This window comes from Somniosus microcephalus, chromosome 21, assembly GCF_052327205.1.
Source record: "Somniosus microcephalus isolate GS21.2 chromosome 21, FLI_Smic_1.0, whole genome shotgun sequence".
Taxonomy (NCBI): domain Eukaryota; kingdom Metazoa; phylum Chordata; class Chondrichthyes; order Squaliformes; family Somniosidae; genus Somniosus; species Somniosus microcephalus.
The window spans coordinates 6374538-6518716 of record NC_141007.1 but is presented as its reverse complement, the minus strand read 5'-3'; the positions used below and the strand labels follow the sequence as shown (position 1 = coordinate 6518716).

Sequence of the window (144179 nt, the reverse complement as noted above, 5' to 3'; positions counted from 1 at the left end):
TCACACTCACACACACACAGTGGATACTGATCACACTCACACACAAAGTGTATACTGATCAGACTCACACACACACACAGTGGATACTGATCACACTCACATGCACACACACAGTGCATACTGATCATACTCACACACACACAGTGGAGACTGATCACACTCACCAACACACAGTGGATACTGATCACACTCACACACACAGTGAATACTGATCACACTCACACACACACACAGTGGATACTGATCGCACTCACACACACACACAGTGGATACTGATCACACTCACAGACACAGTGGATACTGATCACACACACACACAAAGTGTATACTGATCAGACTCACACACACACACAGTGGATACTGATCACACTCACACACACAGTGAATACTGATCACACTCACACACACACAGTGGATACTGATCACACGCACGGACACAGTGGATACTGATCACACTCACATACACATAGTGGATACTGATCACACTTACACACACACAGTGAATACTGATCACACTCACACACACACAGTGGATACTGATCACACTCACACACCCACAGTGGATACTGACCACACTCCCACACACACAGTGGATACTGATCACACTCACACACACAGTGGATACTGATCACACTCACACACACACAGTGGATACTGATCACACTCTCACACACAGTGGAGACTGATCACACTCACACACACACAGTGGATACTGATCACACTCACACACACACAGTGGATACTGATCACACTCACACACACAGTGGATACTGATCACACTCACACACACACAGTGGATACTGATCACACTCACACACACAGTGGATTCTGATCACACTCACACACACACAGTGGATACTGATCACACACACACACAGTGGATACTGATCACACTCTCACACACACACACAGTGGATACTAATGTCACTCACACACACACAGAGTGGATACGGATCACACTCACACATGCAGTGGATACTGATCTCACTCACACACACACACAGTGGATACTAATCACACTCACACACACACAGTGGATACTGATCACACTCACACACACACAGTGGATACTGATCACACACACACACAGAGGATACTGATCACACTCACACACACACAGTGGATACAGATCAGACTCACACACACACACAGTGGATACTGATCACACTCACACGCACACATTGTGTGGATACTGATCACACTCACACACACACAGTGGAGACTGATCACACTCACACACACACAGTGGATACCGATCACACTCACAGACACACAGAGAATACTGATCACATTCACACACACACAGTGGATACTGATCACACTCACACACACAGTGGATACTGATCACACTCACACACACACAGTGGATACTGATCACACTCACACACACAGTGGATACTGATCACACACACACACACAGTGGATACTGATCACACTCACACACACACAGTGGGTACTGATCACACTCACACACACACAGTGGTTACTGATCACACTCACACACACAGTGGATACTGATCACACTCACCAACACACAGTGGATACTGATCACACTCACACACACAGTGAATACTGATCACACTCACACACACACACAGTGGATACTGATCGCACTCACACACACACAGTGGATACTGATCACACTCACAGACACAGTGGATACTGATCACACACACACACAAAGTGTATACTGATCAGACTCACACACACACACAGTGGATACTGATCACACTCACATGCACACACACAGTGGATACTGATCACACTCACACACACAGTGGAGACTGATCACACACACACAGTGGATACTGATCATACTCACACACACACAGTGGATACTGATCACACTCACACACACACAGTGGATACTGATCACATTCACACACACACAGTGGATACTGATCACACACACACAGTGGATACTGATCACACTCACACACACACAGTGGATACTGATCACACTCACACACACACAGTGGATACTGATCACACTCACACACACACAGTGGATACTGATCACACTCACACACACACAGTGGATACTGATTACACTCACACACACACACAGTGGATACTGATCACACTCACACACACACACAGTGGATACTGATCACAGTCACACACACAGTCAATACTGATCACACTCACACACACACACAGTGGATACTGATCACACTCACACACACACAGTGGATACTGATCACACTCACAGACACAGTGGATACTGATCACACACACACACAAAGTGTATACTGATCAGACTCACACACACACACAGTGGATGCTGATCACACTCACACACACACAGTGGATACTGATCACACTCACAGACACAGTGGATACTGATCACACACACACACAAAGTGTATACTGATCAGACTCACACACACACACAGTGGATACTGATCACACTCACATGCACACACACAGTGGATACTGATCACACTCACACACACAGTGGAGACTGATCACACACACACAGTGGATACTGATCATACTCACACACACACAGTGGATACTGATCACACTCACACACACACAGTGGATACTGATCACATTCACACACACACAGTGGATACTGATCACACACACACAGTGGATACTGATCACACTCACACACACACAGTGGATACTGATCACACTCACACACACACAGTGGATACTGATCACACTCACACACACACAGTGGATACTGATCACACTCACACACACACAGTGGATACTGATTACACTCACACACACACAGTGGATACTGATCACACTCACACACACACACAGTGGATACTGATCACAGTCACACACACAGTGAATACTGATCACACTCACACACACACACAGTGGATACTGATCACACTCACACACACACAGTGGATACTGATCACACTCACAGACACAGTGGATACTGATCACACTCACACACACACAGTGAATACTGATCACACTCACACACACACAGTGGATACTGATCACACTCACACACCCACAGTGGATACTGACCACACTCCCACACACACAGTGGATACTGATCACACTCACACACACAGTGGAAACTGATCACACTCACACACACACAGTGGATACTGATCACACTCACAGACACACAGTGGATACTGATCACATTCACACACACACAGTGGATACTGATCACACTCACACACACAGTGGATACTGATCACACTCACACACACACAGTGGAGACTGATCACACTCACACACACAGTGGATACTGATCACACACACACACACAGTGGATACTGATCACACTCACACACACACAGTGGGTACTGATCACACTCACACACACACAGTGGTTACTGATCACACTCACACACACAGTGGATACTGATCACACTCACCAACACACAGTGGATCCTGATCACACTCACACACACAGTGAATACTGATCACACTCACACACACACACAGTGGATACTGATCACACTCACATACACACAGTGGGTACTGATCACACTCACACAGACACACAGTGGATACTGATCACACTCACACACACATAATGAATACTGATCACACTCACACACACACAGTGGATACTGATCACACTCACACACAAAGTGTATACTGATCAGACTCACACACACACACAGTGGATACTGATCACACTCACATGCACACACACAGTGCATACTGATCATACTCACACACACACAGTGGAGACTGATCACACTCACCAACACACAGTGGATACTGATCACACTCACACACACAGTGAATACTGATCACACTCACACACACACACAGTGGATACTGATCGCATTCACACACACACACAGTGGATACTGATCACACTCACAGACACAGTGGATACTGATCACACACACACACCAAGTGTATACTGATCAGACTCACACACACACACAGTGGATACTGATCACACTCACACACACAGTGAATACTGATCACACTCACACACACACACAGTGGATACTGATCACACTCACACACACACAGTGGATACTGATCACACGCACGGACACAGTGGATACTGATCACACTCACATACACATAGTGGATACTGATCACACTTACACACACACAGTGAATACTGATCACACTCACACACACACAGTGGATACTGATCACACTCACACACCCACAGTGGATACTGACCACACTCCCACACACACAGTGGATACTGATCACACTCACACACACAGTGGATACTGATCACACTCACACACACACAGTGGATACTGATCACACTCTCACACACAGTGGAGACTGATCACACTCACACACACACAGTGGATACTGATCACACTCACACACACACAGTGGATACTGATCACACTCACACACACAGTGGATACTGATCACACTCACACACACACAGTGGATACTGATCACACTCACACACACAGTGGATTCTGATCACACTCACACACACAGTGGATACTGATCACATTCACACACACAGTGGAGACTGATCACACTCACACACACACAGTGGATACTGATCACACACACACACAGTGGATACTGATCACACTCTCACACACACACACAGTGGATACTAATGTCACTCACACACACACAGAGTGGATACGGATCACACTCACACATGCAGTGGATACTGATCTCACTCACACACACACACAGTGGATACTAATCACACTCACACACACACCGTGGATACTGATCACACTCACACACACACAGTGGATACTGATCACACACACACACAGAGGATACTGATCACACTCACACACACACAGTGGATACAGATCAGACTCACACACACACACAGTGGATACTGATCACACTCACACGCACACATTGTGTGGATACTGATCACACTCACACACACACAGTGGAGACTGATCACACTCACACACACACAGTGGATACCGATCACACTCACAGACACACAGAGAATACTGATCACATTCACACACACACAGTGGATACTGATCACACTCACACACACAGTGGATACTGATCACACTCACACACACACAGTGGATACTGATCACACTCACACACACAGTGGATACTGATCACACACACACACACAGTGGATACTGATCACACTCACACACACACAGTGGGTACTGATCACACTCACACACACACAGTGGTTACTGATCACACTCACACACACAGTGGATACTGATCACACTCACCAACACACAGTGGATACTGATCACACTCACACACACAGTGAATACTGATCACACTCACACACACACACAGTGGATACTGATCGCACTCACACACACACAGTGGATACTGATCACACTCACAGACACAGTGGATACTGATCACACACACACACAAAGTGTATACTGATCAGACTCACACACACACACAGTGGATACTGATCACACTCACATGCACACACACAGTGGATACTGATCACACTCACACACACAGTGGAGACTGATCACACACACACAGTGGATACTGATCATACTCACACACACACAGTGGATACTGATCACACTCACACACACACAGTGGATACTGATCACATTCACACACACACAGTGGATACTGATCACACACACACACACACAGTGGATACTGATCACACTCACACACACACAGTGGATACTGATCACACTCACACACCCACAGTGGATACTGACCACACTCCCACACACACAGTGGATACTGATCACACTCACACACACAGTGGAAACTGATCACACTCACACACACACAGTGGATACTGATCACACTCACAGACACACAGTGGATACTGATCACATTCACACACACACAGTGGATACTGATCACACTCACACACACAGTGGATACTGATCACACTCACACACACACAGTGGAGACTGATCACACTCATACACACAGTGGATACTGATCACACACACACACACAGTGGATACTGATCACACTCACACACACACAGTGGGTACTGATCACACTCACACACACACAGTGGTTACTGATCACACTCACACACACAGTGGATACTGATCACACTCACCAACACACAGTGGATCCTGATCACACTCACACACACAGTGAATACCGATCACACTCACACACACACACAGTGGATACTGATCACACTCACATACACACAGTGGATACTGATCACACTCACACAGACACACAGTGGATACTGATCACACTCACACACACATAATGAATACTGATCACACTCACACACACACAGTGGATACTGATCACACTCACACACACAGTGGATACTGATCACACACACACACAAAGTGTATACTGATCAGACTCACACACACACACAGTGGATACTGATCACACTCACATGCACACACACAGTGGATACTGATCATACTCACACACACACAGTGGAGACTGATCACACACACACAGTGGATACTGATCATACTCACACACACACAGTGGATACTGATCACACTCACACACACACAGTGGATACTGATCACATTCACACACACACAGTGGATACTGATCACACACACACACAGTGGATACTGATCACACTCACACACACACAGTGGATACTGATCACACTCACACACACACAGTGGATACTGATCACACTCACACACACACAGTGGATACTGATCAGACTCACACACACACAGTGGATACTGATCACACTCACACACACACACAGTGGATACTGATCACACTCACACACACAGTGAATACTGATCATACTCACACACACACACAGTGGATACTGATCACACTCACACACACACAGTGGATACTGATCACACGCACAGACACAGTGGATACTGATCACACTCACATACACATAGTGGATACTGATCACACTTACACACACACAGTGAATACTGATCACACTCACACACACACAGTGGATACTGATCACACTCACACACCCACAGTGGATACTGACCACACTCCCACACACACAGTGGATACTGATCACACTCACACACACAGTGGATACTGATCACACTCACACACACACAGTGGATACTGATCACACTCTCACACACAGTGGAGACTGATCACACTCACACACACACAGTGGATACTGATCACACTCACACACACACAGTGGATACTGATCACACTCACACACACAGTGGATACTGATCACACACACACACACACACAGTGGATACTGATCACACTCACACACACACAGTGGATACTGATCACACTCACAGACACAGTGGATACTGATCACACTCACATACACATAGTGGATACTGATCACACTTACACACACACAGTGAATACTGATCACACTCACACACACACAGTGGATACTGATCACACTCACACACCCACAGTGGATACTGACCACACTCCCACACACACAGTGGATACTGATCACACTCACACACACAGTGGAAACTGATCACACTCACACACACACAGTGGATACTGATCACACTCACAGACACACAGTGGATACTGATCACATTCACACACACACAGTGGATACTGATCACACTCACACACACAGTGGATACTGATCACACGCACACACACACAGTGGAGACTGATCACACTCATACACACAGTGGATACTGATCACACACACACACACAGTGGATACTGATCACACTCACACACACACAGTGGGTACTGATCACACTCACACACACACAGTGGTTACTGATCACACACACACACAGTGGATACTGATCACACTCACCAACACACAGTGGATCCTGATCACACTCACACACACAGTGAATACTGATCACACTCACACACACACACAGTGGATACTGAACACACTCACATACACACAGTGGATACTGATCACACTCACACAGACACACAGTGGATACTGATCACACTCACACACACATAATGAATACTGATCACACTCACACACACACAGTGGATACTGATCACACTCACACACACAGTGGATACTGATCACACACACACACAAAGTGTATACTGATCAGACTCACACACACACACAGTGGATACTGATCACACTCACATGCACACACACAGTGGATACTGATCATACTCACACACACACAGTGGAGACTGATCACACACACACAGTGGATACTGATCATACTCACACACACACAGTGGATACTGATCACACTCACACACACACAGTGGATACTGATCACATTCACACACACACAGTGGATACTGATCACACACACACACAGTGGATACTGATCACACTCACACACACACAGTGGATACTGATCACACTCACACACACACAGTGGATACTGATCACACTCACACACACACAGTGGATACTGATCAGACTCACACACACACAGTGGATACTGATCACACTCACACACACACACAGTGGATACTGATCACACTCACACACACAGTGAATACTGATCATACTCACACACACACACAGTGGATACTGATCACACTCACACACACACAGTGGATACTGATCACACGCACAGACACAGTGGATACTGATCACACTCACATACACATAGTGGATACTGATCACACTTACACACACACAGTGAATACTGATCACACTCACACACACACAGTGGATACTGATCACACTCACACACCCACAGTGGATACTGACCACACTCCCACACACACAGTGGATACTGATCACACTCACACACACAGTGGATACTGATCACACTCACACACACACAGTGGATACTGATCACACTCTCACACACAGTGGAGACTGATCACACTCACACACACACAGTGGATACTGATCACACTCACACACACACAGTGAATACTGATCACACTCACACACACAGTGGATACTGATCACACTCACACACACACAGTGGACACTGATCACACTCACACACACAGTGGAGACTGATCACACTCACACACACACAGTGGATACTGATCACACTCACACACACAGTGGATTCTGATGACACTCACACACACAGTGGATACTGATCACATTCACACACACAGTGGAGACTGATCACACTCACACACACACAGTGGATACTGATCACACACACACACAGTGGATACTGATCACACTCTCACACACACACAGTGGATACTAATGTCACTCACACACACACAGAGTGGATACGGATCACACTCACACATGCAGTGGATACTGATCTCACTCACACACACACACAGTGGATACTAATCACACTCACACACACACAGTGGATACTGATCACACTCACACACACACAGTGGATACTGATCACACACACACACAGAGGATACTGATCACACTCACACACACACAGTGGATACAGATCAGACTCACACACACACACAGTGGATACTGATCACACTCACACGCACACATTGTGTGGATACTGATCACACTCACACACACAGTGGATACTGATCACACACACACACACAGTGGAGACTGATCACACTCACACACACACAGTGGATACTGATCACACTCACACACACACAGTGGATACTGATCACACTCACAGACACACAGTGGATACTGATCACATTCACACACACACAGTGGATACTGATCACACTCACACACACAGTGGATACTGATCACACTCAAACACACACAGTGGATACTGATCACACTCACACACACAGTGGATACTGATCACACACACACACACACACACAGTGGATACTGATCACTCTCACACACACACAGTGGGTACTGATCACACTCACACACACACAGTGGTTACTGATCACACTCACACACACAGTGGATACTGATCACGCTCACCAACACACAGTGGATACTGATCACACTCACACACACAGTGAATACTGATCACACTCACACACACACACAGTGGATACTGATCGCACTCACACACACACAGTGGATACTGATCACACTCACAGACACAGTGGATACTGATCACACTCACATACACACAGTGGATACTGATCACACTCACACACACACACAGTGGATACTGATCACACTCACACACACACAATGAATACTGATCACACTCACACACACACAGTGGAACTGATCACACTCACACACACAGTGGATACTGATCACACACACACACAAAGTGTATACTGATCAGACTCACACACACACACAGTGGATACTGATCACACTCACATGCACACACACAGTGGATACTGATCACACTCACACACACACAGTGGAGACTGATCACACACACAGTGGATACTGATCATACTCACACACACACAGTGGATACTGATCACACTCACACACACACAGTGGATACTGATCACATTCACACACACACAGTGGATACTGATCACACACACACACAGTGGATGCTGATCACACTCACACACACACAGTGGATACTGATCACACTCACACACACACAGTGGATACTGATCACACTCACACACACAGTGGATACGGATCACACACACACACACAGTGGATACTGATCACACACACACACACACAGTGGATACTGATCACACTCACACACACAGTGAATACTGATCACACTCACACACACACACAGTGGATACTGATCACACTCACACACACACAGTGGATACTGATCACACTCACAGACACAGTGGATACTGATCACACTCACATACACATAGTGGATACTGATCACACTTACACACACACAGTGAATACTGATCACACTCACACACACACAGTGGATACTGATCACACTCACACACCCACAGTGGATACTGACCACACTCCCACACACACAGTGGATACTGATCACACCCACACACACAGTGGATACTGATCACACTCACACACACACACAGTGGATACTGATCACACTCTCACACACAGTGGAGACTGATCACACTCACACACACACAGTGGATACTGATCACACTCACACACACACAGTGGATACTGATCACACTCACACACACAGTGGATACTGATCACACACACACACACAGTGGATACTGATCATACTCACACACACACAGTGGATACTGATCACACTCACACACACAGTGGATTCTGATCACACTCACACACACAGTGGATACTGATCACATTCACACACACAGTGGAGACTGATCACACTCACACACACACAGTGGATACTGATCACACACACACACAGTGGATACTGATCACACTCTCACACACACACAGTGGATACTAATGTCACTCACACACACACAGAGTGGATACGGATCACACTCACACATGCAGTGGATACTGATCTCACTCACACACACACACAGTGGATACTAATCACACTCACACACACACAGTGGATACTGATCACACTCACACACACACAGTGGATACTGATCACACACACACACAGAGGATACTGATCACACTCACACACACACAGTGGATACAGATCAGACTCACACACACACACAGTGGATAATGATCACACTCACACGCACACATTGAGTGGATACTGATCACACTCACACACACACAGTGGAGACTGATCACACTCACACACACACAGTGGATACTGATCACACTCACACACACACAGTGGATACTGATCACACTCACAGACACACAGTGGATACTGATCACATTCACACACACACAGTGGATACTGATCACACTCACACACACAGTGGATACTGATCACACTCACACACACACAGTGGATACTGATCACACTCACACACACAGTGAATACTGATCACACACACACACACAGTGGATACTGATCACACTCACACACACACAGTGGGTACTGATCACACTCACACACACACAGTGGTTACTGATCACACTCACACATACAGTGGATACTGATCACACTCACACACACACACAGTGGATACTGATCACACTCACACACACACAATGAATACTGATCACACTCACACACACACAGTGGAACTGATCACACTCACACACTCAGTGGATGCTGACCACACTCACACACACACAGTGTATACTGATCAGACTCACACACACACACACAGTGGATACTGATCACACTCACATGCACACACACAGTGGATACTGATCACACTCACACACACACAGTGGAGACTGATCACACACACACAGTGGATACTGATCATACTCACACACACACAGTGGATACTGATCACACTCACACACACACAGTGGATACTGATCACATTCACACACACAGTGGATACTAATCACACTCACACACACACAGTGGATACTGATCACACTCACACACACAGTGGAGACTGATCACACTCACACACACACAGTGGATACTGATCACACTCACACACACACAGTGGATACTGATCACACTCACACACACAGTGGATACTGATCACACTCACACACACACAGTGGACACTGATCACACTCACACACACAGTGGATACTGATCACACTCACACTGTGGATAGTGATCACACACACACACACAGTGGATACTGCTCACACTCACACACACAGTGGATACTGATCACACTCACACTGTGGATAGTGATCACACACACACACACAGTGGATACTGCTCACACTCACACACACAGTGGATACTGGTCACTCTCACACACACACAATGGATACTGATCACACTCACACACACAGTGGATACTGATCACACTCACACACACACACACAGTGGATACTGATCACACACACACACACAGTGGATACTGATCACACTCACATACACACAGTAAATAGTGATCACACTCACACACACAGTGGATTCTGATCATACTCACACACACACAGTGGATACTGTTCACACTCACACACACAGTGGATACTGATCACACTCACACACACACAGTGGATACTGATCACACTCACACACACACAGTGGATACTGATCACACTCACACACACACACACAGTGAATACTGATCACACTCACACACACAGTGGATACTGATCACACTCACACACACACAGTGAATACTGATCACACTCACACACACACAGTGGAAACTGATCACACTCACACACACAGTGGATACTGATCACCCTCACACACACAGTGGATACTGATCACACTCACACACACAGTGGATACTGATCACACTCACACACACACAGTGGATACTGATCACACTCACATACACACAGTGGATACTGATCACACTCACACACACACAGTGAATACTGATCACACTCACACACACAGTGGATACTGATCACACTCACACACACACAGTGAATACTGTTCACACTCACACACACACAGTGGAAACTGATCACACTCACACACACACAGTGGAGACTGATCACACTCACACACACACAGTGGATACTGATCACACACACACACACAGTGGATACTGATCACACACACACAGTGAATACTGATCACACTCACACACACACAGTTGATACTGATCACACTCACACACAGACAGTGGATACTGATCACACTCACACACACACAGTGGATACTGATCACACACACACAGTGGATACTGATCACACTCACACACACACAGTGGATACTGATCACACTCACATACACAATGGAGACTGATCACACTCACACATACACAGTGGATACTGATCACACTCACACACACAGTGGATTCTGATCATACTCACACACACACAGTGGAGACTGATCACACTCACACAGTGGATAGTGATCACACACACACACACACAGTGGATACTGCTCACACTCACACACACAGTGGATACTGGTCACACTCACACACACACAATGGATACTGATCACACTCACACACACAGTGGATACTGATCACACTCACACACACACACACAGTGGATACTGATCACACTCACACACAGTGGATACTGATCACACTCATACACACAGTGGATACTGATCACACTCACATACACAATGGAGACTGATCACACTCACACACACACAGTGGACACTGATCACACTCACAAACACAGTGGATACTGATCACACTCACACACACAGTGGATTCTGATCATACTCACACACACACAGTGGAGACTGATCACACTCACACAGTGGATAGTGATCTCACACACACACACTGGATACTGCTCAAACTCACACACACTGTGGATACTGATCACACTCACACACACACAGTGGATACTGATCATACTCACACACACACAGTGGATACTGATCACACTCACATACACACACACAGTGGATACTGATCATACTCACACACACAGTGGATACTGATCACACTCACACACACAGTGAACACTGATCACACTCACACACACAGTGGATACTGATCACACTCACACACACAGTGGATACTGATCACACTCACACACACTGCATGCTGATCACACTCACACACACACAGTGGATACTGATCACACTGACACACACACAGTGGATACTGATCACACTCACACACACACAGTGGATACTGATCACACTCACACACACACAGTGGATACTGATCACACTGACACACACACAGTGGATACTGACCACACTCACACACACACAGTGGAGACTGATCACACTCACACACACACAGTGGATACTGGTCACACTCACACACACATTGGATACTGATCACACTCACACACACACTGTGGATACTGATCACACTCACACACACAGTGGATACTGATCACACTCACACACACACAGTGGAGACTGATCACACTCACACACACAGTGGATACTGATCACACTCACACACACAGTGGAGACTGATCACACTCACACACACACAGTGGATACTGATCACACACACACAGTGGATACTGATCACACTCACACACACACAGTGGATACTGATCACACTCACATACACAATGGAGACTGATCACACTCACACATACACAGTGGATACTGATCACACTCACACACACAGTGGATTCTGATCATACTCACACACACACAGTGGAGACTGATCACACTCACACAGTGGATAGTGATCACACACACACACACAGTGGATACTGCTCACACTCACACACACAGTGGATACTGGTCACACTCACACACACACAATGGATACTGATCACACTCACACACACAGTGGATACTGATCACACTCACACACACACACACAGTGGATACTGATCACACTCACACACACACAGTGGATACTGATCACACTCACATACACACAGTAAATAGTGATCACACTCACACACACAGTGGATTCTGATCATACTCACACACACACAGTGGATTCTGATCACACTCACACACACAGTGGATACTGATCACACTCACACACACACAGTGGATACTGATCACACTCACACACACACAGTGGATACTGATCACACTCACACACACACAGTGAATACTGATCACACTCACAAACACACAGTGGATACTGATCACACTCACACACACACAGTGGATACTGATCACACTCACATACACACACACAGTGGATACTGATCACACTCACACACACACAGTGGATACTGATCACACTCACACACACAGTGAACACTGATCACACTCTCACACACAGTGGATACTGATCACACTCACACACACAGTGGAGACTGATCACACTCACACACACAGTGGATACTGATCACACTCACACACGCACAGTGGATACTAATGTCACTCACACACACACAGAGTGGATACGGATCACACTCACACATGCAGTGGATACTGATTTCACTCACACACACACAGTGGATACTAATCACACTCACACACACACAGTGGATACTAATCACACTCACACACACACAGTGGAGACTGATCACACACACACACACACACACAGTGGATACTGATCACACTCACACACACACAGTGGAGACTGATCACACTCACACAGACACAGTGGACACTGATCACACTCACACACACACACACAGTGGATTCTGATCACACTGACACACACACAGTGGAGACTGATCACACTCACACACACACTGGATACTGATCACACACACACACACACACAGTGGATACTGATCACACACACACACAGTGAATACTGATCACACTCACACACACACAGTGGATACTGATCACAATCACAAACACACAGTGTATACTGATCCCACTCACACACACACACAGTGGATACGGATCACACTCACACACACAGTGGATACTGATCACAATCACAAACACACAGTGGATACTGATCACACTCACACACACAGTGGATACGGATCACACTCACACACACAGTGGATACTGATCACACTCACACACACAGTGGATACTGATCACACTCACACACACAGTGGATACTGATCACACTCACACACACACAGTGGATACTGATCACACTCACACACACACAGTGGAGACTGATCACACTCACACACATACAGTGGATACTGATCACACTCACACACACAGAGGATACTGATCACACTCACACACACACAGTGGATACAGATCAGACTCAACACACACACAGTGGATACTGATCACACTCACACGCACACACACAGTGGATACTGATCACACTCACACACACAGTGGAGACTGATCACACTCACACATACACAGTGGATACTGATCACACTCACACACACACAGTGGATACTGATCACACTCACACACACACAGTGGATACTGATCACATTCACGCACACACAGTGGATACTGATCACACTCACACACACAGTGGATACTGATCACACTCACACACACACAGTGGATACTGATCACACTCACACACACAGTGGATACTGATCACACTCACACACACACAGTGGATACTGATCACACTCACACACACACAGTGGATACTGATCACACTCACACACACACAGTGGAGACTGATCACACACACAGTGGATACTGATCATACTCACACACACACAGTGGATACTGATCACACTCACACACACACAGTGGATACTGATCACATTCACACACACACAGTGGATACTGATCACACACACACACAGTGGATGCTGATCACACTCACACACACACAGTGGATACTGATCACACTCACACACACAGTGGATACTGATCACACTCACACACACAGTGGATACTGATCACACACACACACACAGTGGATACTGATCACACACACACACACACAGTGGATACTGATCACACTCACACACACAGTGAATACTGATCACACTCACACACACACACAGTGGATACTGATCACACTCACACACACACAGTGGATACTGATCACACTCACAGACACAGTGGATACTGATCACACTCACATACACATAGTGGATACTGATCACACTTACACACACACAGTGAATACTGATCACACTCACACACACACAGTGGATACTGATCACACTCACACACCCACAGTGGATACTGACCACACTCCCACACACACAGTGGATACTGATCACACTCACACACACAGTGGATACTGATCACACTCACACACACACAGTGGATACTGATCACACTCTCACACACAGTGGAGACTGATCACACTCACACACACACAGTGGATACTGATCACACTCACACACACACAGTGGATACTGATCACACTCACACACACAGTGGATACTGATCACACACACACACACAGTGGATACTGATCATACTCACACACACACAGTGGATACTGATCACACTCACACACACAGTGGATTCTGATCACACTCACACACACAGTGGATACTGATCACATTCACACACACAGTGGAGACTGATCACACTCACACACACACAGTGGATACTGATCACACACACACACAGTGGATACTGATCACACTCTCACACACACACAGTGGATACTAATGTCACTCACACACACACAGAGTGGATACGGATCACACTCACACATGCAGTGGATACTGATCTCACTCACACACACACACAGTGGATACTGATCACACTCACACACACACAGTGGATACTGATCACACACACACACAGAGGATACTGATCACACTCACACACACACAGTGGATACAGATCAGACTCACACACACACACAGTGGATACTGATCACACTCACGCACACATTGAGTGGATACTGATCACACTCACACACACACAGTGGAGACTGATCACACTCACACACACACAGTGGATACTGATCACACTCACACACACACAGTGGATACTGATCACACTCACAGACACACAGTGGATACTGATCACATTCACACACACACAGTGAATACTGATCACACTCACACACACAGTGGATACTGATCATACTCACACACACACAGTGGATACTGATCACACTCACACACACAGTGAATACTGATCACACACACACACACAGTGGATACTGATCACACTCACACACACACAGTGGGTACTGATCACACTCACACACACACAGTGGTTACTGATCACACTCACACATACAGTGGATACTGATCACACTCACACACACACAGTGGATACTGATCACACTCACACACACACAATGAATACTGATCACACTCACACACACACAGTGGATCTGATCACACTCACACACTCAGTGGATGCTGATCACACTCACACACACACAGTGTATACTGATCAGACTCACACACACACACACAGTGGATACTGATCACACTCACATGCACACACACAGTGGATACTGATCACACTCACACACACACAGTGGAGACTGATCACACACACACAGTGGATACTGATCATACTCACACACACACAGTGGATACTGATCACACTCACACACACACAGTGGATACTGATCACATTCACACACACAGTGGATACTGATCACACTCACACACACACAGTGGATACTGATCACACTCACACACACAGTGGAGACTGATCACACTCACACACACACAGTGGATACTGATCACACTCACACACACACAGTGGATACTGATCACACTCACACACACAGTGGATACTGATCACACTCACACACACACAGTGGACACTGATCACACTCACACACACAGTGGATACTGATCACACTCACACTGTGGATAGTGATCACACACACACACACAGTGGATACTGCTCACACTCACACACACAGTGGATACTGGTCACTCTCACACACACACAATGGATACTGATCACACTCACACACACAGTGGATACTGATCACACTCACACACACACACACAGTGGATACTGATCACACACACACACACAGTGGATACTGATCACACTCACATACACACAGTAAATAGTGATCACACTCACACACACAGTGGATTCTGATCATACTCACACACACACAGTGGATACTGTTCACACTCACACACACAGTGGATACTGATCACACTCACACACACACAGTGGATACTGATCACACTCACACACACACAGTGGATACTGATCACACTCACACACACACACAGTGAATACTGATCACACTCACACACACAGTGGATACTGATCACACTCACACACACACAGTGAATACTGATCACACTCACACACACACAGTGGAAACTGATCACACTCACACACACAGTGGATACTGATCACCCTCACACACACAGTGGATACTGATCACACTCACACACACAGTGGATACTGATCACACTCACACACACACAGTGGATACTGATCACACTCACATACACACAGTGGATACTGATCACACTCACACACACACAGTGAATACTGATCACACTCACACACACAGTGGATACTGATCACAATCACACACACACAGTGAATACTGTTCACACTCACACACACACAGTGGAAACTGATCACACTCACACACACACAGTGGAGACTGATCACACTCACACACACACAGTGGATACTGATCACACTCACACACATACAGTGGATACTGATCACACACACACAGTGAATACTGATCACACTCACACACACACAGTTGATACTGATCACACTCACACACAGACAGTGGATACTGATCACACTCACACACACACAGTGGATACTGATCACACTCACACACACAGTGGATACTGATCACACTCACACACACACAGTGGATACTGATCACACTCACACACACAGTGGAGACTGATCACACTCACACACACACTGTGGATACTGATCACACTCACACACACAGTGGATACTGATCACACTCACACACACACAGTGGAGACTGATCACACTCACACACACACAGTGGATACTGATCTCCCTCACACACACACAGTGGATACTGATCACACTCACACACACAGTGGATTCTGATCACACTCACACACACAGTGGATACTGATCACACTCACACACACAGTGGAGACTGATCACACTCACACACACACACAGTGGATACTGATCACACTCACACACAGTGGATACTGATCACACTCATCCACACAGTGGATACTGATCACACTCACATACACAATGGAGACTGATCACACTCACACACACACAGTGGACACTGATCACACTCACAAACACAGTGGATACTGATCACACTCACACACACAGTGGATTCTGATCATACTCACACACACACAGTGGAGACTGATCACACTCACACAGTGGATAGTGATCTCACACACACACACTGGATACTGCTCAAACTCACACACACTGTGGATACTGATCACACTCACACACACACAGTGGATACTGATCATACTCACACACACACAGTGGATACTGATCACACTCACATACACACACACAGTGGATACTGATCACACTCACACACACACAGTGGATACTGATCACACTCACACACACAGTGAACACTGATCACACTCACACACACAGTGGATACTGATCACACTCACACACACAGTGGATACTGATCACACTCACACACACTGCATCCTGATCACACTCACACACACACAGTGGATACTGATCACACTGACACACACACAGTGGATACTGATCACACTCACACACACACAGTGGATACTGATCACACTCACACACACACAGTGGATACTGATCACACTGACACAAACACAGTGGATACTGACCACACTCACACACACACAGTGGAGACTGATCACACTCACACACACACAGTGGATACTGGTCACACTCACACACACATTGGATACTGATCACACTCACACACACACTGTGGATACTGATCACACTCACACACACAGTGGATACTGATCACACTCACACACACACAGTGGAGACTGATCACACTCACACACACAGTGGATACTGATCACACTCACACACACAGTGGAGACTGATCACACTCACACACACACAGTGGATACTGATCACACACACACAGTGGATACTGATCACACTCACACACACACAGTGGATACTGATCACACTCACATACACAATGGAGACTGATCACACTCACACATACACAGTGGATACTGATCACACTCACACACACAGTGGATTCTGATCATACTCACACACACACAGTGGAGACTGATCACACTCACACAGTGGATAGTGATCACACACACACACACAGTGGATACTGCTCACACTCACACACACAGTGGATACTGGTCACACTCACACACACACAATGGATACTGATCACACTCACACACACAGTGGATACTGATCACACTCACACACACACACAGTGGATACTGATCACACTCACACACAGTGGATACTGATCACACTCATACACACAGTGGATACTGATCACACTCACATACACAATGGAGACTGATCACACTCACACACACACAGTGGACACTGATCACACTCACAAACACAGTGGATACTGATCACACTCACACACACAGTGGATTCTGATCATACTCACACACACACAGTGGAGACTGATCACACTCACACAGTGGATAGTGATCTCACACACACACACTGGATACTGCTCAAACTCACACACACTGTGGATACTGATCACACTCACACACACAGTGAACACTGATCACACTCACACACACAGTGGATACTGATCACACTCACACACACAGTGGATACTGATCACACTCACACACACTGCATCCTGATCACACTCACACACACACAGTGGATACTGATCACACTGACACACACACAGTGGATACTGATCACACTCACACACACACAGTGGATACTGATCACACTCACACACACACAGTGGATACTGATCACACTGACACACACACAGTGGATACTGACCACACTCACACACACACAGTGGAGACTGATCACACTCACACACACACAGTGGATACTGGTCACACTCACACACACATTGGATACTGATCACACTCACACACACACTGTGGATACTGATCACACTCACACACACAGTGGATACTGATCACACTCACACACACACAGTGGAGACTGATCACACTCACACACACAGTGGATACTGATCACACTCACACACACAGTGGAGACTGATCACACTCACACACACACAGTGGATACTGATCACACACACACAGTGGATACTGATCACACTCACACACACACAGTGGATACTGATCACACTCACATACACAATGGAGACTGATCACACTCACACATACACAGTGGATACTGATCACACTCACACACACAGTGGATTCTGATCATACTCACACACACACAGTGGAGACTGATCACACTCACACAGTGGATAGTGATCACACACACACACACAGTGGATACTGCTCACACTCACACACACAGTGGATACTGGTCACACTCACACACACACAATGGATACTGATCACACTCACACACACAGTGGATACTGATCACACTCACACACACACACACAGTGGATACTGATCACACTCACACACACACAGTGGATACTGATCACACTCACATACACACAGTAAATAGTGATCACACTCACACACACAGTGGATTCTGATCATACTCACACACACACAGTGGATACTGATCACACTCACACACACAGTGGATACTGATCACACTCACACACACACAGTGGATACTGATCACACTCACACACACACAGTGGATACTGATCACACTCACACACACACAGTGAATACTGATCACACTCACAAACACACAGTGGATACTGATCACACTCACACACACACAGTGGATACTGATCACACTCACATACACACACACAGTGGATACTGATCACACTCACACACACACAGTGGATACTGATCACACTCACACACACAGTGAACACTGATCACACTCTCACACACAGTGGATACTGATCACACTCACACACACAGTGGAGACTGATCACACTCACACACACAGTGGATACTGATCACACTCACACACGCACAGTGGATACTAATGTCACTCACACACACACAGAGTGGATACGGATCACACTCACACATGCAGTGGATACTGATTTCACTCACACACACACAGTGGATACTAATCACACTCACACACACACAGTGGATACTAATCACACTCACACACACACAGTGGAGACTGATCACACACACACACACACACAGTGGATACTGATCACACTCACACACACACAGTGGAGACTGATCACACTCACACAGACACAGTGGACACTGATCACACTCACACACACACACACAGTGGATTCTGATCACACTGACACACACACAGTGGAGACTGATCACACTCACACACACACTGGATACTGATCACACTCACACACACACACACAGTGGATACTGATCACACACACACACAGTGAATACTGATCACACTCACACACACACAGTGGATACTGATCACAATCACAAACACACAGTGTATACTGATCCCACTCACACACACACACAGTGGATACGGATCACACTCACACACACAGTGGATACTGATCACAATCACAAACACACAGTGGATACTGATCACACTCACACACACAGTGGATACGGATCACACTCACACACACAGTGGATACTGATCACACTCACACACACAGTGGATACTGATCACACTCACACACACAGTGGATACTGATCACACTCACACACACACAGTGGATACTGATCACACTCACACACACACAGTGGAGACTGATCACACTCACACACATACAGTGGATACTGATCACACTCACACACACAGAGGATACTGATCACACTCACACACACACAGTGGATACAGATCAGACTCAACACACACACAGTGGATACTGATCACACTCACACGCACACACACAGTGGATACTGATCACACTCACACACACAGTGGAGACTGATCACACTCACACACACACAGTGGATACTGATCACACTCACACACACACAGTGGATACTGATCACACTCACACACACACAGTGGATACTGATCACATTCACGCACACACAGTGGATACTGATCACACTCACACACACAGTGGATACTGATCACACTCACACACACACAGTGGATACTGATCACACTCACACACACAGTGGATACTGATCACACTCACACACACACAGTGCATACTGATCACACTCACACACACACATTGGATACTGAGCACACTCACACACACACAGTGGTTACTGATCACACTCACACACACACAGTGGATACTGATCACACTCACCAACACACAGTGGATACTGATCACACTCACACACACAGTGAATACTGATCACACTCACACACACACAGTGGATACTGATCGAACTCACACACACACAGTGGATGCTGATCACACTCACAGACACAGTGGATACTGATCACACTCACATACACACAGTGGATACTGATCACACTCACACACACACACAGTGGATACTGATCACACTCACACACACACAATGAATACTGATCACACTCACACACACACAGTGGATACTGATCACACTCACACACACAGTGGATACTGATCACACTCACACACACACAGTGTATACTGATCAGACTCACACACACACACAGTGGATACTGATCACACTCACAATGCACACACACAGTGGATACTGATAACACTCACACACACACAGTGGAGACTGATCACACACACACAGTGGATACTGATCAGACTCACACACACACAGTGGATACTGATCACACTCACACACACACAGTGGATACTGATCACATTCACAGACACAAAGTGGATACTGATCACACTCACACACACAGTGGATACTGATCACACTCACACACACACACAGTGGATACTGATCACACTCACACACACACAGTGGATACTGATCACACTCACACACACACAGTGGATACTGATCACACTCACAGACACAGTGGATACTGATCACACTCACAAACACACTGTGGATACTGATCACACTCACACACACAGTGGATACTGATCACACTCACACACACAGTGGAGACTGATCACCCACACACACACAGTGGATACTGATCTCCCTCACACACACACAGTGGATACTGATCACACTCACACACACAGTGGATTCTGATCACACTCACACACACAGTGGATACTGATCACACTCACACACACAGTGGAGACTGATCACACTCATACACACACAGTGGATACTGATCACACTCACACACAGTGTATACTGATCACACTCACACTCACACAGTGGATTCTGATCACACTCACATACACAATGGAGACTGATCACACTCACACACACACAGTGGATACGGATCACACTCACACACGCAGTGGATACTGATCATACTCACACACACACAGTGGAGACTGATCACACTCACACAGTGGATAGTGATCACACACACACACTCAGTGGATACTGCTCACACTCACACAAACAGTGGATACTGGTCACACTCACACACACACAATGGATACTGATCACACTCACACACACAGTGGATACTGATCACACTCACACACACACACACACAGTGGATACTGATCACACTCACACACACACAGTGGATACTGATCACACTCACACACACAGTGGATACTGATCCCACTCACACACACAAACAGTAAATAGTGATCACACTCACACACACAGTGGATTCTGATCATACTCACAGACACAGTGGATACTGATCACACTCACACACACAGTGGATACTAATCACACTCACACACACACAGTGGATAATGATCACACTCACACACACACAGTGGATACTGATCACACTCACACACACACAGTGAATACTGATCACACTCACACACAGTGGATACTGATCACACTCACACACACACAGTGAATACTGATCACACTCACACACACACAGTGGAAACTGATCACACTCACACACACACAGTGGAGACTGATCACACTCACACACACACAGTGGATACTGATCACACTCACACACACACAGTGGAGACTGATCACACTCACACACACACAGTGGATTCTGATCACACTCACACACACAGTCGAGACTGATCACACTCACACACACACAGTGGATACTGATCACACACACACGCACACAGTGGATACTGATCACACTCACACACACAGTGGATACTGATCACACTCACACGCACACAATGGATACTGATCACACTCACACACACAGTGGATACTGATCACACTCACACACACAGTGGATACTGATCACACTCACACACACAGTGGATACTGATCACACTCACACACACAGTGAATACTGATCACACTCACACACGCACAATGGAGACTGATCACACTCACAGACACACTGGATACTGATCACACTCGCGCACACAGTGGATACTGATCACACTCACACACACACAGTGGATACTGATCACACTCACACACACAGTGGATGCTGATCACACTCACACACACACAGTGGATACTGATCCCACTCACACACACACAGTGGATACCGATCACACTCACACACAGTGGATACTGATCACACTCACACACACACAGTGAATATTGATCACACTCACACAGTGGATACTGATCACACTCACACACACACAGTGGATACTGATCACACTCACACACACACACAGTGGATACTGATCACACTCACACACACACTGTGGATACTGATCCCACTCACACACACACAGTGGATACTGATCACACTCACACACACACACAGTGAATACTGATCACACTCACACACACACAGTTGATACTGATCACACTCACACACACACAGTGGATACTGATCACACTCACACACACACAGTGGATACTGATCACACTCACAGACACAGTGGATACTGATCACACTCACACACACACTGTGGATACTGATCACACTCACACACACAGTGGAGACTGATCCCACTCACACACACACTGTGGATACTGATCACACTCACACACACAGTGGATACTGATCACACTCACACACACACAGTGGAGACTGATCACACTCACAAACACACAGTGGATACTGATCTCCCTCACACACACAGTGGATACTGATCACACTCACACACACAGTGGATTCTGATCACACTCACACACACAGTGGATACTGATCACACTCACACACACAGTGGAGACTGATCACACTCACACACAGTGGATACTGATCACACTCACATACAGTGGATACTGATCACACTCACACACACAGTGGATACTGATCACACTCACATACACAATGGAGACTGATCACACTCACACACACACAGTGGATACTGATCACACTCACAAACACAGTGGATACTGATCAGACTCACACACACAGTGGATTCTGATCATACTCACACACACACAGTGGAGACTGATCACACTCACACAGTGGATAGTGATCACACACACACACACTGGATACTGCTCAAACTCACACACACTGTGGATACTGGTCACACTCACACACACACAGTGGATACTGATCACACACACACACACAGTGGATACTGATCACACTCACACACACACAGTGGATACTGATCACACTCACACACACAGTGGATACTGATCACACTCACACACACACAGACAGTGGATACTGATCACACTCACACACACACAGTAAATAGTGATCACACTCACACACACAGTGGATACTGATCACACTCACACACACAAAGTGGATACTGATCACACTCACACACACACAGTGGATACTGATCACACTCACACACACACAGTGAATACTGATCACACTCACACACACACAGTGGAAACTGATCACACTCACACACACACAGTGGAGACTGATCACACTCACACACACACAGTGGATACTGATCACACTCACACACACACAGTGGAGACTGATCACACTCACACACACACAGTGGATTCTGATCACGCTCACACACACACAGTCGAGACTGATCACACTCACACACACACAGTGGATACTGATCACACACACACGCACACAGTGGATACTGATCACACTCACACACACAGTGGATACCGATCACACTCACACACACACAGTGGATACTGATCACACTCACACACACAGTGGATACTGATCCCACTCACACACACACAGTGGATACTGATCACACTCACACACACACAGTGAATACTGATCACACTCACACACAGTGGATTCTGATCACACTCACACACACACAGTCGAGACTGATCACACTCACACACACACACAGTGGATACTGATCACACACACACGCACACAGTGGATACCGATCACACACACACGCACACAGTGGATACTGATTACACTCACACACACAGTGGATACCGATCACACTCACACACACACAGTGGATACTGATCACACACACACACACACAGTGGATACTGATCACACTCACACACACACACAGTGGATACTGATCACACTCACACACACACAGTGGATACTGATCACACTCACACACACACAGTGTACACTGATCAGACTCACACACACACACAGTGGATACTGATCACACTCACAATGCACACACACAGTGGATACTGATAACACTCACACACACACAGTGGAGACTGATCACACACACACAGTGGATACTGATCATACTCACACACACACAGTGGATACTGATCACACTCACACACACACAGTGGATACTGATCTCATTCACAGACACAAGGTGGATACTGATCACACTCACACACACAGTGGATACTGATGACACACACACACACAGTGGATACTGATCACACTCACACACACACAGTGGATACTGATCACACTCACACACACACAGTGGATACTGATCACACTCACACACACACAGTGGATACTGATCACACTCACAGACACAGTGGATACTGATCACACTCACACACACGCTGTGGATACTGATCACACTCACACACACAGTGGATACTGATCACACTCACACACACACAGTGGAGACTGATCACCCACACACACACAGTGGATACTGATCTCCCTCACACACACACAGTGGATACTGATCACACTCACACACACAGTGGATTCTGATCACACTCACACACACAGTGGATACTGATCACACACACACACAGTGGAGACTGATCACACTCATACACACACAGTGGATACTGATCACACTCACACACAGTGGATACTGATCACACTCACACACACACAGTGGATTCTGATCACACTCACATACACAATGGAGACTGATCACACTCACACACACACAGTGGATACTGATCACACTCACACACACAGTGGATACTGATCACACTCACACACACAGTGGATACTGATCACACTCACACACACACAGTGGATACTGATCACACTCACACACAAAGTGGAGACTGATCACACTCACACACACACTGTGGATACTGATCACACTCACACACACAGTGGATACTGATCACACTCACACACACACATTGGAGACTGATCACACTCACACACACACAGTGGATACTGATCTCCCTCACACACACACAGTGGATACTGATCACACTCACACACACAGTGGATTCTGATCACACTCACACACACAGTGGATACTGATCACACTCACACACACAGTGGATACTGATCACACTCACACACACACAGTGGATACTGATCACACTCACACACACAGTGGAGACTGATCACACTCACACACACACAGTGGATACTGATCACACTCACACACACATTGGATACTGATCACACTCACACACACACTGTGGATACTGATCACACTCACACACAGTGGATACTGATCACACTCACACACACACAGTGGAGACTGATCACACTCACACACACAGTGGATACTGATCACACTCACACACACAGTGGAGACTGATCACACTCACACACACACAGTGGATACTGATCACACTCACACACACAGTGGAAACTGATCACACTCACACACACAGTGGATACTGATCACCCTCACACACACAGTGGATACTGATCACACTCACACACACAGTGGATACTGATCACACTCACACACACACAGTGAATACTGATCACACTCACACACACAGTGGATACTGATCGCACTCACACACACAGTGAATACTGATCACACTCACACACACACAGTGGAAACTGATCACACTCACACACACACAATGGAGGCTGATCACACTCACACACACACAGTGGATACTGATCACACTCACATACACACAGTGGAGACTGATCACACTCACACACACACAGTGGATTCTGATCACACTCACACACACACAGTCGAGACTGATCACACTCACACACACACAGTGGATACTGATCACACACACACGCACACAGTGGATACTGATCACACTCACACACACAGTGGATACTGATCACACTCACACGCACACAATGGATACAGATCACACTCACACACACAGTGGATACTGATCACACTCACACACAGTGGATACTGATCACACTCACACACAGTGGATACTGATCACACTCACACAGTGAATACTGATCACACTCACACACACACAATGGAGACTGATCAGACACACACACACAATGGATACTGATCACACTCACACACACAGTGGATACTGATCACACTCACACACACACAGTGGATACTGATCACACTCACACACACACAGTGAATACTGATCACACTCACACACAGTGGATACTGATCACACTCACACACACACACAGTGAATACTGATCACACTCACACACAGTGGATACTGATCCCACTCACACACACACAGTGGATACTGATCACACTCACACACACAGTGGATACTGATCCCACTCACACACACACAGTGGATACTGATCACACTCACACACACACAGTGAATACTGATCACACTCACACACAGTGGATACTGATCACACTCACACACACACACAGTGAATACTGATCACACTCACACACAGTGGATACTGATCACACTCACACACACACAGTGGATACTGATCACACTCACACACACACACAGTGGATACTGATCACACTCACACACACACAGTGGATACTGATCCCACTCACACACACACAGTGGATACTGATCACACTCATACACATACACAGTGAATACTGATCACACTCACACACACAGTGGATACTGATCCCACTCACACACACACAGTGGATACTGATCACACTCACACACACACAGTGGATACTGATCACACTCACACACACACAGTGGATACTGATCACACTCACACACACAGTGGATACTGATCACACACACACACACACAGTGGATACTGATCACACTCACACACACACAGTGGAGACTGATCACACTCACACACACACAGTGGATACTGATCACACTCACACACACAGTGGAGACTGATCACACTCACACACACGCAGTGGATACTGATCACACTCACACACAGTGGATACTGATCACACTCACACACACAGTGGATACTGATCACACTCACATACACAATGGAGACTGATCACACTCACACACACACAGTGGATACTGATCACACTCACACACACAGTGGATACTGATCACACTCACACACACAGTGGATTCTGATCATACTCACACACACACAGTGGAGACTGATCACACTCACACAGTGGATAGTGATCACACACACACACACAGTGGATACTGCTCACACTCACACACACAGTGGATACTGGTCACACTCACACACACACAATGGATACTGATCACACTCACACACACAGTGGATACTGATCACACTCACACACACACAGTGGATACTGATCACACTCACACACACACAGTGGATACTGATCACACTCATACACACACACAGTGTATACTGATCTCACTCACACACACACAGTGGATACTGATCACACTCACACACAGTGAACACTGATCACACTCACACACACAGTGGATACTGATCACACTCACACACACAGTGGAGACTGATCACACTCACACACACAGTGGATACTGATCACACTCACACACACAGTGGATACTAATGTCACTCACACACACACAGAGTGGATACGGATCACACTCACACATGCAGTGGATACTGATCTCACACACACACACACACAGTGGAAACTGATCACACTCACACACACACAGTGGATACTGATCACACTCACACACACACAGTGGAGACTGATCACACTCACACAGACACAGTGGACACTGATCACACTCACACACAGTGGATACTGATCACACTCACACACACACAGTGGAGACTGATCACACTCACACACACACAGTGGATACTGATCACACTCACACACACACAGTGGAGACTGATCACACACACACACACACAGTGGATACTGATCACACACACACACAGTGGATACTGATCACACTCACACACACACACACAGTGGATACTGATCACACTCAAACAGACACAGTGGACACTGATCACACTCACACACACACACACAGTGGATACTGATCACACTCACACACACACAGTGGAGACTGATCACACTCACACACACAGTGGATACTGATCCCACTCACACACACAAACAGTAAATAGTGATCACACTCACACACACAGTGGATTCTGATCATACTCACAGACACAGTGGATACTGATCACACTCACACACACAGTGGATACTAATCACACTCACACACACACAGTGGATAATGATCACACTCACACACACACAGTGGATACTGATCACACTCACACACACACAGTGAATACTGATCACACTCACACACAGTGGATACTGATCACACTCACACACACACAGTGAATACTGATCACACTCACACACACACAGTGGAAACTGATCACACTCACACACACACAGTGGAGACTGATCACACTCACACACACACAGTGGATACTGATCACACTCACACACACACAGTGGAGACTGATCACACTCACACACACACAGTGGATTCTGATCACACTCACACACACAGTCGAGACTGATCACACTCACACACACACAGTGGATACTGATCACACACACACGCACACAGTGGATACTGATCACACTCACACACACAGTGGATACTGATCACACTCACACGCACACAATGGATACTGATCACACTCACACACACAGTGGATACTGATCACACTCACACACACAGTGGATACTGATCACACTCACACACACAGTGGATACTGATCACACTCACACACACAGTGAATACTGATCACACTCACACACGCACAATGGAGACTGATCACACTCACAGACACACTGGATACTGATCACACTCGCGCACACAGTGGATACTGATCACACTCACACACACACAGTGGATACTGATCACACTCACACACACAGTGGATGCTGATCACACTCACACACACACAGTGGATACTGATCCCACTCACACACACACAGTGGATACCGATCACACTCACACACAGTGGATACTGATCACACTCACACACACACAGTGAATATTGATCACACTCACACAGTGGATACTGATCACACTCACACACACACAGTGGATACTGATCACACTCACACACACACACAGTGGATACTGATCACACTCACACACACACTGTGGATACTGATCCCACTCACACACACACAGTGGATACTGATCACACTCACACACACACACAGTGAATACTGATCACACTCACACACACACAGTTGATACTGATCACACTCACACACACACAGTGGATACTGATCACACTCACACACACACAGTGGATACTGATCACACTCACAGACACAGTGGATACTGATCACACTCACACACACACTGTGGATACTGATCACACTCACACACACAGTGGAGACTGATCCCACTCACACACACACTGTGGATACTGATCACACTCACACACACAGTGGATACTGATCACACTCACACACACACAGTGGAGACTGATCACACTCACAAACACACAGTGGATACTGATCTCCCTCACACACACAGTGGATACTGATCACACTCACACACACAGTGGATTCTGATCACACTCACACACACAGTGGATACTGATCACACTCACACACACAGTGGAGACTGATCACACTCACACACAGTGGATACTGATCACACTCACATACAGTGGATACTGATCACACTCACACACACAGTGGATACTGATCACACTCACATACACAATGGAGACTGATCACACTCACACACACACAGTGGATACTGATCACACTCACAAACACAGTGGATACTGATCAGACTCACACACACAGTGGATTCTGATCATACTCACACACACACAGTGGAGACTGATCACACTCACACAGTGGATAGTGATCACACACACACACACTGGATACTGCTCAAACTCACACACACTGTGGATACTGGTCACACTCACACACACACAGTGGATACTGATCACACACACACACACAGTGGATACTGATCACACTCACACACACACAGTGGATACTGATCACACTCACACACACAGTGGATACTGATCACACTCACACACACACAGACAGTGGATACTGATCACACTCACACACACACAGTAAATAGTGATCACACTCACACACACAGTGGATACTGATCACACTCACACACACAAAGTGGATACTGATCACACTCACACACACACAGTGGATACTGATCACACTCACACACACACAGTGAATACTGATCACACTCACACACACACAGTGGAAACTGATCACACTCACACACACACAGTGGAGACTGATCACACTCACACACACACAGTGGATACTGATCACACTCACACACACACAGTGGAGACTGATCACACTCACACACACACAGTGGATTCTGATCACGCTCACACACACACAGTCGAGACTGATCACACTCACACACACACAGTGGATACTGATCACACACACACGCACACAGTGGATACTGATCACACTCACACACACAGTGGATACCGATCACACTCACACACACACAGTGGATACTGATCACACTCACACACACAGTGGATACTGATCCCACTCACACACACACAGTGGATACTGATCACACTCACACACACACAGTGAATACTGATCACACTCACACACAGTGGATTCTGATCACACTCACACACACACAGTCGAGACTGATCACACTCACACACACACACAGTGGATACTGATCACACACACACGCACACAGTGGATACCGATCACACACACACGCACACAGTGGATACTGATTACACTCACACACACAGTGGATACCGATCACACTCACACACACACAGTGGATACTGATCACACACACACACACACAGTGGATACTGATCACACTCACACACACACACAGTGGATACTGATCACACTCACACACACACAGTGGATACTGATCACACTCACACACACACAGTGTACACTGATCAGACTCACACACACACACAGTGGATACTGATCACACTCACAATGCACACACACAGTGGATACTGATAACACTCACACACACACAGTGGAGACTGATCACACACACACAGTGGATACTGATCATACTCACACACACACAGTGGATACTGATCACACTCACACACACACAGTGGATACTGATCTCATTCACAGACACAAGGTGGATACTGATCACACTCACACACACAGTGGATACTGATGACACACACACACACAGTGGATACTGATCACACTCACACACACACAGTGGATACTGATCACACTCACACACACACAGTGGATACTGATCACACTCACACACACACAGTGGATACTGATCACACTCACAGACACAGTGGATACTGATCACACTCACACACACGCTGTGGATACTGATCACACTCACACACACAGTGGATACTGATCACACTCACACACACACAGTGGAGACTGATCACCCACACACACACAGTGGATACTGATCTCCCTCACACACACACAGTGGATACTGATCACACTCACACACACAGTGGATTCTGATCACACTCACACACACAGTGGATACTGATCACACACACACACAGTGGAGACTGATCACACTCATACACACACAGTGGATACTGATCACACTCACACACAGTGGATACTGATCACACTCACACACACACAGTGGATTCTGATCACACTCACATACACAATGGAGACTGATCACACTCACACACACACAGTGGATACTGATCACACTCACACACACAGTGGATACTGATCACACTCACACACACAGTGGATACTGATCACACTCACACACACACAGTGGATACTGATCACACTCACACACAAAGTGGAGACTGATCACACTCACACACACACTGTGGATACTGATCACACTCACACACACAGTGGATACTGATCACACTCACACACACACATTGGAGACTGATCACACTCACACACACACAGTGGATACTGATCTCCCTCACACACACACAGTGGATACTGATCACACTCACACACACAGTGGATTCTGATCACACTCACACACACAGTGGATACTGATCACACTCACACACACAGTGGATACTGATCACACTCACACACACACAGTGGATACTGATCACACTCACACACACAGTGGAGACTGATCACACTCACACACACACAGTGGATACTGATCACACTCACACACACATTGGATACTGATCACACTCACACACACACTGTGGATACTGATCACACTCACACACAGTGGATACTGATCACACTCACACACACACAGTGGAGACTGATCACACTCACACACACAGTGGATACTGATCACACTCACACACACAGTGGAGACTGATCACACTCACACACACACAGTGGATACTGATCACACTCACACACACAGTGGAAACTGATCACACTCACACACACAGTGGATACTGATCACCCTCACACACACAGTGGATACTGATCACACTCACACACACAGTGGATACTGATCACACTCACACACACACAGTGAATACTGATCACACTCACACACACAGTGGATACTGATCGCACTCACACACACAGTGAATACTGATCACACTCACACACACACAGTGGAAACTGATCACACTCACACACACACAATGGAGGCTGATCACACTCACACACACACAGTGGATACTGATCACACTCACATACACACAGTGGAGACTGATCACACTCACACACACACAGTGGATTCTGATCACACTCACACACACACAGTCGAGACTGATCACACTCACACACACACAGTGGATACTGATCACACACACACGCACACAGTGGATACTGATCACACTCACACACACAGTGGATACTGATCACACTCACACGCACACAATGGATACAGATCACACTCACACACACAGTGGATACTGATCACACTCACACACAGTGGATACTGATCACACTCACACACAGTGGATACTGATCACACTCACACAGTGAATACTGATCACACTCACACACACACAATGGAGACTGATCAGACACACACACACAATGGATACTGATCACACTCACACACACAGTGGATACTGATCACACTCACACACACACAGTGGATACTGATCACACTCACACACACACAGTGAATACTGATCACACTCACACACAGTGGATACTGATCACACTCACACACACACACAGTGAATACTGATCACACTCACACACAGTGGATACTGATCCCACTCACACACACACAGTGGATACTGATCACACTCACACACACAGTGGATACTGATCCCACTCACACACACACAGTGGATACTGATCACACTCACACACACACAGTGAATACTGATCACACTCACACACAGTGGATACTGATCACACTCACACACACACACAGTGAATACTGATCACACTCACACACAGTGGATACTGATCACACTCACACACACACAGTGGATACTGATCACACTCACACACACACACAGTGGATACTGATCACACTCACACACACACAGTGGATACTGATCCCACTCACACACACACAGTGGATACTGATCACACTCATACACATACACAGTGAATACTGATCACACTCACACACACAGTGGATACTGATCCCACTCACACACACACAGTGGATACTGATCACACTCACACACACACAGTGGATACTGATCACACTCACACACACACAGTGGATACTGATCACACTCACACACACAGTGGATACTGATCACACACACACACACACAGTGGATACTGATCACACTCACACACACACAGTGGAGACTGATCACACTCACACACACACAGTGGATACTGATCACACTCACACACACAGTGGAGACTGATCACACTCACACACACGCAGTGGATACTGATCACACTCACACACAGTGGATACTGATCACACTCACACACACAGTGGATACTGATCACACTCACATACACAATGGAGACTGATCACACTCACACACACACAGTGGATACTGATCACACTCACACACACAGTGGATACTGATCACACTCACACACACAGTGGATTCTGATCATACTCACACACACACAGTGGAGACTGATCACACTCACACAGTGGATAGTGATCACACACACACACACAGTGGATACTGCTCACACTCACACACACAGTGGATACTGGTCACACTCACACACACACAATGGATACTGATCACACTCACACACACAGTGGATACTGATCACACTCACACACACACAGTGGATACTGATCACACTCACACACACACAGTGGATACTGATCACACTCATACACACACACAGTGTATACTGATCTCACTCACACACACACAGTGGATACTGATCACACTCACACACAGTGAACACTGATCACACTCACACACACAGTGGATACTGATCACACTCACACACACAGTGGAGACTGATCACACTCACACACACAGTGGATACTGATCACACTCACACACACAGTGGATACTAATGTCACTCACACACACACAGAGTGGATACGGATCACACTCACACATGCAGTGGATACTGATCTCACACACACACACACACAGTGGAAACTGATCACACTCACACACACACAGTGGATACTGATCACACTCACACACACACAGTGGAGACTGATCACACTCACACAGACACAGTGGACACTGATCACACTCACACACAGTGGATACTGATCACACTCACACACACACAGTGGAGACTGATCACACTCACACACACACAGTGGATACTGATCACACTCACACACACACAGTGGAGACTGATCACACACACACACACACAGTGGATACTGATCACACACACACACAGTGGATACTGATCACACTCACACACACACACACAGTGGATACTGATCACACTCAAACAGACACAGTGGACACTGATCACACTCACACACACACACACAGTGGATACTGATCACACTCACACACACACAGTGGAGACTGATCACACTCACACACACACAGTGGATACTGATCACACACACACACAGTGGATACTGATCACACTGACACACACACAGTGGAGACAGATCACACACACACACACACACAGTGGATTCTGATCACACTGACACACACACAGTGGAGACTGATCACACTCACACACACACTGGATACTGATCACACTCACACACACAGTGGGTACTGATCACACTCACACACACACACACACAGTGAATACTGATCGCACTCACACACACACTGTGGATACTGATCACAATCACAAACACACAGTGGATACTGATCCCACTCACACACACACACTCCGTGGATACTGATCTCACTCACACACACACACAGTGGATACGGATCACACTCACACACACAGTGGATACTGATCACACTCACACACACAGTGGATACTGATCACACTCACACACACAGTGAATACTGATCACACTCACACACACACAGTGGATACTGATCACACTCACACACACACAGTGGAGACTGATCACACTCACACACATACAGTGGATACTGATCACACTCACACACACAGAGGATACTGATCACACACACACACACACGGTGGATACAGATCAGACTCAACACACACTCAGTGGATACTGATCACACTCACACGTACACACACAGTGGATACTGATCACACTCACACACACAGTGGAGACTAATCACACTCACACACACACAGTGGATACTGATCACACTCACACACACACAGTGGATACTGATCACACTCACACACACACAGTGGATACTGATCACATTCACACACACACAGTGGATACTGATCACACTCACACACACAGTGGATACTGATCACACTCACACACACAGTGGATACTGATCACACTCACACACACAGTGGATACTGATCACACTCACACACACACAGTGGATACTGATCACACTCACACACACACAGTGGATACTGATCACACTCACACACACACAGTGGTTACTGATCACACTCACACACACACAGTGGATACTGATCACACTCACCAACACACAGTGGATACTGATCACACTCACACACACAGTGAATACTGATCACACTCACACACACACACAGTGGATACTGATCGAACTCACACACACACAGTGGATACTGATCACACTCACAGACACTGTGGATACTGATCACACTCACATACACACAGTGGATACTGATCACACTCACACACACACACAGTGGATACTGATCACACTCACACACACACAATGAATACTGATCACACTCACACACACACAGTGGATACTGATCACACTCACACACACAGTGGATACTGATCACACTCACACACACACAGTGTATACTGATCAGACTCACACACACACACACAGTGGATACTGATCACACTCACAATGCACACACACAGTGGATACTGATCACACTCACACACACACAGTGGATACTGATCACACTCACACACACACAGTGGTTACTGATCACACTCACACACACACACAGTGGATACTGATCACACTCACACACACAGAATGAATACTGATCACACTCACACAGTGGATACTGATCACACTCACACACACACAATGAATACTGATCACACTCACACAGTGGATACTGATCACACTCACCAACACACAGTGGATACTGATCACACTCACACACACAGTGAATACTGATCACACTCACACACACACACAGTGGATACTGATCGAACTCACACACACACAGTGGATACTGATCACACTCACAGACACAGTGGATATTGATCACACTCACATACACACAGTGGATACTGATCACACTCACACACACACACAGTGGATACTGATCACACTCACACACACACAATGAATACTGATCACACTCACACAGTGGATACTGATCACACTCACACACACAGTGGATACTGATCACACTCACACACACACACACACACAGTGTATACTGATCAGACTCACACACACACACAGTGGATACTGATCACACTCACAATGCACACACACAGTGGATACTGATAACACTCACACACACACAGTGGAGACTGATCACACACACACAGTGGATACTGATCATACTCACACACACAGTGGATACTGATCACACTCACACACACAGTGGATACTGATCACACTCACACACACACAGTGGATACTGATCACACTCACACACACACAGTGGATACTGATCACACTCACAGACACAGTGGATACTGATCACACTCACACACACACTGTGGATACTGATCACACTCACACACACAGTGGATACTGATCACACTCACACACACACAGTGGAGACTGATCACACTCACACACACACAGTGGAGACTGATCACACTCACACACACACAGTGGATACTGATCACACTCATACACACAGTGGATTCTGATCACACTCACACACACAGTGGATACTGATCACTCTCACACACACAGTAGAGACTGATCACACTCACACACACACAGTGGATACTGATCACACTCACACACAGTGGATACTGATCACACGCACACACACACAGTGGATTCTGATCACACTCACATACACAATGGAGACTGATCACACTCACACACACAGTGGATACTGATCACACTCACACACACAGTGGATACTGATTACACTCACACACACAGTGGATTCTGATCATACCCACACACACACAGTGGAGACTGATCACACTCACACAGTGGATAGTGATCACACACACACACACAGTGGATACTGCTCACACTCACACACACACAATGGATACTGATCACACTCACACACACAGTGGATACTGATCACACTCACACACACACACACACAGTGGTTACTGATCACACTCACACACACACACACACAGTGGTTACTGATCACACTCACACACACACAGTGGATACTGATCACACTCACCAACACACAGTGGATACTGATCACACTCACACACACAGTGAATACTGATCACACTCACACACACACACAGTGGATACTGATCGAACTCACACACACACAGTGGATACTGATCACACTCACAGACACAGTGGATACTGATCACACTCACATACACACAGTGGATACTGATCACACTCACACACACACACAGTGGATACTGATCACACTCACACACACACAATGAATACCAATCACACTCACACACACACAGTGGATACTGATCACACTCACACACACAGTGGATACTGATCACACTCACACACACACAGTGGAGACTGATCACACACACACAGTGGATACTGATCATACTCACACACACACAGTGGATACTGATCACACTCACACACACACAGTGGATACTGATCACATTCACAGACAGACAGTGGATACTGATCACACTCACACACACAGTGGATACTGATCACACTCACAGACACATTGGATACTGATCACACTCACACACACACTGTGGATACTGATCACACTCACACACACAGTGGATACTGATCACATTCACACACACACAGTGGAGACTGATCACACTCACACACACACAGTGGATACTGATCTCCCTCACACACACACAGTGGATACTGATCACACTCACACGCACAGTGGATTCTGATCACACTCACACACACAGTGGATACTGATCACACTCACACACACAGTGGAGACTGATCACACTCACACACACACAGTGGATACTGATCACACTCACACACACAGTGGATACTGATCACACTCACACACAGTGGATACTGATCACACTCACACACACACAGTGGATTCTGATCACACTCACACACACAGTGGATTCTGATCACACTCACACACACAGTGGATACTGATCACACTCACACACACAGTGGAGACTGATCACACTCACACACACACAGTGGATACTGATCACATTCACAGACACACAGTGGATACTGATCACACTCACACACACAGTGGATACTGATCACACTCACACACACACAGTGGATACTGATCACACTCACACACACACAGTGGATACTGATCACACTCACAGACACAGTGGATACTGATCACACTCACACACACACTGTGGATACTGATCACACTCACACACACAGTGGATACTGATCACACTCACACACACACAGTGGAGACTGATCACACTCACACAGACACAGTGGAGACTGATCACACTCACACACACACAGTGGATACTGATCACACTCACACACACAGTGGATTCTGATCACACTCACACACACAGTGGATACTGATCACACTCACACACACAGTAGAGATTGATCACACTCACACACACACAGTGGATACTGATCACACTCACACAAACAGTGGATACTGATCACACTCACACACACAGTGGATTCTGATCATACCCACACACACACAGTGGAGACTGATCACACTCACACAGTGGATAGTGATCACACACACACACACAGTGGATACTGCTCACACTCACACACACACAATGGATACTGATCACACTCACACACACAGTGGATACTGATCACACTCACACACACACACACACAGTGGTTACTGATCACACTCACACACACACAGTGGATACTGATCACACTCACCAACACACAGTGGATACTGATCACACTCACACACACAGTGAATACTGATCACACTCACACACACACACAGTGGATACTGATCGAACTCACACACACACAGTGGATACTGATCACACTCACAGACACAGTGGATACTGATCACACTCACATACACACAGTGGATACTGATCACACTCACACACACACACAGTGGATACTGATCACACTCACACACACACAATGAATACTAATCACACTCACACACACACAGTGGATACTGATCACACTCACACACACAGTGGATACTGATCACACTCACACACACACAGTGGAGACTGATCACACACACACAGTGGATACTGATCATACTCACACACACACAGTGGATACTGATCACACTCACACACACACAGTGGATACTGATCACATTCACAGACAGACAGTGGATACTGATCACACTCACACACACAGTGGATACTGATCACACTCACAGACACAGTGGATACTGATCACACTCACACACACTCTGTGGATACTGATCACACTCACACACACAGTGGATACTGATCACACTCACACACACACAGTGGAGACTGATCACACTCACACACACACAGTGGATACTGATCTCCCTCACACACACACAGTGGATACTGATCACACTCACACACACAGTGGATTCTGATCACACTCACACACACAGTGGATACTGATCACACTCACACACAGTGGAGACTGATCACACTCACACACACACAGTGGATACTGATCACACTCACACACACAGTGGATACTGATCACACTCACACACAGTGGATACTGATCACACTCACACACACACAGTGGATACTGATCACACTCACACACACAGTGGATTCTGATCACACTCACACACACAGTGGATACTGATCACACTCACACACACAGTGGAGACTGATCACACTCACACACACACACACAGTGGTTACTGATCACACTCACACACACACAGTGGATACTGATCAAACTCACCAACACACAGTGGATACTGATCACACTCACACACACAGTGAATACTGATCACACTCACACACACACGCAGTGGATACTGATCGAACTCACACACACACAGTGGATACTGATCACACTCACACACACAGTGGATTCTGATCACACTCACACACACAGTGGATACTGATCACACTCACACACACAGTAGAGACTGATCACACTCACACACACACAGTGGATACTGATCACACTCACACACAGTGGATACTGATCACACTCACACACACACAGTGGATTCTGATCACACTCACATACACAATGGAGACTGATCACACTCACACACACACAGTGGATACTGATCACACTCACACACACAGTGGATACTGATCACACTCACACACACAGTGGATTCTGATCATACTCACACACACACAGTGGAGACTGATCACACTCACACAGTGGATAGTGATCACACACACACACACAGTGGATACTGCTCACACTCACACACACACAATGGATACTGATCACACTCACACACACAGTGGATACTGATCACACTCACACACACACACACAGTGGTTACTGATCACACTCACACACACACAGTGGATACTGATCACACTCACCAACACACAGTGGATACTGATCACACTCACACACACAGTGAATACTGATCACACTCACACACACACACAGTGGATACTGATCGAACTCACACACAGACAGTGGATACTGATCACACACACAGACACAGTGGATACTGATCACACTCACATACACACAGTGGATACTGATCACACTCACACACACACACAGTGGATACTGATCACACTCACACACACACAATGAATACTAATCACACTCACACACACACAGTGAATACTGATCACACTCACACACACAGTGGATACTGATCACACTCACACACACACAGTGGAGACTGATCACACACACACAGTGGATACTGATCATACTCACACACACACAGTGGATACTGATCACACTCACACACACACAGTGGATACTGATCACATTCACAGACAGACAGTGGATACTGATCACACTCACACACACAGTGGATACTGATCACACTCACAGACACAGTGGATACTGATCACACTCACACACACACTGTGGATACTGATCACACTCACACACACAGTGGATACTGATCACACTCACACACACAGTGGATTCTGATCACACTCACACACACAGTGGATACTGATCACACTCACACACACAGTGGAGACTGATCACACTCACACACACACAGTGGATACTGATCACACTCACACACACAGTGGATACTGATCACACTCACACACAGTGGATACTGATCACACTCACACACACACAGTGGATACTGATCACACTCACACACACAGTGGATTCTGATCACACTCACACACACAGTGGATACTGATCACACTCACACACACAGTAGAGACTGATCACACTCACACACACACACAGTGGATACTGATCACACTCACACACAGAGGATACTGATCACACTCACACACACACAGTGGATTCTGATCACACTCACATACACAATGGAGACTGATCACACACACACACACAGTGGATACTGATCACACTCACACACACAGTGGATACTGATCACACACACACACAGTGGATTCTGATCATACTCACACACACACAGTGGAGACTGATCACACTCACATAGTGGATAGTGATCACACACACACACACAGTGGATACTGCTCACACTCACACACACACAATGGATACTGATCACACTCACACACACAGTGGATACTGATCACACTCACACACACACACACAGTGGTTACTGATCACACTCACACACACACAGTGGATACTGATCACACTCACCAACACACAGTGGATACTGATCACACTCACACACACAGTGAATACTGATCACACTCACACACACACACAGTGGATACTGATCGAACTCACACACACACAGTGGATACTGATCACACACACAGACACAGTGGATACTGATCACACTCACATACACACAGTGGATACTGATCACACTCACACACACACACAGTGGATACTGATCACACTCACACACACACAATGAATACTAATCACACTCACACACACACAGTGAATACTGATCACACTCACACACACAGTGGATACTGATCACACTCACACACACACAGTGGAGACTGATCACACACACACAGTGGATACTGATCATACTCACACACACACAGTGGATACTGATCACACTCACACACACACAGTGGATACTGATCACATTCACAGACAGACAGTGGATACTGATCACACTCACACACACAGTGGATACTGATCACACTCACAGACACAGTGGATACTGATCACACTCACACACACACTGTGGATACTGATCACACTCACACACACAGTGGATACTGATCACACTCACACACACACAGTGGAGACTGATCACACTCACACACACACAGTGGATACTGATCTCCCTCACACACACACAGTGGATACTGATCACACTCACACACACAGTGGATTCTGATCACACTCACACACACAGTGGATACTGATCACACTCACACACACAGTGGAGACTGATCACACTCACACACACACAGTGGATACTGATCACACTCACACACACAGTGGATACTGATCACACTCACACACAGTGGATACTGATCACACTCACACACACACAGTGGATACTGATCACACTCACACACACAGTGGATTCTGATCACACTCACACACACAGTGGATACTGATCACACTCACACACACAGTGGAGACTGATCACACTCACACACACACAGTGGATACTGATCACACTCAGACACAGTGGATACTGATCACACTCAGACACACACAGTGGATTCTGATCACACTCACATACACAATGGAGACTGATCACACTCACACACACACACAGTGGATACTGATCACACTCACACACACAGTGGATACTGATCACACTCACACACACAGTGGATTCTGATCATACTCACACACACACAGTGGAGACTGATCACACTCACACAGTGGATAGTGATCACACACACACACACAGTGGATACTGCTCACACTCACAAACACACAATGGATACTGATCACACTCACACACACAGTGGATACTGATCACACTCACACACACACACACAGTGGATGCTGATCACACTCACATACACACAGTAAATAGTGATCACACTCACACACAGTGGATTCTGATCATACTCACAGACACAGTGGATACTGATCACACTTACACACACAGTGGATACTGATCACACTCACACACACACACAGTGGATACTGATCACACTCACACACACACAGTGGATACTGATAACACTCACACACACACAGTGAATACTGATCACACTCACACACACAGTGGATACTGATCACACTCACACACACACAGTGAAAACTGATCACACTCACACACACACAGTGGAAACTGATCACACTCACACACACACAGTGGAGACTGATCACACTCACACACACACAATGGATACTGATCACACTCACACACACACAGTGGAGACTGATCACACTCACACACACACACAGTGGATTCTGATCACACACACATGCACACAGTGGATACTGATCACACTCACACACACAGTGGATACTGATCACACTCACACGCACACAATGGATACTGATCACACTCACACACACAGTGGATACTGATCACACTCACACACACAGTGGATACTGGTCACACTCACACACACAGTGGATACTGATCACACTCACACACACAGTGGATACTGATCACACTCACACACACACAGTGGAGACTGATCAAACTCACACAGATACAGTGGACACTGATCACACTCACACACACACACACAGTGGATACTGATCACACTCACACACACACACTGGAGACTGATCACACTCACACACACACAGTGGATACTGATAACACACACACACAGTGGATACTGATCACACTCACACACACACAGTGGAGACTGATCACACACACACACACACAGTGGATACTGATCACACACACACACAGTGGATACTGATCACACTCACACACACACACACAGTGGATACTGATCACACTCACACACACACACACAGTGGATACTGATCACACTCACACACACATAGTGGAGACTGATCACACTCACACACACTCAGTGGATACTGATCACACACACACACAGTGGTTACTGATCACACTCACACACACACAGTGGAGACTGATCACACACACACACACACACACAGTGGACACTGATCACACTCACGCACACACACACACAGTGGATTCTGATCACACTGACACACACACAGTGGAGACTGATCACACTCACACACACACTGGATACTGATCACACTCACACACACACACAGTGGATACTGATCACACTCACACACACACACACAGTGAATACTGATCGCACTCACACACACACAGTGGATACTGATCACAATCACAAACACACAGTGGATACTGATCCCACTCACACACACACACACAGTGGATACTGATCTCACTCACACACACACACAGTGGATACGGATCACACTCACACACACAGTGGATACTGATCACACTCACACACACAGTGGATACTGATCACACTCACACACACAGTGGATACTGATCACACTCACACACACACAGTGGATACTGATCACACTCACACACACACAGTGGAGACTGATCACACTCACACACATACAGTGGATACTGATCACACTCACACACACAGAGGATACTGATCACACTCACACACACACAGTGGATACAGATCAGACTCAACACACACACAGTGGATACTGATCACACTCACACGCACACACACAGTGGATACTGATCACACTCACACACACAGTGGAGACTGATCACACTCACACACACACAGTGGATACTGATCACACTCACACACACACAGTGGATACTGATCACACTCACACACACACAGTGGATACTGATCACATTCACACACACACAGTGGATACTGATCACACTCACACACACAGTGGATACTGATCACACTCACACACACAGTGGATACTGATCACACTCACACACACAGTGGATACTGATCACACTCACACACACACAGTGGATACTGATCACACTCACACACACACAGTGGATACTGATCACACTCACACACACACAGTGGTTACTGATCACACTCACACACACACAGTGGATACTGATCACAGTCACCAACACACAGTGGATACTGATCACACTCACACACACAGTGAATACTGATCACACTCACACACAGACACAGTGGATACTGATCGAACTCACACACACACAGTGGATACTGATCACACTCACAGACACAGTGGATACTGATCACACTCACATACACACAGTGGATACTGATCACACTCCCACACACACACAGTGGATACTGATCACACTCACACACGCACAATGAATACTGATCACACTCACACACACACAGTGGATACTGATCACACTCACACACACAGTGGATACTGATCACACTCACACACACACAGTGTATACTGATCAGACTCACACACACACACAGTGGATACTGATCACACTCACAATGCACACACACAGTGGATACTGATCACACTCACACACACACAGTGGTTACTGATCACACTCACACACACACAGTGGATACTGATCACACTCACCAACACACAGTGGATACTGATCACACTCACACACACAGTGGATACTGATCACACTCACACACACACACACAGTGGTTACTGATCACACTCACACACACACAGTGGATACTGATCACACTCACCAACACACAGTGGATACTGATCACACTCACACACAGAGTGAATACTGATCACACTCACACACACACACAGTGGATACTGATCGAACTCACACACACACAGTGGATACTGATCACACTCACAGACACAGTGGATACTGATCACACTCACATACACACAGTGGATACTGATCACACTCACACACACACACAGTGGATACGGATCACACTCACACACACACAATGAATACTAATCACACTCACACACACACAGTGGATTCTGATCACACTCACATACACAATGGAGACTGATCACACACACACACACAGTGGATACTGATCACACTCACACACACAGTGGATACTGATCACACACACACACAGTGGATTCTGATCATACTCACACACACACAGTGGAGACTGATCACACTCACATAGTGGATAGTGATCACACACACACACACAGTGGATACTGCTCACACTCACACACACACAATGGATACTGATCACACTCACACACACAGTGGATACTGATCACACTCACACACACACACACAGTGGTTACTGATCACACTCACACACACACAGTGGATACTGATCACACTCACCAACACACAGTGGATACTGATCACACTCACACACACAGTGAATACTGATCACACTCACACACACACACAGTGGATACTGATCGAACTCACACACACACAGTGGATACTGATCACACACACAGACACAGTGGATACTGATCACACTCACATACACACAGTGGATACTGATCACACTCACACACACACACAGTGGATACTGATCACACTCACACACACACAATGAATACTAATCACACTCACACACACACAGTGAATACTGATCACACTCACACAGTGGATACTGATCACACTCACACACACACAGTGGAGACTGATCACACACACACAGTGGATACTGATCATACTCACACACACACAGTGGATACTGATCACACTCACACACACACAGTGGATACTGATCACATTCACAGACAGACAGTGGATACTGATCACACTCACACACACAGTGGATACTGATCACACTCACAGACACAGTGGATACTGATCACACTCACACACACACTGTGGATACTGATCACACTCACACACACAGTGGATACTGATCACACTCACACACACACAGTGGAGACTGATCACACTCACACACACACAGTGGATACTGATCTCCCTCACACACACACAGTGGATACTGATCACACTCACACACACAGTGGATTCTGATCACACTCACACACACAGTGGATACTGATCACACTCACACACACAGTGGAGACTGATCACACTCACACACACACAGTGGATACTGATCACACTCACACACACAGTGGATACTGATCACACTCACACACAGTGGATACTGATCACACTCACACACACACAGTGGATACTGATCACACTCACACACACAGTGGATTCTGATCACACTCACACACACAGTGGATACTGATCACACTCACACACACAGTGGAGACTGATCACACTCACACACACACAGTGGATACTGATCACACTCAGACACAGTGGATACTGATCACACTCAGACACACACAGTGGATTCTGATCACACTCACATACACAATGGAGACTGATCACACTCACACACACACACAGTGGATACTGATCACACTCACACACACAGTGGATACTGATCACACTCACACACACAGTGGATTCTGATCATACTCACACACACACAGTGGAGACTGATCACACTCACACAGTGGATAGTGATCACACACACACACACAGTGGATACTGCTCACACTCACAAACACACAATGGATACTGATCACACTCACACACACAGTGGATACTGATCACACTCACACACACACACACAGTGGATGCTGATCACACTCACATACACACAGTAAATAGTGATCACACTCACACACAGTGGATTCTGATCATACTCACAGACACAGTGGATACTGATCACACTTACACACACAGTGGATACTGATCACACTCACACACACACACAGTGGATACTGATCACACTCACACACACACAGTGGATACTGATAACACTCACACACACACAGTGAATACTGATCACACTCACACACACAGTGGATACTGATCACACTCACACACACACAGTGAAAACTGATCACACTCACACACACACAGTGGAAACTGATCACACTCACACACACACAGTGGAGACTGATCACACTCACACACACACAATGGATACTGATCACACTCACACACACACAGTGGAGACTGATCACACTCACACACACACACAGTGGATTCTGATCACACACACATGCACACAGTGGATACTGATCACACTCACACACACAGTGGATACTGATCACACTCACACGCACACAATGGATACTGATCACACTCACACACACAGTGGATACTGATCACACTCACACACACAGTGGATACTGATCACACTCACACACACAGTGGATACTGATCACACTCACACACACAGTGGATACTGATCACACTCACACACACACAGTGGAGACTGATCACACTCACACAGACACAGTGGACACTGATCACACTCACACACACACACACAGTGGATACTGATCACACTCACACACACACACTGGAGACTGATCACACTCACACACACACAGTGGATACTGATAACACACACACACAGTGGATACTGATCACACTCACACACACACAGTGGAGACTGATCACACACACACACACACAGTGGATACTGATCACACACACACACAGTGGATACTGATCACACTCACACACACACACACAGTGGATACTGATCACACTCACACACACACACACAGTGGATACTGATCACACTCACACACACATAGTGGAGACTGATCACACTCACACACACTCAGTGGATACTGATCACACACACACACAGTGGATACTGATCACACTCACACACACACAGTGGAGACTGATCACACACACACACACACACACAGTGGACACTGATCACACTCACGCACACACACACACAGTGGATTCTGATCACACTGACACACACACAGTGGAGACTGATCACACTCACACACACACTGGATACTGATCACACTCACACACACACACAGTGGATACTGATCACACTCACACACACACACACAGTGAATACTGATCGCACTCACACACACACAGTGGATACTGATCACAATCACAAACACACAGTGGATACTGATCCCACTCACACACACACACACAGTGGATACTGATCTCACTCACACACACACACAGTGGATACGGATCACACTCACACACACAGTGGATACTGATCACACTCACACACACAGTGGATACTGATCACACTCATACACACAGTGGATACTGATCACACTCACACACACACAGTGGATACTGATCACACTCACACACACACAGTGGAGACTGATCACACTCACACACATACAGTGGATACTGATCACACTCACACACACAGAGGATACTGATCACACTCACACACACACAGTGGATACAGATCAGACTCAACACACACACAGTGGATACTGATCACACTCACACGCACACACACAGTGGATACTGATCACACTCACACACACAGTGGAGACTGATCACACTCACACACACACAGTGGATACTGATCACACTCACACACACACAGTGGATACTGATCACACTCACATAGTGGATAGTGATCACACACACACACACAGTGGATACTGCTCACACTCACACACACACAATGGATACTGATCACACTCACACACACAGTGGATACTGATCACACTCACACACACACACACAGTGGTTACTGATCACACTCACACACACACAGTGGATACTGATCACACTCACCAACACACAGTGGATACTGATCACACTCACACACACAGTGAATACTGATCACACTCACACACACACACAGTGGATACTGATCGAACTCACACACACACAGTGGATACTGATCACACACACAGACACAGTGGATACTGATCACACTCACATACACACAGTGGATACTGATCACACTCACACACACACACAGTGGATACTGATCACACTCACACACACACAATGAATACTAATCACACTCACACACACACAGTGAATACTGATCACACTCACACAGTGGATACTGATCACACTCACACACACACAGTGGAGACTGATCACACACACACAGTGGATACTGATCATACTCACACACACACAGTGGATACTGATCACACTCACACACACACAGTGGATACTGATCACATTCACAGACAGACAGTGGATACTGATCACACTCACACACACAGTGGATACTGATCACACTCACAGACACAGTGGATACTGATCACACTCACACACACACTGTGGATACTGATCACACTCACACACACAGTGGATACTGATCACACTCACACACACACAGTGGAGACTGATCACACTCACACACACACAGTGGATACTGATCTCCCTCACACACACACAGTGGATACTGATCACACTCACACACACAGTGGATTCTGATCACACTCACACACACAGTGGATACTGATCACACTCACACACACAGTGGAGACTGATCACACTCACACACACACAGTGGATACTGATCACACTCACACACACAGTGGATACTGATCACACTCACACACAGTGGATACTGATCACACTCACACACACACAGTGGATACTGATCACACTCACACACACAGTGGATTCTGATCACACTCACACACACAGTGGATACTGATCACACTCACACACACAGTGGAGACTGATCACACTCACACACACACAGTGGATACTGATCACACTCAGACACAGTGGATACTGATCACACTCAGACACACACAGTGGATTCTGATCACACTCACATACACAATGGAGACTGATCACACTCACACACACACACAGTGGATACTGATCACACTCACACACACAGTGGATACTGATCACACTCACACACACAGTGGATTCTGATCATACTCACACACACACAGTGGAGACTGATCACACTCACACAGTGGATAGTGATCACACACACACACACAGTGGATACTGCTCACACTCACAAACACACAATGGATACTGATCACACTCACACACACAGTGGATACTGATCACACTCACACACACACACACAGTGGATGCTGATCACACTCACATACACACAGTAAATAGTGATCACACTCACACACAGTGGATTCTGATCATACTCACAGACACAGTGGATACTGATCACACTTACACACACAGTGGATACTGATCACACTCACACACACACACAGTGGATACTGATCACACTCACACACACACAGTGGATACTGATAACACTCACACACACACAGTGAATACTGATCACACTCACACACACAGTGGATACTGATCACACTCACACACACACAGTGAAAACTGATCACACTCACACACACACAGTGGAAACTGATCACACTCACACACACACAGTGGAGACTGATCACACTCACACACACACAATGGATACTGATCACACTCACACACACACAGTGGAGACTGATCACACTCACACACACACACAGTGGATTCTGATCACACACACATGCACACAGTGGATACTGATCACACTCACACACACAGTGGATACTGATCACACTCACACGCACACAATGGATACTGATCACACTCACACACACAGTGGATACTGATCACACTCACACACACAGTGGATACTGATCACACTCACACACACAGTGGATACTGATCACACTCACACACACAGTGGATACTGATCACACTCACACACACACAGTGGAGACTGATCACACTCACACAGACACAGTGGACACTGATCACACTCACACACACACACACAGTGGATACTGATCACACTCACACACACACACTGGAGACTGATCACACTCACACACACACAGTGGATACTGATAACACACACACACAGTGGATACTGATCACACTCACACACACACAGTGGAGACTGATCACACACACACACACACAGTGGATACTGATCACACACACACACAGTGGATACTGATCACACTCACACACACACACACAGTGGATACTGATCACACTCACACACACACACACAGTGGATACTGATCACACTCACACACACATAGTGGAGACTGATCACACTCACACACACTCAGTGGATACTGATCACACACACACACAGTGGATACTGATCACACTCACACACACACAGTGGAGACTGATCACACACACACACACACACACAGTGGACACTGATCACACTCACGCACACACACACACAGTGGATTCTGATCACACTGACACACACACAGTGGAGACTGATCACACTCACACACACACTGGATACTGATCACACTCACACACACACACAGTGGATACTGATCACACTCACACACACACACACAGTGAATACTGATCGCACTCACACACACACAGTGGATACTGATCACAATCACAAACACACAGTGGATACTGATCCCACTCACACACACACACACAGTGGATACTGATCTCACTCACACACACACACAGTGGATACGGATCACACTCACACACACAGTGGATACTGATCACACTCACACACACAGTGGATACTGATCACACTCATACACACAGTGGATACTGATCACACTCACACACACACAGTGGATACTGATCACACTCACACACACACAGTGGAGACTGATCACACTCACACACATACAGTGGATACTGATCACACTCACACACACAGAGGATACTGATCACACTCACACACACACAGTGGATACAGATCAGACTCAACACACACACAGTGGATACTGATCACACTCACACGCACACACACAGTGGATACTGATCACACTCACACACACAGTGGAGACTGATCACACTCACACACACACAGTGGATACTGATCACACTCACACACACACAGTGGATACTGATCACACTCACACACACACAGTGGATACTGATCACATTCACACACACACAGTGGATACTGATCACACTCACACACACAGTGGATACTGATCACACTCACACACACAGTGGATACTGATCACACTCACACACACAGTGGATACTGATCACACTCACACACACACAGTGGATACTGATCACACTCGCACACACACAGTGGATACTGATCACACTCACACACACACAGTGGTTACTGATCACACTCACACACACACAGTGGATACTGATCACAGTCACCAACACACAGTGGATACTGATCACACTCACACACACAGTGAATACTGATCACACTCACACACAGACACAGTGGATACTGATCGAACTCACACACACACAGTGGATACTGATCACACTCACAGACACAGTGGATACTGATCACACTCACATACACACAGTGGATACTGATCACACTCCCACACACACACAGTGGATACTGATCACACTCACACACGCACAATGAATACTGATCACACTCACACACACACAGTGGATACTGATCACACTCACACACACAGTGGATACTGATCACACTCACACACACACAGTGTATACTGATCAGACTCACACACACACACAGTGGATACTGATCACACTCACAATGCACACACACAGTGGATACTGATCACACTCACACACACACAGTGGTTACTGATCACACTCACACACACACAGTGGATACTGATCACACTCACCAACACACAGTGGATACTGATCACACTCACACACACAGTGGATACTGATCACACTCACACACACACACACAGTGGTTACTGATCACACTCACACACACACAGTGGATACTGATCACACTCACCAACACACAGTGGATACTGATCACACTCACACACAGAGTGAATACTGATCACACTCACACACACACACAGTGGATACTGATCGAACTCACACACACACAGTGGATACTGATCACACTCACAGACACAGTGGATACTGATCACACTCACATACACACAGTGGATACTGATCACACTCACACACACACACAGTGGATACGGATCACACTCACACACACACAATGAATACTAATCACACTCACACACACACAGTGGATACTGATCACACTCACACACACAGTGGATACTGATCACACTCACACACACACAGTGGAGACCGATCACACACACACAGTGGATACTGATCATACTCACACACACACAGTGGATACTGATCACACTCACACACACACAGTGGATACTGATCACATTCACAGACAGACAGTGGATACTGATCACACTCACACACACAGTGGATACTGATCACACTCACAGACACAGTGGATACTGATCACACTCACACACACACTGTGGATACTGATCACACTCACACACACAGTGGATACTGATCACACTCACACACACACAGTGGAGACTGATCACACTCACACACACACAGTGGATACTGATCTCCCTCACACACACACAGTGGATACTGATCACACTCACACACACAGTGGATTCTGATCACACTCACACACACAGTGGATACTGATCATACTCACACACACAGTGGAGACTGATCACACTCACACACACACAGTGGATACTGATCACACTCACACACACAGTGGATACTGATCACACTCACACACAGTGGATACTGATCACACTCACACACACACAGTGGATACTGATCACACTCACACACACAGTGGATTCTGATCACACTCACACACACAGTGGATACTGATCACACTCACACACACAGTGGAGACTGATCACACTCACACACACACAGTGGATACTGATCACACTCAGACACAGTGGATACTGATCACACTCAGACACACACAGTGGATTCTGATCACACTCACATACACAATGGAGACTGATCACACTCACACACACACAGTGGATACTGATCACACTCACACACACAGTGGAAACTGATCACACTCACACACACAGTGGATTCTGATCATACTCACACACACACAGTGGAGACTGATCACACTCACACAGTGGATAGTGATCACACACACACACACAGTGGATACTGCTCACACTCACAAACACACAATGGATACTGATCACACTCACACACACAGTGGATACTGATCACACTCACACACACACACACAGTGGATGCTGATCACACTCACATACACACAGTAAATAGTGATCACACTCACACACACAGTGGATTCTGATCATACTCACAGACACAGTGGATACTGATCACACTCACACACACAGTGGATACTGATCACACTCACACACACACAGTGGATACTGATCACACTCACACACACACAGTGGATACTGATCACACTCACACACACACAGTGAATACTGATCACACTCACACACACAGTGGATACTGATCACACTCACACACACACAGTGAATACTGATCACACTCACACACACACAGTGGAAACTGATCACACTCACACACACACAGTGGAGACTGATCACACTCACACACACACAATGGATACTGATCACACTCACACACACACAGTGGAGACTGATCACACTCACACACACACACAGTGGATTCTGATCACACACACATGCACACAGTGGATACTGATCACACTCACACACACAGTGGATACTGATCACACTCACACGCACACAATGGATACTGATCACACTCACACACACAGTGGATACTGATCACACTCACACACACAGTGGATACTGATCACACTCACACACACAGTGGATACTGATCACACTCACACACACAGTGGATACTGATCACACTCACACACACACAGTGGAGACTGATCACACTCACACAGACACAGTGGACACTGATCACACTCACACACACACACACAGTGGATACTGATCACACTCACACACACACACTGGAGACTGATCACACTCACACACACACAGTGAATACTGATCACACACACACACAGTGGATACTGATCACACTCACACACACACAGTGGAGACTGATCACACACACACACACACAGTGGATACTGATCACACACACACACAGTGGATACTGATCACACTCACACACACACACACACAGTGGATACTGATCACACTCACACAGACACAGTGGACACTGATCACACTCACACACACACACACACACAGTGGATACTGATCACACTCACACACACACAGTGGAGACTGATCACACTCACACACACACAGTGGATACTGATCACACACACACACAGTGGATGCTGATCACACTCACACACACACAGTGGAGACTGATCACACACACACACACACACAGTGGACACTGATCACACTCACACACACACACACACAGTGGATTCTGATCACACTGACACACACACAGTGGAGACTGATCACACTCACACACACACTGGATACTGATCACACTCACACACACACACACACACAGTGGATACTGATCACACTCACACACACACACACAGTGAATACTGATCGCACTCACACACACACAGTGGATACTGATCACAATCACAAACACACAGTGGATACTGATCCCACTCACACACACACACACAGTGGATACTGATCTCACTCACACACACACACAGTGGATACGGATCACACTCACACACACAGTGGATACTGATCACACTCACACACACAGTGGATACTGATCACACTCACACACACAGTGGATACTGATCACACTCACACACACACAGTGGATACTGATCACACTCACACACACACAGTGGAGACTGATCACACTCACACACATACAGTGGATACTGATCACACTCACACACACAGAGGATACTGATCACACTCACACACACACAGTGGATACTGATCATACTCACACACACACAGTGGATACTGATCACACTCACACACACACAGTGGATACTGATCACATTCACAGACAGACAGTGGATACTGATCACACTCACACACACAGTGGATACTGATCACACTCACAGACACAGTGGATACTGATCACACTCACACACACACTGTGGATACTGATCACACTCACACACACAGTGGATACTGATCACACTCACACACACACAGTGGAGACTGATCACACTCACACACACACAGTGGATACTGATCTCCCTCACACACACACAGTGGATACTGATCACACTCACACACACAGTGGATTCTGATCACACTCACACACACAGTGGATACTGATCACACTCACACACACAGTGGAGACTGATCACACTCACACACACACAGTGGATACTGATCACACTCACACACACAGTGGATACTGATCACACTCACACACAGTGGATACTGATCACACTCACACACACACAGTGGATACTGATCACACTCACACACACAGTGGATTCTGATCACACTCACACACACAGTGGATACTGATCACACTCACACACACAGTGGAGACTGATCACACTCACACACACACAGTGGATACTGATCACACTCAGACACAGTGGATACTGATCACACTCAGACACACACAGTGGATTCTGATCACACTCACATACACAATGGAGACTGATCACACTCACACACACACACAGTGGATACTGATCACACTCACACACACAGTGGATACTGATCACACTCACACACACAGTGGATTCTGATCATACTCACACACACACAGTGGAGACTGATCACACTCACACAGTGGATAGTGATCACACACACACACACAGTGGATACTGCTCACACTCACAAACACACAATGGATACTGATCACACTCACACACACAGTGGATACTGATCACACTCACACACACACACACAGTGGATGCTGATCACACTCACATACACACAGTAAATAGTGATCACACTCACACACAGTGGATTCTGATCATACTCACAGACACAGTGGATACTGATCACACTTACACACACAGTGGATACTGATCACACTCACACACACACAGTGGATACTGATAACACTCACACACACACAGTGAATACTGATCACACTCACACACACAGTGGATACTGATCACACTCACACACACACAGTGAAAACTGATCACACTCACACACACACAGTGGAAACTGATCACACTCACACACACACAGTGGAGACTGATCACACTCACACACACACAATGGATACTGATCACACTCACACACACACAGTGGAGACTGATCACACTCACACACACACACAGTGGATTCTGATCACACACACATGCACACAGTGGATACTGATCACACTCACACACACAGTGGATACTGATCACACTCACACGCACACAATGGATACTGATCACACTCACACACACAGTGGATACTGATCACACTCACACACACAGTGGATACGGATCACACTCACACACACAGTGGATACTGATCACACTCACACACACAGTGGATACTGATCACACTCACACACACACAGTGGAGACTGATCACACTCACACAGACACAGTGGACACTGATCACACTCACACACACACACACAGTGGATACTGATCACACTCACACACACACACTGGAGACTGATCACACTCACACACACACAGTGGATACTGATAACACACACACACAGTGGATACTGATCACACTCACACACACACAGTGGAGACTGATCACACACACACACACACAGTGGATACTGATCACACACACACACAGTGGATACTGATCACACTCACACACACACACACAGTGGATACTGATCACACTCACACACACACACACAGTGGATACTGATCACACTCACACACACATAGTGGAGACTGATCACACTCACACACACTCAGTGGATACTGATCACACACACACACAGTGGATACTGATCACACTCACACACACACAGTGGAGACTGATCACACACACACACACACACACAGTGGACACTGATCACACTCACGCACACACACACACAGTGGATTCTGATCACACTGACACACACACAGTGGAGACTGATCACACTCACACACACACTGGATACTGATCACACTCACACACACACACAGTGGATACTGATCACACTCACACACACACACACACAGTGAATACTGATCGCACTCACACACACACAGTGGATACTGATCACAATCACAAACACACAGTGGATACTGATCCCACTCACACACACACACACAGTGGATACTGATCTCACTCACACACACACACAGTGGATACGGATCACACTCACACACACAGTGGATACTGATCACACTCACACACACAGTGGATACTGATCACACTCATACACACAGTGGATACTGATCACACTCACACACACACAGTGGATACTGATCACACTCACACACACACAGTGGAGACTGATCACACTCACACACATACAGTGGATACTGATCACACTCACACACACAGAGGATACTGATCACACTCACACACACACAGTGGATACAGATCAGACTCAACACACACACAGTGGATACTGATCACACTCACACGCACACACACAGTGGATACTGATCACACTCACACACACAGTGGAGACTGATCACACTCACACACACACAGTGGATACTGATCACACTCACACACACACAGTGGATACTGATCACACTCACACACACACAGTGGATACTGATCACATTCACACACACACAGTGGATACTGATCACACTCACACACACAGTGGATACTGATCACACTCACACACACAGTGGATACTGATCACACTCACACACACAGTGGATACTGATCACACTCACACACACACAGTGGATACTGATCACACTCACACACACACAGTGGATACTGATCACACTCACACACACACAGTGGTTACTGATCACACTCACACACACACAGTGGATACTGATCACAGTCACCAACACACAGTGGATACTGATCACACTCACACACACAGTGAATACTGATCACACTCACACACAGACACAGTGGATACTGATCGAACTCACACACACACAGTGGATACTGATCACACTCACAGACACAGTGGATACTGATCACACTCACATACACACAGTGGATACTGATCACACTCCCACACACACACAGTGGATACTGATCACACTCACACACGCACAATGAATACTGATCACACTCACACACACACAGTGGATACTGATCACACTCACACACACAGTGGATACTGATCACACTCACACACACACAGTGTATACTGATCAGACTCACACACACACACAGTGGATACTGATCACACTCACAATGCACACACACAGTGGATACTGATCACACTCACACACACACAGTGGTTACTGATCACACTCACACACACACAGTGGATACTGATCACACTCACCAACACACAGTGGATACTGATCACACTCACACACACAGTGGATACTGATCACACTCACACACACACACACAGTGGTTACTGATCACACTCACACACACACAGTGGATACTGATCACACTCACCAACACACAGTGGATACTGATCACACTCACACACAGAGTGAATACTGATCACACTCACACACACACACAGTGGATACTGATCGAACTCACACACACACAGTGGATACTGATCACACTCACAGACACAGTGGATACTGATCACACTCACATACACACAGTGGATACTGATCACACTCACACACACACACAGTGGATACGGATCACACTCACACACACACAATGAATACTAATCACACTCACACACACACAGTGGATACTGATCACACTCACACACACAGTGGATACTGATCACACTCACACACACACAGTGGAGACCGATCACACACACACAGTGGATACTGATCATACTCACACACACACAGTGGATACTGATCACACTCACACACACACAGTGGATACTGATCACATTCACAGACAGACAGTGGATACTGATCACACTCACACACACAGTGGATACTGATCACACTCACAGACACAGTGGATACTGATCACACTCACACACACACTGTGGATACTGATCACACTCACACACACAGTGGATACTGATCACACTCACACACACACAGTGGAGACTGATCACACTCACACACACACAGTGGATACTGATCTCCCTCACACACACACAGTGGATACTGATCACACTCACACACACAGTGGATTCTGATCACACTCACACACACAGTGGATACTGATCATACTCACACACACAGTGGAGACTGATCACACTCACACACACACAGTGGATACTGATCACACTCACACACACAGTGGATACTGATCACACTCACACACAGTGGATACTGATCACACTCACACACACACAGTGGATACTGATCACACTCACACACACAGTGGATTCTGATCACACTCACACACACAGTGGATACTGATCACACTCACACACACAGTGGAGACTGATCACACTCACACACACACAGTGGATACTGATCACACTCAGACACAGTGGATACTGATCACACTCAGACACACACAGTGGATTCTGATCACACTCACATACACAATGGAGACTGATCACACTCACACACACACAGTGGATACTGATCACACTCACACACACAGTGGAAACTGATCACACTCACACACACAGTGGATTCTGATCATACTCACACACACACAGTGGAGACTGATCACACTCACACAGTGGATAGTGATCACACACACACACACAGTGGATACTGCTCACACTCACAAACACACAATGGATACTGATCACACTCACACACACAGTGGATACTGATCACACTCACACACACACACACAGTGGATGCTGATCACACTCACATACACACAGTAAATAGTGATCACACTCACACACACAGTGGATTCTGATCATACTCACAGACACAGTGGATACTGATCACACTCACACACACAGTGGATACTGATCACACTCACACACACACAGTGGATACTGATCACACTCACACACACACAGTGGATACTGATCACACTCACACACACACAGTGAATACTGATCACACTCACACACACAGTGGATACTGATCACACTCACACACACACAGTGAATACTGATCACACTCACACACACACAGTGGAAACTGATCACACTCACACACACACAGTGGAGACTGATCACACTCACACACACACAATGGATACTGATCACACTCACACACACACAGTGGAGACTGATCACACTCACACACACACACAGTGGATTCTGATCACACACACATGCACACAGTGGATACTGATCACACTCACACACACAGTGGATACTGATCACACTCACACGCACACAATGGATACTGATCACACTCACACACACAGTGGATACTGATCACACTCACACACACAGTGGATACTGATCACACTCACACACACAGTGGATACTGATCACACTCACACACACAGTGGATACTGATCACACTCACACACACACAGTGGAGACTGATCACACTCACACAGACACAGTGGACACTGATCACACTCACACACACACACACAGTGGATACTGATCACACTCACACACACACACTGGAGACTGATCACACTCACACACACACAGTGAATACTGATCACACACACACACAGTGGATACTGATCACACTCACACACACACAGTGGAGACTGATCACACACACACACACACAGTGGATACTGATCACACACACACACAGTGGATACTGATCACACTCACACACACACACACACAGTGGATACTGATCACACTCACACAGACACAGTGGACACTGATCACACTCACACACACACACACACACAGTGGATACTGATCACACTCACACACACACAGTGGAGACTGATCACACTCACACACACACAGTGGATACTGATCACACACACACACAGTGGATACTGATCACACTCACACACACACAGTGGAGACTGATCACACACACACACACACACAGTGGACACTGATCACACTCACACACACACACACACAGTGGATTCTGATCACACTGACACACACACAGTGGAGACTGATCACACTCACACACACACTGGATACTGATCACACTCACACACACACACACACACAGTGGATACTGATCACACTCACACACACACACACAGTGAATACTGATCGCACTCACACACACACAGTGGATACTGATCACAATCACAAACACACAGTGGATACTGATCCCACTCACACACACACACACAGTGGATACTGATCTCACTCACACACACACACAGTGGATACGGATCACACTCACACACACAGTGGATACTGATCACACTCACACACACAGTGGATACTGATCACACTCACACACACAGTGGATACTGATCACACTCACACACACACAGTGGATACTGATCACACTCACACACACACAGTGGAGACTGATCACACTCACACACATACAGTGGATACTGATCACACTCACACACACAGAGGATACTGATCACACTCACACACACACAGTGGATACAGATCAGACTCAACACACACACAGTGGATACTGATCACACTCACACGCACACACACAGTGGATACTGATCACACTCACACACACAGTGGAGACTGATCACACTCACACACACACAGTGGATACTGATCACACTCACACACACACAGTGGATACTGATCACCCTCACACACACACAGTGGAGACTGATCACACTCACACACACACAGTGGATACTGATCTCCCTCACACACACACAGTGGATACTGATCACACTCACACACACAGTGGATTCTGATCACACTCACACACACAGTGGATACTGATCATACTCACACACACAGTGGAGACTGATCACACTCACACACACACAGTGGATACTGATCACACTCACACACACAGTGGATACTGATCACACTCACACACAGTGGATACTGATCACACTCACACACACACAGTGGATACTGATCACTCTCACACACACAGTGGATTCTGATCACACTCACACACACAGTGGATACTGATCACACTCACACACACAGTGGAGACTGATCACACTCACACACACACAGTGGATACTGATCACACTCAGACACAGTGGATACTGATCACACTCAGACACACACAGTGGATTCTGATCACACTCACATACACAATGGAGACTGATCACACTCACACACACACAGTGGATACTGATCACACTCACACACACAGTGGAAACTGATCACACTCACACACACAGTGGATTCTGATCATACTCACACACACACAGTGGAGACTGATCACACTCACACAGTGGATAGTGATCACACACACACACACAGTGGATACTGCTCACACTCACAAACACACAATGGATACTGATCACACTCACACACACAGTGGATACTGATCACACTCACACACACACACACAGTGGATGCTGATCACACTCATACACACAGTAAATAGTGATCACACTCACACACACAGTGGATTCTGATCATACTCACAGACACAGTGGATACTGATCACACTCACACACACAGTGGATACTGATCACACTCACACACACACAGTGGATACTGATCACACTCACACACACACAGTGGATACTGATCACACTCACACACACACAGTGAATACTGATCACACTCACACACACAGTGGATACTGATCACACTCACACACACACAGTGAATACTGATCACACTCACACACACACAGTGGAAACTGATCACACTCACACACACACAGTGGAGACTGATCACACTCACACACACACAATGGATACTGATCACACTCACACACACACAGTGGAGACTGATCACACTCACACACACACACAGTGGATTCTGATCACACACACATGCACACAGTGGATACTGATCACACTCACACACACAGTGGATACTGATCACACTCACACGCACACAATGGATACTGATCACACTCACACACACAGTGGATACTGATCACACTCACACACACAGTGGATACTGATCACACTCACACACACACAGTGGAGACTGATCACACTCACACAGACACAGTGGACACTGATCACACTCACACACACACACACACAGTGGATACTGATCACACTCACACACACACACTGGAGACTGATCACACTCACACACACACAGTGAATACTGATCACACACACACACAGTGGATACTGATCACACTCACACACACACAGTGGAGACTGATCACACACACACACACACAGTGGATACTGATCACACACACACACAGTGGATACTGATCACACTCACACACACACACACACAGTGGATACTGATCACACTCACACAGACACAGTGGACACTGATCACACTCACACACACACACACACACAGTGGATACTGATCACACTCACACACACACAGTGGAGACTGATCACACTCACACACACACAGTGGATACTGATCACACACACACACAGTGGATACTGATCACACTCACACACACACAGTGGAGACTGATCACACACACACACACACACAGTGGACACTGATCACACTCACACACACACACACACAGTGGATTCTGATCACACTGACACACACACAGTGGAGACTGATCACACTCACACACACACTGGATACTGATCACACTCACACACACACACACACACAGTGGATACTGATCACACTCACACACACACACACAGTGAATACTGATCGCACTCACACACACACAGTGGATACTGATCACAATCACAAACACACAGTGGATACTGATCCCACTCACACACACACACACAGTGGATACTGATCTCACTCACACACACACACAGTGGATACGGATCACACTCACACACACAGTGGATATTGATCACACTCACACACACAGTGGATACTGATCACACTCACACACACAGTGGATACTGATCACACTCACACACACACAGTGGATACTGATCACACTCACACACACACAGTGGAGACTGATCACACTCACACACATACAGTGGATACTGATCACACTCACACACATAGAGGATACTGATCACACTCACACACACACAGTGGATACAGATCAGACTCAACACACACACAGTGGATACTGATCACACTCACACGCACACACACAGTGGATACTGATCACACTCACACACACAGTGGAGACTGATCACACTCACACACACACAGTGGATACTGATCACACTCACACACACACAGTGGACACTGATCACCCTCACACACACACAGTGGATACTGATCACATTCACACACACACAGTGGATACTGATCACACTCACACACACAGTGGATACTGATCACACTCACACACACACAGTGGTTACTGATCACACTCACACACACACAGTGGATACTGATCACACTCACCAACACACAGTGGATACTGATCACACTCACACACACAGTGAATACTGATCACACTCACACACAGACACAGTGGATACTGATCGAACTCACACACACACAGTGGATACTGATCACACTCACAGACACAGTGGATACTGATCACACTCACATACACACAGTGGATACTGATCACACTCCCACACACACACAGTGGATACTGATCACACTCACACACACACAATGAATACTGATCACACTCACACACACACAGTGGATACTGATCACACTCACACACACAGTGGATACTGATCACACTCACACACACACAGTGTATACTGATCAGACTCACACACACACACAGTGGATACTGATCACACTCACAATGCACACACACAGTGGATACTGATCACACTCACACACACACAGTGGATACTGATCACACTCACACACACACAGTGGTTACTGATCACACTCACCAACACACAGTGGATACTGATCACACTCACACACACAGTGAATACTGATCACACACACACACACACAGTGGATACTGATCACACTCACACACACACAGTGGTTACTGATCACACTCACACACACACAGTGGATACTGATCACACTCACCAACACACAGTGGATACTGATCACACTCACACACACAGTGAATACTGATCACACTCACACACACACACAGTGTATACTGATCGAACTCACACACACACAGTGGATACTGATCACACTCACAGACACAGTGGATACTGATCACACTCACATACACACAGTGGATACTGATCACACTCACACACACAGTGGATACTGATCACACTCACACACACAGTGGATTCTGATCATACTCACACACACACAGTGGAGACTGATCACACTCACACAGTGGATAGTGATCACACACACACACACACAGTGGATACTGATCACACTCACACACACACAATGGATACTGATCACACTCACACACACAGTGGATACTGATCACACTCACACACACACACACAGTGGTTACTGATCACACTCACACACACACAGTGGATTCTGATCACACTCACCAACACACAGTGGATACTGATCACACTCACACACACAGTGAATACTGATCACACTCACACACACACACAGTGGATACTGATCACACTCACCAACACACAGTGGATACTGATCACACTCACACACACAGTGGTTACTGATCACACTCACACACACACAGTGGATACTGATCACACTCACCAACACACAGTGGATACTGATCACACTCACACACACAGTGAATACTGATCACACTCACACACACACACAGTGTATACTGATCGAACTCACACACACACAGTGGATACTGATCACACTCACAGACACAGTGGATACTGATCACACTCACATACACACAGTGGATACTGATCACACTCACACACACAGTGGATACTGATCACACTCACACACACAGTGGATTCTGATCATACTCACACACACACAGTGGAGACTGATCACACTCACACAGTGGATAGTGATCACACACACACACACAGTGGATACTGATCACACTCACACACACACAATGGATACTGATCACACTCACACACACAGTGGATACTGATCACACTCACACACACACACACAGTGGTTACTGATCACACTCACACACACACAGTGGATTCTGATCACACTCACCAACACACAGTGGATACTGATCACACTCACACACACAGTGAATACTGATCACACTCACACACACACACAGTGGATACTGATCGAACTCACACACAGACAGTGGATACTGATCACACACACAGACACAGTGGATACTGATCACACTCACACACACACACAGTGGATACTGATCACACTCACACACACACAATGAATACTAATCACACTCACACACACACAGTGAATACTGATCACACTCACACACACAGTGGATACTGATCACACTCACACACACACAGTGGAGACTGATCACACACACACAGTGGATACTGATCATACTCACACACACACAGTGGATACTGATCACACTCACACACACACAGTGGATACTGATCACATTCACAGACAGACAGTGGATACTGATCACACTCACACACACAGTGGATACTGATCACACTCACAGACACAGTGGATACTGATCACACTCACACACACACTGTGGATACTGATCACACTCACACACACAGTGGATACTGATCACACTCACACACACACAGTGGATTCTGATCACACTCACACACACAGTGGATACTGATCACACTCACACACACAGTGGAGACTGATCACACTCACACACACACAGTGGATACTGATCACACTCACACACACAGTGGATACTGATCACACTCACACACAGTGGATACTGATCACACTCACACACACACAGTGGATACTGATCACACTCACACACACAGTGGATTCTGATCACACTCACACACACAGTGGATACTGATCACACTCACACACACAGTAGAGACTGATCACACTCACACACACACACAGTGGATACTGATCACACTCACACACAGTGGATACTGATCACACTCACACACACACAGTGGATTCTGATCACACTCACATACACAATGGAGACTGATCACACACACACACACAGTGGATACTGATCACACTCACACACACAGTGGATACTGATCACACACACACACAGTGGATTCTGATCATACTCACACACACACAGTGGAGACTGATCACACTCACATAGTGGATAGTGATCACACACACACACACAGTGGATACTGCTCACACTCACACACACACAATGGATACTGATCACACTCACACACACAGTGGATACTGATCACACTCACACACACACACACACAGTGGTTACTGATCACACTCACACACACACAGTGGATACTGATCACACTCACCAACACACAGTGGATACTGATCACACTCACACACACAGTGAATACTGATCACACTCACACACACACACAGTGGATACTGATCGAACTCACACACACACAGTGGATACTGATCACACACACAGACACAGTGGATACTGATCACACTCACATACACACAGTGGATACTGATCACACTCACACACACACACAGTGGATACTGATCACACTCACACACACACAATGAATACTAATCACACTCACACACACACAGTGAATACTGATCACACTCACACACACAGTGGATACTGATCACACTCACACACACACAGTGGAGACTGATCACACACACACAGTGGATACTGATCATACTCACACACACACAGTGGATACTGATCACACTCACACACACACAGTGGATACTGATCACATTCACAGACAGACAGTGGATACTGATCACACTCACACACACAGTGGATACTGATCACACTCACAGACACAGTGGATACTGATCACACTCACACACACACTGTGGATACTGATCACACTCACACACACAGTGGATACTGATCACACTCACACACACACAGTGGAGACTGATCACACTCACACACACACAGTGGATACTGATCTCCCTCACACACACACAGTGGATACTGATCACACTCACACACACAGTGGATTCTGATCACACTCACACACACAGTGGATACTGATCACACTCACACACACAGTGGAGACTGATCACACTCACACACACACAGTGGATACTGATCACACTCACACACACAGTGGATACTGATCACACTCACACACAGTGGATACTGATCACACTCACACACACACAGTGGATACTGATCACACTCACACACACAGTGGATTCTGATCACACTCACACACACAGTGGATACTGATCACACTCACACACACAGTGGAGACTGATCACACTCACACACACACAGTGGATACTGATCACACTCAGACACAGTGGATACTGATCACACTCAGACACACACAGTGGATTCTGATCACACTCACATACACAATGGAGACTGATCACACTCACACACACACACAGTGGATACTGATCACACTCACACACACAGTGGATACTGATCACACTCACACACACAGTGGATTCTGATCATACTCACACACACACAGTGGAGACTGATCACACTCACACAGTGGATAGTGATCACACACACACACAGTGGATACTGCTCACACTCACAAACACACAATGGATACTGATCACACTCACACACACAGTGGATACTGATCACACTCACACACACACACACAGTGGATGCTGATCACACTCACATACACAGAGTAAATAGTGATCACACTCACACACACAGTGGATTCTGATCATACTCACAGACACAGTGGATACTGATCACACTTACACACACAGTGGATACTGATCACACTCACACACACACACAGTGGATACTGATCACACTCACACACACACAGTGGATACTGATCACACTCACACACACACAGTGAATACTGATCACACTCACACACACAGTGGATACTGATCACACTCACACACACACAGTGAAAACTGATCACACTCACACACACACAGTGGAAACTGATCACACTCACACACACACAGTGGAGACTGATCACACTCACACACAATGGATACTGATCACACTCACACACACACAGTGGAGACTGATCACACTCACACACACACACAGTGGATTCTGATCACACACACATGCACACAGTGGATACTGATCACACTCACACACACACAATGGATACTGATCACACTCACACACACAGTGGATACTGATCACACTCACACACACAGTGGATACTGATCACACTCACACACACAGTGGATACTGATCACACTCACACACACAGTGGATACTGATCACACTCACACACACACAGTGGAGACTGATCACACTCACACAGACACAGTGGACACTGATCACACTCACACACACACACACAGTGGATACTGATCACACTCACACACACACACTGGAGACTGATCACACTCACACACACACAGTGGATACTGATAACACACACACACAGTGGATACTGATCACACTCACACACACACAGTGGAGACTGATCACACACACACACACACAGTGGATACTGATCACACACACACACAGTGGATACTGATCACACTCACACACACACACACAGTGGATACTGATCACACTCACACACACACACACAGTGGATACTGATCACACTCACACACACATAGTGGAGACTGATCACACTCACACACACTCAGTGGATACTGATCACACACACACACAGTGGATACTGATCACACTCACACACACACAGTGGAGACTGATCACACACACACACACACACACAGTGGACACTGATCACACTCACGCACACACACACACAGTGGATTCTGATCACACTGACACACACACAGTGGAGACTGATCACACTCACACACACACTGGATACTGATCACACTCACACACACACACAGTGGATACTGATCACACTCACACACACACACACAGTGAATACTGATCGCACTCACACACACACAGTGGATACTGATCACAATCACAAACACACAGTGGATACTGATCCCACTCACACACACACACACAGTGGATACTGATCTCACTCACACACACACACAGTGGATACGGATCACACTCACACACACAGTGGATACTGATCACACTCACACACACAGTGGATACTGATCACACTCACACACACAGTGGATACTGATCACACTCACACACACACAGTGGATACTGATCACACTCACACACACACAGTGGAGACTGATCACACTCACACACATACAGTGGATACTGATCACACTCACACACACAGAGGATACTGATCACACTCACACACACACAGTGGATACAGATCAGACTCAACACACACACAGTGGATACTGATCACACTCACACGCACACACACAGTGGATACTGATCACACTCACACACACAGTGGAGACTGATCACACTCACACACACACAGTGGATACTGATCACACTCACACACACACAGTGGATACTGATCACACTCACACACACACAGTGGATACTGATCACATTCACACACACACAGTGGATACTGATCACACTCACACACACAGTGGATACTGATCACACTCACACACACAGTGGATACTGATCACACTCACACACACAGTGGATACTGATCACACTCACACACACACAGTGGATACTGATCACACTCACACACACACAGTGGATACTGATCACACTCACACACACACAGTGGTTACTGATCACACTCACACGCACACAGTGGATACTGATCACAGTCACCAACACACAGTGGATACTGATCACACTCACACACACAGTGAATACTGATCACACTCACACACAGACACAGTGGATACTGATCGAACTCACACACACACAGTGGATACTGATCACACTCACAGACACAGTGGATACTGATCACACTCACATACACACAGTGGATACTGATCACACTCCCACACACACACAGTGGATACTGATCACACTCACACACACACAATGAATACTGATCACACTCACACACACACACACACACAGTGGATACTGATCACACTCACACACACACAGTGGAGACTGATCACACTCACACACACACAGTGGATACTGATCACACACACACACAGTGGATACTGATCACACTCACACACACACAGTGGAGACTGATCACACACACACACACACACAGTGGACACTGATCACACTCACACACACACACACACAGTGGATTCTGATCACACTGACACACACACAGTGGAGACTGATCACACTCACACACACACTGGATACTGATCACACTCACACACACACACACACACAGTGGATACTGATCACACTCACACACACACACACAGTGAATACTGATCGCACTCACACACACACAGTGGATACTGATCACAATCACAAACACACAGTGGATACTGATCCCACTCACACACACACACAGAGTGGATACTGATCTCACTCACACACACACACAGTGTATAGGGATCACACTCACACACACAGTGGATACTGATCACACTCACACACACAGTGGATACTGATCACACTCACACACACAGTGGATACTGATCACACTCACACACACACAGTGGATACTGATCACACTCACACACACACAGTGGAGACTGATCACACTCACACACATACAGTGGATACTGATCACACTCACACACACAGAGGATACTGATCACACTCACACACACACAGTGGATACAGATCAGACTCAACAGACACACAGTGGATACTGATCACACTCACACGCACACACACAGTGGATACTGATCACACTCACACACACAGTGGAGACTGATCACACTCACACACACACAGTGGATACTGATCACACTCACACACACACAGTGGATACTGATCACCCTCACACACACACAGTGGATACTGATCACATTCACACACACACAGTGGATACTGATCACACTCACACACACAGTGGATACTGATCACACTCACACACACACAGTGTATACTGATCAGACTCACACACACACACAGTGGATACTGATCACACTCACAATGCACACACACAGTGGATACTGATCACACTCACACACACACAGTGGTTACTGATCACACTCACACACACACAGTGGATACTGATCACACTCACCAACACACAGTGGATACTGATCACACTCACACACACAGTGGATACTGATCACACTCACACACACACACACAGTGGTTACTGATCACACTCACACACACACAGTGGATACTGATCACACTCACCAACACACAGTGGATACTGATCACACTCACACACAGAGTGAATACTGATCACACTCACACACACACACAGTGGATACTGATCGAACTCACACACACACAGTGGATACTGATCACACTCACAGACACAGTGGATACTGATCACACTCACATACACACAGTGGATACTGATCACACTCACACACACACACAGTGGATACGGATCACACTCACACACACACAATGAATACTAATCACACTCACACACACACAGTGGATACTGATCACACTCACACACACAGTGGATACTGATCACACTCACACACACACAGTGGAGACCGATCACACGCACACAGTGGATACTGATCATACTCACACACACACAGTGGATACTGATCACACTCACACACACACAGTGGATACTGATCACATTCACAGACAGACAGTGGATACTGAGCACACTCACACACACAGTGGATACTGATCACACTCACAGACACAGTGGATACTGATCACACTCACACACACACTGTGGATACTGATCACACTCACACACACAGTGGATACTGATCACACTCACACACACACAGTGGAGACTGATCACACTCACACACACACAGTGGATACTGATCTCCCTCACACACACACAGTGGATACTGATCACACTCACACACACAGTGGATTCTGATCACACTCACACACACAGTGGATACTGATCATACTCACACACACAGTGGAGACTGATCACACTCACACACACACAGTGGATACTGATCACACTCACACACACAGTGGATACTGATCACACTCACACACAGTGGATACTGATCACACTCACACACACACAGTGGATACTGATCACACTCACACACACAGTGGATTCTGATCACACTCACACACACAGTGGATACTGATCACACTCACACACACAGTGGAGACTGATCACACTCACACACACACAGTGGATACTGATCACACTCAGACACAGTGGATACTGATCACACTCAGACACACACAGTGGATTCTGATCACACTCACATACACAATGGAGACTGATCACACTCACACACACACAGTGGATACTGATCACACTCACACACACAGTGGAAACTGATCACACTCACACACACAGTGGATTCTGATCATACTCACACACACACAGTGGAGACTGATCACACTCACACAGTGGATAGTGATCACACACACACACACAGTGGATACTGCTCACACTCACAAACATACAATGGATACTGATCACACTCACACACACAGTGGATACTGATCACACTCACACACACACACACAGTGGATGCTGATCACACTCACATACACACAGTAAATAGTGATCACACTCACACACACAGTGGATTCTGATCATACTCACAGACACAGTGGATACTGATCACACTCACACACACAGTGGATACTGATCACACTCACACACACACAGTGGATACTGATCACACTCACACACACACAGTGGATACTGATCACACTCACACACACACAGTGAATACTGATCACACTCACACACACAGTGGATACTGATCACACTCACACACACACAGTGAATACTGATCACACTCACACACACACAGTGGAAACTGATCACACTCACACACACACAGTGGAGACTGATCACACTCACACACACACAATGGATACTGATCACACTCACACACACACAGTGGAGACTGATCACACTCACACACACACACAGTGGATTCTGATCACACACACATGCACACAGTGGATACTGATCACACTCACACACACAGTGGATACTGATCACACTCACACGCACACAATGGATACTGATCACACTCACACACACAGTGGATACTGATCACACTCACACACACAGTGGATACTGATCACACTCACACACACAGTGGATACTGATCACACTCACACACACAGTGGATACTGATCACACTCACACACACACAGTGGAGACTGATCACACTCTCACAGACACAGTGGACACTGATCACACTCACACACACACACACAGTGGATACTGATCACACTCACACACACACACTGGAGACTGATCACACTCACACACACACAGTGAATACTGATCACACACACACACAGTGGATACTGATCACACTCACACACACACAGTGGAGACTGATCACACACACACACACACAGTGGATACTGATCACACACACACACAGTGGATACTGATCACACTCACACACACACACACACAGTGGATACTGATCACACTCACACAGACACAGTGGACACTGATCACACTCACACACACACACACACACAGTGGATACTGATCACACTCACACACACACAGTGGAGACTGATCACACTCACACACACACAGTGGATACTGATCACACACACACACAGTGGATACTGATCACACTCACACACACACAGTGGAGACTGATCACACACACACACACACACAGTGGACACTGATCACACTCACACACACACACACACAGTGGATTCTGATCACACTGACACACACACAGTGGAGACTGATCACACTCACACACACACTGGATACTGATCACACTCACACACACACACACACACAATGGATACTGATCACACTCACACACACACACACAGTGAATGCTGATCGCACTCACACACACACAGTGGATACTGATCACAATCACAAACACACAGTGGATACTGATCCCACTCACACACACACACACAGTGGATACTGATCTCACTCACACACACACACAGTGTATAGGGATCACACTCACACACACAGTGGATACTGATCACACTCACACACACAGTGGATACTGATCACACTCACACACACACAGTGGATACTGATCACACTCACACACACACAGTGGAGACTGATCACACTCACACACATACAGTGGATACTGATCACACTCACACACACAGAGGATACTGATCACACTCACACACACACAGTGGATACAGATCAGACTCAACACACACACAGTGGATACTGATCACACTCACACGCACACACACAGTGGATACTGATCACACTCACACACACAGTGGAGACTGATCACACTCACACACACACAGTGGATACTGATCACACTCACACACACACAGTGGATACTGATCACCCTCACACACACACAGTGGATACTGATCACATTCACACACACACAGTGGATACTGATCACACTCACACACACAGTGGATACTGATCACACTCACACACACAGTGGATACTGATCACACTCACACACACAATGGATACTGATCACACTCACACACACACAGTGGATACTGATCACACTCACACACACAGTGGATACTGATCACACTCACACACACACAGTGGTTACTGATCACACTCACACACACACAGTGGATACTGATCACACTCACCAACACACAGTGGATACTGATCACACTCACACACACAGTGAATACTGATCACACTCACACACAGACACAGTGGATACTGATCGAACTCACACACACACAGTGGATACTGATCACACTCACAGACACAGTGGATACTGATCACACTCACATACACACAGTGGATACTGATCACACTCCCACACACACACAGTGGATACTGATCACACTCACACACACACAATGAATACTGATCACACTCACACACACACAGTGGATACTGGTCACACTCACACACACAGTGGATACTGATCACACTCACACACACACAGTGTATACTGATCAGACTCACACACACACACAGTGGATACTGATCACACTCACAATGCACACACACAGTGGATACTGATCACACTCACACACACACAGTGGATACTGATCACACTCACACACACACAGTGGTTACTGATCGCACTCACCAACACACAGTGGATACTGATCACACTCACACACACAGTGAATACTGATCACACACACACACACACAGTGGATACTGATCACACTCACACACACACAGTGGTTACTGATCACACTCACACACACACAGTGGATACTGATCACACTCACCAACACACAGTGGATACTGATCACACTCACACACACAGTGAATACTGATCACACTCACACACACACACAGTGTATACTGATCGAACTCACACACACACAGTGGATACTGATCACACTCACAGACACAGTGGATACTGATCACACTCACATACACACAGTGGATAGTGATCACACTCACACACACACACACAGTGGATACTGATCACACTCACACACACACAATGAATACTAATCACACTCACACACACACAATGGATACTGATCACACTCACACACACAGTGGATACTGATCACACTCACACACACACAGTGTATACTGATCACACTCACACACACACACAGTGGATACTGATCACACTCACAATGCACACACACAGTGGATACTGATAACACTCACACACACACAGTGGAGACTGATCACACACACATAGTGGATACTGATCAGACTCACACACACACAGTGGATACTGATCACACTCACACACACACAGTGGATACTGATCACATTCACAGACACACAGTGGATACTGATCACACTCACACACACAGTGGATACTGATCACACTCACACACACACAGTGGATACTGATCACACTCACACACACACAGTGGATACTGATCACACTCACACACACACAGTGGATACTGATCACACTCACAGACACAGTGGAGACTGATCACACTCACACACACACAGTGGATACTGATCTCCCTCACACACACACACAGTGGATACTGATCACACTCACACACACAGTGGATTCTGATCACACTCACACACACAGTGGATACTGATCACACTCACACACACAGTAGAGACTGATCACACTCACACACAGTGGATACTGATCACACTCACACACACACAGTGGATTCTGATCACACTCACATACACAATGGAGACTGATCACACTCACACACACACAGTGGATACTGATCACACTCACACACACAGTGGATACTGATCACACTCACACACACAGTGGATTCTGATCATACTCACACAGACAAAGTGGAGACTGATCACACTCACACAGTGGATAGTGATCACACACACAGACACAGTGGATACTGCTCACACTCACACACACACAATGGATACTGATCACTCTCACACACACAGTGGTTACTGATCACACTCACACACACACAGTGGATACTGATCACACTCACCAACACACAGTGGATACTGATCACACTCACACACACAGTGAATACTGATCACACTCACACACACACACAGTGGATACTGATCGAACTCACACACACACAGTGGATACTGATCACACTCACAGACACAGTGGATACTGATCACACTCACATACACACAGTGGATACTGATCACACTCACACACACACACAGTGGATACTGATCACACTCACACACACACAATGAATACTAATCACACTCACACACACACAGTGGATACTGATCACACTCACACACACAGTGGATACTGATCACACTCACACACACACAGTGTATACTGATCAGACTCACACACACACACAGTGGATACTGATCACACTCACAATGCACACACACAGTGGATACTGATAACACACACACACACACACAGTGGAGACTGATCACACACACACAGTGGATACTGATCATACTCACACACACACAGTGGATACTGATCACACTCACACACACACACAGTGGATACTGATCACATTCACAGACAGACAGTGGATACTGATCACACTCACACACACAATGGATACTGATCACACTCACACACACACAGTGGATACTGATCACACTCACACACACACAGTGGATACTGATCACACTCACACACACACAGTGGATACTGATCACACTCACAGACACAGTGGATACTGATCACACTCACACACACACTGTGGATACTGATCACACTCACACACACAGTGGATACTGATCACACTCACACACACACAGTGGAGACTGATCACACTCACACACACACAGTGGATACTGATCTCCCTCACACACACACAGTGGATACTGATCACACTCACACACACATGGATTCTGATCACACTCACACACACAGTGGATACTGATCACACACACACACAGTGGAGACTGATCACACTCACACACACACAGTGGATACTGATCACACTCACACACAGTGCATACTGATCACACTCACACACACACAGTGGATTCTGATCACACTCACATACACAATGGAGACTGATCACACTCACACACACACAGAGAATACTGATCACACTCACACACACAGTGGATACTGATCACACTCACACACACAGTGGATTCTGATCATACTCACACACACACAGTGGAGACGGATCACACTCACACAGTGGATAGTGATCACACACACACACACAGTGGATACTGCTCACACTCACAAACACACAATGGATACTGATCACACTCACACACACAGTGGGTACTGATCACACTCACACACACACACACAGTGGATACTGATCACACTCACACACACACAGTGGATACTGATCACACTCACATACACACAGTAAATAGTGATCACACTCACACACACAGTGGATTCTGATCATACTCACAGACACAGTGGATACTGATCACACTCACACACACAGTGGATACTGATCACACTCACACACACACAGTGGATACTGATCACACTCACACACACACAGTGGATACTGATCACACTCACACACACACAGTGAATAGTGATCACACTCACGCACACAGTGGATACTGATCACACTCACACACACACAGTGAATACTGATCACACTCACACACACACAGTGGAAACTGATCACACTCACACACACACAGTGGAGACTGATCACACTCACACACACACAATGGATACTGATCACACTCACACACACACAGTGGAGACTGATCACACTCACACACACACAGTGGATACTGATCACACACACATGCACACAGTGGATACTGATCACACTCACACACACAGTGGATACTGATCACACTCACACGCACACAATGGATACTGATCACACTCACACACACAGTGGATACTGATCACACTCACACACACAGTGGATACTGATCACACTCACACACACAGTGGATACTGATCACACTCACACACACAGTGAATACTGATCACACACACACACACAGTGGATACTGATCACACTCACACACACAGTGGATACTGATCACACGCACACACACACAGTGAATACTGATCACACTCACACACAGTGGATACTGATCACACTCACACACACACAGTGGATACTGATCACACTCACACACACAGTGGATGCTGATCACACTCACACACACACAGTGGATACTGATCACACTCACACACACAGTGGATACTGATCCCACTCACACACACACAGTGGATACTGATCACACTCACACACACACAGTGAATACTGATCACACTCACACACAGTGGATACTGATCACACGCACACACACACAGTGAATACTGATCACACTCACACACAGTGGATACTGATCACACTCACACACACACAGTGGATACTGATCACACTCACACACACAGTGGATACTGATCACACTCACACACTCACAGTGGATACTGATCACACTCACACACACAGTGGATACTGATCCCACTCACACACACACAGTGGATACTCATCACACTCACACACACACAGTGAATACTGATCACACTCACACACAGTGGATACTGATCGCACTCACACACACACACAGTGAATACTGATCACACTCACACACAGTGGATACTGATCACACTCACACACACACAATGGATACTGATCACACTCACACACACACACAGTGGATACTGATCACACTCACACACACACAGTGGATACTGATCCCACTCACACACACACAGTGGATACTGATCACACTCATACACACACACAGTGAATACTGATCACACTCACACCCACAGTGGATACTGATCCCACTCACACACACACAGTGGATACTGATCACACTCACACACACACAGAGGATACTGATCACACTCACACACACACAGTGGATACTGATCACACTCACACACACACACAGTGAACACTGATCACACTCACACACACACAGTTGATACTGATCACACTCACACACACACAGTGGATACTGATCACACTCACACACACACAGTGGATACTGATCACACTCACACACACAGTGGATACTGATCACACACACACACACACAGTGGATACTGATCATACTCACACACACACAGTGGAGACTGATCACACTCACACACACACAGTGGATACTGATCACACTCACACACACAGTGGAGACTGATCACACTCACACACACACAGTGGATACTGATCACACTCACACACAGTGGATACTGATCACACTCACACACACAGTGGATACTGATCACACTCACATACACAATGGAGACTGATCACACTCACACACACACAGTGGATACTGATCACACTCACACACACAGTGGATACTGATCACACTTACACACACAATGGATTCTGATCATACTCACACACACACAGTGGAGACTGATCACACTCACACAGTGGATAGTGATCACACACACACACACAGTGGATACTGCTCACACTCACACACACAGTGGATACTGGTCACACTCACACACACACAATGGATACTGATCACACTCACACACACAGTGGATACTCATCACACTCACACACACACAGTGGATACTGATCACACTCACATACACACACACAGTGGATACTGATCACACTCACACACACACAGTGGATACTGATCACACTCACACACACAGTGAACACTGATCACACTCACACACACAGTGGATACTGATCACACTCACACACACAGTGGAGACTGATCACACTCACACACAGTAGATACTGATCCCACTCACACACACACAGTGGATACTGATCACACTCACACACACACAGTGAATACTGATCCCACTCACACACACACAGTGGATACTGATCACACTCATACACACACACAGTGAATACTGATCACACTCACACACACAGTGGATACTGATCCCACTCACACACACACAGTGGAGACTGATCACACTCACACACATACAGTGGATACTGATCACACTCACACACACAGAGGATACTGATCACACTCACACACACACAGTGGATACAGATCAGACTCAACACACACACAGTGGATACTGATCACACTCACACACACAGTGGAGACTGATCACACTCACACACACACAGTGGATACTGATCACACTCACACACACACAGTGGATACTGATCACCCTCACACACACACAGTGGATACTGATCACATTCACACACACACAGTGGATACTGATCACACTCACACACACAGTGGATACTGATCACACTCACACACACAGTGGATACTGATCACACTCACACACACAATGGATACTGATCACACTCACACACACACAGTGGATACTGATCACACTCACACACACAGTGGATACTGATCACACTCACACACACACAGTGGTTACTGATCACACTCACACACACACAGTGGATACTGATCACACTCACCAACACACAGTGGATACTGATCACACTCACACACACAGTGAATACTGATCACACTCACACACAGACACAGTGGATACTGATCGAACTCACACACACACAGTGGATACTGATCACACTCACAGACACAGTGGATACTGATCACACTCACATACACACAGTGGATACTGATCACACTCCCACACACACACAGTGGATACTGATCACACTCACACACACACAATGAATACTGATCACACTCACACACACACAGTGGATACTGATCACACTCACACACACAGTGGATACTGATCACACTCACACACACACAGTGTATACTGATCAGACTCACACACACACACAGTGGATACTGATCACACTCACAATGCACACACACAGTGGATACTGATCACACTCACACACACACAGTGGATACTGATCACACTCACACACACACAGTGGTTACTGATCACACTCACCAACACACAGTGGATACTGATCACACTCACACACACAGTGAATACTGATCACACACACACACACACAGTGGATACTGATCACACTCACACACACACAGTGGTTACTGATCACACTCACACACACACAGTGGATACTGATCACACTCACCAACACACAGTGGATACTGATCACACTCACACACACAGTGAATACTGATCACACTCACACACACACACAGTGTATACTGATCGAACTCACACACACACAGTGGATACTGATCTCACTCACAGACACAGTGGATACTGATCACACTCACATACACACAGTGGATACTGATCACACTCACACACACACACACAGTGGATACTGATCACACTCACACACACACAATGAATACTAATCACACTCACACACACACAATGGATACTGATCACACTCACACACACAGTGGATACTGATCACACTCACACACACACAGTGTATACTGATCACACTCACACACACACACAGTGGATACTGATCACACTCACAATGCACACACACAGTGGATACTGATAACACTCACACACACACAGTGGAGACTGATCACACACACATAGTGGATACTGATCAGACTCACACACACACAGTGGATACTGATCACACTCACACACACACAGTGGATACTGATCACATTCACAGACACACAGTGGATACTGATCACACTCACACACACAGTGGATACTGATCACACTCACACACACACAGTGGATACTGATCACACTCACACACACACAGTGGATACTGATCACACTCACACACACACAGTGGATACTGATCACACTCACAGACACAGTGGATACTGATCACACTCACACACACACTGTGGATACTGATCACACTCACACACACAGTGGATACTGATCACACTCACACACACACAGTGGAGACTGATCACACTCACACACACACAGTGGATACTGATCTCCCTCACACACACACACAGTGGATACTGATCACACTCACACACACAGTGGATTCTGATCACACTCACACACACAGTAGAGACTGATCACACTCACACACAGTGGATACTGATCACACTCACACACACACAGTGGATTCTGATCACACTCACATACACAATGGAGACTGATCACACTCACACACACACAGTGGATACTGATCACACTCACACACACAGTGGATACTGATCACACTCACACACACAGTGGATTCTGATCATACTCACACAGACAAAGTGGAGACTGATCACACTCACACAGTGGATAGTGATCACACACACAGACACAGTGGATACTGCTCACACTCACACACACACAATGGATACTGATCACTCTCACACACACAGTGGATACTGATCACACTCACACACACACACACAGTGGTTACTGATCACACTCACACACACACAGTGGATACTGATCACACTCACCAACACACAGTGGATACTGATCACACTCACACACACAGTGAATACTGATCACACTCACACACACACACAGTGGATACTGATCGAACTCACACACAAACAGTGGATACTGATCACACTCACAGACACAGTGGATACTGATCACACTCACATACACACAGTGGATACTGATCACACTCACACACACACACAGTGGATACTGATCACACTCACACACACACAATGAATACTAATCACACTCACACACACACAGTGGATACTGATCACACTCACACACACAGTGGATACTGATCACACTCACACACACACAGTGTATACTGATCAGACTCACACACACACACAGTGGATACTGATCACACTCACAATGCACACACACAGTGGATACTGATAACACACACACACACACACAGTGGAGACTGATCACACACACACAGTGGATACTGATCATACTCACACACACACAGTGGATACTGATCACACTCACACACACACACAGTGGATACTGATCACATTCACACACACAGTGGATACTGATCCCACTCACACACACACAGTGGAGACTGATCACACTCACACACATACAGTGGATACTGATCACACTCACACACACAGAGGATACTGATCACACTCACACACACACAGTGGATACAGATCAGACTCAACACACACACAGTGGATACTGATCACACTCACACACACAGTGGAGACTGATCACACTCACACACACACAGTGGATACTGATCACACTCACACACACACAGTGGATACTGATCACCCTCACACACACACAGTGGATACTGATCACATTCACACACACACAGTGGATACTGATCACACTCACACACACAGTGGATACTGATCACACTCACACACACAGTGGATACTGATCACACTCACACACACAATGGATACTGATCACACTCACACACACACAGTGGATACTGATCACACTCACACACACAGTGGATACTGATCACACTCACACACACACAGTGGTTACTGATCACACTCACACACACACAGTGGATACTGATCACACTCACCAACACACAGTGGATACTGATCACACTCACACACACAGTGAATACTGATCACACTCACACACAGACACAGTGGATACTGATCGAACTCACACACACACAGTGGATACTGATCACACTCACAGACACAGTGGATACTGATCACACTCACATACACACAGTGGATACTGATCACACTCCCACACACACACAGTGGATACTGATCACACTCACACACACACAATGAATACTGATCACACTCACACACACACAGTGGATACTGATCACACTCACACACACAGTGGATACTGATCACACTCACACACACACAGTGTATACTGATCAGACTCACACACACACACAGTGGATACTGATCACACTCACACACACACAGTGGATACTGATCACACTCACACACACACAGTGGTTACTGATCACACTCACCAACACACAGTGGATACTGATCACACTCACACACACAGTGAATACTGATCACACACACACACACACAGTGGATACTGATCACACTCACACACACACAGTGGTTACTGATCACACTCACACACACACAGTGGATACTGATCACACTCACCAACACACAGTGGATACTGATCACACTCACACACACAGTGAATACTGATCACACTCACACACACACACAGTGTATACTGATCGAACTCACACACACACAGTGGATACTGATCTCACTCACAGACACAGTGGATACTGATCACACTCACATACACACAGTGGATACTGATCACACTCACACACACACACACAGTGGATACTGATCACACTCACACACACACAATGAATACTAATCACACTCACACACACACAATGGATACTGATCACACTCACACACACAGTGGATACTGATCACACTCACACACACACAGTGTATACTGATCACACTCACACACACACACAGTGGATACTGATCACACTCACAATGCACACACACAGTGGATACTGATAACACTCACACACACACAGTGGAGACTGATCACACACACATAGTGGATACTGATCAGACTCACACACACACAGTGGATACTGATCACACTCACACACACACAGTGGATACTGATCACATTCACAGACACACAGTGGATACTGATCACACTCACACACACAGTGGATACTGATCACACTCACACACACACAGTGGATACTGATCACACTCACACACACACAGTGGATACTGATCACACTCACACACACACAGTGGATACTGATCACACTCACAGACACAGTGGATACTGATCACACTCACACACACACTGTGGATACTGATCACACTCACACACACAGTGGATACTGATCACACTCACACACACACAGTGGAGACTGATCACACTCACACACACACAGTGGATACTGATCTCCCTCACACACACACACAGTGGATACTGATCACACTCACACACACAGTGGATTCTGATCACACTCACACACACAGTAGAGACTGATCACACTCACACACAGTGGATACTGATCACACTCACACACACACAGTGGATTCTGATCACACTCACATACACAATGGAGACTGATCACACTCACACACACACAGTGGATACTGATCACACTCACACACACAGTGGATACTGATCACACTCACACACACAGTGGATTCTGATCATACTCACACAGACAAAGTGGAGACTGATCACACTCACACAGTGGATAGTGATCACACACACAGACACAGTGGATACTGCTCACACTCACACACACACAATGGATACTGATCACTCTCACACACACAGTGGATACTGATCACACTCACACACACACACACAGTGGTTACTGATCACACTCACACACACACAGTGGATACTGATCACACTCACCAACACACAGTGGATACTGATCACACTCACACACACAGTGAATACTGATCACACTCACACACACACACAGTGGATACTGATCGAACTCACACACAAACAGTGGATACTGATCACACTCACAGACACAGTGGATACTGATCACACTCACATACACACAGTGGATACTGATCACACTCACACACACACACAGTGGATACTGATCACACTCACACACACACAATGAATACTAATCACACTCACACACACACAGTGGATACTGATCACACTCACACACACAGTGGATACTGATCACACTCACACACACACAGTGTATACTGATCAGACTCACACACACACACAGTGGATACTGATCACACTCACAATGCACACACACAGTGGATACTGATAACACACACACACACACACAGTGGAGACTGATCACACACACACAGTGGATACTGATCATACTCACACACACACAGTGGATACTGATCACACTCACACACACACACAGTGGATACTGATCACATTCACAGACAGACAGTGGATACTGATCACACTCACACACACAATGGATACTGATCACACTCACACACACACAGTGGATACTGATCACACTCACACACACACAGTGGATACTGATCACACTCACACACACACAGTGGATACTGATCACACTCACAGACACAGTGGATACTGATCACACTCACACACACACTGTGGATACTGATCACACTCACACACACAGTGGATACTGATAACACTCACACACACACAGTGGAGACTGATCACACTCACACACACACAGTGGATACTGATCTCCCTCACACACACACAGTGGATACTGATCACACTCACACACACATGGATTCTGATCACACTCACACACACAGTGGATACTGATCACACTCCCACACACAGTGGAGACTGATCACACTCACACACACACAGTGGATACTGATCACACTCACACACAGTGCATACTGATCACACTCACACACACACAGTGGATTCTGATCACACTCACATACACAATGGAGACTGATCACACTCACACACACACAGAGAATACTGATCACACTCACACACACAGTGGATACTGATCACACTCACACACACAGTGGATTCTGATCATACTCACACACACACAGTGGAGACTGATCACACTCACACAGTGGATAGTGATCACACACACACACACAGTGGATACTGCTCACACTCACAAACACACAATGGATACTGATCACACTCACACAAACAGTGGGTACTGATCACACTCACACACACACACACAGTGGATACTGATCACACTCACACACACACAGTGGATACTGATCACACTCACATACACACAGTAAATAGTGATCACACTCACACACACAGTGGATTCTGATCATACTCACAGACACAGTGGATACTGATCACACTCACACACACAGTGGATACTGATCACACTCACACACACACAGTGGATACTGATCACACTCACACACACACAGTGGATACTGATCACACTCACACACACACAGTGAATAGTGATCACACTCACGCACACAGTGGATACTGATCACACTCACACACACAGTGAATACTGATCACACTCACACACACACAGTGGAAACTGATCACACTCACACACACACAGTGGAGACTGATCACACTCACACACACACAATGGATACTGATCACACTCACACACACACAGTGGAGACTGATCACACTCACACACACACAGTGGATACTGATCACACACACATGCACACAGTGGATACTGATCACACTCACACACACAGTGGATACTGATCACACTCACACGCACACAATGGATACTGATCACACTCACACACACAGTGGATACTGATCACACTCACGCACACAGTGGATACTGATCACACTCACACACACAGTGAATACTGATCACACTCACACACACACAGTGGAAACTGATCACACTCACACACACACAGTGGAGACTGATCACACTCACACACACACAATGGATACTGATCACACTCACACACACACAGTGGAGACTGATCACACTCACACACACACAGTGGATACTGATCACACACACATGCACACAGTGGATACTGATCACACTCACACACACAGTGGATACTGATCACACTCACACACACACAGTGGATACTGATCAAACTCACACACACAGTGGATACTGATCACACGCACACACACACAGTGAATACTGATCACACTCACACACAGTGGATACTGATCACACTCACACACACACAGTGGATACTGATCACACTCACACACACAGTGGATGCTGATCACACTCACACACACACAGTGGATACTGATCACACTCACACACACAGTGGATACTGATCCCACTCACACACACACAGTGGATACTCATCACACTCACACACACACAGTGAATACTGATCACACTCACACACAGTGGATACTGATCGCACTCACACACACACACAGTGAATACTGATCACACTCACACACAGTGGATACTGATCACACTCACACACACACAATGGATACTGATCACACTCACACACACACACAGTGGATACTGATCACACTCACACACACACAGTGGATACTGATCCCACTCACACACACACAGTGGATACTGATCACACTCATACACACACACAGTGAATACTGATCACACTCACACCCACAGTGGATACTGATCCCACTCACACACACACAGTGGATACTGATCACACTCACACACACACAGAGGATACTGATCACACTCACACACACACAGTGGATACTGATCACACTCACACACACACACAGTGAACACTGATCACACTCACACACACACAGTTGATACTGATCACACTCACACACACACAGTGGATACTGATCACACTCACACACACACAGTGGATACTGATCACACTCACACACACAGTGGATACTGATCACACACACACACACACAGTGGATACTGATCATACTCACACACACACAGTGGAGACTGATCACACTCACACACACACAGTGGATACTGATCACACTCACACACACAGTGGAGACTGATCACACTCACACACACACAGTGGATACTGATCACACTCACACACAGTGGATACTGATCACACTCACACACACAGTGGATACTGATCACACTCACATACACAATGGAGACTGATCACACTCACACACACACAGTGGATACTGATCACACTCACACACACAGTGGATACTGATCACACTTACACACACAATGGATTCTGATCATACTCACACACACACAGTGGAGACTGATCACACTCACACAGTGGATAGTGATCACACACACACACACAGTGGATACTGCTCACACTCACACACACAGTGGATACTGGTCACACTCACACACATACAATGGATACTGATCACACTCACACACACAGTGGATACTGATCACACTCACACACACACAGTGGATACTGATCACACTCACACACACACAGTGAATACTGATCACACTCACACACAGTGGATACTGATCACACGCACACACACACAGTGAATACTGATCACACTCACACACAGTGGATACTGATCACACTCACACACACACAGTGGATACTGATCAAACTCACACACACAGTGGATACTGATCACACTCACACACACACAGTGGATACTGATCACACTCACACACACAGTGGATACTGATCCCACTCACACACACACAGTGGATACTCATCACACTCACACACACACAGTGAATACTGATCACACTCACACACAGTGGATACTGATCGCACTCACACACACACACAGTGAATACTGATCACACTCACACACAGTGGATACTGATCACACTCACACACACACAATGGATACTGATCACACTCACACACACACACAGTGGATACTGATCACACTCACACACACACAGTGGATACTGATCCCACTCACACACACACAGTGGATACTGATCACACTCATACACACACACAGTGAATACTGATCACACTCACACCCACAGTGGATACTGATCCCACTCACACACACACAGTGGATACTGATCACACTCACACACACACAGAGGATACTGATCACACTCACACACACACAGTGGATACTGATCACACTCACACACACACACAGTGAACACTGATCACACTCACACACACACAGTTGATACTGATCACACTCACACACACACAGTGGATACTGATCACACTCACACACACACAGTGGATACTGATCACACTCACACACACAGTGGATACTGATCACACACACACACACACAGTGGATACTGATCATACTCACACACACACAGTGGAGACTGATCACACTCACACACACACAGTGGATACTGATCACACTCACACACACAGTGGAGACTGATCACACTCACACACACACAGTGGATACTGATCACACTCACACACAGTGGATACTGATCACACTCACACACACAGTGGATACTGATCACACTCACATACACAATGGAGACTGATCACACTCACACACACACAGTGGATACTGATCACACTCACACACACAGTGGATACTGATCACACTTACACACACAATGGATTCTGATCATACTCACACACACACAGTGGAGACTGATCACACTCACACAGTGGATAGTGATCACACACACACACACACAGTGGATACTGCTCACACTCACACACACAGTGGATACTGGTCACACTCACACACACACAATGGATACTGATCACACTCACACACACAGTGGATACTCATCACACTCACACACACACAGTGGATACTGATCACACTCACATACACACACACAGTGGATACTGATCACACTCACACACACACAGTGGATACTGATCACACTCACACACACAGTGAACACTGATCACACTCACACACACAGTGGATACTGATCACACTCACACACAGTGGATACTGATCACACTCACACACACAGTGGATACTGATCACACTCACATACACAATGGAGACTGATCACACTCACACACACACAGTGGATACTGATCACACTCACACACACAGTGGATACTGATCACACTTACACACACAATGGATTCTGATCATACTCACACACACACAGTGGAGACTGATCACACTCACACAGTGGATAGTGATCACACACACACACACAGTGGATACTGCTCACACTCACACACACAGTGGATACTGGTCACACTCACACACATACAATGGATACTGATCACACTCACACACACAGTGGATACTGATCACACTCACACACACACAGTGGATACTGATCACACTCACACACACACAGTGAATACTGATCACACTCACACACAGTGGATACTGATCACACGCACACACACACAGTGAATACTGATCACACTCACACACAGTGGATACTGATCACACTCACACACACACAGTGGATACTGATCAAACTCACACACACAGTGGATACTGATCACACTCACACACACACAGTGGATACTGATCACACTCACACACACAGTGGATACTGATCCCACTCACACACACACAGTGGATACTCATCACACTCACACACACACAGTGAATACTGATCACACTCACACACAGTGGATACTGATCGCACGCACACACACACACAGTGAATACTGATCACACTCACACACAGTGGATACTGATCACACTCACACACACACAATGGATACTGATCACACTCACACACACACACAGTGGATACTGATCACACTCACACACACACAGTGGATACTGATCCCACTCACACACACACAGTGGATACTGATCACACTCATACACACACACAGTGAATACTGATCACACTCACACCCACAGTGGATACTGATCCCACTCACACACACACAGTGGATACTGATCACACTCACACACACACAGAGGATACTGATCACACTCACACACACACAGTGGATACTGATCACACTCACACACACACACAGTGAACACTGATCACACTCACACACACACAGTTGATACTGATCACACTCACACACACACAGTGGATACTGATCACACTCACACACACACAGTGGATACTGATCACACTCACACACACAGTGGATACTGATCACACACACACACACACAGTGGATACTGATCATACTCACACACACACAGTGGAGACTGATCACACACACACACACAGTGGATACTGATCACACTCACACACACAGTGGAGACTGATCACACTCACACACACACAGTGGATACTGATCACACTCACACACAGTGGATACTGATCACACTCACACACACAGTGGATACTGATCACACTCACATACACAATGGAGACTGATCACACTCACACACACACAGTGGATACTGATCACACTCACACACACAGTGGATACTGATCACACTTACACACACAATGGATTCTGATCATACTCACACACACACAGTGGAGACTGATCACACTCACACAGTGGATAGTGATCACACACACACACACAGTGGATACTGCTCACACTCACACACACAGTGGATACTGGTCACACTCACACACACACAATGGATACTGATCACACTCACACACACAGTGGATACTCATCACACTCACACACACACAGTGGATACTGATCACACTCACATACACACACACAGTGGATACTGATCACACTCACACACACACAGTGGATACTGATCACACTCACACACACAGTGAACACTGATCACACTCACACACACAGTGGATACTGATCACACTCACACACACAGTGGAGACTGATCACACTCACACACAGTAGATACTGATCCCACTCACACACACACAGTGGATACTGATCACACTCACACACACACAGTGAATACTGATCCCACTCACACACACACAGTGGATACTGATCACACTCATACACACACACAGTGAATACTGATCACACTCACACACACAGTGGATACTGATCCCACTCACACACACACAGTGGAGACTGATCACACTCACACACATACAGTGGATACTGATCACACTCACACACACAGAGGATACTGATCACACTCACACACACACAGTGGATACAGATCAGACTCAACACACACACAGTGGATACTGATCACACTCACACGCACACACACAGTGGATACTGATCACACTCACACACACAGTGGAGACTGATCACACTCACACACACACAGTGGATACTGATCACACTCACACACACACAGTGGATACTGATCACCCTCACACACACACAGTGGATACTGATCACATTCACACACACACAGTGGATACTGATCACACTCACACACACAGTGGATACTGATCACACTCACACACACAGTGGATACTGATCACACTCACACACACAATGGATACTGATCACACTCACACACACACAGTGGATACTGATCACACTCACACACACAGTGGATACTGATCACACTCACACACACACAGTGGTTACTGATCACACTCACACACACACAGTGGATACTGATCACACTCACCAACACACAGTGGATACTGATCACACTCACACACACAGTGAATACTGATCACACTCACACACAGACACAGTGGATACTGATCGAACTCACACACACACAGTGGATACTGATCACACTCACAGACACAGTGGATACTGATCACACTCACATACACACAGTGTATACTGATCACACTCCCACACACACACAGTGGATACTGATCACACTCACACACACACAATGAATACTGATCACACTCACACACACACAGTGGATACTGATCACACTCACACACACAGTGGATACTGATCACACTCACACACACACAGTGTATACTGATCAGACTCACACACACACACAGTGGAGACTGATCACACTCACAATGCACACACACAGTGGATACTGATCACACTCACACACACACAGTGGATACTGATCACACTCACACACACACAGTGGTTACTGATCACACTCACCAACACACAGTGGATACTGATCACACTCACACACACAGTGAATACTGATCACACACACACACACACAGTGGATACTGATCACACTCACACACACACAGTGGTTACTGATCACACTCACACACACACAGTGGATACTGATCACACTCACCAACACACAGTGGATACTGATCACACTCACACACACAGTGAATACTGATCACACTCACACACACACACAGTGTATACTGATCGAACTCACACACACACAGTGGATACTGATCACACTCACAGACACAGTGGATACTGATCACACTCACATACACACAGTGGATACTGATCACACTCACACACACACACACAGTGGATACTGATCACACTCACACACACACAATGAATACTAATCACACTCACACACACACAATGGATACTGATCACACTCACACACACAGTGGATACTGATCACACTCACACACACACAGTGTATACTGATCACACTCACACACACACACAGTGGATACTGATCACACTCACAATGCACACACACAGTGGATACTGATAACACTCACACACACACAGTGGAGACTGATCACACACACATAGTGGATACTGATCAGACTCACACACACACAGTGGATACTGATCACACTCACACACACACAGTGGATACTGATCACATTCACAGACACACAGTGGATACTGATCACACTCACACACACAGTGGATACTGATCACACTCACACACACACAGTGGATACTGATCACACTCACACACACACAGTGGATACTGATCACACTCACACACACACAGTGGATACTGATCACACTCACAGACACAGTGGATACTGATCACACTCACACACACACTGTGGATACTGATCACACTCACACACACAGTGGATACTGATCACACTCACACACACACAGTGGAGACTGATCACACTCACACACACACAGTGGATACTGATCTCCCTCACACACACACACAGTGGATACTGATCACACTCACACACACAGTGGATTCTGATCACACTCACACACACAGTAGAGACTGATCACACTCACACACAGTGGATACTGATCACACTCACACACACACAGTGGATTCTGATCACACTCACATACACAATGGAGACTGATCACACTCACACACACAGTGGATACTGATCACACTCACACAGACAAAGTGGAGACTGATCACACTCACACAGTGGATAGTGATCACACACACAGACACAGTGGATACTGCTCACACTCACACACACACAATGGATACTGATCACTCTCACACACACAGTGGATACTGATCACACTCACACACACACACACAGTGGTTACTGATCACACTCACACACACACAGTGGATACTGATCACACTCACCAACACACAGTGGATACTGATCACACTCACACACACAGTGAATACTGATCACACTCACACACACACACAGTGGATACTGATCGAACTCACACACACACAGTGGATACTGATCACACTCACAGACACAGTGGATACTGATCACACTCACATACACACAGTGGATACTGATCACACTCACACACACACACAGTGGATACTGATCACACTCACACACACACAATGAATACTAATCACACTCACACACACACAGTGGATACGGATCACACTCACACACACAGTGGATACTGATCACACTCACACACACACAATGTATACTGATCAGACTCACACACACACACAGTGGATACTGATCACACTCACAATGCACACACACAGTGGATACTGATAACACACACACACACACACAGTGGAGACTGATCACACACACACAGTGGATACTGATCATACTCACACACACACAGTGGATACTGATCACACTCACACACACACACAGTGGATACTGATCACATTCACAGACAGACAGTGGATACTGATCACACTCACACACACAATGGATACTGATCACACTCACACACACACAGTGGATACTGATCACACTCACACACACACAGTGGATACTGATCACACTCACACACACACAGTGGATACTGATCACACTCACAGACACAGTGGATACTGATCACACTCACACACACACTGTGGATACTGATCACACTCACACACACAGTGGATACTGATAACACTCACACACACACAGTGGAGACTGATCACACTCACACACACACAGTGGATACTGATCTCCCTCACACACACACAGTGGATACTGATCACACTCACACACACATGGATTCTGATCACACTCACACACACAGTGGATACTGATCACACTCCCACACACAGTGGAGACTGATCACACTCACACACACACAGTGGATACTGATCACACTCACACACAGTGCATACTGATCACACTCACACACACACAGTGGATTCTGATCACACTCACATACACAATGGAGACTGATCACACTCACACACACACAGAGAATACTGATCACACTCACACACACAGTGGATACTGATCACACTCACACACACAGTGGATTCTGATCATACTCACACACACACAGTGGAGACTGATCACACTCACACAGTGGATAGTGATCACACACACACACACAGTGGATACTGCTCACACTCACAAACACACAATGGATACTGATCACACTCACACAAACAGTGGGTACTGATCACACTCACACACACACACACAGTGGATACTGATCACACTCACACACACACAGTGGATACTGATCACACTCACATACACACAGTAAATAGTGATCACACTCACACACACAGTGGATTCTGATCATACTCAGACACAGTGGATACTGATCACACTCACACACACAGTGGATACTGATCACACTCACACACACACAGTGGATACTGATCACACTCACACACACACAGTGGATACTGATCACACTCACACACACACAGTGAATAGTGATCACACTCACGCACACAGTGGATACTGATCACACTCACACACACACAGTGAATACTGATCACACTCACACACACACAGTGGAAACTGATCACACTCACACACACACAGTGGAGACTGATCACACTCACACACACACAATGGATACTGATCACACTCACACACACACAGTGGAGACTGATCACACTCACACACACACAGTGGATACTGATCACACACACATGCACACAGTGGATACTGATCACACTCACACACACAGTGGATACTGATCACACTCACACGCACACAATGGATACTGATCACACTCACACACACAGTGGATACTGATCACACTCACACACACAGTGGATACTGATCACACTCACACACACAGTGAATACTGATCACACTCACACACACACAGTGGATACTGATCAAACTCACACACACAGTGGATACTGATCTCACGCACACACACACAGTGAATACTGATCACACTCACACACAGTGGATACTGATCACACTCACACACACACAGTGGATACTGATCACACTCACACACACAGTGGATGCTGATCACACTCACACACACACAGTGGATACTGATCACACTCACACACACAGTGGATACTGATCCCACTCACACACACACAGTGGATACTCATCACACTCACACACACACAGTGAATACTGATCACACTCACACACAGTGGATACTGATCGCACTCACACACACACACAGTGAATACTGATCACACTCACACACAGTGGATACTGATCACACTCACACACACACAATGGATACTGATCACACTCACACACACACACAGTGGATACTGATCACACTCACACACACACAGTGGATACTGATCCCACTCACACACACACAGTGGATACTGATCACACTCATACACACACACAGTGAATACTGATCACACTCACACCCACAGTGGATACTGATCCCACTCACACACACACAGTGGATACTGATCACACTCACACACACACAGAGGATACTGATCACACTCACACACACACAGTGGATACTGATCACACTCACACACACACACAGTGAACACTGATCACACTCACACACACACAGTTGATACTGATCACACTCACACACACACAGTGGATACTGATCACACTCACACACACACAGTGGATACTGATCACACTCACACACACAGTGGATACTGATCACACACACACACACACAGTGGATACTGATCATACTCACACACACACAGTGGAGACTGATCACACTCACACACACACAGTGGATACTGATCACACTCACACACACAGTGGAGACTGATCACACTCACACACACACAGTGGATACTGATCACACTCACACACAGTGGATACTGATCACACTCACACACACAGTGGATACTGATCACACTCACATACACAATGGAGACTGATCACACTCACACACACACAGTGGATACTGATCACACTCACACACACAGTGGATACTGATCACACTTACACACACAATGGATTCTGATCATACTCACACACACACAGTGGAGACTGATCACACTCACACAGTGGATAGTGATCACACACACACACACAGTGGATACTGCTCACACTCACACACACAGTGGATACTGGTCACACTCACACACATACAATGGATACTGATCACACTCACACACACAGTGGATACTGATCACACTCACACACACACAGTGGATACTGATCACACTCACATACACACACACAGTGGATACTGATCACACTCACACACACACAGTGGATACTGATCACACTCACACACACAGTGAACACTGATCACACTCACACACACAGTGGATACTGATCACACTCACACACACAGTGGAGACTGATCACACTCACACACACAGTGGATACTGATCCCACTCACACACACACAGTGGATACTGATCACACTCACACACACACAGTGAATACTGATCCCACTCACACACACACAGTGGATACTGATCACACTCATACACACACACAGTGAATACTGATCACACTCACACACACAGTGGATACTGATCCCACTCACACACACACAGTGGATACTGATCACACTCACACACACACAGAGGATACTGATCACACTCACACACACACAGTGAATACTGATCACACTCACACACAGTGGATACTGATCACACTCACACACACACACAGTGAATACTGATCACACTCACACACAGTGGATACTGATCACACTCACACACACACAGTGGATACTGATCACACTCACACACACACACAGTGGATACTGATCACACTCACACACACACAGTGGATACTGATCACACTCACACACACAGTGGATACTGATCACACTCACACACACAGTGGATACTGATCACACTCACACACACAGTGGATACTGATCACACTCACACACACAGTGAATACTGATCACACTCACACACACACAATGGAGACTGATCACACTCACACACACAGTGAATACTGATCACACTCACACACAGTGGATACTGATCACACGCACACACACACAGTGAATACTGATCACACTCACACACAGTGGATACTGATCACACTCACACACACACAGTGGATACTGATCACACTCACACACACAGTGGATACTGATCACACTCACACACACACAGTGGATACTGATCACACTCACACACACAGTGGATACTGATCCCACTCACACACACACAGTGGATACTGATCACACTCACACACACACAGTGAATACTGATCACACTCACACACAGTGGATACTGATCGCACTCACACACACACACAGTGAATACTGATCACACTCACACACAGTGGATACTGATCACACTCACACACACACAGTGGATACTGATCCCACTCACACACACACAGTGGATACTGATCACACTCATACACACACACAGTGAATACTGATCACACTCACACACACAGTGGATACTGATCCCACTCACACACACACAGTGGATACTGATCACACTCACACACACACAGAGGATACTGATCACACTCACACACACACAGTGGATACTGATCACACTCACACACACACGCAGTGAACACTGATCACACTCACACACACACAGTTGATACTGATCACGCTCACACACACACAGTGGATACTTATCACACACACACACACAGTGGATACTGATCACACTCACACACACAGTGGATACTGATCACACACACACACACACAGTGGATACTGATCACACTCACACACACACAGTGGAGACTGATCACACTCACACACACACAGTGGATACTGATCACACTCACACACACAGTGGAGACTGATCACACTCACACACACACAGTGGATACTGATCACACTCACACACAGTGGATACTGATCACACTCACACACACAGTGGATACTGATCACACTCACATACACAATGGAGACTGATCACACTCACACACACACAGTGGATACTGATCACACTCACACACACAGTGGATACTGATCACACTTACACACACAATGGATTCTGATCATACTCACACACACACAGTGGAGACTGATCACACTCACACAGTGGATAGTGATCACACACACACACACAGTGGATACTGATCACACTCACATACACACACAGTGGATACTGATCACACTCACACACACACAGTGGATACTGATCACACTCACACACACAGTGAACACTGATCACACTCACACACACAGTGGATACTGATCACACTCACACACACAGTGGAGACTGATCACACTCACACACACAGTGGATACTGATCCCACTCACACACACACAGTGGATACTGATCACACTCACACACACACAGTGAATACTGATCACACTCACACACAGTGGATACTGATCACACTCACACACACACAGTGAATACTGATCACACTCACACAGTGGATACTGATCACACTCACACACACACAGTGGATACTGATCACACTCACACACACACACAGTGGATACTGATCACACTCACACACAGTGGATACTGATCCCACTCACACACACACAGTGGATACTGATCACACTCATACACACACACAGTGAATACTGATCACACTCACACACACAGTGGATACTGATCCCACTCACACACACACAGTGGATACTGATCACACTCACACACACACAGAGGATACTGATCACACTCACACACACACACAGTGAATACTGATCACACTCACACACAGTGGATACTGATCACACTCACACACACACACAGTGAATACTGATCACACTCACACACAGTGGATACTGATCACACTCACACACACACACAGTGAATACTGATCACACTCACACACAGTGGATACTGATCACACTCACACACACACAGTGGATAATAATCACACTCACACACACACACAGTGGATACTGATCACACTCACACACACACAGTGGATACTGATCCCACTCACACACACACAGTGGATACTGATCACACTCATACACACACACAGTGAATACTGATCACACTCACACACACAGTGGATACTGATCCCACTCACACACACACAGTGGATACTGATCACACTCTCACACACACAGAGGATACTGATCACACTCACACACACACAGTGGATACTGATCACACTCACACACACACACAGTGAACACTGATCACACTCACACACACACAGTTGATACTGATCACACTCTCACACACACAGTGGATACTGATCACACTCACACACACACAGTGGATACTGATCACACTCACACACACAGTGGAGACTGATCACACACACACACACACAGTGGATACTGATCACACTCACACACACACAGTGGAGACTGATCACACTCACACACACACAGTGGATACTGATCACACTCACACACACAGTGGAGACTGATCACACTCACACACACACAGTGGATACTGATCACACTCACACACAGTGGATACTGATCACACTCACACACACAGTGGATACTGATCACACTCACATACACAATGGAGACTGATCACACTCACACACACACAGTGGATACAGATCACACTCACACACACAGTGGATACTGATCACACTTACACACACAATGGATTCTGATCATACTCACACACACACAGTGGAGACTGATCACACTCACACAGTGGATAGTGATCACACACACACACACAGTGGATACTGCTCACACTCACACACACAGTGGATACTGGTCACACTCACACACACACAATGGATACTGATCACACTCACACACACAGTGGATACTGATCACACTCACACACACACAGTGGATACTGATCACACTCACATACACACACACAGTGGATACTGATCACACTCACACACACAGTGAACACTGATCACACTCACACACACAGTGGATACTGATCACACTCACACACAGTGGAGACTGATCACACTCACACACACAGTGGATACTGATCCCACTCACACACACACAGTGGATACTGATCACACTCACACACACACAGTGAATACTGATCACACTCACACACAGTGGATACTGATCACACTCACACACACACAGTGAATACTGATCACACTCACACAGTGGATAGTGATCACACTCACACACACACAGTGGATACTGATCACACTCACACACACACACAGTGGATACTGATCACACTCACACACACAGTGGATACTGATCCCACTCACACACACACAGTGGATACTGATCACACTCATACACACTCACAGTGAATACTGATCACACTCACACACACAGTGGATACTGATCCCACTCACACACACACAGTGGATACTGATCACACTCACACACACACAGAGGATACTGATCACACTCACACACACACAGTGGATACTGATCACACTCACACACACACACAGTGAATACTGATCACACTCACACACACACAGTTGATACTGATCACACTCACACACACACAGTGGATACTGATCACACTCACACACACACAGTGGATACTGATCACACTCACACACACAGTGGATACTGATCACACTCACACACACACAGTGGATACTGATCACACTCACACACACAGTGGAGACTGATCACACTCACACACACACTGTGGATACTGATCACACTCACGCACACAGTGGATACTGATCACACTCACACACACACAGTGGAGACTGATCACACTCACACACACACAGTGGATACTGATCTCCCTCACACACACACAGTGGATACTGATCACACTCACACACACAGTGGATTCTGATCACACTCACACACACAGTGGATACTGATCACACTCACACACACAGTGGAGACTGATCACACTCACACACACACAGTGGATACTGATCACACTCACACACAGTGGATACTGATCACACTCACACACACAGTGGATTCTGATCACACTCACACACACAGTGGATACTGATCACACTCACACACACAGTGGAGACTGATCACACTCACACACACACAGTGGATACAGATCACACTCACACACAGTGGATACTGATCACACTCACACACACAGTGGATACTGATCACACTCACATACACAATAGAGACTGATCACACACACACACACACACAGTGGATACTGATCACACTCAGAAACTCAGTGGATACTGATCACACTCACACACAGTGGATTCTGATCATACTCACACACACACAGTGGAGACTGATCACACTCACACAGTGGATAGTGATCACACACACACACACTGGATACTGCTCAAACTCACACACACTGTGGATACTGCTCACACTCACACACACACAGTGGATACTGATCACACTCACACACACACAGTGGATACTGATCACACTCACACACACACAGTGGATACTGATCACACTCACATACACACACACAGTGGATACTGATCACACTCACACACACACAGTGGATACTGACCACACTCACACACACAGTGAACACTGATCACACTCACACACACAGTGGATTCTGATCACACTCACACACACAGTGGATACTGATCACACTCACACACACAGTGCATACTGATCACACTCACACACACACAGTGGATACTGATCACACTCACACACAGTGGATACTGATCACACTCACACACACACAGTGGATACTGATCACACTCACATACACAATGGAGACTGATCACACTCACACACACACAGTGGATACTGATCACACTCACACACAGTGGATACTGATCACACTCACACACACAGTGGATTCTGATCATACTCACACACACACAGTGGAGACTGATCACACTCACACAGTGGATAGTGATCACACACACACACACAGTGGATACTGCTCACACTCACACACACAGTGGATACTGGTCACACTCACACACACACAATGGATACTGATCACACTCACACACACAGTGGATACTGATCACACTCACACACACACACACAGTGGATACTGATCACACTCACACACACACAGTGGATACTGATCACACTCACATACACACAGTAAATAGTGATCACACACACACACACAGTGGATTCTGATCATACTCACACACACAGTGGATACTGATCACACTCACACACACACAGTGGATACTGATCACACTCACACACACACAGTGGATACTGATCACACTCACACACACACAGTGAATACTGATCACACTCACACACACAGTGGATACTGATCACACTCACACACACACAGTGAATCCTGATCACACTCACACACACACAGTGGAAACTGATCACACTCACACACACAGTGGATACTGATCACCCTCACACACACAGTGGATACTGATCCCACTCACACACACACAGTGGATACTGATCACACTCATACACACACACAGTGAATACTGATCACACTCACACACACAGTGGATACTGATCCCACTCACACACACACAGTGGATACTGATCACACTCACACACACACAGAGGATACTGATCACACTCACACACACACACAGTGAATACTGATCACACTCACACACAGTGGATACTGATCACACTCACACACACACACAGTGAATACTGATCACACTCACACACAGTGGATACTGATCACACTCACACACACACACAGTGAATACTGATCACACTCACACACAGTGGATACTGATCACACTCACACACACACAGTGGATAATAATCACACTCACACACACACACAGTGGATACTGATCACACTCACACACACACAGTGGATACTGATCCCACTCACACACACACAGTGGATACTGATCACACTCATACACACACACAGTGAATACTGATCACACTCACACACACAGTGGATACTGATCCCACTCACACACACACAGTGGATACTGATCACACTCTCACACACACAGAGGATACTGATCACACTCACACACACACAGTGGATACTGATCACACTCACACACACACACAGTGAACACTGATCACACTCACACACACACAGTTGATACTGATCACACTCTCACACACACAGTGGATACTGATCACACTCACACACACACAGTGGATACTGATCACACTCACACACACAGTGGAGACTGATCACACACACACACACACAGTGGATACTGATCACACTCACACACACACAGTGGAGACTGATCACACTCACACACACACAGTGGATACTGATCACACTCACACACACAGTGGAGACTGATCACACTCACACACACACAGTGGATACTGATCACACTCACACACAGTGGATACTGATCACACTCACACACACAGTGGATACTGATCACACTCACATACACAATGGAGACTGATCACACTCACACACACACAGTGGATACAGATCACACTCACACACACAGTGGATACTGATCACACTTACACACACAATGGATTCTGATCATACTCACACACACACAGTGGAGACTGATCACACTCACACAGTGGATAGTGATCACACACACACACACAGTGGATACTGCTCACACTCACACACACAGTGGATACTGGTCACACTCACACACACACAATGGATACTGATCACACTCACACACACAGTGGATACTGATCACACTCACACACACACAGTGGATACTGATCACACTCACATACACACACACAGTGGATACTGATCACACTCACACACACAGTGAACACTGATCACACTCACACACACAGTGGATACTGATCACACTCACACACACAGTGGAGACTGATCACACTCACACACACAGTGGATACTGATCCCACTCACACACACACAGTGGATACTGATCACACTCACACACACACAGTGAATACTGATCACACTCACACACAGTGGATACTGATCACACTCACACACACACAGTGAATACTGATCACACTCACACAGTGGATAGTGATCACACTCACACACACACAGTGGATACTGATCACACTCACACACACACACAGTGGATACTGATCACACTCACACACACAGTGGATACTGATCCCACTCACACACACACAGTGGATACTGATCACACTCATACACACTCACAGTGAATACTGATCACACTCACACACACAGTGGATACTGATCCCACTCACACACACACAGTGGATACTGATCACACTCACACACACACAGAGGATACTGATCACACTCACACACACACAGTGGATACTGATCACACTCACACACACACACAGTGAATACTGATCACACTCACACACACACAGTTGATACTGATCACACTCACACACACACAGTGGATACTGATCACACTCACACACACACAGTGGATACTGATCACACTCACACACACAGTGGATACTGATCACACTCACACACACACAGTGGATACTGATCACACTCACACACACAGTGGAGACTGATCACACTCACACACACACTGTGGATACTGATCACACTCACGCACACAGTGGATACTGATCACACTCACACACACACAGTGGAGACTGATCACACTCACACACACACAGTGGATACTGATCTCCCTCACACACACACAGTGGATACTGATCACACTCACACACACAGTGGATTCTGATCACACTCACACACACAGTGGATACTGATCACACTCACACACACAGTGGAGACTGATCACACTCACACACACACAGTGGATACTGATCACACTCACACACAGTGGATACTGATCACACTCACACACACAGTGGATTCTGATCACACTCACACACACAGTGGATACTGATCACACTCACACACACAGTGGAGACTGATCACACTCACACACACACAGTGGATACAGATCACACTCACACACAGTGGATACTGATCACACTCACACACACAGTGGATACTGATCACACTCACATACACAATAGAGACTGATCACACTCACACACACACACAGTGGATACTGATCACACTCAGAAACTCAGTGGATACTGATCACACTCACACACAGTGGATTCTGATCATACTCACACACACACAGTGGAGACTGATCACACTCACACAGTGGATAGTGATCACACACACACACACTGGATACTGCTCAAACTCACACACACTGTGGATACTGCTCACACTCACACACACACAGTGGATACTGATCACACTCACACACACACAGTGGATACTGATCACACTCACACACACACAGTGGATACTGATCACACTCACATACACACACACAGTGGATACTGATCACACTCACACACACACAGTGGATACTGACCACACTCACACACACAGTGAACACTGATCACACTCACACACACAGTGGATTCTGATCACACTCACACACACAGTGGATACTGATCACACTCACACACACAGTGCATACTGATCACACTCACACACACACAGTGGATACTGATCACACTCACACACAGTGGATACTGATCACACTCACACACACACAGTGGATACTGATCACACTCACATACACAATGGAGACTGATCACACTCACACACACACAGTGGATACTGATCACACTCACACACAGTGGATACTGATCACACTCACACACACAGTGGATTCTGATCATACTCACACACACACAGTGGAGACTGATCACACTCACACAGTGGATAGTGATCACACACACACACACAGTGGATACTGCTCACACTCACACACACAGTGGATACTGGTCACACTCACACACACACAATGGATACTGATCACACTCACACACACAGTGGATACTGATCACACTCACACACACACACACAGTGGATACTGATCACACTCACACACACACAGTGGATACTGATCACACTCACATACACACAGTAAATAGTGATCACACACACACACACAGTGGATTCTGATCATACTCAGACACACAGTGGATACTGATCACACTCACACACACACAGTGGATACTGATCACACTCACACACACACAGTGGATACTGATCACACTCACACACACACAGTGAATACTGATCACACTCACACACACAGTGGATACTGATCACACTCACACACACACAGTGAATCCTGATCACACTCACACACACACAGTGGAAACTGATCACACTCACACACACAGTGGATACTGATCACCCTCACACACACAGTGGATACTGATCACACTCACACACACAGTGGATACTGATCACACTCACACACACACAGTGGATTCTGATCACACTCACATACACAATGGAGACTGATCACACTCACACACACACAGAGGATACTGATCACACTCACACACACAGTGGATACTGATCACACTCACACAGTGGATAGTGATCACACACACACACAGTGCATACTGCTCACACTCACACACTCACAATGGATACTGATCACTCTCACACACACAGTGGATACTGATCACACTCACACACACACAGTGGATTCCGATCACACTCACATACACAATGGAGACTGATCACACTCACACACACACAGAGGATTCTGATCATACTCACACACACACAGTGGAGACTGATCACACTCACACAGTGGATAGTGATCACACACACACACAGTGCATACTGCTCACACTCACACACTCACAATGGATACTGATCACTCTCACACACACAGTGGATACTGATCACAATCACACACACACACACATTGGTTACTGATCACACTCACACACACACAGTGGATACTGATCACACTCACCAACACACAGTGGATACTGATCACACTCACACACACAGTGAATACTGATCACACTCACACACACACACAGTGGATACTGATCGAACTCACACACACACAGTGGATACTGATCACACTCACAGACACAGTGGATACTGATCACACTCACATACACACAGTGGATACTGATCACATTCACACACACACACAGTGGATACTGATCACACTCACACACACACAATGAATACTAATCACACTCACACACACACAGTGGATACTGATCACACTCACACACACAGTGGATACTGATCACACTCACACACACACAGTGTATACTGATCAGACTCACACACACACACAGTGGATACTGATCACACTCACAATGCACACACACAGTGGATACTGATAACACACACACACACACACACACAGTGGAGACTGATCACACACACAGAGTGGATACTGATCATACTCACACACACAGTGGATACTGATCACACTCACACACACACAGTGGATACTGATCACATTCACAGACACACAGTGGATACTGATCACACTCACACACACAGTGGATACTGATCACACTCACACACACACAGTGGATACTGATCACACTCACACACACACAGTGGATACTGATCACACTCACACACACACAGTGGATACTGATCACACTCACAGACACAGTGGATACTGATCACACTCACACACACACTGTGGATACTGATCACACTCACACACACAGTGGATACTGATCACACTCACACACACACAGTGGAGACTGATCACACTCACACACACACAGTGGATACTGATCTCCCTCACACACACACCGTGGATACTGATCACACTCACACACACATGGATTCTGATCACACTCACACACACAGTGGATACTGATCACACTCACACACACAGTGGAGACTGATCACACTCACACACACACAGTGGATACTGATCACACTCACACACAGTGGATACTGATCACACTCACACACACACAGTGGATTCTGATCACACTCACATACACAATGGAGACTGATCACACTCACACACACACAGTGGATACTGATCACACTCACATACACAGTGGATACTGATCACACTCACACACACAGTGGATTCTGATCATACTCACACACACACAGTGGAGACTGATCACACTCACACAGTGGATAGTGATCACACACACACACACAGTGGATACTGCTCACACTCACAAACACACAATGGATACTGATCACACTCACACACACAGTGGGTACTGATCACACTCACACACACACACACAGTGGATACTGATCACACTCACACACACAGAGTGGATACTGATCACACTCACATACACACAGTAAATAGTGATCACACTCACACACACAGTGGATTCTGATCATAATCACAGACACAGTGGATACTGATCACACTCACACACACAGTGGATACTGATCACACTCACACACACACACTGGATACTGATCACACTCACACACACACAGTGGATACTGATCACACTCACACACACACAGTGAATAGTGATCACACTCACGCACACAGTGGATACTGATCACACTCACACACACACAGTGAATACTGATCACACTCACACACACACAGTGGAAACTGATCACACTCACACACACACAGTGGAGACTGATCACACTCACACACACACAATGGATACTGATCACACTCACACACACACAGTGGATACTGATCACACTCACACACTCACAGTGGAGACTGATCACACTCACACACACACAGTGGATTCTGATCACACTCACACACACACAGTTGAGACTGATCACACTCACACACACACAGTGGATACTGATCACACACACATGCACACAGTGGATACTGATCACACTCACACACACAGTGGATAATGATCACACTCACACGCACACAATGGATACTGATCACACTCACACACACAGTGGATACTGATCACACTCACACACACAGTGGATACTGATCACACTCACACACACAGTGGATACTGATCACACTCACACACACAGTGAATACTGATCACACTCACACACACACAATGGAGACTGATCACACTCACACACACACTGGATACTGATCACACTCACACACACAGTGGATACTGATCACACTCACACACACAGTGGATACTGATCACACGCACACACACACAGTGAATACTGATCACACTCACACACAGTGGATACTGATCACACTCACACACACACAGTGGATACTGATCACACTCACACACACAGTGGATACTGATCACACTCACACACACACAGTGGATACTGATCACACTCACACACACAGTGGATACTGATCCCACTCACACACACACAGTGGATACTGATCACACTCACACACACACAGTGAATACTGATCACACTCACACACAGTGGATACTGATCGCACTCACACACACACACAGTGAATACTGATCACACTCACACACAGTGGATACTGATCACACTCACACACACACAGTGGATACTGATCACACTCACACACACAGTGGATACTGATCACACTCACACACACACAGTGGATACTGATCACACTCACACACACAGTGGATACTGATCCCACTCACACACACACAGTGGATACTGATCACACTCACACACACACAGTGAATACTGATCACACTCACACACAGTGGATACTGATCACACTCACACACACACACAGTGAATACTGATCACACTCACACACAGTGGATACTGATCACACTCACACACACACAGTGGATACTGATCACACTCACACACACACACAGTGGATACTGATCACACTCACACACACACAGTGGATACTGATCCCACTCACACACACACAGTGGATACTGATCACACTCATACACACACACAGTGAATACTGATCACACTCACACACACAGTGGATACTGATCCCACTCACACACACACAGTGGATACTGATCACACTCACACACACACAGAGGATACTGATCACACTCACACACACACAGTGGATACTGATCACACTCACACACACACACAGTGAACACTGATCACACTCACACACACACAGTTGATACTGATCACACTCACACACACACAGTGGATACTGATCACACTCACACACACACAGTGGATACTGATCACACACACACACACAGTGGATACTGATCACACACACACACACACACTGTGGATACTGATCACACTCACACACACACAGTGGAGACTGATCACACTCACACACACACAGTGGATACTGATCACACTCACACACACAGTGGAGACTGATCACACTCACACACACACAGTGGATACTGATCACACTCACACACAGTGGATACTGATCACACTCACACACACAGTGGATACTGATCACACTCACATACACAATGGAGACTGATCACACTCACACACACACAGTGGATACTGATCACACACACACACACAGTGGATACTGATCACACACACACACACACACTGTGGATACTGATCACACTCACACACACACTGTGGAGACTGATCACACTCACACACACACAGTGGATACTGATCACACTCACATACACAATGGAGACTGATCACACTCACACACACACAGTGGATACTGATCACACTCACACACACAGTGAATACTGATCACACTCACACACACACAATGGAGACTGATCACACTCACACACACACTGGATACTGATCACACTCACACACACAGTGGATACTGATCACACTCACACACACAGTGGATACTGATCACACGCACACACACACAGTGAATACTGATCACACTCACACACAGTGGATACTGATCACACTCACACACACACAGTGGATACTGATCACACTCACACACACAGTGGATACTGATCACACTCACACACACACAGTGGATACTGATCACACTCACACACACAGTGGATACTGATCCCACTCACACACACACAGTGGATACTGATCACACTCACACACACACAGTGAATACTGATCACACTCACACACAGTGGATACTGATCGCACTCACACACACACACAGTGAATACTGATCACACTCACACACAGTGGATACTGATCACACTCACACACACACAGTGGATACTGATCACACTCACACACACAGTGGATACTGATCACACTCACACACACACAGTGGATACTGATCACACTCACACACACAGTGGATACTGATCCCACTCACACACACACAGTGGATACTGATCACACTCACACACACACAGTGAATACTGATCACACTCACACACAGTGGATACTGATCACACTCACACACACACACAGTGAATACTGATCACACTCACACACAGTGGATACTGATCACACTCACACACACACAGTGGATACTGATCACACTCACACACACACACAGTGGATACTGATCACACTCACACACACACAGTGGATACTGATCCCACTCACACACACACAGTGGATACTGATCACACTCATACACACACACAGTGAATACTGATCACACTCACACACACAGTGGATACTGATCCCACTCACACACACACAGTGGATACTGATCACACTCACACACACACAGAGGATACTGATCACACTCACACACACACAGTGGATACTGATCACACTCACACACACACACAGTGAACACTGATCACACTCACACACACACAGTTGATACTGATCACACTCACACACACACAGTGGATACTGATCACACTCACACACACACAGTGGATACTGATCACACACACACACACAGTGGATACTGATCACACACACACACACACACTGTGGATACTGATCACACACACACACACACAGTGGAGACTGATCACACTCACACACACACAGTGGATACTGATCACACTCACACACACAGTGGAGACTGATCACACACACACACACAGTGGATACTGATCACACTCACACACAGTGGATACTGATCACACTCACACACACAGTGGATACTGATCACACTCACATACACAATGGAGACTGATCACACTCACACACACACAGTGGATACTGATCACACTCACACACACAGTGGATACTGACCACATGTACACACACAATGGATTCTGATCATACTCACACACACACAGTGGAGACTGATCACACTCACACAGTGGATAGTGATCACACACACACACACAGTGGATACTGCTCACACTCACACACACAGTGGATACTGGTCACACTCACACACACACAATGGATACTGATCACACTCACACACACAGTGGATACTGATCACTCTCACACACACACAGTGGATACTGATCACACTCACATGCACACACACAGTGGATACTGATCACACTCACACACACACAGTGGATACTGATCACACTCACACACACAGTGAACACTGATCACACTCACACAGACACTGGATACTGATCACACTCACACACACAGTGGAGACTGATCACACTCACACACACAGTGGATACTGATCCCACTCACACACACACAGTGGATACTGATCACACTCACACACACACAGTGAATACTGATCACACTCACACACAGTGGATACTGATCACACTCACACACACACAGTGAATACTGATCACACTCACACAGTGGATACTGATCACACTCACACACACACAGTGGATACTGATCACACTCACACACACACAGTGGATACTGATCACACTCACACACACACAGTGGATACTGATCCCACTCACACACACACAGTGGATACTGATCACACTCACACACACACAGAGGATACTGATCACACTCACACACACACAGTGAATACTGATCACACTCACACACAGTGGATACTGATCACACTCACACACACACACAGTGAATACTGATCACACTCACACACAGTGGATACTGATCACACTCACACACACACAGTGGATACTGATCACACTCACACACACACACAGTGGATACTGATCACACTCACACACACACAGTGGATACTGATCCCACTCACACACACACAGTGGATACTGATCACACTCATACACACACAGTGAATACTGATCACACTCACACACACAGTGGTAACTGATCCCACTCACACACACACAGTGGATACAGATCACACTCACACACACACAGAGGATACTGATCACACTCACACACACACAGTGGATACTGATCACACTCACACACACACAGTGGATACTGATCACACTCACACACACAGTGGATACTGATCACACACACACACACACAGTGGATACTGATCACACTCACACACACACAGTGGATACTGATCACACTCACACACACAGTGGAGACTGATCACACTCACACACACACAGTGGATACTGATCACACTCACACACAGTGGATACTTATCATACTCACACACACAGTGGATACTGATCACATTCACATACACAATGGAGACTGATCACACTCACACACACACAGTGGATACAGATCACACTCACACACACAGTGGAGACTGATCACACTCACACAGTGGATAGTGATCACACACACACACACAGTGGATACTGCTCACACTCACACACACAGTGGATACTGGTCACACTCACACACACACAATGGATACTGATCACACTCACACACACAGTGGATACTGATCACACTCACACACACACAGTGGATACTGATCACACTCACATACACACACACAGTGGATACTGATCACACTCACACACACACAGTGGATACTGATCACACTCACACACACAGTGAACACTGATCACACTCACACACAGTGGATACTGATCACACTCACACACACAGTGGAGACTGATCACACTCACACACACAGTGGATACTGATCCCACTCACACACACAGTGGATACTGATCACACTCACACACACACAGTGAATACTGATCACACTCACACACAGTGGATACTGATCACACTCACACACACACAGTGAATACTGATCACACTCACACAGTGGATAGTGATCACACTCACACACACACAGTGGATACTGATCACACTCACACACACACACAGTGGATACTGATCACACTCACACACACACAGTGGATACTGATCCCACTCACACACACACAGTGGATACTGATCACACTCATACACACACACAGTGAATACTGATCACACTCACACACACAGTGGATACTGATCCCACTCACACACACACAGTGGATACTGATCACACACACACACACAGAGGATACTGATCACACTCACACACACACAGTGGATACTGATCACACTCACACACACACACAGTGAATACTGATCACACTCACACACACACAGTTGATACTGATCACACTCACACACACACAGTGGATGCTGATCACACTCACACACACACAGTGGATACTGATCACACTCACACACACAGTGGATACTGATCACACTCACACACACACAGTGGATACTGATCACACTCACACACACAGTGGAGACTGATCACACTCACACACACACTGTGGATACTGATCACACTCACGCACACAGTGGATACTGATCACACTCACACACACATAGTGGAGACTGATCACACTCACACACACACAGTGGATACTGATCTCCCTCACACACACACAGTGGATACTGATCACACTCACACACACAGTGGATTCTGATCACACTCACACACACAGTGGATACTGATCACACTCACACACACAGTGGAGACTGATCACACTCACACACAGACAGTGGATACTGATCACACTCACACACAGTGGATACTGATCACACTTACACACACAGTGGATACTGATCACACTCACATACACAATGGAGACTGATCACACACACACACACACACACAGTGGATACTGATCACACTCACAAACACAGTGGATACTGATCACACTCACACACACAGTGGATTCTGATCATACTCACACACACACAGTGGAGACTGATCACACTCACACAGTGGATAGTGATCAGACACACACACACACTGGATACTGCTCAAACTCACACACACTGTGGATACTGGTCACACTCACACACACACAGTGGATACTGATCACACTCACACACACACAGTGGATACTGATCACACTCACACACACACAGTGGATACTGATCACACTCACACGCACACAGTGGATACTGATCACACTCACACACACAGTGGAGACTGATCACACTCCCACACACACAGTGGATTCTGATCACACTCACACACACACAGTCGAGACTGATCACACTCACACACACACAGTGGATACTGATCACACTCACACACACACACAGTGGAGATTGATCACACACACACACACACAGTGGATACTGATCACACTCACACACACACAGTGGATACTGATGACACTCACACACACAGTGGATACTGATCACACTCGCACACACAGTGAATACTGATCACACTCACACACACACAATGGAGACTGATCACACTCACACACACACACAGTGGATACTGATCACACTCACACACACACAGTGGATACTGATCCCACTCACACACACACAGTGGATACTGATCACACTCATACACACACACAGTGAATACTGATCACACTCACACACACAGTGGATACTGATCCCACTCACACACACACAGTGGATACTGATCACACTCACACACACACAGAGGATACTGATCACACTCACACACACACAGTGGATACTGATCACACTCACACACACACACAGTGAACACTGATCACACTCACACACACACAGTTGATACTGATCACACTCACACACACACAGTGGATACTGATCACACTCACACACACACAGTGGATACTGATCACACTCACACACACAGTGGATACTGATCACACACACACACACACAGTGGATACTGATCACACTCACACACACACAGTGGAGACTGATCACACTCACACACACACAGTGGATACTGATCACACTCACACACACAGTGGAGACTGATCACACTCACACTCACACAGTGGATACTGATCACACTCACACACAGTGGATACTGATCACACTCACACACACAGTGGATACTGATCACACTCACATACACAATGGAGACTGATCACACTCACACACACACAGTGGACACTGATCACACTCACACACACAGTGGATACTGATCACACTTACACACACAGTGGATTCTGATCATACTCACACACACACAGTGGAGACTGATCACACTCACAGTGGATAGTGATCACACACACAGTGGATACTGCTCACACTCACACACACTGGATACTGGTCACACTCACACACACACAATGGATACTGATCACACTCACACACACAGTGGATACTGATCACACTCACACACACACAGTGGATACTGATCACACTCACACACGCACAGTGGATACTGATCACACTCACATACACAGTGAACACTGATCGCACTCACACACACAGTGGATACTGATCACACTCACACACACAGTGGAGACTGATCACACTCACACACACAGTGGATACTGATCACACTGACACACACACAGTGGATACTGATCACACTCACACACACACAGTGGATACTGATCACACTCACACACACACAGTGGATACTGATCACACTCACACACACAGTGAATACTGATCACACTCACACACACACAGTGGATACTGATCACACTCACACACACACAGTGGATACTGATCACACTCACACACACAGTGGAGACTGATCACACTCACACACACACAGTGGATACTGATCACACTCACACACACACAGTGGATACTGATCACACTCACACACACAGTGGAGACTGATCACACACACACACACACACACAGTGGACACTGATCACACTCACACACACACTGTGGCTACTGATCACACTCACACACACAGTGGATACTGATCACACTCACACACACAGTGGAGGCTGATCACACTCACACACACACAGTGGATACTGATCACACTCACACACACACAGTGGAGACTGATCACACTCACACACACACAGTGGATACTGATCACACACACATGCACACAGTGGATACTGATCACACTCACACAGTGAATACTGATCACACTCACACACACACAGTGGAAACTGATCACACTCACACACACACAGTGGAGACTGATCACACTCACACACACACAGTGGATACTGATCACACTCACACACACACAGTGGAGACTGATCACACTCCCACACACACAGTGGATTCTGATCACACTCACACACACACAGTCGAGACTGATCACACTCACACACACACAGTGGATACTGATCACACTCACACACACACACAGTGGAGATTGATCACACACACACGCACACAGTGGATACTGATCACACTCACACACACACAGTGGATACTGATGACACTCACACACACAGTGGATACTGATCACACTCGCACACACAGTGAATACTGATCACACTCACACACACACAATGGAGACTGATCACACTCACACACACACAATGGATACTGATCACACTCACACACACATCCAGTGGATACTGATCACACTCACACACACAGTGGATACTGATCACACTCACACACACACAGTGAATACTGATCACACTCAGACACACAGTGGATACTGATCACACTCACACGCACACAATGGATACTGATCACACTCACTCACACAGTGGATACTGATCACACTCACACACAGTGGTTACTGATCACACTCACACACACAGTGGATACTGATCACACTCACGCACACAGTGGATACTGATCACACTCACACAGTGAATACTGATCACACTCACACACACACAATGGATACTGATCACACTCACACACATACAGTGGATACTGATCAAACTCACTGGTTCTCCTTTATCTATTTTACCAGTTACATCCTCAAAAAATTCCAGTTGATTGGTCAAGCACGATTTACCTTTTGTAAATCCATGTTGACTTTGTCCAATCCTGCCACTGTTTTCCAAGTGCTCTGCTATTACATCTTTTATAATGGACTCTAGCATTTTCCCCACTACCGATGTCTGGGTTACCGGTCTGTAATTTCCCGTTTTCTCTCTACCACCTTTTTTGAATAGTGGGGTAACATTAGCTACCCTCGAATCCATGGGAACTATTCCAGAATCTATAGAATTTTGGATGACCAGCAATGCATCTACTATTTCTAGGGCCACTTCCTTAAGTACCCTAGGATGTAGATTATCAGGCCCTGGGGATTTATCGGCCTTCAATCCCGATAGATGCTGAGAGTTTGTTTCCCCTGGCTGGAATATCTAGACAAGTGGCAAGTAACATTCGCACCACACAAGTGCCAGGCAATGACCATCTCCAAAAAGCGAGACTCTAACCATCTCCCCTTGACATTCAATGGCATTACCATCGCTGAATCCCCCACTATCAACATCCTGGGGGTTACCATTGATCAGAAACTGAACTGGACCAGCCATATAAATACTGTGGCTACAAGAGCAGGCCAGAGGCTGGGAATTCTGCGGCGAGTGTCTCACCTCCTGACTCCCAAAAGCCTTTCCACCATCTACAAGGCACAAGTCAGGAGTGTGATGGAATACTCTCCACTTGCCTGGATGAGTGCAGCTCCAACAACACTCAAGAAGCTCGACACCATTCAGGATAAAGCAGCCCGCTTGATTGGCACCCCATCCACCACCTTCAACATTCACTCCCTCCACCACCGACACACTGTGGCTGCAGTGTGTACCATCTACAAGATGCACTGCAGCAACTCGTCAAAGCTCCTTGAACAGCACCTTCCAAACCCGCGACCTCTACCACTTAGAAGGACAAGGGCAGCAGACGCATGGGAACATCACCACCTACAACTTCCCCTCCAAGCCACACACCATCCTGACTTGGACCTGTATCGCCGTTCCTTCACTGTCGCTGGGCCAAAATCCTGGAACTCCCTTCCTAACAGCATTGTGGGTGTACCTATACCATATGGACTGCAGCGGTTCAAGAAGGCGGATCACCGCCATCTTCTCAAGGGCAATTAGGGATGGGCACTAAATGCAGGCTTAGCCAGCGACGCACACATCCCATCAATGAATTAATTTTTTTTTTAAAAATCCACTCCTTACACCTTTTTACATTTCTAAAAAGTTCAGTCCCTTGCACACGCGCAAACCTGCCAAAAAGAAGGAAGTTCAACGCGTGCGCGCAGAGTCCTGCGCGCACGCGTTGGACCTCTTAACCCCTTGGTTCGACGGAGAGGAAATGCCGGTTTCCCGCGCATGCGCTGTGCATGCTGAAATTCGGCACTTCCAACGGGCCCACGCGTGAGTACACCGTCCGTACTCGCGCGTTGGGACCGGAATTACTGGCCCACAGTGTTACTGATGTTCTGACCCATCACAGACTGTGTTAATGGTTTATAGATCAGTAAGCTGGGGTGGGACGTACAGGGGTTCTCAGTACCCCTGGGATATAGGAACATAGGAATAGGAGACCATTCAGCCCCTCGAGTCTGTTCTGCCATTCAATGAGATCGTGGCTGATCTGCATCCGAACTCCATCCTCGGCTCCATATGCCTTTATACCCTTATCTAGCAAAAATCTATCGCTCTCAGATTTAGAATGATTAATTGAGCCCCGGCATCGACTGATTTTTGTGTGAAGAAGTGTTTCTGAACTTCTCTGCGCAATGGCCTGGCTCTGTCCCCCTGTCCTAGACTCCCCCGCCAGTGGAAAAGGTTCCTCTGTATCTACCCTCTCAATTCCTTTTAAAATCCTAAAATCCTTAATCAAATCACCCCTTACCTTCTATATTCCAGGGAATACAAGCCTAGTTTCTGTAATCTCTCCTCATAATCTAACCCTTGGAGCCCTGGTAACATTCTGGTGAATCTGCACTGCACTCCTTCCAAGGTCGGTATATCCTTTCTACGGTGCGGTGCCCAGAACTGTACACCGTGCTCCAGGTGTGGTCTAACCAGGGCTCTGTAGAGCTGTACCAAAACTTCCTTCCCTTTATATTCTAGCCCTCTAGTTATAAAGCCCAACATTCCGTTCGCCTTTTTGATTTTTTTGTGCCTGACTGCTACATTTTAGTGATGTGTTATCATGGACCCCTAAATCTCTTTGGACCTCCACTGTTCCTACTTTTCACCATTTAAATAATACTCTGTCCGATCTCTCCTTTTTTGGTCCAAAATGGATGACCTCATACTTGCCTACATTGAAATCCACCTGCCACAGTTTCACCCACTCGCTTAATCTAGCGATGTCTCTTTGTAATTTTATGCTCCCATCTACACTACTTACTGTGCCACCTGTCATCAGCAAACTTGAATATACGGCTCTCTATTGTGTTATCTAAGTCATTAATAAATGTTGAGGCCCCAACACACACACCACTAGTCACTTCCTTCCAATTCGGGTACACACCCATTATCCCTACTCTCTGTCTCCTGCCTAACCCAGCTCCTAACCAGGTCAATAATTTGCCTTCCATTCCATGAGCTGTAATTTTAGCTAACAGTCTCTTATGTAGAACCTTTTCGAACCCCTTCTGGAAGTCCATATAAACTACATCAGTAGACATTCCCCTGTCTACTACTTTAGTTACTTCCTTAATAAATTCAATTATGTTCGTTAGTGTGCACAGTTCTGGTCGCCATAGGGGAATGTAGTAGATATAGAGGCACTGGAGAGGGTGCAGAGAAGATTGACAAGGATGATACCAGAAATGCGAGGGTATACATGTCAGGAAAGGATGAACAGGCTGGGTCTCTTTTCTCTTGAAAACGAAGGCTGAGGGGTGACCTAATCGAGGACTTTAAAATTATGAGAGGTTTTGATAGAGTGGATACAGAGAGAATGTTTCCACTTGTGGGGAAGAGCATAACTAGAGGCCATCAATATAAGATAGTCACCAAGAAATCCAATAGGGAATTCAGAAGAAACTTCTTTACACAGAGAGTGGTGAGAATGTGGAACTCGCTACCACAGGGAGTGGTTGAAGCGAATAGTATCGATGCATTTAAGTGGAAGCTAGATGAGCAAATGCTGGAGAAGGGAATAGAGGGTTATGCTGATAGATTTAGATGAGAAGGGAGGTTCGAGTGGAGCATAAAGGCCGGCGTGGACTGGTTGGGCCGAATGGCCTGTTTTTGTGCTGTAACTTCTATGTTAGACATGACCTACCCTTTACAAATCCATGTTGGATCTCCAATCAGCTCAAATTTCTCTAAGTGCTCAGTCACTCTGTCCTTAATTATAGATTCCAATAACTTCCCCACAACAGTTGTTAGACTAACAGGTCTATAGTTTCCTGGTTTCTCTCTCTCACCTTTCTTACCCAGAGGAAAGTCCCCAGGGTCCCCACTCCTGATGGCCCAGGGTCCCCACTCCTGTTGGCCCAGGGTCCCCACTCCTGTTGGCCCAGTGTCCCCACTCCTGTTGGCCCAGGGTCCCCACTCCTGTTGGCCCAGGGTCCCCACTCCTGTTGGCCCAGGGTCCCCACTCCTGTTGGCCCAGGGTCCCCACTCCTGTTGGCCCAGGGTCCCCACTCCTGTTGGCTCAGGGTCCCCACTCCTGTTGGCCCAGTGTCCACACTCCTGTTGGCCCAGTGTCCACACTCCTGATGGCCCAGGGTCCCCACTCCTGTTGGCCCAGGGTCCCCACCCCTGTTGGCCCAGGGTCCCCACTCCTGTTGGCCCAGGGTCCCCACTCCTGTTGGCCCAGTGTCCCCACTCCTGTTGGCCCAGTGTCCACACTCCTGTTGGCCCAGGGTCCCCACTCCTGTTGGCCCAGGGTCCCCACTCCTGTTGGCCCAGTGTCCACACTCCTGTTGGCCCAGGGTCCCCACTCCTGTTGGCCCAGGGTCCCCACTCCTGTTGGCCCAGGGTCCCCACTTCTGTTGGCCCAGGGTCCCCACTCCTGATGGCCCAGGGTCCCCACTCCTGTTGGCCCAAATTCCCCACTCCTGTTGGCCCAGGGTCCCCACTCCTGTTGGCCCAGGGTCCCCACTCCTGTTGGCCCAGGGTCCCCACCCCTGTTGGCCCAGGGTCCCCACTCCTGTTGGCCCAGGGTCCCCACTCCTGTTGGCCCAGGGTCCCCACTCCTGTTGGCCCAGGGTCCCCACTCCTGTTGGCCCAGGGTCCCCACTCCTGTTGGCCCAGGGTCCCCACTCCTGTTGGCCCAGGGTCCCCACTCCTGTTGGCCCAGGGTCCCCACTCCTGATGGCCCAGTGTCCACACTCCTGTTGGCCCAGGGTCCCCACTCCTGTTGGCCCAAATTCCCCACTCCTGTTGGCCCAGGGTCCACACTCCTGTTGGCCCAGGGTCCCCACTCCTGTTGGCCCAGGGTCCCCACTCCTGTTGGCCCAGGGTCCCCACTTCTGTTGGCCCAGGGTCCCCACTCCTGATGGCCCAGGGTCCCCACTCCTGTTGGCCCAAATTCCCCACTCCTGTTGGCCCAGGGTCCCCACTCCTGTTGGCCCAGGGTCCCCACTCCTGTTGGCCCAGGGTCCCCACTCCTGTTGGCCCAGGGTCCCCACTCCTGTTGGCCCAGGGTCCCCACTCCTGTTGGCCCAGGGTCCCCACTCCTGTTGGCCCAGGGTCCCCACTCCTGTTGGCCCAGGGTCCCCACTCCTGATGGCCCAGTGTCCACACTCCTGTTGGCCCAGGGTCCCCACTCCTGTTGGCCCAGGGTCCCCACTCCTAATGGCCCAGGGTCCCCATTCCTAATGGCCCAGGGTCCCCACTCCTGATGGCCCAGGGTCCCCACTCCTGATGGCCCAGGGTCCCCACTCCTGATGGCCCAGGGTCCCCACTCCTGATGGCCCAAGTTCCTGATGCGCCATCAATTACTCAAAAGACTGAGGTTGAGCGAGTAACAATCAGGCTTTTATTAACTAAAGAATGAAGGTCTTGTCTCGAGTGGTCGACCCGTCCAGAATACTAAGGGACTGGGAGGCAGTCACTTATATACCTGGAATAGTGGGAGGAGTCAGCCGAGGCATGTCCAGACCTGTACCTAGTGGAATACACATACAGACACAGACAGGTTATAACAGTGGTTTACCACATTCACCCCTTGTTTATAAATGAGTCCGGCGGGGTGAAGTGTATTTAAAAGTTCGTGTATTGGAGTCTCTCCGGAGGTCTTGTCTGCCGCTGTGATCGACGTGGCGACGGCAGGGGTGGTGGAGCTTCCGGCGTCGCGTCCCGTGTAGGCTGGGGCCCTGGAGTGTAGTCCGGGGCCCTGGAGTGTAGTCCTCGTGGGTGACGGTCCAAGGCGAGCCGGCTGCTGGGGTTGGATATCGGGTCGTGGGGGGGGGTGGTAATGGGTAGTGGGTTACAGTGGTCCCCGAGGGTGCGAGGTCTCGTATGGAGACTGTGTCCTCCCGCCCATCCGGGTACGCAATGTAAGCGTACTGGGGGTTGGCGTGGAGGAGGTTGACCCTCTCGACCAGGGGGTCCATTTTATTGGCCCTCACGTGTCTTCTCAGTAGTACCGGCCCTGGGGACGTCAGCCATGGCGGTAACGATGTCCCCGATGTGGACTTCCTTGGGAAGACAAACATTTTCTCGTGAGGGGTGGCATTGGTGGCAGTGCAGAGCAGTGACCGAATCGAGTGGAGCGCATCGGGGAGCACCTCCTGCCAGCGGGAGGTCGGAAGGCCCCTAGACTTTAAGGCTAGTAGGGCGGCCTTCCAAACTGTTGCATTCTCTCTCTCCACCTGTCCGTTCCCCCGGGGGTTGTAACTGGTGGTCCTGCTTGTGGCTATACCCCTAGCGAGCAGGTACTGGCGGAGTTCGTCGCTCATAAACGATGAGCCCCGGTCGCTATGGATATAGCTGGGGAAACCGAACAGGGTGAAGAGGCTGTTCAGAGATTTAATGACCGTGGCACTGGTCATGTCCGGGCAGGGGATAGCGAACGGGAACCGGGAGTACGCGTCAATGATGTTGAGGAAGTACACATTGCGGTCGGAGGAGGGGAGAGGCCCTTTGAAATCGACGCTCAGGCGTTCGAAAGGGCGAGTGGCTTTTATCAGGTGGGCTCTGTCTGGTCTATAAAAGTGCGGTTTGCACTCAGCGCAGACTTGGCAGTTCTTGGTCATGGTCCTGACCTCCTCGATGGAGTAAGGCAGGTTGCGGGCCTTGATGAAGTGGAAGAACCTGGTGACCCCCGGGTGGCAGAGGTCATTGTGGAGGGCCCTCAGCCTATCGATCTGTGCGCTGGCGCAGGTGCCACACGATAGGGCATCTGGGGGTTCATTGAGCTTCCCAGGCCGGTACAAGATCTCGTAATTGTAGGTGGAAAGTTCGATTCTCCTCCTCAAGATCTTGTCATTTTTGATTTTGCCCCTCTGCTTGTTGTTGAACATAAAAGCAACTGAACGCTGGTCAGTGAGCAGGGTAAATCGTTTTCCGGCCAGGTAGTGCCTCCAATGACGTACAGCCTCCACGATAGCCTGGGCCTCCTTCTCGACCGCCGAGTGTCTGGTCTCCGGGCCCTGGAGGGTTCGTGAGAAGAATGCCACAGGTCTCCCCGCCTGATTAAGGGTGGCGGCCAGAGCGAAGTCGGACGCATCGCTTTCCACCTGGAAGGGGATGGATTCGTCCACTGCGTGCATGGTGGCTTTGGCAATGTCTTCCTTGATACGGTGGAAGGCTAAGCGGGCCTCTGCCGTCACGGGAAAAGAGGTGGACTTGATCAGCGGACGGGCTTTGTCTGCATAGTAGGGGACCCACTGAGCGTAGTAGGAAAAAAACCCTAGGCACCTCTTCAGAGCTTTTAGGCAGTGGGGCAGTGGGAGTTCCATAAGGGGATGCATCCGGTCCGTGTCGGGACCGATGACCCCGTGTTCCACAACACAGCCAAGGATGGCGAGGCGGTCTGTGCGGAATATGCACTTCTCCTTGTTATATGTCAGGTTCAGGAGTTGGGCGGTGCGGAGGAATTTCTCGAGGTTTGCGTCATGGTCCTGCAAGTCATGGCCGCAGATGGTCACATTATCTAGGTAAGGGAAAGTGGCCTGCAGCTCGTTTTGATCGACCATCCGGTCCATCTCCCTTTGGAAGACGGAGACCCCGTTAGTAACGCCGAAGGGAACCCTAAGGAAGTGATAGAGGCGGCCGTTTGCCTCAAAAGCAGTATACTGGCGGTCTTCAGGGCTGATGGGGAGCTGGTGGTACGCTGATTTCAGGTCAATGGTCGAAAAGACGCGGTACTGCGTGATCTGGTTGACAATGTCAGCTATGCGGGGGAGTGGGTAGGCGTCCAGCAGGGTGTAGCGGTTTATTGTTTGGCTGTAGTCGATGACCAGGCGTTGTTTCTCGCCGGTCTTAACGACTACAACCTGGGCTCGCCAGGGGCTGGAGCTGCCCTCAATAATCCCCTCCTTCAGGAGCCGTTCCACTTCGGTTTTGATGAAAACCCTGTCCCCGGCACTGTATCGCCTGCTCTTTGTGGCGATGGGCTTACAGTCGGGGGTGAGGTTAGCAAACAGTGGGGGGGGGGTGGGACTCTGAGTGTGGAGAGGTTGCATCTGGTGCGCGGCGGGCAATTTGGAGGCTGCTGGCTGCGGACTGTGAGTGGGGGGAGGGGGCCACCGTACGCCATCGTAACGCTTTTGAGGTGGCACTGGAAATCCAACCCCAGTAGGACGGCAGCGCAGAGGTCGGGCAGGACCAGGAGTTTAAAATTATTGAACACAGTCCCGTCTACTACTACTTGTCACCACGCAGTAGCCGCCGATGTCCGCTGACTGGGACTCGGAGGCCATAGAAATCCGCTGGTGCGCAGGCAGGACTGGGAGAGAGCAACGCCGCACCGTGTCGGGGTGGATGAAGCTCTCTGTGCTCCCGGAGTCAAAAAGGCAGTTTATTGCATGGCCGTTTACCTTAACGTCCATTTTGGACCGAGCTAGCTGGTGCGGTCTCGTTTGGTCCAGCGTCACAGAGGCCAGCGTAGGGGTCGGTGTGTCGCTGCGAGTATCAGATGGGGGGGGGTTGGCGATCTGCTGCGTCCCGGCTGGTGTCCAAGATGGCGGCGTCCATGATTCCCATGTGGCTGGAGTCGTCCAAGATGGCTGCTGCTGCGGTGGTTCGCACATGGCTGGGAAGGCCCAAGATGGCGGCCCGCACGGCCCACACGCGGCGCTGTTGGGGGCCCAAGATGGCAGCTCGCACGGCCCACACGCGGCGCTGCTGGCGTTCGGGGTGGCTTTGGCCTTGCAGACGCTGGCGTAGTGTCCCTTTTTCCCGCCGCCCGAGCAGGTCGCATTCTTCGCCGGGCAGCGCGCTCTGGGGTGTTTGGCCTGGCCACAGAAGTAGCATTTCTGGCCTTGGGATACTGCTGTCTGGCCTTGGGACACTGCTGCGGTAGTTGGGCCGTTGTTGGGCTGTGGCTGGGGTGGCACGGTGCTATGGGGCTGTCCTACCGTGTCCCAGGTTGTCGTTCCCTGCGGCGTCCACGGTGCAGAGGAGTAGGCATCTATGCCCCGGAAGGCTGCGTCCAGCGTTAGAGCGATGTCGGAGGCTTTGTCGAGGGTGAGGTCACTCTGCTCCAGCAGTCGCTGTCGGGTGTAGTTGGACCTGTGGCCCGCTACGAAGGCATCCCGGATCAGTTCCTCCGTGTACTTAGTGGGCGTTACCGCCTTACACCCACAGGCCCGGCCAAGCACGGACAGTGCTTGGAGGTATTCCTCAGTCGATTCCCCAGGTTGTTGCTTGCGACTCCCCAGAAGGTGCCTAGCGTATACTTCGTTCACAGGGCGCGTGTACTGGGTCTTGAGGAGCTGGAGGGCGGCTGTGTACGAGGTCGCGTCCCGGATGACTGAGTACACTCGGTGGTTCACCTTGGAGAACATGACAGACAGTTTGTCCGCATCCATTTCGACTGCAGTGGAGGCAGTCAGGAATGTCTCGAAGCACGTGAGCCAGTGAGCAAACTTGGTGGAAGCGTCCGCTTCCCGACTGTCCAGGTCCAGGCATGCTGGTGTGAGGATCTTCTCCATTATAAAAAATTGAGTTAATAAAATTGATGCGCCATCAATTACTCAAAAGACTGAGGTTGAGCGAGTAACAATCAGGCTTTTATTAACTAAAGAATGAAGGTCTTGTCTCGAGTGGTCGACCTGTCCAGAATACTAAGGGACTGGGAGGTAGTCACTTATATACCTGGAATAGTGGGAGGAGTCAGCCGAGGCATGTCCAGACCTGTACCTAGTGGAATACACATACACATACAGACAGGTTATAACAGTGGTTTACCACAGTTCCCCACTCCTGTTGGCCCAGGGTCCCCACTCCTGTTGGCCCAGGGTCCCCACTCCTGTTGGCCCAGGGTCCCCACTCCTGTTGGCCCAGGGTCCCCACTCCTGATGGCCCAGGGTCTCCACTCCTGATGGCCCAGGGTCCCCACTCCTGTTGGCCCAGGGTCCCCACTCCTGTTGGCCCAGGGTCCCCACTCCTGTTGGCCGAGGGTCCCCACTCCTGATGGCCCAGGGTCCCCACTCCTGTTGGCCCAGGGTCCCCACTCCTGTTGGCCCAGGGTCCCCACTCCTGATGGCCCAGGGTCTCCACTCCTGATGGCCCAGGGTCCCCACTCCTGATGGCCCAGGGTCCCCACTCCTGTTGGCCCAAGTTCCCCACTCCTGATGGCCCAAGGTCCCCACTCCTGATGGCCCAGGGTCCCCACTCCTGATGGCCCAGGGTCCCCACTCCTGTTGGCCCAAGTTCCCCACTCCTGATGGCCCAGGGTCCCCACTCCTGTTGGCCCAGGGTCCCCACTCCTGTTGGCCCAGGGTCCCCACTCCTGTTGGCCCAAGTTCCCCACTCCTGTTGGCCCAGGGTCCCCACTCCTGTTGGCCCAGGGTCCCCACTCCTGTTGGCCCAGGGTCCCCACTCCTGATGGCCCAGGGTCCCCACTCCTGTTGGCCCAGGGTCCCCACTCCTGTTGGCCCAGGGTCCCCACTCCTGTTGGCCCAGGGTCCCCACTCCTGTTGGCCCAGGGTCCCCACTCCTGTTGGCCCAGGGTCCCCACTCCTAATGGCCCAGGGTCCCCACTCCTGTTGGCCCAGGGTCCCACTCCTGATGGCCCAGGGTCCCCACTCCTGTTGGCCCAGGGTCCCCACTCCTTTTGGCTCAGGGTCCCCATTCCTGATGGCCCAGGGTCCCCACTCCTGATGGCCCAGGGTCCCCACTCCTGATGGCCCAGGGTCCCCACTCCTGTTGGCCCAGGGTCCCCATTCCTGATGACCCAGGGTCCCCACTCCTGATGGCCCAGGGTCCCCACTCCTGATGGCCCAGGGTCCCCACTCCCGGTTACCCGGGGACCTTTGTTGGAGAGTGTGAACACCGTGAGTGAGGACAGGGCCAGTCCGTCAATACCCAGCCCACAATCATAGTCCAGGTTCATAGAATACAAGAGCAGGGGGGCTATGCTTCAACTGTATAAAACACTATTTAGGCCTCAGCTAGAGTGCTGCGTGCAGTTCTGGTCACCACATTACAGGAAAGATGTGATTGCACTAGAGAGGGTACAGAGGAGATTTACAAGGATGTTGCCGGGAGTGGAGAATCTTAGCTATGAGGAAAGACTGGATAGGCTGGGTCTGTTTTCCTTGGAACAGAGGAGGCTGAGGGGAGACCTTATTGAGGTGTATAAAATTATGAGGGGCATAGGTAAACTGGATAGAAAAGACCTATTTCCCTTAGCAGAGGGGTCAAAAACCAGGGGGCACAGATTTAAAGTAATTGGGGGAAGGTTTAGAGGGGATTTGAGGGGAAATTTCTTCACCCAGAGGGTTGTGGGGGTCTGGAACTCACTGCCTGAAAGGGTGGTAGAGGCAGGAACCCTAACCACATTTAAAAAGTACTTGGATGTGCACTTGGGATGCTCCAACCTGCAGGGCTACGGACCAAGAGCTGGGAAGTGGGATTAGGCTGGATCGCTCTTTGTTGGCCGGCGCGGACACGATGGGCCGAAATGGCCTCCTTCCGTGCTGTAACTTTCTCTGATTCTACGATCAAACAACTGCCCCTTGGTCCATGTACCAGAGGGCAAATGGCGTCTGTGCAGCTGATGTCCAGTCAGGAGTCAGGACTTGATGCCTTCAGGAGAGGAGGGGAGGGAACTAGCGAGAAAAAAAACCAACTCCCGAATCAAAAACGCCTGCAGTTTATTGAAGATTAGATGTTACACACACTCACGGCCAACACCGAGCTTACGTGAGATGGTGCTGTAGCGGATTAGTCTGTTGCAGCCAGCTGAGCTCAGCTTGCCCCTCCCCTTTTCTTCCTCCTTGTGTTTACGATCTCACTTCATTTCAGCTATTTCTAAGCCGTGTTATCTATAGCCTTTGCAGCCATACCCTTTATCCACCTTCGGTATCAGCCCCCATCAAGATGCCCTCGGCCTGCTACATAGTACAGTGATAAAGTGATAAGGTGAATCTAAATGTAATGTGTCAGCTGGCCTTGGAATGGTGTACCAACCGTTGCACTGTCAGCTTCTCTCATCAAATCTTACAGCACAGGAGGCCATTCGGCCCATAGTGCCTGTGCTGGCTCTGTGAAAGAGCTCTCCAATTAGTCCCACTCCCCCTGCTCTTTCCCCAGAGCTCTGCAAATGTTTCTTCTTCAAATATTTATCCAATTCCCTTTTGAAAGTTTTTATTGAATCTGCTTCCACCGCCCTTTCAGGCAGCGCATTCCATTGTTTAGTCTTTCAATGGTAGGTTTTTTTAATTACAGGAATAATCTAAAATAGAATATAGTATAAGAATACAAGTAATTTTTTTAATGTAAAATGGATTCCTTAACTATTTCTCAATCTGAGTCCATGACAGCCTGACTCTCTCTCTCTCTCTCTGCAGACGCTGTAAAGTTGACCTTTGATCCCAACACAGTGAATAATTATCTGCGTTTATCGGATGTGAATCAGACAGTGACGGAATGTTACCCGGAGTCACAGGCCTACCCCGATCACCCTGAGCGGTTCGACAGCTTGTGGCAGGTGGCATGCAGCGAGAGCCTGACATGTGGAAAATATTACTGGGAGGTGCAGGGCCGGGCCTACTCACACAGCTTCATGGCCAAAGTGGGGATTGTGTACGGGAGGATGAGCAGGAAGGGGGCCGAGCGGTCCTGTTGTATTGGTGAGAACGCCATGTCCTGGTGCCTGAGTGTTTACCCGGACGGAGGAAGCTGGCTCCGGTTCGCTACACGGCACAGAAATAAAGGGGTTAACATCCCGGCAACCAGGTGCGAGCGGATCGGGGTTTACCTGGACACTGATGCAGGCACCCTCTCATTTTATGCGCTGAGTGACAGAATAATCCTTCTACACAGATTCCACGCAGCCTTCAGCGAGCCCCTGTATCCAGCCTTTGGCCTTTATTCCAAATCCTCTCTCACCATTCAGCAGTTTGAACAGATACAGCAGGAATAGGACGCTAGTTATCGCTTCTAACATCCTGCCCTCACATTATCCCAGTGCCGTCCGAATTCCTTTCGGGAATGCTCTCCCGGAGAGCAGTCCTGAACGGTTTCACTGGACGTGCCCCGAGAGGTGGAGCCAAGACTGTCAGCAGGGTGGGCCCTTTGTACAAGGGTTACAGAGGAACTGGAGAGAGGGAGTGAGTGGGGGTCGGGGGGGTGGGCAGCGGGTGATGGGGGAGAGAGAGAGAGGGGGATACTCAGTGAATCAAACAGAACTAGCAGACAATGGCAGATGTTTTATGTCAATGAGTGAATGGTCTGCCCCGGTGGGACTGAGCTCCAGGAGGGTCAATCCCCCGCTTGCTGCTGAGCTTGCTGATTGTTGGGGGATGGGGGCTGCAAATAGGCCTGACACCAGTGAGTGAGGGAGGGAAGCCCAGCCAGGGCCCCCACTCCCGATTGTAATGGGGCAACCACTGCCCCCAAGTCCCTTGAGAGTGTGTCAGGTTAGGACAGGACCAGGATCAGGCTCAGCTGTGAGGACTTCCGTGGTTGAATATCACGCCAGGGCTGACACAGGAAGAGTCCAAACTCTGGTGAGGTTCCACCGGGAAGCTGCATCCCAGGCGGAGTCAGCAGCTTCGGGGATGGGGGGGGGGGGAGAAGAGAAAAGGATACGAGAGGGAAGGTGTAAAGTGCACTGTGCTTACCTGACACACACACAGCTACACTGGGAGAGAGCCACTCCACACCCAGTCAACGGAGAGACAATTCGGATACAGAGGCTCAGGGGAAGGTGCAAAAAAGATTGACTGGAATGACACCAGGACTGAGAGGTTATAACCATCAGGAAAGATTGAACAGGCGGGGGCTCTTTTCTCTAGAAAGGAGAAGACTAAGGGGTAACCTGACAGAGGTCTTTAAGATTATGAAAGGCTTTGATCGGATAGACGTAGAGAAGTTGTTTCCACTTGCGGGGGAGACCAGAGCTAGGGGTCATCAATATAAATCCAATCGGGAATTCAGGAGAAACTTCTTTACCCAGAGAGTGGTGAGAATGTGGAGCTCGCTACCACAGGGAGTAGCTGAGGCCAATAGCTCGGGTACAAACCAAGCATATTCCTATAAGGAGGAAACATAGGGCATCCAAAGCTAGAGCTCCCTGGATGACAAAGACAATAGAGGTTAAAATAAAACAGAAAAAGGAGGTTTATGACAAATGTCAGGTACAGAATACAGCAGAGAACCAGGCAGAATAGAGAGCGTGCACATTGCAGGGGAAACTCGATAAGCACATGAGGGAGAAAGGAATAGAAGGATATGTTGATAGGGTGAGAGGAAGGAGCCTGGTGTGGAGCATGGATCTGCTGGGCTGAGTGGCCTGTTTCGGTGCTGTAAATGTAAAGTTTTGCCCCTGCTCCTGCCAGCTAGGAGAGACCCATCAATGGGTACAGACAGACTCAGGGAGGCAGGTGGTGAGAATCTGACAGGTTATAAAGCGATGAAATGAGAGAGTGGCTGAGGCATGGATTTAAAGAGCCGGCCAGATTCACATGGTGAAGGGAGGTGGGCAGCACATAACCTTCTCCAACTGTGACGCCCAGGGCACAAAGGCTCGGAGCATAAACCAGTACAACTCACATCTACACAGCTCCTTTAATGTAGAAAAATGTCCCACGGCGTAATCAAAAAATCAGACACCAAGCCAAAGGAGGAGAGATTAGGACAGGTTGGTCATAGAGTTATACAGCACAGAAAGAGGCCCTTCGGCCCATCGTGTCCGCGCCAGCCATCAAGCCCTGTCTATTCTAATCCCATTTTCCAGCACTTGGTCCATAGCCTTGTATGCCATGGCGTTTCAAGTGCTCATCTAAATGCTCCTTGAATGTTGTGAGTGTTCCTGCCTCTACCACCCTTTCAGGCAGTGAGTTCCAGATTCCAGCCATCCTCTGAGTGAAAAAGTTTTCCCTCAAATCCCCTCTAAACCTCCTGCCCCTTACCTTGAAACTATGCCCCCTGGTTATTGACCCCTCTACTAAGGGGAAAAGTTCCTTTCTATCTACCCTATTTATGAGTTTTAAGGAGGGTCTTAAGGGGGAGAGGGAGGTGGAGAGGTTTGGGGAGTGTGAGACCTCGGCGGTTGAAGGCACAGAGCCAATGGTGGGGTGAAAGGAACAAGAGGTCAGAGAGAGGGCAATGGAATGTTTGAGGGTGGGGGAGGTTGTTGGGCTGTAGGAGGCTACAGAGATGTCCCAGAGGATGGGGCAAGGCCACGGAGGGATTTAAACAGAGGCGGGAGAATTTTAAATTTCAGGCATTGGGGACAAGGAACGGTAGCATAGTGGCACTAGTAATCCAGAGGCCTGGACCAATGTCCCAGTGACGCGAGTTCAAATCCCCACCACGGCAGCTGGGGAATTTAGATTCAGTTAATTAATTAAATCTGGAATTTAAAGCTAGTATCAGTAATGGTGACCATGAAACTATCGGATTGTCAAAAAAAAAATCTGGTTCACTAATGTCCTTTAGGGAAGGAAATCTGCCGTCCTTACCTGGTCTGGCCTGTATGTGACTCCAGACCCACAGCAATGTGGTTGACTCTTAACTGCCCTCTGAAATGGCCCAGCAAGTCACTCAGTTGTAAAAAATCGCTACGAAAAACAATAAAACTGGACAGACCACCCGGCATCGACCTCGGCACCAGCTACGGACACGGCAATAGCACAGCCAGCCCAGTCGACCTTGCAAAGTCCTCCTCGCCAACATCTGGGAACTTGTGCCAAATTTGGGAGAGCTGTCCCACAGACTAGTCAAGCCTGACACAGTCATACTCACAGAATCATACCTTTCAGCCAATGTCCCAAACTCCTCCATCACCATCCCTGGGTATGTCCTGTCCCACCAGCAGGACAGACCCATAGGGGTGGCGGCACTGTGGTATAGTCGGGAAGGAGTGGCCCTGGGAGTCCTCAGCATTGACTCTAGATACGATGAAGTCCCATGACTTCAGGTCAAGCATGGGCAAGGAAACCTCCTGCTGATTACCACCTATCGCCCTCCCTCAGCTGATGAATCAGTACTCCGCCATGTTGAACACCACTTGGAAAAAGCACTGAGAGTAGCAAGGGCACAGAACGTACTCTGGGTGGGGGACTTCAATGTCCATCACCAAGAGTGGCTCGGTAGCACCACTACTGACCGAGCTGGCTGAGTCCTGAAGGACATAGCTGCCAGTCTGCGCCTGCGACAGGTGGTGAGAGAACCAACACGAAGGAAAAACCTACTTGACCTCATCCTCACCAAACTATCTGTCGCAGATGCATCTGTCCATGACAGTATTGGCAGCAGTGACCACCGCACAGTCATTGTGGAGAGGAAGTCCCGTCTTCACACTGAGGACACCCTCCATCGTGTTGTGTGGCACCACCACCGTGCTAAATGGGATAGATTCAGAACAGATCTAGCAGCTCAAAACTGGGCATCCATGAGGTGCTGTGGGCCATCAGCAGCAGCAGAATTGTATTCCACCACAATCTGTAACCTCATGGCCCGGCATATCCCTCACTCTACCATTACCATCAAGCCAGGGGACCAACCCTGGTTCAATAAGGAGTGTAGAAGAGCATGCCAGGAACAACTCCAGACGTACGTAAAAATGCAGTGCCAACCTGGGGAAGCTACAACACAGGACTACAAGCATGCTAAAAAGCGGAAGCAGCATGCTATAGACCGGGCTAAGCGATCCCACAATCAATGAATCAGATCAAAGCTCTGCAGTCCTGCCACATCCAGTTGTGAATGGTGGTGGACCATTGAACAACAAATGGGGAGTGGGGGGGCTCCATGAATATCCCCATCCTCAATGATGGTGGAGCTCAGCACGTGAGTGCAAAAGACAAGGCAGAAGCGTTTGCAACCATCTTCAGCCAGAAGTGCTGAGTGGATGATCCATATCGGCCTCCTCCTGAGGTCCCCACCATCACAGAAGCCAGTCTTCAGCCAATTCGATTCACTCCACGTGATATCAAGAAACGGTTGAGCGCACTGGATGCAGCAAATGCTGTGGACCCCGACAACATCCCAGCTGTCCTGCTGAAGACTTGTGCTCCAGTACTAGCCGCGCCTCTAGCCAAACTGTTCCAGTACAGCTACAACACTGGCATCTATCCGACAATGTTGAAAACTGCCCAGGTATGTCCTGTCCACAAAAAGCAGGACAAATCCAATCCGGCCAATTACCGCCCCATCAGTCTACTCTCAATCATCAGCAAAGTGATGGAAGGTGTCATCAACAGTGCTATCAAGCAACACTTACTCACCAATAACCTGCTCACTGGTGCTCAGTTTGGGTTCCGCCAGGACCACTCAGCTCCAGACCTCATTACAGCCTTGGTCCAAACATGGACAAAGGAGCTGAATTCCAGAGATGAGGTGAGAGTGACTGTCCTTGACATCAAAGCAGCATTTGACCGAGTCTGGCATCAAGGAGCCCTAGTAAAACTGAAGTCAATGGGAATCGGGGGGAAAACTCTCAATGGCTGGAGTCATACCTAGCTCAAAGGAAGATGGTTGAGGTGGTTGAAGTTCAATCATCACAACCCCAGGACATCGGTGCAGGAGTTCCTCAGGGCAGTGTCCTAGGCCCAACCATCTTCAGCTGCTTCATCAATGACCTTCCCTCCATCATAAGGTCAGAAGTGGGGATGTTCGCTGATGACTGCAGTGTTCACAACTCCTCAGATAATGAAGCAGTCCATGCCCGCATGCAGCAAGACCTGGACAACATTCAGGCTTGGGCTGATAAGGGGCAGGTAACATTCGCGCCACACAAGTGTCAGGAAATGACGATCTCCAACAAGCGAGCGTCTAACCACCGCCCCTTGACATTCAACGGCATTACCATCACCGAATCTCCCACCATCAATATCCTGGGGGGGTCACCATTGACCAGAAACTTAACTGGACCAGCCACATATGCTGTGGCAACAAGAGCAGGTCAGAGGCTGGGTATTCTGTGGCGAGTGTCTCACCTCCTGACTCCCCAAAGCCTTTCCACCATCTACAAGGCACAAGTCAGGAGTGTGATGGAATACTCTCCACTTGCCTGGATGAGTGCAGCTCCAACAACACTCAAGAAGCTCGACACCATACAAGACAAAGCAGCCCGCTTGATTAGCACCCCATCCACCACCTTAAACATCCACTCCCTCCACCACCAGCGTACCGTGGCTGCAGTGTGTACCATCTACAAGATGCACTGCAGCAGCTCACCAAGGCGCGACCTCTACCACCTAGAAGGACAAGGGCAGCAGGCGCATGGGAACACCACCACCTCCAAGTTCCCCTCCAAGTCACACACCATCCTGACTTAGTATATCGCCAATCCTTCATTGTCGCTGGGTCAAAATCCTGGAACTCCCTCCCTAACAGCACTGTGGGAGCACCTTCACCACACGGACTGCAGCGGTTGAAGAAGGTGGCTCTCCACCACCTTCTTGAGGGCAATTAGAGATGGGCAATAAATGCCGGCCTTGCCAGCGATGCCCACATCCCATGAACGAATACATTTTTTGAGTCAGTGAGGACAGGAGTGATGGGTGAGCAGGATTTAGTGCGGAGTAGAATACACGCAGCAGATTTGGATGGGCTGAGGTTTACGGAGGCCAGCCAAGACAGCATTGGAATAGTCGAGTCTGGAGATGACCAAGGCATGGATGAAGGTTCCAGCAGTAGGTGAGCTGACATTGGGGTGGAGTCGGGCGATGTTATCGAGATGAAAGTAGGCAGTCTTGGTGATGGATGTTGAACAAGCAGTGTGACAAATCAGAGGCAGTGGAGGGGTCGAGAGAGGTGATGGTGAGGTAGAGCTGGGTGTTGTCAGCGTACATGTGGAATCTGATCCATATCTATGGATGATGTCACCTAGGGGCAGCATGTAGATGAGAAACAGGAGGGGGCCAAGGATAGATCCTTGGGGAACTCCAGAGGTCACGGTGCAGGAGCGGGAAGAGAAGCCATTGCAGGAGAGTCTCTGGCTATGGTTGAAAAATACGAGTGGAACCAGGCGAGGGCAGTCCCACCCGGCTGGACAATTGAGGGGAGGCGTTTGTGGAGGATGGTGTGGTCGACTGTGTCAAAGGCTGCAGTATGGTTGAGGAGGGATACTTTACCATGGTCACAGT

General features: G+C 47.3%; 1 protein-coding gene across 1 annotated transcript; it reads left to right on the top strand.

Annotated features, from left to right (window-relative positions):
• Positions 1–136621: 136621 nt before the first annotated feature.
• LOC147102568 (stonustoxin subunit alpha-like) lies at positions 136622–138007 on the top strand. The gene is made up of 2 exons (XM_085964079.1): positions 136622–136646; positions 137433–138007. Exons 1-2 carry the CDS (start codon positions 136622–136624, stop codon positions 138005–138007), a joined length of 600 nt encoding a protein of 199 aa, XP_085820205.1.
• The last annotated feature ends 6172 nt before the right edge of the window (positions 138008–144179 follow it).

What these genes read in the sequence shown, in the direction of transcription:
- LOC147102568 (XM_085964079.1), top strand. Translation starts at nt 136,622, where the DNA reads ATGGCGTCTGTGCAGCTGATGTCCA. An exon ending in GTCTGTGCAGCTGATGTCCA is followed by an intron (nt 136,647 to 137,432) that starts GTCAGGAGTCAG and finishes CTCTCTCTGCAG; the next exon opens with ACGCTGTAAAGTTGACCTTT.